This window comes from Bombus impatiens, unplaced genomic scaffold, assembly GCF_000188095.3.
Source record: "Bombus impatiens unplaced genomic scaffold, BIMP_2.2 scf_0360, whole genome shotgun sequence".
Taxonomy (NCBI): Eukaryota; Metazoa; Arthropoda; class Insecta; order Hymenoptera; family Apidae; genus Bombus; species Bombus impatiens.
This window is the reverse complement of record NT_176779.1, coordinates 237,327-379,558: the sequence shown is the minus strand read 5'-3', so window position 1 is coordinate 379,558 and position 142,232 is coordinate 237,327. Positions and strand designations below refer to the sequence as shown.

General features: G+C 32.3%; 16 protein-coding genes, 5 long non-coding RNA genes and 1 other non-coding gene across 35 annotated transcripts in view; 9 read left to right on the top strand and 13 right to left on the bottom strand.

Annotated features, from left to right (window-relative positions):
• LOC105680791 overlaps positions 1–5,660 on the bottom strand; it is a 25,239-nt gene extending 19,579 nt beyond the window's left edge. Inside the window, exons 1-2 of one of the 2 annotated variants that reach the window (XR_004461773.1) lie at positions 5,090–5,660; positions 4,037–4,846 (exon numbers count right to left, since the gene is read on the bottom strand). Coding sequence is in view for 1 of the 2 variants with exons in the window: in XM_012385815.3 (XP_012241238.1) it covers positions 5,090–5,213 (124 nt within the window). In the remaining variant the exon portion in view is untranslated. Of the gene's footprint in view, positions 1–4,036; positions 4,847–5,089 lie in introns of those variants that run through there. The other variant, XM_012385815.3, reaches the window with a different exon arrangement.
• LOC100742665 overlaps positions 1–10,430 on the top strand; it is a 42,986-nt gene extending 32,556 nt beyond the window's left edge. The window contains exon 3 of the mRNA XM_003489627.4: positions 6,591–10,430. Coding sequence (XP_003489675.1) covers positions 6,591–6,694 — 104 coding nt within the window. The 3' untranslated portion in view covers positions 6,695–10,430. The remainder of the gene's footprint in view (positions 1–6,590) is intronic.
• A 19,535-nt stretch (positions 10,431–29,965) lies between these two features.
• Positions 29,966–31,903, bottom strand: LOC112212882. Its single transcript, XR_002946727.2, has 2 exons — positions 30,939–31,903; positions 29,966–30,447 (listed from the first exon to the last, which is right to left on the bottom strand). It is a non-coding gene; the product is annotated as an uncharacterized LOC112212882 (long non-coding RNA).
• A 9,104-nt stretch (positions 31,904–41,007) lies between these two features.
• LOC100742549 (maternal protein exuperantia) lies at positions 41,008–49,638 on the top strand. 3 transcript variants are annotated; one of them, XM_003489626.4, is made up of 7 exons: positions 41,033–41,429; positions 46,082–46,346; positions 47,406–47,707; positions 47,785–48,066; positions 48,178–48,370; positions 48,449–48,591; positions 48,686–49,638. In XM_003489626.4, the coding sequence occupies exons 3-7, from the start codon at positions 47,423–47,425 to the stop codon at positions 48,998–49,000; spliced, it is 1,218 nt and encodes a 405-aa protein (XP_003489674.1). In that variant the 5' UTR covers positions 41,033–41,429; positions 46,082–46,346; positions 47,406–47,422; the 3' UTR covers positions 49,001–49,638. The 3 variants fall into 3 exon arrangements, with proteins under 3 accessions (XP_012241232.1, XP_003489674.1, XP_012241233.1); XM_012385809.3 differs by lacking the exon at positions 46,082–46,346 and having other exon boundaries at positions 41,008–41,429; XM_012385810.3 differs by lacking the exons at positions 41,033–41,429; positions 46,082–46,346 and adding an exon at positions 46,546–46,844.
• Positions 49,639–52,252: 2,614 nt separating this feature from the next.
• Positions 52,253–60,378, bottom strand: LOC105680789. 4 transcript variants are annotated; one of them, XR_004461770.1, is made up of 5 exons: positions 60,279–60,378; positions 59,402–59,710; positions 56,411–57,446; positions 55,927–56,288; positions 52,253–52,939 (listed from the first exon to the last, which is right to left on the bottom strand). It is a non-coding gene; the product is annotated as an uncharacterized LOC105680789 (long non-coding RNA). The 4 variants fall into 4 exon arrangements; XR_002946729.2 differs by lacking the exon at positions 52,253–52,939 and adding an exon at positions 54,152–55,150 and having other exon boundaries at positions 55,575–56,288; XR_004461769.1 differs by lacking the exon at positions 52,253–52,939 and adding an exon at positions 54,152–55,150.
• Positions 59,429–63,905, top strand: LOC100742426. Its single transcript, XM_033320802.1, has 5 exons — positions 59,429–59,722; positions 60,267–60,403; positions 60,734–61,184; positions 61,649–61,826; positions 61,987–63,905. Exons 1-5 carry the CDS (start codon positions 59,444–59,446, stop codon positions 62,226–62,228), a joined length of 1,287 nt encoding a protein of 428 aa, XP_033176693.1. The 5' UTR covers positions 59,429–59,443; the 3' UTR covers positions 62,229–63,905.
• A 749-nt stretch (positions 63,906–64,654) lies between these two features.
• On the bottom strand, positions 64,655–68,077 carry LOC100742302 (ethanolamine-phosphate cytidylyltransferase). Of its 2 annotated transcripts, none has more exons than XM_012385804.3 (6): positions 67,885–68,077; positions 67,346–67,483; positions 66,970–67,149; positions 66,452–66,878; positions 66,146–66,366; positions 64,655–65,167 (listed from the first exon to the last, which is right to left on the bottom strand). In XM_012385804.3, the coding sequence occupies exons 1-6, from the start codon at positions 67,926–67,928 to the stop codon at positions 65,071–65,073; spliced, it is 1,107 nt and encodes a 368-aa protein (XP_012241227.1). In that variant the 5' UTR covers positions 67,929–68,077; the 3' UTR covers positions 64,655–65,070. The 2 variants fall into 2 exon arrangements, with proteins under 2 accessions (XP_012241227.1, XP_012241229.1); XM_012385806.3 differs by having other exon boundaries at positions 65,141–65,180; positions 67,885–68,075.
• Positions 68,078–69,104: 1,027 nt separating this feature from the next.
• On the bottom strand, positions 69,105–75,047 carry LOC100742182 (ATP-dependent RNA helicase dbp2). 2 transcript variants are annotated; one of them, XM_012385813.3, is made up of 6 exons: positions 74,850–75,047; positions 73,148–74,355; positions 73,020–73,079; positions 71,050–71,280; positions 70,806–70,964; positions 69,105–70,703 (listed from the first exon to the last, which is right to left on the bottom strand). In XM_012385813.3, the coding sequence occupies exons 1-6, from the start codon at positions 74,855–74,857 to the stop codon at positions 70,543–70,545; spliced, it is 1,827 nt and encodes a 608-aa protein (XP_012241236.1). In that variant the 5' UTR covers positions 74,858–75,047; the 3' UTR covers positions 69,105–70,542. The 2 variants fall into 2 exon arrangements, with proteins under 2 accessions (XP_012241236.1, XP_003489671.1); XM_003489623.4 differs by having other exon boundaries at positions 70,262–70,703; positions 70,773–70,964; positions 74,850–75,044.
• A 913-nt stretch (positions 75,048–75,960) lies between these two features.
• LOC100742059 (ATP-dependent RNA helicase dbp2) lies at positions 75,961–80,391 on the bottom strand. 2 transcript variants are annotated; one of them, XM_024367748.2, is made up of 8 exons: positions 80,089–80,391; positions 79,323–79,580; positions 79,196–79,248; positions 79,011–79,096; positions 78,572–78,852; positions 77,997–78,490; positions 76,465–76,707; positions 75,961–76,389 (listed from the first exon to the last, which is right to left on the bottom strand). In XM_024367748.2, coding segments are annotated over exons 1-8 (1,719 nt in total). In that variant the 5' UTR covers positions 80,091–80,391; the 3' UTR covers positions 75,961–76,087. The 2 variants fall into 2 exon arrangements, with proteins under 2 accessions (XP_024223516.1, XP_003489670.1); XM_003489622.4 differs by having other exon boundaries at positions 79,011–79,248.
• On the bottom strand, positions 77,483–77,990 carry LOC117151675. Its single transcript, XR_004461767.1, has 2 exons — positions 77,753–77,990; positions 77,483–77,598 (listed from the first exon to the last, which is right to left on the bottom strand). It is a non-coding gene; the product is annotated as an uncharacterized LOC117151675 (long non-coding RNA).
• Positions 80,392–80,768: 377 nt separating the features above from the next.
• Positions 80,769–82,972, top strand: LOC100741941 (RNA-binding region-containing protein 3). 2 transcript variants are annotated; one of them, XM_012385803.3, is made up of 6 exons: positions 80,769–80,905; positions 81,156–81,635; positions 81,719–81,863; positions 81,963–82,391; positions 82,501–82,651; positions 82,732–82,972. In XM_012385803.3, the coding sequence occupies exons 1-6, from the start codon at positions 80,885–80,887 to the stop codon at positions 82,889–82,891; spliced, it is 1,386 nt and encodes a 461-aa protein (XP_012241226.1). In that variant the 5' UTR covers positions 80,769–80,884; the 3' UTR covers positions 82,892–82,972. The 2 variants fall into 2 exon arrangements, with proteins under 2 accessions (XP_012241226.1, XP_003489669.1); XM_003489621.4 differs by having other exon boundaries at positions 81,942–82,391.
• A 439-nt stretch (positions 82,973–83,411) lies between these two features.
• LOC100741821 (nucleolar protein 58) lies at positions 83,412–89,768 on the top strand. Its single transcript, XM_003489620.4, has 5 exons — positions 83,412–83,814; positions 84,267–84,543; positions 84,623–84,906; positions 85,001–85,244; positions 85,360–89,768. Exons 1-5 carry the CDS (start codon positions 83,626–83,628, stop codon positions 85,419–85,421), a joined length of 1,056 nt encoding a protein of 351 aa, XP_003489668.1. The 5' UTR covers positions 83,412–83,625; the 3' UTR covers positions 85,422–89,768.
• Positions 89,769–90,035: 267 nt separating this feature from the next.
• On the bottom strand, positions 90,036–91,514 carry LOC100741700. The gene is made up of 3 exons (XM_003489619.3): positions 91,343–91,514; positions 90,976–91,197; positions 90,036–90,681 (listed from the first exon to the last, which is right to left on the bottom strand). Exons 1-3 carry the CDS (start codon positions 91,487–91,489, stop codon positions 90,208–90,210), a joined length of 843 nt encoding a protein of 280 aa, XP_003489667.1. The 5' UTR covers positions 91,490–91,514; the 3' UTR covers positions 90,036–90,207.
• A 94-nt stretch (positions 91,515–91,608) lies between these two features.
• LOC100743021 (histone-lysine N-methyltransferase, H3 lysine-79 specific) lies at positions 91,609–98,417 on the bottom strand. Its single transcript, XM_033320801.1, has 11 exons — positions 98,156–98,417; positions 97,721–97,790; positions 96,748–97,027; positions 94,735–94,912; positions 94,215–94,441; positions 93,771–94,057; positions 92,839–93,663; positions 92,401–92,508; positions 92,205–92,306; positions 91,806–92,112; positions 91,609–91,724 (listed from the first exon to the last, which is right to left on the bottom strand). The coding sequence occupies exons 1-11, from the start codon at positions 98,211–98,213 to the stop codon at positions 91,650–91,652; spliced, it is 2,517 nt and encodes an 838-aa protein (XP_033176692.1). The 5' UTR covers positions 98,214–98,417; the 3' UTR covers positions 91,609–91,649.
• A 1,252-nt stretch (positions 98,418–99,669) lies between these two features.
• LOC100742903 (nuclear envelope phosphatase-regulatory subunit 1) lies at positions 99,670–100,781 on the top strand. The gene is made up of 4 exons (XM_003489629.4): positions 99,670–99,880; positions 100,024–100,095; positions 100,237–100,371; positions 100,453–100,781. The coding sequence occupies exons 1-4, from the start codon at positions 99,853–99,855 to the stop codon at positions 100,605–100,607; spliced, it is 390 nt and encodes a 129-aa protein (XP_003489677.1). The 5' UTR covers positions 99,670–99,852; the 3' UTR covers positions 100,608–100,781.
• Positions 100,782–101,847: 1,066 nt separating this feature from the next.
• On the bottom strand, positions 101,848–105,420 carry LOC100741582 (regulation of nuclear pre-mRNA domain-containing protein 1B). Of its 2 annotated transcripts, none has more exons than XM_003489618.4 (5): positions 105,124–105,420; positions 104,130–104,434; positions 103,920–104,054; positions 103,169–103,444; positions 101,848–103,011 (listed from the first exon to the last, which is right to left on the bottom strand). In XM_003489618.4, the coding sequence occupies exons 1-5, from the start codon at positions 105,272–105,274 to the stop codon at positions 102,862–102,864; spliced, it is 1,017 nt and encodes a 338-aa protein (XP_003489666.1). In that variant the 5' UTR covers positions 105,275–105,420; the 3' UTR covers positions 101,848–102,861. The 2 variants fall into 2 exon arrangements, with proteins under 2 accessions (XP_003489666.1, XP_012241240.1); XM_012385817.3 differs by having other exon boundaries at positions 104,136–104,434.
• Positions 105,421–105,820: 400 nt separating this feature from the next.
• LOC100741464 (UPF0472 protein C16orf72 homolog) lies at positions 105,821–108,826 on the top strand. The gene is made up of 5 exons (XM_003489617.4): positions 105,821–106,427; positions 106,695–106,766; positions 107,643–107,814; positions 108,045–108,190; positions 108,372–108,826. Exons 1-5 carry the CDS (start codon positions 106,235–106,237, stop codon positions 108,512–108,514), a joined length of 726 nt encoding a protein of 241 aa, XP_003489665.1. The 5' UTR covers positions 105,821–106,234; the 3' UTR covers positions 108,515–108,826.
• Positions 107,969–108,378, bottom strand: LOC117151676. Its single transcript, XR_004461768.1, has 2 exons — positions 108,241–108,378; positions 107,969–108,151 (listed from the first exon to the last, which is right to left on the bottom strand). It is a non-coding gene; the product is annotated as an uncharacterized LOC117151676 (long non-coding RNA).
• A 2,796-nt stretch (positions 108,827–111,622) lies between the features above and the next one.
• LOC100741343 (Usher syndrome type-1G protein homolog) lies at positions 111,623–120,128 on the bottom strand. Of its 2 annotated transcripts, XM_003489616.4 has the most exons (7): positions 119,997–120,128; positions 117,555–117,698; positions 115,163–115,435; positions 114,744–115,017; positions 114,220–114,528; positions 113,449–113,650; positions 111,623–113,336 (listed from the first exon to the last, which is right to left on the bottom strand). In XM_003489616.4, the coding sequence occupies exons 1-7, from the start codon at positions 120,017–120,019 to the stop codon at positions 113,092–113,094; spliced, it is 1,470 nt and encodes a 489-aa protein (XP_003489664.1). In that variant the 5' UTR covers positions 120,020–120,128; the 3' UTR covers positions 111,623–113,091. The 2 variants fall into 2 exon arrangements, with proteins under 2 accessions (XP_003489664.1, XP_012241234.1); XM_012385811.3 differs by lacking the exons at positions 117,555–117,698; positions 119,997–120,128 and adding an exon at positions 116,455–116,542.
• On the top strand, positions 116,583–120,179 carry LOC105680790. Of its 2 annotated transcripts, XR_001102302.3 has the most exons (5): positions 116,585–116,721; positions 117,251–117,379; positions 119,250–119,441; positions 119,829–119,956; positions 120,041–120,179. It is a non-coding gene; the product is annotated as an uncharacterized LOC105680790 (long non-coding RNA). The 2 variants fall into 2 exon arrangements; XR_001102301.3 differs by lacking the exon at positions 117,251–117,379 and having other exon boundaries at positions 116,583–116,721.
• A 2,396-nt stretch (positions 120,180–122,575) lies between these two features.
• LOC100741224 lies at positions 122,576–134,676 on the bottom strand. The gene is made up of 8 exons (XM_003489615.4): positions 134,532–134,676; positions 130,991–131,074; positions 128,843–128,945; positions 127,888–128,019; positions 126,219–126,658; positions 125,775–126,000; positions 125,206–125,464; positions 122,576–124,881 (listed from the first exon to the last, which is right to left on the bottom strand). Exons 2-8 carry the CDS (start codon positions 131,063–131,065, stop codon positions 124,266–124,268), a joined length of 1,851 nt encoding a protein of 616 aa, XP_003489663.2. The 5' UTR covers positions 131,066–131,074; positions 134,532–134,676; the 3' UTR covers positions 122,576–124,265.
• On the top strand, positions 127,385–127,457 carry TRNAT-UGU. Its single transcript has one exon. It is a non-coding gene; the product is annotated as a tRNA-Thr (tRNA).
• Positions 134,677–142,232: the final 7,556 nt, after the last annotated feature.

Genomic DNA, 142,232 nt, shown 5'->3' with positions numbered 1-142,232 from the left:
AAAAATTAATGATTTTTCTAGTGGTTATATTAAAAGATATAATAATATAGAAGAAAATTAATCGAAATAAAATAAAGGAAAGCAATGGAACTTACTGTACCAGATACAAATCAGACAACAACTATTAAACGTTCTTACATAGAGACACAAATATAGAAGGATATCGTAAGTCATAGACAATTTTCTTTCCCATAAGTGGCTCCCTTATCATTTGTTACTCCCTATATATCATTGCCTTCCGTTCTTTTAGTTTCACCCTATCTACGTACTTGCTGGTTATCTCTGTACTTCACTCTCCCTTCCTCTATGCCCCCGACTATTTTTCTCAGCCTCCGCCTCTTTATCTTTTGGCCTTTTTCCACTCGAAAACGCGAGTAGGGGAGTGGTCAGAGGGCAGAGAGATAATTATCTTCGGCGAATTACCGGTAATTGTATTTGTTAAAGGGGTATTTGAATTTATTTAATTCGGACCATTAACGAGAGAAAAATTAGAGAGCAGGTGAGATAGAGAGAATTAGATTTCTTTGGCGGCTAGACAGAGACACGCCACATGCGATTTCTTAAATAAAGCGTTACCGGCTCAACGAATTAAAGGGTTTACCCGTTATTTCCCTGCGATTTTGAAAATATTCAATGCCTGTTTCCACCAAAAAATATTAAATGTATAGTTAAATCCATATACTCTTATTTTCCAATAAAGAATTTCTTTATCAGAATATCCTTTAACATCTACAGATTTGTTTCACGTTTTACCGATAAAATCGTGACGGTCATTTTTCATTACCGAATTACATTGCCAAAAAAGTTTCGAGATGTTTTGTATAAAACATACTGTAGGATCTTTACTACAATTAGTTTATTTACAATAAGTGGATTAAACAGATGTTGGTTAAACAGGAAACGATGATTGTTTAACGTGAACTAATCACAATAACGTATTATAATTAAAACAACTAGATAGTTGATTTGCAACTCTCGTCACCGCGGATCCACCGCGGTCTCTCTCTCACGCAGACCACACTCTCTCGACAACACAATTCGCATTCCTTGACTTCTCGATTTACACTCTCTGACTTCTCAACTGATACTGTTAATTCGTCTTTGTCCTTAGCATCCCTTTGTCTTTTGTCTTAGCCCTACCACGCACGTGTTTCGCAACCGCTCGTGGCCGGGATCACGCAGACCTTTTCCGCGAAACTATTCGATTGAAGGACCGACGATACATTATTGGGCCCGTCGGCACTTCGGCTTTCTCGCGACATTGTTTATAGTTCGCCCGATATCTCTTAGGCCTTTCGTCCACGATACTACAATATAATATCATGTGCTGGACAAAAGAAACAAAGAATCGGTCGACATCCGAGGCGGAAACCGATACGCAATCTCGATAAACCTGGTGCGATCCTTCGCTATCGAAAATTGCTTTTCTTACTCAATCCGTAGAAATGAGTTGCGGACTCATTTCGAACGGTAATTATCTCAAGTAAAGTGTATAAATTCATCTGTGTACCATGCTCTATGAATGCAGCGGACGCCGCGAAAGATAAATATTCAAATATTCATAATAGCCACGAAGTCAAAGAACGTTGTTACCAACTATTTCTACTACTCGACGAATGCTGTTCCTTCGAATTCTCATCCTTTCGTCGTTCAATGTAGAAACTCTGGATACGAATTAACTGCTTTGGGGAAAAAATAGGAGCGGTAAAAACAGGTATAGCGATAAAGGGCGTGGAACGCTCATGAAAATGAGACGAACTAGAAAAGTATATGAGTGTCTTGCTAGGCAAAATGTAGTAATGGAACTTTTGTTGCTGTTTCAAAAAATTATTCATCGAAATATTCGTGGCTAATCAAATGTAAATTGAACTTATTAGCTGTTATAATTCATTGGCTATTATAAAAAAAGTCGAGAATGTCATGAATGTGCGAGTCTTGCTACGTAAAATATGCTAATGAAACTTTTGTTCCTAATTCTGAAAATTCTCCATCGAAATATTAGTAGACAATAAGATTGTAAATTGGATTTGTTGATTATTATACTTGGGAATTATCGCGCTACAAAAGTCTCCGAAATCTCTGCTAATTTCGCGAACCTTTGCAAGCATAGCTTTGATTTATTATTTAACGGCCATGGTTCGTGATTTATCACTTACTATGGTGTTGGTCGGCTCTCTTTTTTCCTGTCTCCCATGGCGCGCCGAAATAAAATTGCCATGTATTTTCGGCGCAGTGCCAAGGCTTGCTTTCGCTACTAATTTCAGCCCGTCATACACCTTACTTGTTGTTGCACATCACGCGCAATACGATTTACGTGACGTGGCCGGCCTCGTGACGAGCTTTCCCAGTGTTCCGTAACAAGCTGCATCCCTTTACCTGGTAATTTCCAGCGAAAATATCGCGCTACTGACTCACGGCTAATACGTTCTAAATAGAGCTTTGATGATTTTGGTTCTTCGAACAATCTGCTTCTGGAAAGAAACGATCGAGATAACGTTAGGAACGAAGATTGTTAAACAAGAACATAATGAGTGCATTTTTGATGAATTTCTTAATTTGATGTTATTTAGCGATTAAAGAAATATGATCCTACGTAATGTAGTTATTTAAGAAGAACAAAATTTTAAGAACAGAAAATTTTGATAACAAGAGAATGACTTCGATTATATCACGAAATTATGTAGGATCACGGTATATGATATTTCAGAAGTGCAAATGTATACAATCGTAGAAAAAAATATAAATCTTAGTTCTTTAAAAGAAAAAGATAAAGTTTATTAAAAGTTCTCAGGAAATGATGCAAGGGAAGAAACTAGTCGACATTATTGATTTAGCTTTAATCAACGTTTTATTTTATTTCCACACGCGACTTGCTCGTTAAATTATTCTGCAATTAGCGGAGCTACTAATTAGTATAATTACAGCAACAAATAACGTAAAGTACTGAGTTTTACGTTTCGCTATAAACTTGGAATAATTGATATAAGTCATTCAAAATTTCGTAAGCATCATGTCAAGTTCATGAAGAAAGATTCGATGGAAGCTTAAGAATTAATTCGTTTGCCTTGTTATTTGAGTTTTGGTTCTTTGAAAATTGAAGGTTAATCGTGTAACTGGATGATGAGATTGACGAGTTTGTCTTCTGAAAGGTTCAATTGCGAGAATAATTCCAACGCTATTGTTCAAATCGACTCCCAAAATCTCAGAATCCTGTCCCAAATACGAATCCCTCTTTTCAAGTCTACATTCAAGACTATATATCATCTGTCGACGATGATTTTTTCTAACCCAGTGAAATCAATCTTCCACGAGCTATTTCATTATAACGACGCGTAACTTGAATGTCATGTCATCTCGTCAGCAACGTAAATTCCCTTTCTCAATGGGACTTAAGACACGGAACGTTAATCGGGCTGGCCGTCAATTGCGTAGGGCGACGGGAGCCCTTTAAACCGTCACGACAGAACAGGAATTAGAGCATCGATTAGACGGTCAATTATGGAATTGCGTCGGGCAGACATCATACGAGTAATTCGACGCTTCCAGCCGGAATACTCGTGCCGAGAATGTGGATCGTTACGGGACCGGGCACCGTTCGAAATATAATTAGTTAACGTCGTGTAATTAAAAGCATTCGGTACGAGACTCACGTAGTTTCGACGCGATTTCACCGGCCTGTCGAAATGATTAAATATTCTATTATCAATGATGGAGGCACCGGTTAGAGGGGCTTTTGGCGTCCATTAGAACAGGCGACCGAATATAATCGGACGCGCTGCTACCAATTGACAAATCCTTGCCGCGCGTTTTAACTCTCTGTGAAATCTATTTTTCTCTGATTCTCCTATAGAATCGCACGTGCTTCACGGTCGAGATTTTATTAGCAGATCTGTGAAATATATCTTGATGGTGATGTTCGAGCCACGTATTGTAGTCGAATTACAAATATAAAAAGAAGGTAATATTATTTCACACGAAAAGAAACATACAAATGAAACTTTGAATCGAAAGAAGTTTCATTTACTAACGTAAACTGTAAACTGAAATCAACGTTTAATTCATTATTTCAGTCAACGCGATCAATAATTCCATGTCAACGGTTATTACGTTCATTTATACAAGTGAAATCTACAGTCTAAATATTAGTAAAGCATCGTGCAACCTATAAACGACAACTAACGCGCGTGACGTACGTGTAACACGACATAATGACTGAAATATAGTTGATTTGTCATTTTATTTCGCGTAATATATCGATTTTATGCTTGCTAATTACAATGCTAAATATATACCATTTACGCATTGAAATTTTACTTTTAGATACTTGTTCAAGTAATTTTTGTAGATAAACCTATTGAGAAACTCGGTCAAGAATATATCACGAACAAATTTTACTTTGAATTTTAACCGGAAATCTCTTTCGACTCGAATCAGATTGGCCGAGCGAATGCAGAATTTATTGGACTGAAGATTACCATAAGCGTTTCTGGAAGATGACTATCGAGGTAATAACGACGAAAAATGATAACAAGCTACTAAATCCTGATAATAATATACAGTGATCCTATATACAATGATCCTGAGATAATATTCTATATAGTGAAATAATATCTTATATAGGGAATAGCGGCAGGAAATTAAGTAATATTTCTTCATAATTGAAACAAGTGGCTCTTGTTCCTCCTGTTGTTGGTATCATCTGCGGTACAGTGAAGCCTGCTGCATGCAATTACTATCTAATTGCCTATACGAAATGGACATCTAATCTGGTATACATCATGGTACTCCTATAGCTGATAGCAGTAATTCTCTGGTTTATCCCGTCAACGAACGTCGTTCTAGCTTGCTGTAATTAGCGAGAAATTAATCAAGGATACGATTCTAGTGGAGAATGTGGTGCAGTTCCTCGCTCTGATATGCATATTTTATTTTTTTCTTTTTTTTTCATTTTTCTATGGTAATATGGCAACACTCGTCTGTAAGCAACACTTATGGTTTTTATTTAAACAAAACTAGATATATGGAAAAATTTGAGCCTTTTTTTTAAACTTTTCACGAACAATTATCTTTAATCGATACAATTTCTCACCTTTTTGCGCAATTGTTTGGTTGGTATCGATTTGTCTGAAACGCCAACTTTGTGATCGATTTGCGACCGCTTCACAAAACCACAATGAGCACAATGAGCAACGACCACAACGCCTAAGCCGCATGTGACTTGAATCACTATCTTTAACTCGGGCTGAGAAGTTCGATGTATTTAGCTCTCTTTAGTCAGACAACACTTTCGAAATATTACAGAAATACGAAAGTGTTTTGTGTGATTTCTTCGCGACGAAATTTGAAAGTTGACAGGAAATCGTACCAAGTGTTTCGAACATCAATTTGTAATGTATTGAAAGTGATGTAGTTGAAAATGTAAAATTGATAAAAGGGCTTGAAACTTTTGCATGCGTCTAATATTGGAGGGAATAAAAGATAGAACTTAAATAGAGATCAGTTTTAGCTACGAGATATTATCATTGAGTACTTTACTCTGCATATTCTGTATATTTTTATCTTGTAAGAATTATTACCGTGAACGTGTCTGAATTATTACACAAACGTGGAGTTACCACATAAGTAAGTAACAAAGAAAGAGAAAAGTTACAATTTGAAAATAAAAGTTTCTTTTATATCGTTAAAGATAGTTCAAAACGGGACGGAAATATCTCAGAAATTAAGCCACCGTGGCTTTATATCCCTGTGAATTTTGTACTCGTTTTAAGTATCTCCACGCTCTTCGAAACTTTGTCCATTTAAGCCAGAAGCAAGCTGTTTATGTTTCATGAGTTTACGACTACCAAGACCATTTGGAAGGAACACACACAGCGTTTTTGTACGATACTTCCAGGTTTCTTATTCCTCAGTATGACCTATTTAAAGAGAGTGGTCATCTTGTTCTTGCTATAGGAAAATTCTCCGAGCAATCAGAAAACAATGACCCTGTTTTTTCAAAGTCAAAACGAAGTCGTAAACGTTCCATCGTAAGAAAATAATCTCGAGAAGCTTGCAATCAGAATCTTAAGAGAAGGTACCCTCAAAACCCAAAGATCGTTTTAACTAAACTTGAAAAAGAAAAATAACAAACTGGTCGACCAAGCAGTCGTATTTTTAGTAATTTTCTACCTCGAATTTCCTATTTCAAATCGACGTCCTAGGAAATTGACTTCCCATAACTGTTATTCTCTTCCATCGAGCCGTCATCTAAAACGGTAGCTTCTGAAAGTTCTGTAAAAGATAAAATTCCGCAAAAAAATAAAAGATTTTTTTTCTTCCGTCTCGTTCTTTTTAAAATATACATTGAAATCTCCGTAAGGCCCGATGCAGTTGCTCGTAATTCGAGTAAGTATGCCCAACCTCGGAACAGAAAAAATATTAAGAGAAAAGACCCGAAACCAAAGAGAAAGAAGGTAACAACACGAGAACGTATAAAACCTTCCACTTTTTTTTCTTCTTGTACGGTGCAAACCGTGAAAAAACGAAGTGTTCCGGTTGGAACCGGAAGTGCAGGACAGACACTAATCCAGCCTTCGTTGCTCTTGTTCCAGGAGAGCATCCAGCTGCAATGCAGCACGGAAACACGGCAGCAGGTTCGCCAACATCGAAGACGGTCCTCGTGATGCTAGCTTTCCTTTTGGGTCAATTGAGATAATGTGCGTTCTCGTACGTGCCCGTGCGTGTGTCTCCGAGCTGTCTGTCTGCGTGTATACTTTCTGCACGTACTTATGTGTGTGTGGATGTGTGAGAGCCCGTATGACGGTGTGCGCGTGGCAACTTAAACGCGAACATGAATGAATATCAACGGGAGCATTAAGTGAAACTCGATGGATCGTTGGACACAATAAGACGTAGCCAACCCTTAGCCTGTTTGTACCTTGATCGAAATTAAATTGCATGCAACCGGAACGATCATCGATGAAGAAGCTTTCTTACGGCCACGTGATGGACGTTTTAAGAGGAAGGTTGACTGATAAGAAAGTTTTACGTTATTTCAGCCTTTTCAGCTTAGTTTTTCGATAATCGTCGATGGCATTTCCTACTTTTAACACGTTTAGATATACACACATATAACGATGAATTTTTGAAATATTTACTGAATGTTTAGTATCGTTTTAAGAAGTAATAAATTATAAAATACAAATTATAGACAACATATACAACAAGATAATTAACGCATACATACATAAGAAACGATGCTCAAAACTATAAAAATAGAAGCGTTACAAATTAATAAATGTACTGAATTATTGTAAGTTAAAGAAAATCGATGCAAAAATTATCGTTACGAGCAAATTTTTTAAATAAATCAATTTTTGATATACGTTTCCTTTTAACTTAAAATAATCGATTAAACTTCATTGACCGTAACAACTCTCGCAAGAACAGTTATGAACGATTAATTTTAATTATATTTATCTTTTGTCGTCGTGTTCGAAATTCCTTTTCAAAACATAACTTCAACCGTCAAATTCTCGAAACTATGCTCGCCAAATTTATCAGTCCAGAAGCCATTGCCCGATGAATTAATGAATTAAGTTTTACGAAAAGAAAGCTTCTTCGAGTGCAATTTCTTTTTATTGCTGCTCGTTAAAAAATGTTCAGTTCTCAGTGAAGGAAGAAACATATATCAATGAAGGAACTCTGTCACGGCCGGTTTCGCGTTGAAAATCGCGACTTTCAATGCATCCATAGGTGAAAACTGTCGAAAACGTCGTCGTAGTATCCCAGGTTCGATATGTGTAATAACTTGCAAATTTCTAGCGCGTTCTAGTGTCATCGAAATAAGGAAACCAAAATATCGAAGTAACATTGTACATGGTATATATTGTAAGCGACGATTCAATGAACAAGAAAAAAAGAAATTGTAACATGTAAGAGCGTGAACGTGTGCTCGAACATGGTAAATTCGATGTGTAAGTTTGCGAATTAGTAAGGACGATTATGTATATTGTAATTGTTACAAGACGAAAGCGATCGTTCCAATAACGAAAGAGTTCGTTCGTTCGTGGCAAAGAAAATTTTAGTGGATATTTTCATAGCTGTGCGAATCTTTGGCGAGATATAAATTTTCTCGAGAAAAATCTCGTATTTTTCAAAGATTTGATTACTTCGTTCGAAAATCGTTATCTGGATTTTTCTGCGTAACAATTCTTAAAAAATTGCGCTATATGTTAAATATTTAATTGTTTATATAAATTCTATGTTTGCTGCTACTGTTTCTCTTTCTATGGAATTAAAACATTTAATACAATATGTTTTATACATTTTTAGTGAAAGCTGGAAAAGTGAGACGACAAATACCGCGTATTAGTTAATAAATTAATATATTTCAACGTGGAATAAGGTAAAAGGGAAAGAATGTCATGTGAACAGTGAACACGTGTGTTTCATTCGCTTTTGTTCAGATATGGAGCTTTCAGCTTCCACAAAGGAGACGCCGGCATTATTTTGTAACACAGGCCAATATTGACAAGGGATTCTCTCTCACGGATGCCTCTAGTTTCAACGAAAAGAAATTCTGATATTACAACGTTGCAGGATAGCACACGTTTTCGGAGGGAAACTCGCGAATCCCGGAGCATATCGAGTTTTACGCTTCGTTGTGTGTTTCTTGAATGAGACGTGCATTATCCGGTTCCAAATGCATGATGGAGAAATGCGAATTCTTGTCGAAATCCGAGGGAAACTTGAAGGGAATGCGAGACGAGTTTAGCAACTGCAACCTATAATCATGACGATCCTGTTATTCTTATTTTACTTTGTCGAAATATTTTATGGATAGAGAGGGGGAATTTGAGAGAGTACGAGACAAAAATGAGGATAGCATTTAAAGAACTCGTGACAAAAATGAATTTTAGATAACAATGTATTTTATACATTTATGAAATTAATCGACATATAAAATATGGCGTTTCTCACATAAAATTTTGACTGACGAGTAACTTCAATATTATTCGATACACTTTCTCCACGACTATTTAGTTTCGTCGCTTTCAATTTTCGAGAATTATCATTTTCAAAATTCAAAGATTTTCAAGACCCGAATATCGTGATTACCCATGTTGCTTAATAGTACAGTTTCAATGTTTTCATTGTAAATGTCATTAAAGTCATTATATATAACAAAGTTCTTCTTCGCCAATTAGTTGACAATTGATAATATGACAATGTTTACTGGTTGATATTGGCCTGCCAAATTTAAACATTTGTAGAGATCGAACTCTTTGTATCTTAATCGTATCTGGAAAAAATATTTAACATATGATGATTCTTTTAATCTTTCGTAATAAATGGAAGAAATGTAGAGAACACCGCGCGACGAGGAAGTCGAAGAATGAAAGGAAGCTGTTTTACGGCGAACATGCGTATCAACAATGTGGATTGTGAATTTTATTGCGGAAGCCTTTGGAAACATTCGACCGTGCTCCTGCGAGCAAATCCGCGTGAACTGTCTTTGTGGTACAAAGAGTTTGTTTGATTGTTCTGTGGTGAAATAACTCGATCTCGGTCTAAAAGCAGAAGAAAGGACGGTTCTTAAAGAGGAGAGAACAATGAGGGTATTAACGCCTGAATTGAAGTCCACAGGATTCTTTAACCTTCAGCACGGTTTTCTTTTCCTGATTCTCTCTTTTTCGAATTTTTATTCGGTGAAAGATCTTTGAAATATTAATACGGATTTATTCGTATAATTGGCAATTATGTCGTACGACGAATTTAGTTTCAGAATGCTATTATGTCAGAATAATTAGGTCGTTTCATAAGCTTATAAAAAGATTGATAAAATATCATGGAAAATATCTCGAAGTATAAAAATTCTTTGTTACTCGATATACGAACGAACGAATTCATCCTATCGATTGTCAAAATAGTCTTCCGATCGTCAATTACCAAAGACTATTTGACAATCGCATCTAGAAACCAAATGATCGTGAAAATCACTCAAACTCAACGCATATTTAATCTAAAGACGTTTTATAATAATTTATCGATCGTTATCTGTGTTATCTTATCGTTAGATCAGCTCGACGGCTTGTATCTTAAGTAGCCAACGCTATTCGCTGTCTCTCACCATCGATATTTTTACAAACTGTTTCAGAAGCTCAAACAACTAATCACCAGAACCACAACATTTAATATAAAACAGAAACAAGCAGGATGCAAATAAAAATCACGTACCAGCGATTTATAATTTTTAAAATAAAACCCATATATAAAATGTCTAAGTTTCACACACAAGCAAGCCACAAGTGCGTAATCGCATAGTACTCGTACGATGATAAATATTAATAAAATAGATCGTTAGACGCGATCTCCACTCGATTAACGAAACAATGTTTTGTAACGTACAATTTTATGGAAAAGAGAGAAAGAGAGAGAGAGAGAGAGAGAGAGAGAGAGAGAGAAAGAGAGAGAGAGAGAGAGAGAGAAAGAGAAAAAACTGCGTATGTTGCATAACACGTACGACACGCGCATGAGTTTGTACAGAAGAACGAAGACACACAGAAACGACGCGTGACGATGGAAAAATTACTCTGGATTCGCGTGATAAATTAAAATAGCGGAGAGACGAGACCTCTGGAGGCTTAAAGAGCCGTAAAAGAGGCCAAACGAATCTTTCTCGTCCGCGCACCAATTATTCTTTTCTATCGTCGAGTTGTTCATTTCCCTGTTGAATCCAGAAGGATTTTCATATCTTCAGGCTGCGTCATTCTCAAATGGCTCTCGATCTCGTTCGATTCCACGTGAGTGCTTTCGTTCGAATAAATTGGGAATCGATCGAGAACGAGTACCTGGTCGAATAAGAAATTTTGTATGTTCGTTTGACGAAATATAGCGTGTTTCAATGAACGAGAATCGTAACGATTGCGATGGATCTTGATGTATCTCGTTGCTTCAATTCTTCTTCATTTGCTAAAATTATATTCTAAATTAATTATTTTGTACTGAATTTTGACTTTATTTTATTTACTCACCCTTTTAATTTGCATTTATTTCAACGTTTTAACCAGTTTGAAAACTATGTTGTTTCCATTTTCGCTCTTTTTTTTTACGAAACTATTCCAGAATCATATACATGCAATTAGAAACATGAGATTGTTACTTTTTACTGGCAATATATCGCGTAAGTTTCAACGCAGTGCAATCAAAAAGCACGTCGCCTTTTGGGACAATTCGAATTTTCATCCATCGGAATACAACTTTCGATCCATGCCTAATCGTTTCGTTAATTTTCGTCTCATACTAAGTATACAAATAAAACAGAGAGTGAATGTGGTAGGATGAAAGGAAACAGAGAGAGTCTGTAAGAAGAATGTTAATTAGACGAGGAACATATTAAAATTTCCGAACAAGAAAAGAAACTAAAAAGGCCAGACGTCGTCGTAGAAAATACGATGTCCACCGAATTATCCCCCTCCACTCCCATCTACACTCCATCTCTTGACGAAATACTTTCTACTACCGAGTAAACGTTAATATAAATGGAAATAGAAAGCGAAAAAGAAAAGAAGAAATGGGTGAAACAAAGGGGATTCACATCCCTGGACTGCCACTTCCGAACAAGTTCTCGGTGAAGCGAGACAGAGTAAAATTTGTCGTCGTCGCGAATTTTATACTGTGTGCAAATATTCGTCTGTCCCTCGTCACGATTTTAACGAATCGCCGATTTTTTAATAGTTGTTCAAAGCGTCAACACCCTGATCGAGCAACGTGGATATCGTTACGTTATCGTTATGTTCGTTTCTAGTTTATATTCCGAGCCATTGTGCTTTTACAATTTCTTTTCAATGGATGTTGTTTATTGGTTCCGACAAATTTTTTGAATTTGATAGTTGCGAAATATTGACCGAATTTCCTAACGAGTTCGTTTTGCACGTTTTGCTAAAGCGTAGAATGGCAAAGTACAATGTTTAACAGACATGGGCATTGTTTTGGTAAAATGTTTGGAAAATTATCATATTCTATAATATGTTCAAAGTTAATCCGCAAATGGCCTGTAAATGCAAAAAGGACATCTTAATAAGAAAAGACTGAGAAAATATATAGAATAATAGAAAATTTCGTCAAAAGCTTAATATTATCCGTGTGTTCAGTAGATTGCAAGTAGTTGTTATTCCTGAAAAAAGCAAACTACATATTAATTATAACACGAACATCAATTAATGCCGCTATACAAGCAATTCCATCTTGATAAAGTGTTATTATTATGCGAGTCTCGTCCTAAATAATTCAATTAACATTTGTCTGTGTACATTACTGCGAGTATCTACTATTACTAACATTACCATGTGTAACGGACGGTTACATATATTTCAATACATTTAATAATATATAAAAAATAGTTCTCCGTTTATTTCTATTATATACCAATTGTACGAATACTTTTATATATTTATTTATTTATTTACTTATTTATTTACGAGGTTATTTTAACCTGGTCCAATTAACAATAAGGTCGTACGAATACCTTTGTCTCTTGTCGTACGCTTTAAAAGATTTGTTTCCAACATGAAAAAGGAGTTCACATCTTTTTTCTCTGTCGAAGTTTCCCCAAACGGAACGACACGTAATTAATCACTTTTTTGTATTAAGCACGGCCCTCGTTGCTGGAGTTCAGGGTCGTAATGCTCTAACGACGACTTCGAAGCGTGGTCGAATATTCGTCGGTGGGAAAAATGATGGCAGTTCAGGGCTACGAGAACGATCAGAGGAAAGAACGAAATAAGACGTAAGAAAAAATCTCTGTGTATGTGTATACCACGTGAACTTGTATAATTTCTTACGTGAAACTAAACGCCGGTTAAAAAAAAAAAGAAAAAGAAAAAGACAGAAATAACGAATGAAACTGTGTTCCCTTTACACGACCTCTCAGCATGTATTGTTTTCACACGATTCTCGACGCATTCTTGTACATAATGTTTTACTCTTGTAAATAAATTATCCATATGATCCGGACGAGTCGGTTGATTTCATCCTGTCAATAATAATTACGGTAGAACCTGAAGCATCCGAATCGATAGGAAGGCAGAACGAAGAATATAGAAGGCAGAAATTTTTGGACAGTTTTTTTTTTTTTGGTCGCGTCTCTTCTTATAATTTCAAAACATTTTTCGTATAATAGAGATGTAGATCGTGGCAGATTTATAGAAAACATGAAAGAAACAAAAGTGTTCAACGATACGAGTGGCTCAGAGATTACATTGTCAGAAAAATGTGCGCGAATACGATATGATATCTTGCAAAAATTAAACGTTACGGTGTATAGTGCATTTCAACGTTTTACGTGTGTCAAAACATATGAAAGTTATGTGTCAACGTATTAAAATGAGAGAAGCGATTGTTCTATTACATGAAAATTCCATTATTCAGATGTTTCTGTCTGCCTAGTAATTCAGATATGCAAATCTTTCTAACACAACACAAAATGAATAAATTTCAATTCGAAAGATTTGTTTCCCAAAGCGGCATTTCGACTTTAAAGGTATTTCAGAAAGAGAGAGAGAGAGAGAGAGAGAGAAAGAGAGAAAGAGAGAGAAAGAGAGAGAAAGAGAGAGAGAGAGAGAGAACTGATTGTGATTCGGAAGTAATGGGAATTGGAGCGAAGGCGTAGGCCAGAGGAAGATCGATAGGTCTGACCTCGATGCGCTTGAACTTTTCTTACCTTTCAGGATATTTAAGGATGCTCGACTTCGAATCGCGAAGCTTTCCTTGGCACACGATCGCGAACTAACAACGATCGACCGATTAATTTTATCGTTCGCGTAAATCAGCCCGGCTCGAAACGAAAAATAACGGTGATGGCGAGGTTAATTAGGCGAGCTCGAATTACTCGTGAATTATATCGCTTGCACGAACGAGGATGCAGAAGTAAAAATTAACGCAACGCAATCGCGAAGCCGCTTGCAATTAATTCGTCGAAGCAGGTCATCCTTCGTTACATGATTCTTTTTGCGTTCGTTAAATTGGAAAGATGCTGCCAGTTTAAGTGGCAATTTAAATAAGTATTTGAAGAATACATTTTCTAATAAAATATCGAGACGAGTAGGTTCGAATTCTTACCGCTTTGCTTATCTACGTTAAGGTTAACAATCGAAAGAAGAAACTATCAATCTGAAAGCAATCGTTTGGGAAAGTAGGTGTCCAGTTTCAACGTGTAATCCAATTTCAACTTTCAATTACGGTCATCCGTTTGAAGGGTTGTAATGTCATAAAGCTCGTTAACGAATAGTTCAAGACAGACAAAGTATCCCTTCGTAGCAACGAAGTATTTTAATCTGAAACGTTCTTTTCGTCGACCGTCAAACGACGAAACCCATGCTCGTCTACACCTTCGCTTCGATCTTACTAAAGTAGAGGGAAAAGAAGCATTCGCTCATTCGGTCTAAACTCTGAACGCACTATAACGTATCGGCTTTAAAACGTATCATCTCTTATCTCCGTGCAAACTCCACTCTATGTGACAAGGAAACAAACAAACGAATCTCGTATAATTTTTCCGTTAGCGAAAAAAGCAATGGTATAGACGGCATAAACGTATCACCGCGGATGAGAAAACAGTCAAAAATTCTCAGCGTCCAAGCATCGTATTCGAACACGATTGTGTCCTTTCGTCGGCCAAGTGAAAGTAAAGTAGCCTGATTACCGTTGTTAATTAAATTCGACTGGCAAACAACAGCAGACCGGCTTGCAGTCTCTCTCGAATTTAGTATACTGGCTAGCTCGAGTGTCGGTTAATCAGCGCTACTTGTCTCTGTGTCGGCTATTTCGCGAGCTCGCGAAAAATGTTGAATTAGCATTCATCGCGGCCTGCAATAATTAAGGCTAGTCATTGTGAGCGAGAATATTTCATTGCCGGCTGCTGCTCCGTCACCATTCCTAGTGTGCCTCGCTTTTTTTTTTTTTTTTTTGCTTCTTTTCATGTTTTTCTTTCCTCTTATTGACACGATTCGTGAGAACGCGTATCCCTGTCGCCCGACTGATTCGTTCTCATCGATTCTACAGAGAGATACTGGTTTTTCCAATTGTCAAGTAAAACAGGAAATCGTGATTTAAATATTTCTTCCGAAAGGTCCAACAACGATTTTGTTCTTCTTTGCTTACGACTGGCTCTGTCACTTGAATTTTGCCAGTTGGTATTCCTGTACTCTTCGTTGGAAAAATATAGATGTAAATTTTCTTTATTTTCTATGTTTGCTATATCTACGCTTTCTTTTTTCGTTATATTTTTCGTATTTTCTGTGTTTTTTATATTTCCCTCTAATTTCTACATGTCTAAAATTTCGCAGTGTTTATGCAAGTATGTTTAAATATATATTGAATACACTTAGATTCGTTATTCATATCCCTATAAAAGTTGGTCGAAATTAGCATATAATACATCGTATAATATGTAGCACCGTAAAGCGAACGCCGGTTCGAGAGATGGATTCTGCGTGAAACGGTGCCAACACAAATTCGTTAGCGTTTTCAGGTCGCGCGTTTTAATTGGAAGTAGTGTTATAGCGTTGGATGTACATGTTTCTTTGTGTGCCAGTTGCATTAAATACAGAGTAAAACGAAGAACGCTAGTAATTTGTTGAATTTGGCTGCATCTGCTTGTTAGTTCCGTTGATTTGTAGATTTTTCCTCGCATATTAAAAGACTGTCGTAAAACTGACGTTTATTATCCCAGTGTTTCGTCGAAATGTTAATATCCATTCGATTAAAATTAACGACGTAAGTATTAACGAAGTAAAAAGCGTTATTTATATATAAATTCTTTTTCGATTACGAAACTGATGTTTAACGTCAACTTCTCAGAAGTAGCGGATGTTTTGTTCCCATCATAAATTTAGTCTGTTAACCTTAACAGTAAGAGTCAGTGGTATCAGAGGTGTCAGCGGATTGAAAACTTTGGCGCACGCTGCAAGTTACACTTGAGTTTTTCCACTAAGTTTCCAGTGAAAATTCGTCAGCTGCGGCTAGTCGACACCTGGGCGTTATAAAGCGTCTATTACTCAAAACTTACAACTTTCTTGGCTTTGTAACTCTACGCCTTTACGCCCCAAATATTAACTTTAACACACCGATGCCAGGATAATATTGATTGTTTTTCACGGTACGCTCTACGGATATAAAATCATACAACTATATGAATTATAAATTTATCAAATTACAAATCCATTCTAAAGTCACGTGTAACGACAAGTGGCGATTAATACGACTTTAACAAACTATTAAAGAAGAAGAAGAAAATGAGAAATTCCATCGAAGAGGAAGACGATTAAAGGAAAAGAACGTCCAATAATTACATCTTAACTTTTAACCGCTTACAAATCAAGATCCCCAACGGAGATTCCACGATCGACTGCTCTCCAGTTTTCTACAGCCGCGTCTTCAAGTATAAAAACCTACGAACCAGTCAATCAGATTAATAATCAAATAATAATCAGTCGCAGAAGTTGCTCGACGCCCTAACCGTTCTCATTCTCCGCTTCATTTCCCTCGTTCGATGAATTCACGCGCAAAAAGACGCTCGCTCGGTATAGAAAGCTGGTGAATTCCTCGGTGTTCGCGGCGTCGCGACGTCCTTACCTTCACGCCGTTCAAAGGACTCGAGATTCGTAGCCACGCGCGCGCGAGATCACGCGTATTGCTGAATTCGTGCGAAGCGCAAACAACGAAGGAGGGAAAAAAGTCAAAAGAGCGGCGCCGAATGCCTGAACCCTGCCCTTTTCAATTTCCGTCGAAATCTTCTTTGGATGAGGTCTCCTTCAACGTCGTAATATCTCTCATCCGCTTGATTTCTACGAGCTCGCTTCAACATTTTCTTCGGACGACATCGTGAATTAAACGTCCGTTACTTTCGATACTCTTTGTGAAGAAGAAGGTTTTCTAAACGTTTCCAGTGGGATAATAGTAGAATTTGCGAGGAAGTGGAAGTGGAGTATTATTGGATTCTTTTGTCTGCGGGATTTTTGACGGTTTAGACTCAATTAAGCGAAGTTAACTTGCCTTCGGTCGAACTCAATTTTACAATCTCGAAACCAATGTATAATTTGATCTAACGCGCAGTTGCATTCGTTATTGACGTCTTGCCATTGAACTGCGAATTGAAAATATAGGGTGTCGAGAAAGTATGAAAAGAAAAAAATTAATGACGTGAGAGTAAAAGAGATTTACGCGATCGATTAATAAAACGTATTTGCAGGTTACTGGCGCAAAAAGTATTAATACGTTCGATTCGAACCCTTTCTTCTAATTCGTCTAATTAAATCTCTGTGTTTGATACATTGAATGACAGAGTAAATGATAAGAAAGGAAAGTACGAGGAAAAATATCGCATCCAATACCAAATAACGAGTGAAATATCGCGTTTCCTGATTCCACTGGTACTTTACAAAACAGAAACGTTCGTTGACATTCCACTAAATATTCGTCAGAAATTTTACTAGCCGACTCTCTTTCTAACGGAACCTATGCTTCTGACAAACGAGCAACGTCACCAAAAACGTATACCGAATGGTAACAAACAATAAGAAATACGCGCGCCGGGATTTCTGCTGACAGCGTCAAAGCCGAACTCAAAATAACCGCAAAATCCTGCCTGTACGGGAAAATATTTTCCCGGAATTTTACGAGGCAGATCGCTTCGTGAAACGTTTTCTGAACGCAACAGTCGTACGTATACCTATCGTTTCAGGGCATTTATTAAACCCAAAAACAAATCTAACCTTTTAGTTTATCAACGTTACCCTATCGATAGCTAACGATTCGTGTTAAACAAACAGCTTCGCGTCAGTGGCTGGCGCATAATATTCATACAAAATACGTTGAGCAAACACGTTTCGATATGGTTATCTAGGATTTCGAGAGCACGCATCGATAAAAATAAAAAGTGAGAGGATCTCTGGATACAGGGTATACCAAACCTCGATTTACTAGTGGAACGTTGCTGGAACGCGTTCTTTCGGTACCGTGCATTGTTACGTTCCTATTGGACGATCATCAATAGTCGAACAATTTTAGTTGACAGCCATGGTCAGTCGACGGGAACTTTATCGTAATCCGGTCTACCAGAAAAATTTGAGAGCGTGAATCTAAAAACCTGATTTTGGATTTTCGATGGATTTTCTAGTTGAAAGAACGTTGCGACTCAATCAGTTCGCCGTTGAATCGAGTTATTCCAGAGAAGTATCGAAAAACAAGTTTTATAGCAGGTAATGTTTAACGGGGAAATTATCGACCTACGACGTACGTACACGTAATCCTTTTAATTTCGATATTATTTAGCCTGCGCGAAAATTCATATTCTCATTAGCAATGTATATTACTGAAGACAAATATGTTTATCGTTTAGATAATTAACTCGACTAAGTACGATATCAGGTATATAGGCGAGTAAATACTCGCTGTAATAGGAATAAATTTTAGAAACGGGTCTTGGTCCCTGATATTAAGGCTAGTCTCGTTACGTGCTCGCGACCATATAAAGGTGCTTAGCTAACCGTGCGAACCACCATTCGAAATCAGCAGGGAGAATTCTCGCATACGTTGGAAACGATCCACGCGCCACTTTGATCGGCGAACCGAGACGTTCAGTGTTACGCAAGGCTCTTCTGATGTCTCCCTTCTGGAAATTAGATTATAACGACACTCGGCCATGGTGTTTAATTAAAGAGCTAGGATTTCCTTCTCCCCCGATACACGTGTCGTTTCCACGGTTCTTTAACGCTTCCGTTCTCGTTTCAGAACTACCGGATATGTACCTGGAAATTGATAATTGCACGATCAAAGTGCCAGAGGATTAATAAGAGGGAATTTTGAGGGAAGATCGTTTGTGGAATTTATTTAGATTGCTAATTTCGATCATTTGTCCCTTAACTACCAACGTGACCATGTTTCTGTCACATTATCCACGTTATTCGTAATTTTCACATTATCACGGTTATCCTCATTCAGTTCATTATCATAAACTTTGAAAGAATTACAGTTGATTTAATTGCAATATATGTAGCATTAAATTATGTATATTTTTTTAACGAAAATGTTTTATGAAAATAACATAAATTATTTTATGATTTATAGAAAACAAACATTTATTATACACATTAAGAATGAACCACTGCTTCCTGAAAGATAATCAGTTTCTATTGAATATTTATTAGTATTATTGAATATTTATTAATATTCTGAAGGAGAGTTATACCGAAAACAGTGTAAATTCAAAATGTTGTAATAAATGGCGGTAAATAAGTTGCACGCGTCAAAATATCGAAAATAAAGCGTTTGCATAAAGTGCTGCAAAAATATTTACAAGCATGCATAAATTTAACATCGCCATAAATTTAATCCAGATGTAAACGCTTTTGCAGCAAATATACATAAATTCTACTCATAATAATTATTATAAAATTCAGAAGGACGTGCATATCAATGCAAACGATGATATTTGCAAGTTGAAATTTAATATACAAATTAAAATAATTATAATAATTCAGAGTTTTAATGTAAGTCAAAAGATGTTGCTTTTTCATTAACATTAAATGAAAAATATAAATTGTTACGGAAAATCAAGGGGGACAAAATTTTCCAATAAAACGAAACATTTCAGAGCGTTATTTTGAAGTTTCAACAAACAACAGAAAATTTTAGAAAATCTTGCACCATAGTTTAGTTCTGTATAATATTTTATATTCAAATTAAGACGAAAGGGTAAGAGCTAAAGGCATCGCTTTTGCAGACACAAAATCCTGGCTGATTTCAAATGTCTGTCTAAGTCATCCAAGGTGACGAAAAACAATTAGTTTTGGCGAATACAATAGAATTTTTCGATGGAATTTTAATACGTTGTTTATTGATGAACACTGGCAGATTGGCAATATCATCGTGCCACTCACCCTACGTGATAAATGTTTTCGCACGTTTAATCTTCCATCGATGGAATTTTAATGGTTTCCTTAGGATTAATTTTGCGATGACAAATGGAATTTTCCGCAAATATCGAGCTACGTTATGCGCGAATTTTTCTGCGAAATATTTTGCCATATCTTCAAATATTATTTTATCTTCTCCTTTTAATAGCCGACTACGCATAAATTTCTCGAATAAATTTCTCAAACGAAGAAATTCGATCGAAATATTAAATATTATAAACCTTTTGTAATATTATAAAAATTAAATATTATAAAATGATATCAATCCTACGCTGTTAAAGTCAATCTTCATCTAAAAAATCAAGTATTATTCGGGAACGATTTAAGAAGAAATTAAGTTCTGACAAATAATGCTCTAAGACGTCCCAAGATTCTTCTTCATTCGCTGAGAAGTACTAAATAAGTACTAACAGCTTTCCCGCTCAGATTACTTTATTTTACGTAAATAACAAAATTCTCTCGGGAAAGTTTCTAGTTTCTAATTTTCTGGAACCAAGATAAATTGTTATTCCGTTTGTGTTCCTGTACCGTTATATATCACTGTAGCGACGTTCTTTATAAAAAAATTTAATTCGCCAAGTTATATCATATATTGTAAAATATTATTCTATACAAAAGGGACGATCTTTCACGTTTCCGTAGAAAAAGTGCAAACAAATTTATCACACAAGCTAACAGTTCCTAACACTTGTAACCTTTTGGCTTTCTTTCATACACCTCTTTTATCTTTCTTCCTCCTAATCTCGCCAAATACACGAATCTAATCTCACGACGACTCGATAAATCCGTTATCGTGTTACCATGGCCGTCAATGGAGTTAATGGACACGATTGAACTTCAAACATTGAGAAGCGAGCATGGGCATCGCCTCGCCATACTCAGCGCGACAAACAAGCCGAAGAAACATTGACAAACTCATTTTGGCATTCAACCACGCGACAAATTTGTCGATCAATCTGGACAGATTAGCGCACGACCACGCTCTAAATTCCGCACGAAACGAACATACAAACATGAGATTGATCTGCAAGATCAATCGTATGCGGGAATAGTTTTCCCTTAGTCAGACTCGAAATTATGCAGCTGTTCATACAATCGTGTTAAATGGCTACAAGACAATCGTTTCACGTTTGGTGTGCAAACAAGCTTACGCCGAAGGGGGTCGTAATACGTAAACAGCATAGTCTCTGGTTACGTTAACAGTATTCCGTTCGTGCTATACGTTTCTGACTGCGCAGCCGAGGAAACCCCGTCCAACGATGGAATTTGATTAACAGAGACGTTGTTATCTGGTTCAACACGCACCATCGTCAAATGTACCGAATTAGGATCTTTAAGCTTTTTCCTACGAATTGATCTTTGTGTCGAATTTAATATCGAGGGGTAGACAAGAAGGGGAAACTATTGAAAGACCGACTATCCTCCGATTTCGATGATCTTTGGATATGTCGTAAAACTCGATATTATGAACAACTTTTTGTGGAAAAAATTCCCTGCAGTAATACGTTCAATTCTGCCTATAGTCGTACGTCTATGGCAACGTTTGCGTCAGTTTGGTTGTCTCACGCCTACCCGATAACATGACACCTTCCGATATTTTTTTATTTAACCCGAACCTAAATATAAAATAAAAAATGAAAATAAAGATCAGGTTTTGGTTAGATGTTATTTTATCCGCAATCAATATCGATGTATACGTTGGCACAGACGCGCAACTGTAGATAGAATTCACTGTAACTGTTATGATGTCGGCAGTTTTTTGGTATCTCGGGAACTAAGCGAGTGCAGCCCTTATACGTATCGGAAGAAGTTGCTCAAGATATCGATTTCTACGACGTATCCAAAAATCATCGAAATCAGAGATTAGACAGTCTTTTTACGGTTTCACCGATAAAAGTTTGTCTGAACGTCCTCTATAAAATAATCCCTACAATCTATTCAAGACCGTAGTTAACTCCTGGAATGAGTAACGAAATAGTCGAATGTGGCGAATTGGAAGGAATCCAGTTCGGTAAAATAGAATGAACAACGGAAGCGGAACGTTTACGTAAATGGAACATATAACGAGGATGAAGTTCGTTTAATCTGCAGCCATCACCTTGCTAAATCTGTTTCGTTCTTTGAGGATCGCGGGATTTTTGGAGACTCGGATTGGTGACATGTGGTTTGAAAGAAAATTTCGAGGTGTAACTAGGGAAATTATGAACATTGTTCCATACTTATTAAAGCGATACTACATTTTGTGAAACCCAGCTTTATTATTTAATACATGAAAATTTAATATACAAGGGAGAAGTTATTTTTTGTGAAGGTCGGTAAGTAGCTCGTAAAGAAAACCTTTAATATAAAGCAAGATCAGGAAGCAGCTTAACCCTCTGAACAGCCTTACATGCTTGGAATAAACAGTTTCCTTTAAAAGAGGTACAGATATTAAAATGATATTGATACACATTGTAACTTAATATCGACCAATTTCAGTCTTTTTACTGTAACTTGGACTGATGCAGGGAAAATTCAAATTGTAAAAATGTCAGTCATAATATGTAGATATTCTGCAATGAAGTTAACAATAGCCAGCGAGAAAATTCAATTTCGCAATAATCCGTAGAAATTTACAGGAATTAAAAAGAATTTTGCGTAGAAGTTTAGAAGCTTGGAAAATTGAAGAAAATGAACTTTTAACTTAGCTGATTAAAATATTCTCCTTCAGAAGGAATAATGTATACTAACTTAAAAAAAAATGTGCTATAGACTTAAGATAAAAAAGCGATTTATTTCTCGACAAGTGAAAAGTGCAACCGCGTGTTACAGCGCGAGGTTAATGTGGACGAATTAAAACTTCAGTTCTTCTAACCTTTTTTCAGCGTACTTCCTTCATAGCTTTACAATTAGAAAGTTGTAAGTTAAACTTTGTAGCGAAGTATCGGCTTATGAGAGGCCAAAGGGGAATAAATAAACGAGAAGATATTAAAACAATTTCGAGGATGTTCGCATGTAGCGTGCATTCTATCCGTATTTAAACATTCTCTTTGAGAGACGAAAAGAGGGAATAAATTAAGTAAAAGAGCTTGTCTACTCGTGTCAAAGTGTCGCGCTGCAAGTTACTTCTCGCGAATACATGTCAAAATACTAAAATTCGAATTTCATTTTCAAATCCGTTCAAAATAAAATAACCCGGTTTCTTTACGCACTGTATTAAATTATTTTATTTTTCGAATTTTCAGTGGAAAAAAAATATGGTTCTCTGATTGATTGTTTACAGTCGCGTTAATTATCACCACAGGTTATCAACAACTCAACTGAAGTTACAGTTCGAGTTTATATCATTTTTGTAATATACATTTATCTTTCATATGTCTACGATAGGTCCAACACTATGACGAAAAAAGAATTTAATTGATTACGAAACCAATGTAAAAGAACGATCTAATATTAATGTATATCGAAATAGTACTTTCACAATAGACATAAAATCAAGAAGATCATGTACGTTCAAAATGTCCGCTATAGTGTTTCTAGACAGAATAAAATCACCGGGGTCCTAGCGTTAAAACGTCGAATCACTCTCGGATTATCATACAAAAGCCCTTTAATTTCAAACGATTTTATATGACGATGATTATCAACCAGCGAATTCTCTCTCCATTAAGAACAAATTGCCACTCTGCCTTTCGATTTAGCACGATATAACACCAGGGAATAGAGTTACGATTCGAGAGATCATCCGATAAGATCAACGCCTAGCATTCGTACTCTTCCCTAGCCAGAAGGGATTTAGTTGCCCTAAGTTCATTCGTTAGAAAGATTGAGACAGATATGGGTGAAGTAGCGTAGAAAAGTTGATGGATACTCTCCGAGATCGTTCTTGATCACTCGACGCTATCGACTTTATGAATTTTCAACGTGTCGATACATCGCGGACTTGCGAGAATAGCGAAACCGAGCTATGAAGCGTTAGAAACGTTCGAGTGAATTAAATCGATATTAATGCACGTAATGTATACGTAATTAACGGACAATATGTTAAAAAACAGTGATTCTTAAAAGTATGTAAGTATACTTGATTTGGTACAAATCGATATAATCCATGAGAAATTGTTTTCCTATGTCGATTAAAAAAAAAAAAAAAAAAAAAAAAAAAAGTAAAGGAGCAAAAAAAAAACAATAATAGAAAGGAGGAAGATTATCTGACAAAGAGATCGAGCAGCTCTCCCTGGTAGGCGATCGTGCTTCCAACCGATCGCCAAAGCCCGTTTCCGGTATATTCGATTTCCTGCACGCGAGTCAAGAGGAAATTGATTCGAACGACGCGCCGCCATCGTCGCTGCATTTCAAAGTTAGGCTTGAAAAACGAATTCGAAGCGAGAAAAATGTGTTCAGCCGATGAAAGTTGGCACCGGAAGTACGGCTGTCTGCACGCACCCGATGTTCCATCGTGCTTAACCCTTTCAATAGGAATATACCCGCAAAATATTGTAACAGTGATCATTAAAAGAGGTTACGTATCGAAGCTCTATTCATTCTCTCTGGTATTGAATTTTTGTTACTAACGAATTATTAGCGAATGATCCAATTATTATAAACCTATTGCCTCTGCTGTTTCGTATCATTTTTGTATCACTCTGTCGGAAACTTTAATAAAATCTATTGTTTCTGATGACTGAAGATGGCTTTCGCCAGTCTTTTATTCTACTTACTGGTTATATGAATGAGTTAACAGCAGAGATAAGTAAAAAAAGATCGTCGATACGATATTTAAAAAGGCAGCCAAACGACGCGCACTGAGAATAACCAAACCAGCTAAGAATGACCAACGGCCGAAATAAGTGTACGAAGGATAACTATGCGAAATTTAAGGAAGAATCTTATAAAAAAAGACCGCGAAATACCTTCCGAAAAATTCCCTAAACATGACATTTCCCAAAACATTTCTCCCCCCCTCTCTCTCTCTCTCTCTCTCTCTCTCGCCGTGCATACGCACGTTTTTTCCGGTAAAAGAAAACGTATGCGTATAGATCAGCTGTTTCATCATTACAGACAGTAATTCGTGGAGCAGTACTTTTGGCTGTATTCCTCCCATACCTGTTGACGATCTCCCTTTACTCATTACAAATTAACACTAGTTGTTTTCTAGTACCAGTGATATATTATTTAAAGAAATTGCATTAACAACTATACATGCGTTAAACGCACACCGGAGGCGTAGAGCGTTCGTTTGATTTTATTTAAAGCTCGAATAGAAACTCCTTTAATCCACGACGGCCATTATGAATAATTCATTATAGAATTTTGTTGAAATAATTACTTCGAGAAAAACTCTACACTTTTTCTTTTGTATATCCGTAAGCTGGAGACCACTGTTACGAAGGAATAGAATTTAGTGAAGCAAAAAAATTCGAAATAAGCAGAGGTCCATATTATTGTGTCCTTGAATATAAATTTTGTTTTGGATTACAAGGTCTAGAAACAAAAGAGCTATGAGTAGATTTCTATTGCTGTTTCTTGTAGCCTTCAGGTAGAGCTATAATGTTGAATTTTTGGTACTGTCCTTTGCTGTAAATATACGAACTTGGTCCCTATCATAGCTCTTCTTCTATTGTATTGTAACACTGTAAGAGTGAGGATCTGGATCAGCATACATTATACTTATACTTATGCCTAGACTTATTTCAATATATTTTTTCTATTACAAATTCATCCACTCGTTCTTCCATCAGTAAACCTCAATAAATTTGAATCGATATAACGATAGTCGAATATTAAAAAATTTGGAATATAAATCACCCGCGTGACTTTCTGCGCACAAAGATTCCTTTATTGACTGTAGCAAAACTCGTCAAAGGAAGAACGTGCTACCCTTATTTCTGCTAAATGAAATTTCAGATACGGTTGACTTTACGACAGCATGGGGGAATGTTGTAAGTTGCAGACAATTTTCTACTCTATAGGTGCTCCCCCCATTATCACACCCCTCTGTCCCTTCTTGTTCTCTCCCACCTAGTAACTACACCTCTTAGCTGCATATCTATGATCCATCTCTTTTCCCCGTCATTTTTTCTAGCAGCGATAAAAGGTGATCACAGGGTAGGAAATTGCCCGCAATTTACGATGAATTTCACGAAAGTCGTGCTTGCACAAATTCGTATATAATCTCCTCGTTTACGTTCATATGCTGATAATTTAAATTTTCTCTATGAAGGAAAAAAGTTATAAAGTCTTGCAAACGTTATTACTTTCTTTTTCATGTATTATCGTTTTATTCTTTCCCCTTTCCAATATAGCATCGTACAAACTTCATTTCCATAAAACGTAACAATTCCTTCTCTTTCACCTTACTTCTCGCTTGAAGACGAAAAAGCAGAATCGACGAACTCCTGCTCGGCGAACATGTTACAAGGAAAAAGCCAAATCTCAGGGAAACAGTCTCCACGAGCATCTTCACCTGATGATTTCACGGACGATATATCACGCCTTTACAGATATTTCTCTGTTGTAAAGCGATTACTTAACGCGGTCGGTACACATAAATCCCATCGCGATTAGCTACAGGCTGTTTGCGAAGCGATCGGTCAATCAAAGCTTCCAACTATTAATCGACGAGTACAGAGAATGAGAACAACCGGTGGAAACAGAGGAAGATAGTCGCGCCCTAATGAATATTGATTCCCGAAGGTGGCAACACTCCACCGCCAGAAGAAACTGGATCAGAACGGAGGAATTTTACTCCCCGGCGACTGTAATGGGTCAGGCTCATCGGCCAGCATCGCGTAAGTAAGATAAATGATCCTCTAATATCTGTATTCCGCAACAGTTGCTGATGAGCAGACTGGAGCCTGGTAGAGAGAGATTCGAACCGCTTTCAAATTAAAATCTCGACCATTCTCACCTCGTAATTATGCAATCGATAGATCAAAATCGATCGGTTAAATTGATGGAAGAAAAAAGAAATAAAGCGCGTGTCTATGAAAGTTTATAAAATGATGGTCGGTTTAAGTTGTGTACGCGTATCGTTATTGGAAAAGTACATTTTCCAGGAAATTAGATTAGATGTAAAAGAATACAGGGTGCAAATTATTAATGGAAATGTATGAAATTATTATTACGAGAAGTATATAAAATAAAACATACGTATAAATGGCACACGATAAGGATAAAAATCAAATTTTAAAAGAAATAGTCTGACACATTTGTCTCCTATATTGCAATGTAACGAACATTTTTCGAACGATTGAAATGACTTTTCAGTGATAAAATTTAATTTGTATGAGTATGTATACATACATCTCATTTTGCAACTTTCTTTTCTTTAATTCATACGTAAGCTAGAATTATATTTCGCGCCTTACCATTATAATTTGGAAACTGTCTATATTAATGCTATTGCACATTTTGAAATATACATTAAATAAACGAGTAGAATTGCCATTGACTCGCATGCAGGATAATACAACAATAATCGTTTTATGGTACCGTTGTAAAGTCTACAGCTGAATCTGTTATCTAGGTCAAGCAGTAAAGAAATAAGTATAAACGATAAAAGCTCATGCGTACTCCGTCGAACAGAAAATGTTTAGATGAGATAGGTGGACAGAAACTCCCTTTTTGTGTCTCTTGATATGTACGAGATGAAAAGCAAATAATGGAAATAAGAAGCGAAAAATATTATTCCTGATCCATTCGTGTATTCTATATTTTGGTATCATTTCTTTATCGCAATTTTTGCAGTAGTTCATTCAAGTAAAAGCATGATTTTTCGCTGGTTCATGATTCTATAGAGACTGACATAATCTATCGAGAAATATTTTCGGTAACATTTATATATATTACATTTAACGATATTCCATTTTGTATACTATATACGAAAACATAAATTATGTTAATTAATTGACAGTAATTATTATTATTAAATATAAGAATATATAATAAATATTACCATATGTTATATATATAATATAACATATATTACAATATGTTATATTACCGTACTACTGAAATAAAAATTTTATTATTCATGGAAGAACTTACACTGAACTTGTGGGACCGTTGCGTCCTCTCCGATTTCGATGGTTTTTGAATATGTTAAAAGAAACAACTCTTTGAACAACTTTTTTCTATACATATAACCATCACTCTCACTCAATCTCTGAGATATTGGCGAAAAACTTGCTTTACCAGCAAATTGAATTCTGTGTCTGTTTATAAATGAGAGTCGGGTGAGCTTAAAGGCTCCGTGCACAACGTGCATATGCGAGGCTGCAAGAAACGTCTGTTATAATATGAGTTTATATCTCAATTAAAAGTAAAAATCATCAATGTGATTTGGATTGGGTTTGGGTTAGAATTTTCAATCCAGTCACTGCGATCGTTCTATTTCGTAAAATAGTATCAATTATTCGTTCACCTATTATTTTTATAATTAATTTGTTATTATTTCACATAAGCGTAACCAAAGTCAATACATTGTCAGTCAATTTTTAAGTGAATTATAACAAATGCTCGGGACTTTTAAGCTCGCCCGGCTTTCGTTTATAAACAGAGAATAAGCGGCAACCAATACTGACGCATACACTCCTACAAACGCACAACTATAGGCGGAAATACGCTGTGTGGTACCGGCAGTTTTACGCGAATATCTAGGAAACTAAAACCGACCGACGATTATACGTACAGGAAAAAATTACTCAAAATGTGGAGCTTTACAATATATTTAAAAATCATCGAAATCGGAGAGGGCGGGTCGAGATGACAACTTCTTTGACATCGGAAAATGATATTGCTTCAATTCAAATAAACTTTGATTAAAAACAGTACTTTTGCAATTATTTCCATAGAATTTTCGATATTGATAATAATTTAAGGAGAATACATCGTGCAGTAAGCTATAAATTTCTCGAGCTTGAATGAAATATAGACGAATATGCGTGATTCACGAATTAACACATTTCCATAAACGCCTACATCAAACCTAAAAATAAAATACAGTCATTTTATGACGAACTGCACCTATGATATTTGAAGTAATACGAAGAAGATATATATCGTTCTTAAACCCAGTGTCTGACGTAAAAAAAATTTTCAATCTTTAACATCTTTTAAATTATGCTCTTTAAGTGCAATAATGTTTTTAAATTTCTTTTGTAAATTAAATTTTTCTATTAAATGATAGCTACTTATTCTATTATTAGCTTTAATTAAATTATTTGGACTTCGTAAAAAGAATTCTCAATGCTAGATATCTTGCATCACTTTATATGCATCTCGTGTAAATTTCTCTCATAAAAAGTCGTCGAAATAATTATACAAACATAGAAACAAGAATGCAACATGATATCATCGATACAAATTGCAAGTGATGTCATCTCTCTAGCATGAGTTCTACATCATGCCTCGCATTTTCTATTATCTTTTCCGCATAAAACGAGAAAAGCATTTGTCAACGCGTTTGAGCCATCGTACTTGTGATAAACAAATAAATATAATTCAATGATATTTTTAAATCTTCAGCGTAAATTTACGCGTTCACTTTACTTAAAGCAACATATTACAATAATTATTATGACTATTATATTTCATACAAGCTAGAACCAAATTTATATTAAATGTCAGTTTATACATAATACATAATTAATAATAAATAATAAATAATAATTAATAATAAATAATAAATAATAAATAATAAATAATAAATAATAAATAATAAATAATTAATAATTAATAATAATAATAAATAATTACATTATAGTAGCCAAACATTAAGTTAGTGGTTAAGAATTATCACGCAATGATGCCTAAAAATCCTAGACTTGTAGAAGTTTCCTTTCTCTAAAGTTAATGTTGCAACAGCACCGCTTACCATCCCAAAGAAAAGAGAATTTATACATTTCAATTTCTAATAACTAGAAATTTTTCGATTTTTAGGGGAAATTTTTCGCATTACGATATAATTTATCTATCAATTACCATGTAGTTCATTGCTCATCAGCGAGTACGTGTTAGATAACTCAGTGAACATCAAAGTGCCATTCATATTTTCTCCTTTCTGCTTAATTAGATTTAATTCCGTTCGATCGCTTTAAACTCATTAACAGAACTCGGGAAAAGGAAACGCGATGTCGGGAACTAAGAGTTTTCCCGTACTTTGCTCAGACGTGGATCGCCTTTTATTGCGCTTCTTCGTTTCCTTCGAGTCTGATTTCTTCTACCTAATAACGCCAGTTCAACGTTCTTCTGTCTGGTACTTAAAAAATAAAGAACCAGCTTGTTTCATATCATACTACGAAAATGTAAATGATCACTCAATATATATATACATATATAATATATTATATTTCTCCGATAAAGGTATAGGTGTGCGATACATGTTAAAATTTCATTCGCATTGTAATGAGACATGCAAATCATAATTACATTGATATTTGAAACAAAGCTGAATACAATCACTCATCACAATTATCGATTTAATTCGAAACCATTCATGACGTACATTCACAACCTGTCTACGGTATCCAACTATGGGGAACAGCAAGTAATTCCAACATTGAAATACTTCAACGCTTCCAATCTAAAACGCTAAGATCCATTATAAATGCACCCTGGTATGTCACCAACGAACTAATTCATCGCAACCTCAAGATACTAACAGTCAAAGAGGAAATAGTAAAATATAGAGACAGATATAGCAAAAGAGTCAACAAACACCGAAACCCCCTAATTACTGGACTACTTGCTACGTCGGACCAGATCTGCAGGTTGAAAAAACACTACCCGCTAGACCTAAACGCTAGATTCAATTAGTTATCTAAATTAAGTAATATTTACTTATTTATAATACTTACTCATAAATTATACTTATCTATAATAAGTATTAACTTATTATAAATAATTAGCCATGTCACTGCACCATGCCAGAAAAAATTACTGAAAATTCTCAATGCGAGAATTGATTGTAAATTTTAATAAATAAATAAAAAAAAAATTCACAACCTGTATAAGAAAAATTCTACTAATATTCTATGGAAAAAATTACAATAATTTTAGATATCATTAACAGGTATTTGTTAACAAGTAGTGTTAATACTTTATTTTTCAGTCTGCCGGCCATGAAGATGATTCGGTTTACTGAATCATACATTCCTCTGATACATATATCTACACACTCTTATTAGACTGTTTCAATTTCCCAATATTTCATTCATGAAATTAATAATCCTCTACTACCATCAATCTCGATGAAACATATGCGATGAATAACATATTACATTTATACGAATTTAATCCGCTTTACAAACAATAGGATATAAAATATCATTATACAATATTTTATAACTGACATGATACATAATCCGTGATTTTCAAATTTGTAAGATAATAACTTACGATATTCTTTTATCCTCTAAACCACAATGATACTCACTTTAATTCGATTTATTTTCATAATTATTAACGTTTACTCCTACTTAAATCAGCACGCATTTCTTTCATTTCATCATAAATGTTAATTCTTAATATTCTGTCTCTTACGATTCTCTGCCAATCTTCTCGTGCGTCTCTCGCTCTGTCTCCCTATTCATATACTAATTCTAGTTTTCTAATTTAGAAATTATTTTCACCCTTTTTGTATATTTTATCTGTCTGGGGAAAACATTTCCTTAATTTAGTAGGAAATATTCTCTAGGAATTATTCTCTAACATATGATACTCCAAAAGTAAACCAAATAATTCTACAAAAATATATCTCGGTCATTGAACTCAAGCAAATTATTCTGATGTGCCCCAGCTATCTAGCTTTTAAAAAAATTAACAGCACCATCGTTCCATCTTGAACTTAACGAGGCCGAGAATCTTTTCTCACTTCGATTTTCCGGCTGAAAGTATGAGAAGCTATTCGTGTTGTCGGCTGATTCGACGGAAGAGGTCTCGTCCAAGATCTTCGTTTCGAATTGTTTGTCTCGACAAAATGCAAATGAAGAATAATTATCGTCTTGGATAAAGACATGTTGACATATAATTAAACACGAAAGGATGCGTAGAACACAAATACTACTTTTTCCATCATAAATTTGATACACGAAGATAGAAGATTAGAAAACGGAACTTTTCTTAAAAACTTAGGCGTATATATTATCGAGGTTTTTTTTTATTTAATTGTTTACATTCACAATTTGTCCAGTTTGGACATTTGGTAGAATTTTTTAGCTGTTAGATTATCATGTGGGTGGTTACCCCCAGTGGGATACCATCTCCGTGTAATATTATCGAGGTTCGCAGAAAAATTCCAAGCGACCAGAATATTTTATGTTATTATGTACAATAGCATTAATATTCAAACATTACGAACGATTTATATATAGTAATGTTATTGAGTTAGTTGTTCTTTAATATTTATGTTAAAACATCTATTACATTTAGTAGAACATTTACGATAATTAATATTTACATACTAGCCACATAAGGAACGTACATCCTTTATTAAACTGTTAATCGCTAGTAATTGCGTCAAACAGTAAAGCCGACTATTCCGAGAACAGCTGATGGATATCGTATGCTAATTTAATTAAATTAATTCTTAATGCTTCAGGGATTTTTCATCGAGCGAATATTATAAATAAAGCGAATCTTATGAATAAATATTACGAATGGACATGCAATTGCCATCAATTGTCTTCTTTTTATCTTTCTATCACATAATTATCTTTTGGAACTCCTACGTGCTTTTCCCTCGTTAAACGACAGAATATTTTGACAAAAATGTCCAATTTTTAAGCTGATATTTTCCCTGAAAAATTTCATGGACCGTTCGGCAATAAACAACAGCATTTAACAATAAATGAAACTGGAAGAAAACAGTGAAAGAAGAACATAAATTGCAATGAACAGAATTAATTACGCGAGCGGGTGGTCGCTAGTCCTAACGATCGACCACGAAAACCACAGATTTCTGGGGCGGTGTGCGGTAATTGTGCGAGTAAAATCGCATAAAATCCACGTGCTGACCAGAACCCAAGTAACGACATGTCGACAATGTGCCTGGCACAGGCTGCAGAGATGACCAGCTTGCGTGGAGGAGACCAACGTCGTTCGAAATCAGCTCCGAAACTTAACGAGAGGATACCACGATCTGTCTGTACGTATTATAATTTTTCTATCATATTTAGACGTTATGTACGTATATACGAGGTGACACTATTTCAAGTGGTACACGCAATTATCTCCCAAAAACTATTATTCATTATGCGAAAAAATGTTTCAAGCAAAGCTTAGCTTATTTCGAGTGGGGCATCTTGCGATGATCACAAATGTTATCTAGGTAGATGTATCTTGCAAATTTCAAAGTGATCCTTGTTTTTTTATGCATTTTTGCAGAACTATATGTTTTTGTGCAGATAAGTGTGTAACCTATTCCGTGACGAATTCATCGATCTATAATCTCTTACTTTTCAAGGTCATTCGAGATCGTTTGTTGCCTTCGACATCATCAAGTGACTTCGTTATCTCTCCCTAGAACCAAGGATAACAGAACTCAAGCAATCGCTACGAGCCTCGCAAGCAATCGAAGTCTTGCGTTTTCAGACATCACAATCGCAAGACGTCGGGACTGCTGGCCTACCACCATGCGGGTGAGGGCTTAAATTTATGGCACATTTAAGTGTTGACGCTTTTTCTTTCCCATAGCCGAAGGTCCGGCGGTAATTTGCGAAAGAAAGATGTTGATTCATTGATTGTTCAAGATGTTAATTTCTACAACATTTTGAAGCAGCTTACTAAATAATTACTAATTTTTGACAATCATAAAATGTCCTTCGAAATAAAGTAAGTTTTATAAATTTCAAACATTTTTTTGCATAGCGAGTATTTTAGGAGGTAATTACATGTATCACTCCAAATGGATCACACTGTATATATTACACTACAAAATAAAAGATTAGGCACACACATGCTGCATTGTATTTCATTAACTCCATACTTAAATGCAAACTGCAAGATTTAATATTTCATTATATTTTCATTGTGGCATCTTGTTTGGGTGATTTTATTATCTTTTCTAATGAAAACTATTGCAATGAAAACTATTCATATCATAAACTATTATTATCTTGGTTCCTGTATCTGAATAGTTTTCTTTTTTTCCAAAAACAAAACCTGTGACAATTTTCACAGCTTTTCGCTCACGAGCATCACACTCTATGCTCGTTCAACAAAAATTTGATGCAATCTTTTTATATCGAAAAACGCAAACCGGAAAAACAAAAACGGGCCAGACGTCATGGCTGGAAAAACATGAGATTTTGAATCGGTATTTTAAAAAGGAAAGAGAGACGCGTTGAAAACTATTTTATGCCACTCTCGTAGTTTTACTACCTGTTTTTATTTTTCTCGTTTTATACTCTTTTTTTGTTTTTTATATACTGTTACATGATTTAAAAGAGAATTTTATTACAAATAACACTATTTCTTCTAAACTTTGTATCGAACTATTTTACATCTAAATTATTCTCCGTTTAATATGCCATTTATGAACGCTGTATAACACATCGAAAACAAATCATTAAAAAAGGAAAACTATAGGTATATTATGATAGTACCGTTACAAAAAATGCTACTTATTTATTTATTCTGTCACATGTACCAGAAAACGCAAAAAGAAAAATCCTAAAATCAAAAACGCATGGAAATTGAATATTCAAATAGAAGTTTTTATACGAATTTAAAAGTAAAAATCTAAATGGCAGTAGAAGCTACACGGTATCGAATAAAAACTACGTTTTATTTCGGACTGTAGTGGTTTAAGTGACAAATGATATAAAAAAGAGATAAAAAATAATCTTTGTATTGGAAAATTGTGTACATAAATTCCACGATTTATAATTTATTTCATTTTCTAGGGATATTGCAATATAGCGTAAAATACTTCAATATAACATTACCTAATCTATGTACCTATTTTATATCATATGTCAAGAGCTAATCAGTCTAACACACTTTTTACCATATACATATTTCTTTCTGCTGACATTTCTCAAAGTAGAAATTATGCCATGAACTATAGAATTTATCATAGCAAATGATTAAAAGAAGCACCATTTTAAAGAGCCATGATCTTTAATTAAATGATATTTAATTAAATACAACATTTTGTCAATTGCCAACTGATTAAATTTTGTTCGAAACATCGTTTTATCAGATTAAGAGAAATGCTGACAGATTATGATCATAGTTACGATGAACATCCTGCATACGCATAAAAATTAACAAACGCGGGTTTTTATCCTTCATACTTTTTATTTTCTACCTACGTAATTTATCATTCACCAACTACCACGATATAATACCTGCAATATCGCTATAACAGTTTTCCCAAAAGGTATCTCGCTCGAACAAACAATTATAATCAGATAATAATCAGACAGACGAAGGACGATTCGCCGTGCTAAAGTTAGGCAAGCCAAATGAACTAATATCGAATGTTAAGAGCAAGACAAGAGCCAGGGATAGAAACACCACCAGATTTTCCACCAGCTATAATATCAGTGGTCGCGTAGTCAAGTTATTCTGGTACACGCCCACACGGTACACTGTGTATATTAGAATGTATATAGCGCCACGTGCTAATTATACCAACAAACGAACAACACGCTGCATGCTTTGTACGAGTCGATAATACAAGCGCGTTTGTCTTTTCACGATTAAAGAGACTAAGACCATGAACATACAAAGAACCGTAAACGGTAAGCAGTAAGCGGTAAGTGGCAAAATTGGCATTTGGTGCCGAGCTCGGTACCTGACTCGATTCCAGTTGTGTTATACCTGAACGTTCGCGATAAATCAATCGATGTCGACAGTGCGAACAGTTGCGAATGACACGAACCGGGAAGTTTGCCTCCCCATCGTGTTGATCAAAAATCGCAACTTTCTTTTAAAATCCACACCGGTCGTGAAGTGATTAAAGTTTCTGTTTGAATTGACTTGGGCCGCGCTAGGTAACTACTTTTAATTAAAAGAAAAGTAAGAACGCCTCTTGATCCGTGAGAAGGGAAGGCGGGAAAGAGTTCTTCATTGTTGCACGCTGATCACTGTTCAACAAGAATGGAACTCGGGGAAATTCCTTTTTTCATTTGATCAAGGATTACGACGCTACTTGTGTCCAATTTTTAATATTGAGAAAACTATCTAATTTGTTGGATTTGTTGGATAGATAGAAATTATTATTAATGATCGTTAGAAGGGATGAATCAGGAAAGCCGATCGATAGATAATTTTCATAATTGACTTTATAGATTGTTAACTAATTCTCATTCTAACGTTCTCGTCGTATTTCGTTACGTATTTGGATACTTAAATTTTATTAAATCGGATCGAATTTCAATGACAATATGTCGAGTAAAAACTGTATTGTTAATCACGATTGATAATCAAATATTTCAATATTAATTGTCGGTTATTAATTGCACTGAATAATTCCAACACTGTTTTTGGAATGTGATTTTCCTGCTCTTACGCATATGTGGGAAACCGAAATTTTGTACAATACGCACGATAACAGGATTGATGGTATGATGAAGAGAAAAGGTAATTGCTTGCGCAGAAATAAATCGAAAATGTGGGGCGACAATTTTTGCAGAAGATTGGCTGAAAGTTTGAATAATCCACCTACACATATTCGTTGACGAATATATCTTTTCGTAATTCGGCATTTCTATTTAAAAAGGTTCATAAAAATTCAAACTTAATTCACTTCCTACGCAACCGTATTTTATACGCAAAAGTAGAGGCAGACAGACAGGATGATTTTATCGTTTCAACGAAGCTTCGTAAAAATCGCGGGCGCATTCGATTAAATTTATTTCGTAATTCTCAACGTAGACATACACAAGTAGGATTACAAATTGTACGACGTTTCTTCGGTTTAAACGTAAATTTATATCTGTATGTCATTACTATGCAACTCGAGGCACATGAAATGTATCAAGTATACGATTAATGGGACCGTTTTAATGTCGCTAAAAGCACCAATTTGTTTCCAGAATTAGAATGCATTTACAAAGGAAATGCATTGCCGCGGCTGTTTACCTGATAACTCTGTTACACAATGTGTCTTGATATCGTGTTTCGGTATTCATTTATTACACATCATGAAACGTAATCGTTTTTGTAATTTTGCCAACTTAAATATGTATGTAATATACGTCTCGTGATTGTTTTCGCGGTACACGAATCTAGGTATCAACGCAATGGCCGTAACATTATTTTCGATACATTTGCTACGCGATATTATCGCCATTATTAGTTATTATTATTTAAATCGTTCATTTTCATGCGAATTTACCACTCGCCATTCATGAACGTTAATATATACTTCTGGAAATGTTTCCAACATTATAACTACCTGTTATCGTCTCATTATGGAAATTTTACAACTATCGCGTCAGCAATCAACGATTTCATAGGTGTTTCTAAGATTTTTAATTGCATTTTAAATATCGTGCACCGTAATAATTGCATTTCACTGTTAGTGACTTAGGTAACTCTAGGCTTCGAAGCCTAGAAGATTTATTATCTTCTCAAACTCTATTATGTTCAATTCTCCTTGTTGTAAAAGCTGACATTATATAATTAGCTACGTGATAAATCTGTAACAAATAATCTGTGATATCGCTATATGGTTTTTTAATGCGATTTTAATTGTAATTTGTAACATTGTTTGCGTAGCTTATGATTATTTCATTAGATTTATGACAATTTAAATAAATGTCCATTCTATTATTAAAAGCTAATTTCGTAAAAGTTGCGAAAATTATAGTGATGCGATTTCAATAGTTAATTTATTTTCTTAACGTATCAGAGCAGTTTATCGATATAAGAAGTGACAAAACAAGATTGACCTTTACTTACGTTTACGCGCAGATAAATGACTCAATAAATATTGCAATAGAGGAAAATCGATATTTCTTTCTGAAGAACATGAGATAATCTATTTAAGACGGGCAAACGAAACAACTTGCAGGAATGTTTGAAATTCTAAAACACAGTAAAGGCGAATCAGACCATTCTTTTACAAATTTCCGGTTTTCTATACATATAATGTATTTATAAATATATGCTTTTTTAAATGTCAGATATTATTTTCATGTGTTACGCACAAAAATATGCACTTCTACAAGAAATGTCTCGTAAAGCGGAGGAAAAGTAACACCCTTATCAATTATTCGATTGCCCGCAACTCGTGTCATGATAAATGCGTGTGTAAACCACAAACGTTAGTCACATAATTATTGCATTACAAAACAACATATTCTATTAAAAAATAAGAAGTAGTCGGCGAAACGATAAGGTTCGGAAAATATGATAATTTTGTCGCACATATATTTCTGCAACATTTTTGAAGTTAAAAAAGAAATATAGGGGATTACCCACTTGTTATTAAATAACAAAGTCGTATTACATAATTACCAGATAAACCCTTGCATGTTTCTGCCTTATTTATAAGTCTGGCTATCGCGTTGATAATTTAAATAACATATTACTACGTATTTCATGTTTGTAGGCGAACGTTCGATGCATTTTAAGAAATTAGATAGAAAAATAGGATATACGATTATCATGTTAAAAGATAAGATTTTTCTTATCTATTGGATTAGCTTTGGATTGCATTTATTTGAGTAATATCTAATGTATCATTGAAAGTAACTGTTATGTGATATTGCTATGAATTACTATTGATTTTCAGTCTATCAGTCAGTCATTTAATACTAAGAATTTATTAGGTCGCTCGAAAAGTTCATCCCGATTTGCATTTCGATTCGATATACATTTATTGAATTATATAGGTGCCATTTTGTTCCATAACCTTTCTCCATCTTTCACGCAACCTGAATATTCCATCCATCCAGAGCCTCTCAGGTTTTTCGGCAAAAAACTTTTCAATATGATCTTTCATATCGACCAAATTCCTTAAAGATCGAAACGAACTTCCCGGGCGACCCAATAAGAATCGTATTACGAAAATAGTACAGTTCTTATTACAGTGACTTATTCGAACAGTATCCAGGAATAAAATAGGTATTAGGTAAATAACAACCGTAATTATATCAATAAATGTGTTCCACGAGCACCCTCTCCAAATAGAAAAAATTCGATGCACACAACACGCGACGCGATTTTATCGCTTCATTACAATTCTGGAAGTTGCATGCTTATCACACAATACGTAATACCGTTCACAAATTCTATTATCGCGTTCAATAATGTATATCACGTCGTGAAGTTTCTATTCGCAAGCGACAACTGTATAATTTATCAAACTTCTGATACACAAGAAACCGTTAAATACGTAGATAGTACGGCCGAAGACAGAAACTTCGTCTTACTGATTTCATTTATCTTCGTATTTTATTTAATACGAACAATTAAACCAATAAAAATGCAAACAACCTTCCTCCACATAAAACAGAGTTTATTGAGAGTGTATTGAATAAAGGGACGCAATATCGTTCGCCGTTCACTTTCAATATATTCCTTTTTTCCTCTTCACGTGTTTAATCTGTCAACGTGACAGAAAATCCCCGTATTGATAGGAAGAAAAACTCAAGTGCTATAGAAAATTTTTCTTAAAAATATAGAAAATATATAAAGCTGATATTATTCGTAGATATAAATGTGTTTTCAATCTTCCTATTTTATAATTGTATATTGAAAAGAACTTTAAATGTTTCGATTTAGTAAACTGAACAGGTTGCTGTGTAAATCAGACTTTAAATTTATTCAGAAATTCAAATAAATAGTGTCCCAGATAATTATTACTTACGTACAATTTTCTCTATTATTCGTATCATACTCTTTTATTAAATTGCAAAATGTATCTACTCAGAATCTGGATATAATTTTTTAATTCTCTTCAGTTTTACATGTTGGTGTCGAACGTATTTTATTTTTTAGTATATAAATTTAGAGCAATTACGTGCATTTCCTTATCACAATTTCCGATTTCATGAAAAGTCTAGGAATGAAACATACTGATTGCCATTTACTGTGTAAAAAAAGAAGTGATTTTATCCATTAATACTGACTTTTACCACGCCATAATAATAGACTTCCTCCATAAATTATAATGTCATGAAAAGTTCTAATTATATGAATTCAGTTCCTCGTATGTAACGTGTTCTTATTAAACGTATTTTATCCGTATACTCGGATCATTATTAGCTTTACAAATTTTTAATTTTAGCTGTTTTTTATCACTTTGTATCACTTTTTCTAATTAACCGCTTTCACGCGAGAAGTAAAATTATACATACCAAGACTAAATAAACAAAGATTTTATCTAAACTGGAAATCATACTACAGCATCTGCCAACATTTTCCTTATTAACCAACTAAAATGCTTGTTACACGTGATTTTCATATAAATTATATTATTTTTTATATTAATCTTCCTCGATATCTTAACGCGCTATAAAATATTTCTTAATAAGTAAATAGAGAAATGTAACCGCATGTAACTCTTGTCGGAATTGTACTTAATATTTTTAGTGTCATTTTTTCTAATTTTATATTAATTAAAAAGAAATCTTCGTCTAAAATTTACAGAACTCAAAAGATTTTTCATTATATGTTATTAACAATCAAAAATATTTCGATTATTTCTAATCGTTGTTCGAAACCAAAATAACTAACAATTAATATTTATAATCATTCAAGGTCCCTTTAAGATTTAGTCAAGATCACAGTCTTTTATTTAAACAAAAATTGACTTTATCTCAGTGAATTCCATAAAAGTGTTAAAAATAGCTGCTAATTCTGGATCCTGGCTCAAATACTTTTGTGAGTCATTGTACTCCATCATAACACCGCGAAACTTCAGAAGCCCGAGCCAATAGCCAAGAATGTCCGTATCCTAAGTTGTCGCGCATCAAGAACCGCGGTTGCACGCAATGCGCGAGCGATGCAACCTTATCACCTGCTCGTTGCAAATCGCTCGTATATCAGACACGTTGCAGGTACGTGCAAATCTCACGATATCTTACGACGCGATGCGTCGTTATCAGCGAAAGCGTGCGGCTACCGAGTCGAATACGAGCGAAGTCGATCGTTCGCGGTACGAGTGGGGCCCATCGTTGCGTCGCGTCGTGTGGGGAAAACTGGTAAAACAAAAGAGTAACGAAGGATAACGCGTGGAAATGAGATAAAAGTAAAGATAATGCTAGGGAGCCAAAAACGAAGGGAGACAATAGACTGTCGGAATCTGTGCGTCGAGTCAACGGTCTTTTGTCTGCGTTTCACGGCGTTCACTAAGGCGTCACGGTGAACAGAAAGAATTGAGATCCAGGAGAAAAGCGTCACGTACGCGGCAACCGCGGCGAAGAATCGTTTTTTAACGACCGATCATCGAAGTCCATCCATCGAAAGAAAGAGTAATCAAGATCCAACGGTGTAACAGCCTCCTCCACGGCGGAATTTGCGGCGGAATCGTTCTGTATTGTAAGTCTTTCCATTTATTCGGAATCTCTTTTACCGATCCTTTAGATTGTATGGTTAAATTAAACGTTGACGTGAGATACGTTCGTTTGGCTTGGAGAATTGATCAAGTAATAAAATCGTCGCGGAAGAAGAGGTAACCGGTCTCGAATTAATTTTGAACGTGCGATTTCTGATAATTCGTGATGCGTTATTCAACGATGGATGTTTGTGCTAATTTAAATTTATAGAAATATAAGAAGTGGAGTCTAAATAGAGGTTTGTTTCACCATATGATTGTTGTAAAAAGTATTATATATATCTTTTTTATATATTGCATGCACTCTCCTTTTTATGTATATTTATATTATCATTAATCGATTACTATTAAATTTCCAGACTGTACGTTGTACGTTTGTGGATTACGTATTTAATATTGAAATACGTACACGTATTCTTTCAATAAATAGTTCCACGTACTACATAGATAATTAAATATTTTTCCAACAATTTTCTTCTATTAAGTAGTTGGAACATCGAAAAAATGCATAATATTATTGCTCATATAACATTAACGTCATAAATGATCGTTAATCTAGAAACGTAGAAATGGAAATATTCAATTAAGGAGCCTTTGAAATCGTATCTGGTGCTCTCAATGGAACTGCATAATTTAACAACATTTATGTATTATATTTGATATTCCCTTTTACCATTAACATTTAAAATTACTTGTATAGCTTATCATCGTGCTGTTATCACTCGTTCCTTTGATATAAAGTAGAATTATTCTAATCATAATACATTCTGTGTAAAAAGTAAATTAGGCATAAAATACTTGATTCTAGTTGAGACAAAAAAGTCCTTCGTTATAATTTCATGCGATACGTACGTAGTTACAGAGCACGTGAACTTCCAACGAGTTACGCAAGCCAGTATGTAATGCAGCACAAGGGTGAATGAATTTCACAAGTGTCGGATATGAATGAGCATCTCATGCGTTCCATGTGAATGACAAGTGCAGAAGGGATTGGATGGTTGTTTATGGTTGAAATTCGGTTTCGTGCAAAATGTACATCTAAATGAACCCTAGAAACATACATAGTGCTCTTAGAATGAGAAGAAAATCTCGAGTAAACAATGTTGACATGTCCGTGCATGGTAGTTTTTATATTATATTTTTTTAATATATTATCACATAATGGAAAGGCTAATTAGTCTATCAGAATCAAAAATTCAATAAATGAGTGGCATTTAAAGCGAAAAGCATCCAGCTTGACAAAATAAAATTATTTTATCATTTGAAGTTAATTTTATTTTGTGAACAAGATGTGAACAATCGTTGATGAAACTTGACATAAATTAAATTCGTTTTAATACTCGTTAAAAAAGTAACGTTAAGAGGATTTGTTTGTAACAGTACATCATTCTGTATTTAATATCGTTAATAATTCCTCGTTCGCGAAGGAATACCTCGTGATCTAATTTTTACGCCATGAACGAGATATCTCGCATCTTAATGAAAAGGTGTGCAAGATATATCTCGTCCATAACGTCATATCATATGAACAACATTACGTCATGAAATATCTGATCGATAGGTGAAAATGATTTTTATCTTCGAATGCAAGATTAAAACTATTATATGAATCAATAGCATACGTATCGAAAGTACAAAAATGTATTCAGTTCAATACGATTGCTCGTAAAACATAGAATTGATAAGATTAAATATATTTTATCGTGAAAATTCGCAGCTTTTATCATATCTATTTCGTATTTTTTTTACTATCTACCTATATTTATTTTACGTATATGTAGACTGGATTAGAGCCGATGATCTATTGATTCATCTGCAATATTAAATGAAAAGAAATTTTTCTCCAATTTTTAAAACGATTCTTAATTCAGGATTCTCGCATTAATTGATCCCTTTTCTGCGTTTATCTCTCGTACTATGTTTGCTGATGGCACTATTACATCTGTAGGTGATAGACTGAATATTAACGAAGAGCAAACCTGTAAATCTAGAATTCGTTTTCCGATATTCTCCATCTACAGCCATTTTCCATACTGAATTCTGATGCTTCGTTTATCTTGATAGTTGTGATCTATTTAATCTTCGAAATTCTTAAGTAAAAGATCTATTTAACCGGAAACTTTAACTATATGCCGTTTTAATTTATCCGAATGATCGTACTTAATAAAGAACAGCAGGTTTCTCAGCAGTTAACCCCTTCAATCTCGACGGAAACGTACCTATGTACATACACACGTCGAGTTTCATTTCCCGTTGCCATTTTTTAATTTCAATGAAATACTCTACTTTTTTTCTACCAGCCGGGGGTAGAAAATGCACCGCTAGAGATACAGAGAGATGATCGATTTTATCATGTTTGCCGAAGCTAGGTTGAATACTAATCAACCTATCAAGGTGTTTCAATATTCCCTCGCCAACCTCCTTCTCCCTTTTTTGCTGCCGAAATCCACTTGAAAAGCAATCGTGATATTTGAACACGATGTTCATTATACCAAGTGAAGCGCTTCAGAAAAATCATCGACTTCGTTAAGACGCAATTTCTGTCGTTGCCATTTTTTCTCCCGTCGATATCTTGTTATTTCTCTTTCAAAAATATTCACATCACATCGACTACACCTAACGTATCTTTATTATCAACGACGATTACTACGAGGATGAATGATTCCTCTTTCACCACGTTTCATTCAAATTTTATAGTATCAACATTTCCTATCAGAGAGCAGATATGAAACTGTCGAACACATGCACAAATAGCGAAACCAGACTTGAATATTAACCAATACCACTGACGCGAAATGCTCCAAGCGCGTTTTAATATTTTTTACTATTTACATGGGATTTTGCTTTGCCATATATTGTAAAAAGTGAACGTGACGGCTGAGAAAAAGCTTTCAGCCGTAGTCGAAACTACAATAGATTAGTTTTATTTTACGTTGAAATTCGTGAACTCCAGGGACTTTTTTTATTTTATTTAAATTTCGATGTTTAATTAATTATTGTATTTTTCGTATCTCATTTGTGACACATTGTTCACGTTCTACTATATGATTAATCATTTCACTTGTACGTCATCATTGATATTTCTTTCACGATTATAAACTTTCAGGATAATAATATATCGAAATGAAATTATTTAAACTTTTGTAGTGATGTACAAAGATATTGTACAAAAATATTTCAAAAATCATTGTATTTTTACCATAGCAAAATAGAATACTAACAATTCAATTAAAAATATGCAAAAATAATTGAAAACTATTGCAACCAACCATAGCTACATCGTGGATTTATGTTGTAGATTTATCAACAATAATGATATAAATCATAAATAAAAAAGACTAAATAATGTATGCATAGTAAATCTATGATATACGAAGATTTATTACAAACAATTACGAAAATGAAAAAACCATGAATAATTAATACATTCTAAATTTATCATAAACGAAGATGAGCATAAATTTGCTCGACATGATCTTACTCGAACATCTTGAAAAAGTTTCATAGATGGTACACATTTGTTAGCTACAAGAAAGAAATGATAATAAATAATAGTAATATTACGTTTACTGTGCATGTTGTGGCGTATGCATTAATCTAATGACGGTAATTACCGCCCTAAACAATTATTCTTATGATATTATACGGAAACGTGTATCATGAAGGTGCATTATAATGGGAATTTAGTCGTAGAAAAAAATTCAATGCAGTGATAGTTGATCGTGCGCAATTCGCCTTCCAATTTTCTCACGTTTAAACACCGCGGAGAATTCGATAAATTCGGAACAACCAGCACGGGAGAAATTCCGCGGATAAATGAAAAACAAAAACGAACCGTGGCGAACGGATGACCCAGTTGAAACAATTTATCAGTGCTACAAAGCGTGCGGCCCGCTCTAAAAAAGGATAAATAACAGATAACGAGAGATAAGCTGCAGGCCAATTTATCGCTACCGTCAACAATTTTCCTAGAGTGCAACGTGCAAATGGAACTTTATGCAGAGGCGTCGTAACAGTCGCATAAATAAGAAGTACGATTCACGCCGACTCGTGCTAATAAATTTTACTTACAAACCAGTATTTAACGATTCATCTCATCGGGAACGATACCGATATGCGAAAAAGTGAATTTCTTTTTACGCTCAACCGTCCGTTATGCAGTCACTTTCATGTTAAATACCTATGACACACGTATATCTTTAGAACACGTCGCTATGCAACACACTTTTGATTTGTTTCAACCAGTGTCTATCTGCCAATCTCAACTAGAAAATAATGTAATTGAATGTGGATCAAGTTATTTATTTCAATGATGGTTCTCATACAGGTATCTAACTATTTAAGCATCGAGTCACGAGAAATTAATGTTCGTACCGTTTAATCGCCATTTTTCATTTCGAACACGTTCAATATCTTATTATAGAATGAATATCAAATCGTTTATTGTTCGTCGAATCTCACCTTTATTATTTTACATGCACGTGAGATACTTTCAATCGAACATTTCCTAGTTTCGTTTGCAATGTTCACCAACTACTATAGTGCTAAAGTTAGATTAAAAGTAACGCTACTGTATTGAAATACGAGAAACAAATATGTACACAACCCTTTCAATTTGATTCACGTACTGTTTTAGCAAATCTACTAGAACTTCAACTTCAATTGGCAGTCTCTCCTTCACCTAATAGTGACATTAGAACCACGTGACTTAAGAACGAGTACGCAGGCGCAGATGATCGAGCAGGCGGTTTACTGCCAATTTCGCACGTGTGTTCAAATGAATTTAGTTGCGTTCCAGTAGTTTCCAGTATCTACAAAGGATTTATAGTACTGCCATCAGTTTCGGTGATCGTATCAAGAAACTCAGTGAATAATACGGAACTGCGAAACCACGTGAATCGGTGAGCGAATGTAACGAATCTAACGTTGAGTTAATGGAAACTAAATCGAAATCGAGGCTATACATGAATCGCAATCGACCCACGTGTGATGAGAATATCTGTTTTACATACGTGACACGATTCGCCGCGAGCTGATATGTAATGCGTGTTGCATAGACGTCACGGAATCGCAAAAATCCATATAACATTCAGTTTCCTTAGTGGTAGATATACCTGTCGCGAAACAAGATAGCAACTGTGTTAGATCGTCATTTTTTTTACATCGTTGTTGATGGTGGCATATCACTCGTTTTGATAAATTTCTAGTTCCCGACATTAATATTAATAAGTTTATTAAACGTGAGACTGCGTGTGTTTCATTATTTCCGATAAATATTTCCGTTGCCTTGTTCTTGGCACAGAACTTCTTTACACAAACGCCTCTGGATAAGAAAAATTGCTGCATGCGATAGGAGATTATTTTTATTTGATAAATAATTTGTAAGTCTGTCGTAGAAGGTAAGATATTATTGGATGTATTCTAAGCCATTAATCTTTTGTTCTGAAGTATTTGTGTACTGTATTGAATTTCAAGGTCGACCTTGCCGATACCATGTATAATCTTCTACTCTACGCACGTACCAAAATATCTCGCCCTTGTACAAAAACTGAGCGTTCGTTTCAAACATTTGCTAAAAGAAATCTTCGGAGACTCACAGTTTCTACGCAAATTTATACATTTTTTTATTTTTTCGAAATTTATATATTTTTAAATGATAAAATTTCTATGTTGAAGATATTATATATGTAAATAATATATATAAATTCATTGAGAACGAAAAATTAAAAAAAATATTTAATCCTTATTATTATGTGTATAATGTATATGAATCGAATTGTGTTTTTTATTAATATTCATTCATTATTAACTAACATTGATTTTGATTAATAAAATTCACGTTAATGGACTATTTTTATATTGATCCATTGAGAATATCTTGTGTTGTTATTAATAAGAAATATTATTATTTTAAATATTCTGCTTTGTGTAAATAGAAAACTATATTATATTTTTTGCAGATTATTAGTTTAAGAAGATGGTATCATCAACAATAATGGAAAATGGGAAATCCATCCCATCAAGGAAATCTACTATAGGTATTGGTCCAGGCAACTATCGTTTAGTTGGTTGGGATATGGATACTACAGGCAAAAAAGTTATAGATGAAATATGCCAAATAGCTGGGTATACACCTAGTTCTTCATATTCACAATATGTAATGCCATATAAAGATCTTAATCCTCCGGCTATAAAAAGGCATAATATGAAGATAGTAACTATTGGCAAGTTTCGTGTACTTAAAGATAGTACAACTAATAAGGTAAAAAATTTCATTAATATCAAAAAATTAGTATTTAATCTGTATTTGATTATATTACACACTATATTCTTTTACAGGCACTAAAAACTAAAAGTGAAGTGTCTGCATTAACAGATTTTCTAACATGGCTTTCCTCTATAAGAGGAGACGCAGCGGATGGTATCATATTAGTTTATCATGAACCACGTAAAGTTATTCCTGCTATGTTAATTGAATCTTTAAAGAAATATAATCTTTTGGAAAAATTTAAAGAAATTGTGAAAGGATTTGCAAATGGATTTAATGTCGCAGAAGTAAAATGTGCAAACACAGTTCGTGCATATACTCTTAGGACATTATCTCAAAGTTTATTTAATCGAGTAAGCAACATCTGTTTTATAGAATGTGTAATTATAATACATTGATGATAAGTTTTAATAATGATATAAAATCGCTATAATAATTTTAATATGAAATTGTTATTATTTAAGGAAAATCAGTTAAATAATGCAAAAGACAGAGCATGTTTGGCTTTACAAATAGTACAACACTTGAGTTCACTAGAAGTTACAAAAGGAAATGAAACAGATGGTAGTGGTGATAGTGATAGTGCCATGAAAAATACTGTTGAATTCATTAGAGAATTTGTTCAGCCAGTAGAAATGGAAGAACAAGAATATGCAGGTATATAAAATAAATTAAAATTTAAATGTTTAAATATCGATTAGAAAAAATTCTATTATATAGTATTATATATTTCAGAATTAAAAATAGTATTTGAACGTCAAAATACTTTAAGACCTATTTTCGGGGCCCTATTCCGCGTGAATCGTCGAGAACGGCAGCATGCTAGTCCTTTACGTCGATTGCTCGCCGAAGCAGGCATAGAATATTCTCAATTACAAGTTTGTATAATTCAAATAAAATATTAATATCTATAGAATTGTATTTTGAAAACTAATAAAACTAATAAGATTACTGATTTAACTTGTGTTACAGGAAGCGTGGAATAATGGAAAGAAAGAAGGCTTAGAAAAATTAATTAAGGAAAAATTAACTTCAACTGAAGAAAAGAAAATCGAAGATTTATTGATCGTCCTTGAAGATCATTTCGATCCTAATAAGAAACCCAAATTAAGAATATCAAGAGAAAAGAATCAGATAAAGATGGAAAATTCTATTATTAATGAGGATAAAGAAAATAATAACAAATGTGATTCAAGTATCGGAAGTCCGGATACCACCACTCCTAATTCACCGCTTAAAATTAAATCAGAATCTTCTGAAAGTAGTACAATTATAGCAGAGGAATAAGAACTAAACAGTTCACTTCTTTTCTTCAGTGCCTTTTAACTAATTATAAGATCAATATTGTTATCAGTAACTGAGTTTATAACCATTCCGTTCATTCTTATCATAACGTTATTCTAGTGTGATAAAGTATGAGTGTTATTTGTTGCAGTATTGTATTTAAGTTTTTATTTTCGTTATAACAGAGTATATATTGTATCCTTGAAGGATATGTAACTCGACTTATTGCTAGTTAACAAAAACATGTACAAATAACACATTAATTATTTTTTTAGTTTATGATAAAGGAATATTTAATGTTCGTTTTTTTAACGGTTAATTTTATGCTCATTGATTTTTATTTAATCGGATTAACGTTTAACGTTGTAACAAGTGATTGTTTAGAGACTGTCGATATAGAAATATATTCGGACGCTAAAGATTTTTTGTTTTTCATCATTCTGAGATTACCATAAAATATTCTTTTTTTTACTTAATGTTAGTAAGATTTACGTATAGAGTACAGATAGTAATATTTGAAGAAAGATATAATATATTTTTGTACGCCAAAGGTTTAATAAAATGAATCATGCACCATGATGTTGCATTTAATAGTTAAATTTTGTTGTACTAAACAATTAAATAAAAACTTTGAATTACAACTTCTTATTTCGATCGTTAACACAAACTTACGGTATTTTATTTCTACTCATCTCCTTTTTTATGAGTATTACAAAGTCTTAATTTACAAATAATTAAACGTATCACGCAATATCGTTCTATGTTCCGAAACGACGGTAACGGCATGTTTAAAGGAAAAACAAGAAAAGACTCCAGCGTGACTTCTCTCTGTTATAAAGCGCATCTCGAATCGGTGCAACCATCGAGATAAAGTCAGAAATGAATTAAATATATGAATGCCTATGCAGTGGAGCGTTGTATCCGCTTATGGGGTTCCATAAAGCATGCCAAACGCCTCGAAGCGTAAACAGGCCGGTGCACCGCAAAAAAATTAGAGAAATATTTACTTGCTAAGAAAAGTATCGACGTAAATCCCTTTAGTACTAGGCAAGACTTAACTGTTCAATAAAATTTTACGAAACGTACTTGTCGCATTCATCGGAGATTTCTAGCTAACCGATAGAACACGTAATACAAAGCATATTTCTTATAATTTTATTTCAATCCACTAAACTATGACTTTCAGTATATCAAAGTTTTATCTTAGAATTAATTATCTCTCCATCATTAGCTCTATATAAAAAATTTCTAACTTACAAATGGTATTGATATATGATTAATTAAAATTTGAATGAATGCAGAAGATGACAACAGTATTTAAGAAACCATGGGTCTACCAATATTTCAATAACTATCTGTGTGTATTTTTAGCTATCGGACACTCAACTTGGCCTTATTAATTTCTTTTCATGGACGACGAACCATAAAGCACAAAATACACTTACTGCATCGTCATTACTGTAACAGGCAGCGAAAAGGAAATTGCTGTTACTGGAAGGCTCGTTAATTGAGCGCCTGTAACCGTACGAAAGTATAGCGATAATAAATAATCTGGTGATAGTGGTGTTTGTTAAATCTTTTGTTGTACAAGATCGGAATGTTAATGAGATAAGAGATCAAGAAATAAATTGAATTGCATGATATAATAAATATCAATGTCCAGTATTAATAAACGTAGAATGCTAGTTTTTGGTGTTTTCGATACATTAATTTTGTTTTACAATAATTTTCCAATATCTATCATAAATCAATATACGTAGCTAAAAATATAGGAGAAATATTCGATGTAAATAGCATATTTTAATATATTATACGACGTTTATTTGACATTTCCTTGATGTGTTAAACACATGAAACATGCGTTGAAATTGAAATGAGAAAATAAAGTTTTTTGGAGAAATTTCTTCTTCCACGTACATTCTAAAATAAACAGAAAAGGAGACATTTTCATTAAAAATTCCAATATTAAGTTCCATAAATATTTTCACAAATTACAATTAAAAACGCTTAACTAGTGAACAATTTTATATCTCGGGTTTAAATTTTTACTCTGCGGTAAAAAGAATGTACAGAATAATTATAAAAATATTAAATTTAATTTACGTAAAGTGACATGTAATAGTGCTCGAAGAATATTTGTGTTGCTCAGTAATTCTTCGAAAAGCATTCACTAACGTAATACACAAATGTTTTTTACAGTTTTATAGAACCATTATTTTTCATTTTTAGCGAGTCTCGAATTTCTGCAACAGCGTAATTCTCTACTTCCGAATACCTACTGTTCATCCAGCTCGAGTTTAAGATTCATAGAACATAATTGCGTATACAATAGCGAGGAAAGCATGAAAAACGATTATGATAATGATTTAACAAATGTTGGTGATTATTTTCCCTTCTTACTTCTATATAACGCTCAAATCATATCGTAATATGCTGTAACTGAGCATAGCCATCAAAAAATATATCTTTCTTTCAGATTTAAGTGTTTTATTGCCTCCTTAGATTAATGGAATCTTTGCATGCCTACGTTAAAAAAGTTGCACTCAGTTTTGCCTAATTATTTAATTAGAATTTACGGTTGCATCGTAGGAAAAAGACCAATCTTTCTTTCAAATTATTTGTATGTAAGTCGGTTTGGTAAAACCGTTATCTAATAATTTGAAAAACGCTGGAGAACGCTCGTGAATGTACAGTTTCAGTTTTCATCGTCAACACTTTCGTAATATGCAACTAACGGATACATTTTCCGTCTTGAAGCGTAACAAACGATAACGGTGAACGATTATTACTAAAACCTTTAGCGAGCGAGGCCACGTAACAAACGTAATTACAAAGAATACGCGCGTGCCACCGTTGAAACGGATCCCTCGTTAAGGGAGCGTGCTACGGAGAATAGAGAGACGAGAACGATTCGATTTTCATTAAAAAGCAATCGTTTCGCGGCGTACATACGGTCGTTGCCGATGATTCACTACGAGGCCTGGGCAGACAGAAAACAACGGGAGAGCAATTTTCCCGAGAATCTCGGTGCGTTCGAAACGCGTGACATAGCACTGTGCTCTATTAGTCTCAGTCAGTCAGTGACAGGTACAGTAAACCGGCACGAAAATGACGGCCAACACGACGTCATTCTCACTTTTTACGCAGGCATCTGACACAGCTGATGAAAGACACGATCCTCGATGAAAAATAAAATACTGTAACAAAACTAGAAACTTTTCATTTTTTTTTCTTTTCTTTCCTTTTTTTTTCCTTACATTTTATCAAAATTTATATTCGACTGTGTAGTAAGTTTATTGGTATTTCTTTGAAAGAGCATCGGAGATCATTATTTTTATATCAGGTATATTTACAATCACCGCGCATTATTTTGTTCCATTATCCTTCGCAAATGAATTAAGTAAATGAAATTAAAAATATTTTAAACGTTTGCAAAATACATCGAATTTTTCTTTACTGAAAATATTGCCACAAGGAATTATTTTTCAACATTCTGATTTGATTAAAGATTTTCGGTACTTTTAATGTAAATCATCTTTTATGTATTCTTCTTTGTCTGAATACAAACCCTAACAGTGTTCCAACATATTTGATCGAATACTGGCATTGACCCAAAATCAACGCACCGGAAAAGTCAGCAACCGGCTAAGCAATTCGTCTTTTATGCATGTCGGAATCACGTAATGTCTCGCGATTCCGCCAGTTTACTGAGGCTTCCTAGACTGGAATGCCGCCGCGAGTAAAAGAAACCGAAATGAAATTTTGATTCGTAATAAAAATGCTTCACGCATAATGAACATTTCTATTCTTCGTTAGCGATTGCATCCTCTTCCGATAGAATCAAACGTGGAATATACATGAAATATAAACTCACCATTGGAGATAATCACCTCGATTTCTTTTATACAAATCTCTTTTATCTATGTATCATCCTTCCGTTACCTGAAAAATAAAAATGAAACGTCAGAGAGAGAGAGAGAGAGAGAGAGAGAGAGAGAGAGAGATTTACTCCTTTCAATTTTTGATCCATACTTCCATACTTTAAAAAATTTGCAAAGAAATCAGATAAGAAATCTTGCAAGGGATTCTATATAAAAGTAGACAAGCAAATTTTTAAGGATTCCACATAGAGATTGTTTCGATTGGAATGTTTTTATGCCATATTTTAGAAAAAGTAAACTGAAACATTTTCTCGAATTCTACTTTACTTCTTTCATTTTCGTATATCCCATTGTTCGTAAATTATCCAAAAGAATTCAATTAAACTCAAACGTTAAGATCGAATCTACAGGGCGATTAAGTCTTCTTGGAACTAAATTTCTAAAAAAGGAAACAGAAAAGAATAAAATTAAATGCGGAAGAAAATAGGGCGAATGCTATCCCGAAGGAAGCTCGGAAAGGAGACGCGGTGTCCGTTCGAGGCCGTCACTGCTCGCGAAGAAGACGCGGTAAGGATGGTTGTTAGTGGAGGCAGCAAGCATGCATTAACAGTACTCTGGATGGGCCGGTGGTTCTCTGGTTCCTTGATTTCCGTTCCTCCCCTCCAGGAGACAGTACCCGTTGGAGGAACATCTACCACGGAGGGAGAATTCTTGCGTGGTACACGCGCCTCAGTTCATCGGGAATCTTCGTCAAAATTGCATCCCTCTCTGTGCAATTCCTTCTACCAGGAAGTGTGTTTCTCGCGTGTTTTGCGTTCACGATTAAAGAAACAAGGATAAGGAAGGGAGACACTTCGGCTGGATCATGTGGATCATCCTGATCGCTGGATTTTGCACGGTGGGTGTCAAACTTCGGTTTTTACCTTTTTATGTGGATCCTGCGAAAGGATTCGCACGATGCTCGGAACTCCGGTGAATTTGCACTTTAAAATTATCGATCTCACGCCTGACACTTGTCGTTGATTACGTAGGGAGAATTATTTGAAATCACATTCCAAAGAGAACGAATTCTGTGATAGTATAGTAACTCGACTTTTCAACCCATTTTCCTCTTGTTCTTTCGTTTCACTTCTTACAACTTTGTCGAGCTTTTAGATGAAGGATTTATGGAATTCTATCTTTCTTTTTTTATGTGTTTCTGCGTCTTGATAAATTTATAGGAAAACTTTCAAATTCTCTATAGGGTTGGGGTGATAATGATGTTTTCATCTCGTAGCGGAGATATAAAATTTTATTTGCATAAGAAGACCGCGGGTATAATCCTTAGAAGGCGTTTCACGTCGAAATGTTAACTCGGATCTTTTTAACGCGTTCGGTGCGAGCGGTATTCTATCAAACTTTTTCAATTCCGACTGTTCTTTTAAATTACTGGTTTAGAAGTCACAGATAAATGAATCGAAATCTGAAAATTACGTCCATGCAAACGATTTGAATACAAAAAAATAGAATTTATTGAGTTACATTAGAAATACCTCTTTAATTTAATCACGTATCGCTTTGAATATATATTTTTAGTAGGACAGTCTATTTATATTAACACGTATTTTGTATATTCAGAGTTCAGGGTTAAAACAGTGTAAAAGACACTATATATAATATAAAAAACTATAATTTATGACGTGCAATAAATTAATCGCAGGAGTATAAAATATAAGTAAGACTAGTATACCAACAATATGTATATCGATACAAGAGAATATAATAAATAAAGTATCCGATAATCAGATATAAATCTTTCCAAATCAGATTTCGTTAATTTATACCATTCCAAAGCCTCAACGTTCGATCGTTAGTAAATTCAAGATTTCTTCATCAACAAGCTATACAGGAAGTTATTAACTTGTATGGCATCCCATATGCGGAGACAAATCCATGTCATCCTGCCAAAAGCGCCAGTGAGAAATAAAGAATTTACGGCGCCATAAAAGAGACGGGTGCGGTTCTTTCGTAAAAAAGAATAAAACGAAAAAATGTACGTGTATATAGTTATCTAGGAAGTAATCTCGAGGGAACCAGGCGCACACGAGGGCCCGTTTCACGTAACAGATTCGGCTGTTTGTCTCTTCCCGTTAACTTTCCGCGCATCAATCGAATCGGAGCGTACCGCGCACACGCGCATGTAGCACTTTACGTAAATTCTTCCACGCGTGTATTATACACCACTGCTCTGTTAATTTGCCTTTAATTTAACGACACGGTATCTACAACATACCTGCAACAAATTTAACAATTACATCTGAGATATTATAACATTTATTAATTATTTATCGATATCGATGAAATCTAATTACGTATTGGACTGAGGATTATTATGCAAATTTACACTTTTGCCAGTACAAGGAAAGAAATAGAATCTGACTAGAAATTTATAACATCTATAAAAAAAATAACGGCAAATACACTATCTTGGAAATTTGATGTATTTTTCCCTATTGTATGTATTCTACCATATTCTATTTTTACAATTCTTTATTTTTCCATTTCTTGAGATTTCGTATAAATGCACAGAAATCCGTAGTCTACATGATCACAATTTTTCAAATTCAAGTCATTTTCACTTGTGACATACTTTACCCGTAAGCCCCTGAAATATGAAAAAATTGAGAAGGCGATACGTATACGACTGTGGAAAGTACCTTACAGTATGATAAAAAAGTGAAGTGTTACGTTCCAATTTCGATAAGCGGCGATTTATACGAAATAAACAGAAACGCAGCGATACAGCGTTCCTATTACCGCCATCGAGTTTGCCATTATTATTACGGCTACAATCGGTAGCATTATTATTCGCAGTTTCAATTGAATTTCGTGATACAGAGAACAGGATCGCGTTCGTTCATCAAACGAGACTCGACCGGTGTCGGACGATCGATCGAAAAAACATTAACGTTTCGATAAAAGTCCTATCGACCGGCAGCAATCCATAGTTTGGCATTCAATTTGAAACAAGGCTTGATCAAACTTCTATTAACTCCACAAATTGGATACCTCGACTGTCACGACCACGCAGCAACTGGGGTCCTCTTATTTTTCCCTCCCAACCGGTCGGTTTCTTCTTTAATGCGAATAGTTTCCGTTTAACGATTCGGAAATCATCGTCGGACGTTCCAATTCCATCGAAAACTTTGTGTTTCAGCGTCGTTTGCTTCACCCGTGCCCGATTAAAGTGCTGTTACAATAACAGTTTCGACGCACGCCATATCGGCCAAGTAATGGCTCAATGATTATTAACTCTTTAACCGTATCGATTTTTAAATTAGTAACTTCTTTCGGCCATGGATTTAAAATTTTGTTAAACGATCGGATCTTTTCGTTTTTGTCTGCTCAAAAGTTTGCACTATCTTTTACTCCTTAAACAAAACAAATTTTTGAGTATAATATCTCTGAGGTATAAAAACGTTATATTTTGACCTCTATTTTGAAGTATAATTAATTACAGTTTATAAAATATTATAATGTATGAAATATTTACCTACTTGAGGAAGTCATTATTTCTTTTGGAATTCCAATATGTTTCAAATTTTCGTGATAGAATTATGCTAAGTAGAATTATGTACATGGGTAGTAGACAGTAGGATCCTACTTGTCGTTATTTTTACTTAATTCTACTTATACCTGAGGAAACGATTTGGATAACTGGACATCTTATAACAGGAGATCGCTGATTTTCTTCACTATCTATAATTTGTCACTGAAATAACCGCAGAGTATGTTCGAATAACTGTATTCGAACGTATGTTACCCATTCTTTTGCTTACTAACGTACGCAAAATTGTAAGCGTTCGTATAATTGGAATAAGATTCACCAATAATTCGATGTACAATAACTTACCAACCAGTAAAATTAGATTCCATTGCACATTACAATCACAAGCTAAATGACTAATATTGTTAGTATGTTAACTAACTACATAGATCCTACCAGTTCTTTTGTTTATATAAGTACATAAGAAAGCTATCAATAATATGATAGATATAATATTGACACATACATCAATATAAATGTGCCTCTAGATCTTACAGAACACAGAAATAATATATTTCATATTATAATGATAAGTCTGGTATCCACATGCTTTTATTTTTTTCGAGCATCATAAAACAGTTTAGATAAAAGGGACTAAGTAATTTTCTATGTTAAAACACTTACGCAACAAGTTCAGTATCTTGTTTTTTCCAGCCAACGGATAAAAAACAATGTCTGTGAAAACATCGAAATTGATTATCTCCGCACTGTTTACATCCTTGTGACATCTTAATTGCTAATTAAGGTAACTACGCGAAAAATCTATGAATTATGTATAATTCTATGTAGTTTTAATATCGTGCTATTTAATATGCATGCAGTTGACACAGATGATCCAAGGTAATTTATTAGCCCGACTTGAAATCGTTAATTACGCGGCTGCATTTGAATCACGTTTTTCCAATTTCGCTGCGAATTTTTCGTAAATCCGCTCGTTTCATATCGTCGTCCATTCAAGATTATTGATGAAAAATCAGTGAACCTGAAATAATTAATGATACGACACAGTAAATCGGTGTATTTCGATTAAATCCGATGAGATTTTGTTTAAATTAATCGCTCTTCAAGTACGTTGACTCAATTACCCTCGCTCATACCTGCCCTCAATTATACTCATTTTTTCGCGTTTAATACAAAGCTTAATAAAAGCGGGAAACAAGAGTGAATTTCTATAATATTTTTGCAGTCCGTGGATGATTATTACATTCAGTATTTAATGAATATAAACCGCGCACATTAAGCGTTTACTGTACGAACATTGATTTTGTCACATTAACTTTTATGATCATTGAATATATTCACTTTATCGATAAAAATTCGTCGATCAATCAACATTCTTAATCAGCGATAGGTCATTTTGATTTGAAATAAGCAGTTTTTAAGTACTTTTGTAATAAGTTTTTGCCTCTCATATTACTGGGCTCAGTATCTAATTATCAAAATATTTTTAATATTTTTATTAAAATTACGTAATAGTATTAATTTAATGGCGCTTGTTACTATAACGGAATATTAAATAATTATGGATCATGTAAATGAAATTGTTGATTGTATCTTCTACCGGCAAATTATTTCCCTATTTCTCAATTATGTTAATACTAGTGTGAGTTCAATGACTCTTTGGTAATTATAAAAAACAAAAGTAATTCGATAAGTTACATTGTTTATAAAAGATTTGTGTACCTGAAATTTCCCCTTCCTGGATAATAATTAATAAATAACTATAAATTTCAACATAAAACAATTCTCTACCAAGATTCCATGCTTTTAATCGTATTCGTAAAAATATGATCTTGCATAAATACTCGCTAAATTATCATATTAATAAGACATCTAGAGAGTTGACAAGGTACACCCTTTTATCGATCAGCTTATCAATCGTATCGCGGAAATCGAGCAATCCTGAAAGCTGGGTTGACCTACCTCGAAGAAATAACCATGACCTGTACTACGATTATACGCCTGGCTGACCGTACGATGAACAACCAGTATGGTACGCATACATATAACGAATAACTTAGGCGGGCACCAGAGCGTTTCTCTACACCGTTACTCGTATTGAAGTCTTTTCTCTTCGCGTGTTGGTCACCTTGTTTCGTATCGAAGTTTTATACGGCGCTGGACATCGAAGGGAATGGTAAAAAGGCGCCTTGGGCTCAATATCGAGGAAAAAGTCCAAGGCGACCCACGTTAATTAAAGAAATTACTTTATCTATAGTCGTGAGAGGTCACTCAACGCTATCCTCCAGATGTTCAGATGAAAAAACGGCCGCTTCGAGGATAGTAACACGGCTGAACAGATGTTATTTCACGGTGAAATAGTTCAAAAGTTTGTTAGTAAAGTATGTTAATGGTTAATGCGTTCCTGTTACCGCGAAACGTTCGCTCAACTATGAAATTCTTCGTTGCCATGCCCGCATTGTATTTTGTATCATTAACACCGAGGTTACGGCATTCTTTCACCTCTTTTTATCTTGCTCCTCTCTGTCGTTGAATCTCATCTTTAATTACGATCAAACGTAGCGTAAACTCGTGCTGACGGTGTACGTGTGTACACTATCGCTCAAAAGTATTCAAATACTTGATCTTTATTATTCACAGGATGTATTTTAATTACAAAAGTGCATGTTGTAAAGCTACGCTATGGATATTTTGACGCATTAAATAATAAATAAATGATGAATTAAATCGTCCGAAGTAACCCAATGCCTTTGAGCGGTAGTGGCAGGCATTTATGTACATTGTACATCGTTTATAAGATCTTGTTATAGAAATATACGCGATAGATAACGGCATCAGCGGAAACTGACGTAAGAGATAATTAAAAGCGTGATTGAATTTCCATAGATAGTTTTATCTCTAAGTGTCCATGAATATTATATTTCAAGGCAATTGGAAAGGAAAAAACTACATGCAAGAAGGAAATGAATTACGTACCAGGAGGTCACGAATGTCGTTCGAGCAAACCTGTGTAGATGAATGACTGTCGTATTGTTTCAGGTTGCCGCCACCGTTGCTCAGGATTACGAGGTCTCTGACATTCAGTGCAGCGGCGCAGGATCAGCAGCCGATCTCCTGACAGCGAAGATCAAAAGACCAGTTGGCTTCAGAGGGGCGCCGCTCTTTGCCGACGACAGATCCGCCAATCCGCTTACCGACATTCACTGCCAGATCAGGCCAGATCCCAATGATCCTCAGGAAGATAACTATTTCCTGAAGGTGACTGACTTCTCGAGATGCGGCATCCTGAAGAGAAACGTGAGTCATCGATCGAAATTTTGCTTCCTGCGCTCGTTGATTGTCCATGTCCGCGTTCTGCTACGCGCGTTGATAAACCGAAACCGATCAACTAATAAATGCTTTCGTATTATCAACTTGTCACGTAACTGATCGCAAAATTCGATTATCGATCGCTTCTTGCTTAGATCAGATGATCGATGAACACACGCGACATCTACGATTGTCTTGTATATACATCTAGGGAAGATTTTTATATATTTCTAACGAAACGTAACTACAGTATAACAATATAAATATCGTACATTGCAAACTATTCTGACATATCGTATGAATTTATATAATGCGATTGTATATTACCGTAATTGTTAAAAAATGAATATTCCAAATATTTAAATCTAGCACTTGAAAGAATCTTGAAATTTATCGTTGACATTACATATAGATATGAGCTGTTAGTTATCTAACTCGTTAAGGACTAAATAATGAAGTACATAAATAATTAAATAAAAAATACATAAAAGCTAGGAAAGAGATACGATGAACAAAATTTTATTGTCATTAGGGTTTCATTCACCTGCGAGTATGGTTTCCGGCATTTCCCGGAGTCGTCATGCTAGCCGATCAAGAATTGATCTTAATGTGCCGACCACCTGAGCCAACGTTACTCCGTCACAAAGCTGCCGGTTTCGCTGGAACCTTGTAAGTTATTGTTCCACATTGACAAGATCGTGTTTTATCTGATAACTCCTATGGAAACGGACATGAATTGCAAAGAGGCTCGAATAAATATTTACTTTGCTTCAAGTTATTTATGGTATTGGTGATAATTCTCATCGTTTAATTATCTAGATCACCGACAAAAGTATACATGTATGTACATATGTATAATAAAACTTTCAGCAGTTCATTCTATAAAAAAAAATATGCGTAAACAAAAATTTTCATGTTGGCACCGTATTGCGGAAGATATTTGAAATATGTCGTGTACAAATTTTGTTTTCTAAATTTTGAAATTCTAATCTCTTTCAGTCCTCACGGGGCAAGAGTATCTGGGGTGGTCGAAGAAACACCTGGACGACTGGAGTACGAGGTAGCCCTTTACCGCGAAGCTACGGGCAACGTATCGGACGCATCGGGGTCGCAGACTGTCGATCAAGCGGTTCCCATTGGTACAAAGCTTCAGTTAAGAGCTCGAATCAGTGCAGACAGTGCATGGGGTTACATTAAACTGTTGGAAGTGACCGTTAGTCCCGATCCCGATCAGCCTCACGCACCAGGAAGTGTCGTGTTGGTGAAGGACGGCTGTAGAAATCGAGATTTCGCGTCAATAATTCCTCATCAACCAGCCCGTTATCGAGAGAGAAAGAACGAAGTTTTCCTCGATTTCGAAGCCTTTCTCCTCAGTTCCATGAGAGAACGTTCCACGCTGTGGATCCACTCGCAGATCAAGGCTTGCATGGAACCTCAGGACTGCCAACCGGTAAGGACATAATTTACGGTCCAATTTAACTTGTGGTTGACGTCTGAATGAGTGGCTATTCACCTGTTCAGCTTTGTAATTCGCTTTCTGACATAACAAAAACATTCGTCCTTTAAAGGGCTCGTGCTTAGGAGTTTGCGGTTTTTCAAATAATTATTTGCAAACATAAAAACGAGATTTACGTACTAAAATGATAAAGAAAGAATCTAAATTCATAATGGATTTGTAATTAATTCGATTGATATGTCAGATTTATACTTTTATTTTCTTAAATTACAAATTGTTAATTATTGAAAAATTTCTTTGTGATCAAGTGACAGTACAAGTGTCAATATCTAGTAACAGAAGATGGCAAAATTAATATTTTAAACGATCATAATTCAAAAGCATTAACATTTGACAAAAGTGTTTCTTTTATTTACAGAAATCGTAAGAATAAATAACATATAACAACCTATTTACAGGATTTTTGTCTCGATCTTTTTGAACCATCGGGACACGGAAAAAAGAAAAAACGATCTATCGTAGAAGGTACGAACGAATATTTTCCTAAAGTCGACCGCTTGATAAAGGAATACAACGATTCGATACCTTATACGAAATTTAAGGAAAATATCGAATACACGGTGATGATGCCTGATGGTGAGTTAAAAAACATTCCATTCTTTAAACTCGTTAATACTAAAATAGTAATTGCTATTTTCAAGTATTTAGAACATATTTTTATTGTAATTGTTGAAGTATGTAACTTTAATAAAATGAATCTTCAAAATTCATCATCTACGTATTTTGTGATTTCTAGATATATATCAGAAAGTGACTGCTGGACTTGAAAACAGTTGCGGTAGTTTTCTTTACGTTGCAACAGGACTTGGTGCACTTCTGGTTTTATCAGCTTTTATCATGTGCTATCTTGCAACAAGACTTCACAATTTGTCGTCAACTATACCACAAAATAAATCGATCGACGAACTAGTACGAGATCGTGCTAGAAAATATTCTGAACAAACACCAGGCTACACCGGCCGATCTACGGTACAATAGTAAAATGCAAATATTATATTACATATATATTTTATTATGCTCAATCAAAATGAAACAGTAGTTTTCGTGAAATGAAATAAGAAACCAAATTAACAGAACGACTTATGGTACGGATATAAGCAAAATATCATACAAAAATAACAGAATTGTATTATAACGTAATATTTTTTTAAATATCTGTGAGCGTTAAGAGATTATATACTAAACTAAAAACACAAAGTTTAAAAAATATATGAAAGTAATATATTTAATTAATATATTTAATGTATATTATTTAAGGTAGATAAGATAGATAAAATTTGATAAGACTTGGTAGAATTACTGCAAAGATACGGATATGTTATATATTATTTCATATTTGTGTATAACATAAAAAAACAAATGTAATTTACGATCTTTAGCAAATATTAAATTCTTCACTATTGCTCTTCGTAACTGATCATTCACTTTTGCACGTTTTACACAACAAATTGCACGAAAAATTTATTTTATTTCATTTCTCACATTAAATACTTATTACATAATTGCAAATCTACTTCTCCGCTATTTCAACATTTTGTTAAACGTGCAGTGCTATTACGTGACCTGAAACAGTGCGTATATAATCTTTAATAGTAAGTAATCCTAAATGAACCGTATTAATTTATTCATTATAGAATAATTTACTCATATCCGTTACGGTTGAATATAACTATAATGTATTTTCTTTTGAGGGTGATTGTGACTCAATGTACATACATACAGTAGTCGAATACTATTTGTTATTTACAAAGAAAATGTTATCATTTAAAGATACCTAACTACAAATTTCTTAATTGGTCGAATAAACGAATAGGTATAGAAATATTACAAAATATTTACTGTATTAATATGATCGCATATAAGTTATTTATTTCAAAATAAAACATCACTACATTTTTATGCATGTCACAGTTCTAGAAATATTAAATTATTGATAGAAATTAAATCGATCGCTCCATTTCGCAATATTTTATAGCATGTCATTCTATTACATGTTTATGAATATAACATAGTGAGGGATGTGGTAATGCTGTGCAATCGCGCGTATATAAATTAGGATACAAGGGCGGACTAGGACTCAAATTTTTATTGTAGAAATATAAAAATGGGACCTCTTGTGTTCTTATCTAATACGCATGCACATTCGTACAATAAATATGTGTGTGTAACTCAATTAGCGAGCGGCATCAATTACGTGCCTGATTTAAACAAAAACAGAAAGGTCCTATACAGAGTTCTCTTTCAATTCCCACATCGCATCCACTTACACGCTAACATATGACTCGCGCACTCGTATCTTTATATCTCTATGAGTTTTACTGGGAGATTACAATTCTACATAGAGTGGATCCAAGTCCGTAAAACCCTATTGCCTCACCGGGAATGTTCTCAAACCCCCCAATAGCTAGTCCGCCCCTGTAGATACAGTTTATAACAATCAACTTTACTTAAATAAAGTAAAGAATATAAGAAAAAAATTCTACATCAAATAGATTTCGGCCTACAGATAATAAGAGCGTAATAAGAGCAAAATAAAAACGTAGAACAGATTGCCTATTTTGTATCACGATCAAAATGTATCTTTGGTTAATATTTAGTTTCAAGTAAAAATAATGTAACATGATTATGTTACAAAATGTGGCACTTACGACTTATTTTACAATTTTAACATTTGTTTATAAATGTACATTTTCCTTGTACAATGAATTGTCAATTCGTATTAATTAAATGCACATGATGCATTATTGCATATTTGATAATAACGATTACAAATATTATTTCTTGTATACACAATAAGTCTACAAATACTGCACAATTAAATATTGTAAAAAAAATATCGATTGCAAATGCACAAAATTACATTTCATAGAACAATAATACTATAATAAACAATTTATTTAAATAATTATGTTACTATTATCTTTAATTATTATAATATTGTGTCTTTATGTGCTATGAAGAATATATATAGTTATCTTTCCTTCCAAATAATTATGCAAAATTATTATAGTCATACTCCAACTATATTCTAAGTTATAAGAAAAAATATTTAATGTAAAAACAGATTTAAAAATAATCATAACATTTCACAAATTAATCATTTAAGAGTTAATAAGATAGATTTAATAATTTACACTTATAAATTTATTTACTATTTCCACTTTATGTGCTATACAAAAAGAATCCAATTATAAACTAGATTTAACTAAGTGACTATGAAATTAAAAATATACATGTTTTGGTTGTAAAATGTTTATAAAATCATTTGCTTAAATTTTTAATTTCATATAGATTAATTATAGTAATAAACTAGTGCATATATTGTCAAAAAAATAAACAATGCCTTAAATATGATGATAAAATCTCTGTAAAAAAATACATAAAATATATAAGTAAAACCTAACATTGTAAAAGTTCCATTTTTATATAATATTCACATCATGATACATAATCAAAAGCTTATTAATAATATCCTAGTACCAAATTTTAATACCAGATTTATATATATGTGTGCATATTTAGACTTAGCATGTAACATAAAATAAGCTGCTCTAAACCTTCCTAATTAGAAATATTTAAGTTTACAAATATTCACAATCTTTTGCATACCTTTATCGTTGTATTTGTTTTTGTCGTTGAGTTGTTGGAAAAAAAATTGTCTATAATATGTTAATACCTTAAATATTTAGCATGGTTATAAATATTTAAACCACACATATTTTCGAATAGAATTAAATAATTTAAATATTAGTGTGATATCATATTTACAAATATGTTCCATAAAATATAATTATCACACACTTTGAGTGTATAGAATAAATTATTCAGTCCTTTCTTTTTTCTGAGACTTTATGAAGGCTTCGTAAGCTGCTTGTTCTTTTTTTTCCTTCTTTAAATTCCTATTTTCAAATTCCAACCTGCAATTAAGCACTATATCAAAACATCGTGAGTCTGTCTTAAAACGTTGGGATATGCAAATATATTTTACAATCTTAATTATGATAAAATAAATAAATTATAAATTTCTTTGTAAAGAATACACACTTACACAAACTACACGTAAATAGAAATATAAGATGAATCCATGAAGTGTTTGATAGCATAAACTTGCATATCCCATTATAAAAGCATGAGTGATGAATGATATAAAATTTCAAAATAAAGTAAAGAAAAAGATGCTTATTTGAAGCTGAATGAGGAATGACAAAATGCAAGATGGCAAGATTCAACATATCAACAGTTGTTCAAGTTTTTAATTATTATTATGTTTTAACTATAATTATTATTTTATTTAATTATTTATGTATTGTTTTAATTATTATGTGTAGTTCATATGACCTAGGAAGACAAAATACTGCATACAGTACATCTTTTTTGTGGAATTATTTAGTAATAATAATCTTGAGTAATTTTGAGTAATATTGAGTATCGACTATATTTATATTATAAAAAAAATATTATATGAAATAAAAATATTTCTATATCTTTTATTTAATGAAGTATGATAATTTCAAATGCTCATTAAAGTTACACAATCATTATTAGATATATTTAACATTTTTCTATTGAGTGATAATTTTAAAAAACAATTACATTTAAGTTTAATATAAATCTAAATATTTTGTAATATTAAAATATAATATTAAAATTAAAAATTATTTTCAACATTTATTATTACTCATGTTCATTTCCTCTAAAACCGCACAATTAATTTCAAAATTGTATTTTGTTTAGTTTTAATCTTGTATTTTAAAGTAACAATGTGTTAGTATTTAATGTATTAGATATATGCACATTATATGTAATTTTAATTTAGAATTTAACAGTAATCTTTGTAATAATTTATAAATTATTTTTAGTCATACATCCACTTATAGCATATAAAAATAACGTACCTGTGAAGAATTATGCGTTCAACAATTTTCTCTGTTGTCATGTCATTACCACTATCCAATAATTTAAATTTATTCTGTCTTTTAGGTTCAGTATATGGATCTGAACCATCCTCAGAAGGCATAATAGGAGTCTGACCATGACAAACAATAGCTACATCGAAATGTTCCATAAGATCTTTAGTAACTTCATATGGAGCCCCAATTACTACTTCATTAACATACTATATGTAAATCAAATAATAGACTTTAAATATACTGTAGCTCAACTAGTATTTTATAAGATATTTGAAATATTTTATTTCTTACTTTGCATGCCAGCACACTAAGTACTCTTTCATGAAGATTCATAATTGGATGATTACCATATTTATATCTATTAACCACTGGATCTGTATGAAGTCCAACTATAAGATAATCACCTTCTTTTTTTGCAACTTCTAGGAAATCTAAATGACCAACATGAAAAAGATCAAATGCTCCTGCTACATAAACTATTTTATCTCCAGGTTGTGGACTTTTCCCATCACTGAATTGGATAATTTTTTGTGTAGTAGGTAAGAATTGTGAACAACCTGTCCATGGACTCCGTGCTGTTCTATCTTGACCCATGCTTTTACTAGGTTCTCTATCAACACTATATTCACTATCTCCTTGTTTAAAATGTTGCCGTGTCATTAACAGCATTCGGCCTACTAGATCAGTTGTTGATACACCAGCTGTTCTTTGAACTTCCCTGTAATAATTATATTTGTTTATATTTTATTTATTCTTAACTTTTATTATTATTAATATAACTCTCTTATATTAATTTATTTTATATATACCTATAACGACCTGCTGCTTTGACCAAATGATACGTGTCTACACCATCCGCTGTCATGGTGATATCATCACCATGAACACAAAAATCACAATTGTATTTGTCTAATGTTTCTAAAGTCGTAACATAAGGTGCTCCTTCAACTACCTCATCTACCCACTTGATACCACGAACCATTTTGTACCTAATATAAATATATTTAATTATAGAACAACCATAAATTAATTTGCTTTAATGCTAAAAGTATAATAATTTGCTTATGATATTACTTGCACAACATTAATTATTTTTTATATATTTATACATAATTAACAAAAATTGCTATAAAAGTTATTTAAAATTCAAAGTAATTCAATTGTTTTATTTGAATAAAGATATACCTTTCTTGTTCCATAAATACTGGTGGTCCCTTATGCTTAGTAATTTCTTCATCTGTATGTACACCCACAACTAGATAATCACCTAATGCCTTCGCTTGACGCAAGGAATTCGCGTGGCCAAAATGCACCATGTCATAGCTGTATTGAAAAAATAATCATTTGAAAAAAATATTTGTACATTTATAACGAAATGTACAGGTGAAAAGTTTAAATGTATTTGTTTGATAGCGGAATTCGCGTAGTTTAATATAATAAAGGTTTTATAAATTGTCTCATACATAATACGTTAAAACGTAAAAAAAGAATGAAAACGGCAATTATAACAGTGTCACAGATATGAACTACTCAAAATTATCACTGTAATTTCTGTTATACGTATAATTTTCTATCACTGTATACATATAATTGTGTCATTCGTATCAAAACTTTATTGATCGACATCCTATTAACAAAAAGTCATAGTCATACACCAAGTGTGGACAACAAGCACGTAAAATTTAAATTAAGTATAGGACAAATATAATTTAATAAGAACTTACCATCCATCACACCATACCCTTACTTCTTTGCGATTTTCTGTCATAATGAATGAAATTGATACTTATAATACAAAACAGAAAAAATTCTTTTGCTCAATAAATAATAACCGGTAACTACAGAGCACACTACACGAAATCTTGGAGTGCACTGCGCTGACTGCGCGTATTGCCGACTCACGCGTCATTCGTCGCGTCATATACTTTTCATCAATTCATCCCCACTTCGATTATCATTAATATACATATGTGTATAATACTGTATCGGTAGTAGACGATATATATGTATAAATATATATATCTTGGATATATCTCATAAATCATCAAACTTGAAAAAATAAAATTTTTATGTTCTTTACCTTACAATTTTTGCACCTTACAAACAACACCTTACAATTGCAAAGATTATTGCAATTAAGTTTTGAGGATTTTCTGATGAACATATGTCTGATTCATTTACCGATAGCACATATCTCACTTTCGCCTTCGAGCCTCCAATAATTTATAGGTACATGCTTAAGACAGGAATCCACCGGAAAATTAAGATAAAGTTCCTAACTATAGTACACTACACTAAATTTAAAAATATTTGTTCTAATATGTACAGAATCATATCCATCAAAATTAAAACATAGCACGCTTTAGGAAACATTTTAGTTTTTGACGTAAATGGTTCTATATATATGTGTTGAAGCAAATATTTTTTAATTTAATACAGTGTACCATAATACAACTTCGTTTATCAGTGGATGTTTGACTTTAAGCGAAAAAGCTGAAAAGATAACTGGCAATTTCCACACACCTACCTCCCTTGTTAGCATACACAACTCGGTTCCAACATGCGTCTATTATCGAGGTAATACTGTTGCTTAGCAATTGTAAATATTTAAAAATCTAATAATTGGAGTCGTTCGTAAGGTTTTTTACAATAGTAGATTTTGTATAATATATTGGAATGATATCCATATATTAAATATATAAAGTGATTTACAATTAAGTATTGTGAGCCGAAACAACTTATTTTATGTTACAGATTTTTAAATATTTCTTAATTTCGTAAGATCTACCTATATTGCTATAAATTCTATAAATTACGTAATTTGAAATTGACATATTTTTCCTATTTCACAAATTTAATGTTGCAATTAAACAAAAACTGGTATAGAAATACACTAATTATGGAACAACAGCTTAATGACATAATATAGCATTATTACAATGAGAATGGAATACTTCATTATTTATTAAACAACATTGTACAATATAAAAATATTACGGCAATTTCAGATCTACAAAATTTACTGTATTGATAAGACATGAATATTTTATTTTTAGAATTATGACCTAATGATTCTTTAATTTATTCAGCTAACATCAAAAAATATATTCACGCAACATCATAGAACACTAAAATATACAGATTAATATATTATACGCTAAATACTATAAAGAATGACTAATGATATTACAATGTAAATTCTATTATCGTAAAAGTAATCAGACAGGCACACATAATCGGCAGTTGTGTAACTCTATCGCAAAAGTGTAACTGTACAAGATTGTGTTGGAATGAATCAATAAACTCTGACCTGATTGCATGATTTTTGATAAATGCCACAAAGCCACTCAATAAGAAAGATATCTTTTCGTGGAACAGATAGAACTGATTACTCGCAATGTCACATATTATCGTAATATTTTACCATAAGCGATGAAATAATAAATAAAAAATATTGTTTCAATGGATAAAAACCCTAGTTATTTTTTAACAAAATTTGTATATAGAATATAGTAAACTGATTGTAACATTGTTCCAAGATAATATGAGTTCCTAATTTAGTATTTTTGAATTTAATAAAAAATTTAACGAATACAATTTACCTTCCAAATAAGGAAAGTAAGCTATAATAAAATTTTATATAGAATTATCGAAATATTTTATACTTATATTATTTTATTAAATGTCTAATACTACACTGCATAGGATTTTATATCCTCTTAAGTAGAATACAATTTAATGTACTGGACGTTTGAAATAATACAGATGATCCATGCATTTACGACTTATACCGATACATTTACAAAAAACACATCTTTATAAACTACACAACTTTAGTATAAATAGTCAGCATAAACTAAGTATATTGTCCTGAAATCATTTTTTTCATTTCTTACTATTTTTCTTTAAAGTCCCATATTTTAAAGAACATTATTTGTCAATATTTTGTGCTCGATTTTCTTTTTACTTTTGTTTTACATTTCATTTTACTTTTGTTTAATGTACCAAATACATTAGGACTTTTAAATAATTAAAGTTGTACGTGAAATATATAGTCGTATTTGCAAGTATCACATGTCAAAAATCATTAGTAACATTCTACCTAACATTACATTTGCATATACGCTTTTTATCTTTTTCATTTTTTTTTTTTTTTTAAGAATGATTATGAATGTCCTTAAATTGTCGTAACCTAGCTTGCTAATACATTTAATCATATTACTTTAACGGGCCATAATATCACGTGCATTTTACTCTACTTTGTGTTTAATTGCGAGAAGCACGTTACATAAAAAAACCCGTTCTATAGAACATTCTTTAGTTTGTTTACATTTCTTTACTATATTACATAAAACATTCATTCAAAATGAATTATTTTGTAATCAATAGCCATTTTGTTGTCTATAATTACTGCCACCTCCACCTCCTCCACTGCCTCCGTATCCACCATTTTGACTATAACCACTGGAACCACCACCAGATCCTCCTCCATAATTGTTTTGAGAAAATGCTTTACTATTATAGTTGCCTCCTCCCACACCACCTACATAAACATAGATTATTTAATAATGTACATTAAAAAAGTAAAGTAGAAAGAAGATAGAACTCTTACAATTTTTATTTGACGTTATACTGCTATTATTACCATTCCACTTATTTCCTCGATCTCCTCCACCGCCATTAGAACGATCAAATCTGCCACCTCTCTCTCCGTCGCGACCGCCACGCGAACCACGGGAAGTGCCGCCACGGCCCCCAGAACCACGTCCTCCACCACCTCCACTACGTCCCCCATAACGACCTCCTACAATAAAAAACGTAAAACAAAGATATTAAACGCAAAATTAATTACGTCAAAGAAAAATACATACTTTTATAAATATACATACTTTTATAAATGCCTGGATTCCTCGATAATTCATATAGTTTGGGATTTACAACTTGTTTTGCTTCTTCTAAAACTTGAATTAAGTCACTAGCCTTGTGTGCGTTACCAGGAGTGAAAAATGCGTACGCAGTTCCCGTACGCTGTGAACGTCCTGTACGACCAATCCGGTGTACATAGTCTTCAGAATTGGATGGATAATCCAAATTTATCACAAACTTAACATCTTCCACATCTATATAACATTAGAAGTTATAATCATCAAAAACGAAAATTACTTGTGTCTTTGTGGTTCAATTAACTTACAAAGCGAATTAATTAAAGCATTAGTAGACATGTTATGTGCAATACAAATGGAATTAAACAGTACTTTTTTGTATACAAAATTTGATGAGATAAAACATTTTATATTAGAAATATTTATTCATTATTATTCATCACTAACTCCTCAGTCCTTAATTCCACTTATAATTTTCACATGAAATACACAAATGAGTTGACCACAAAGAGCAAATTTTTATATTATTTACCTGTGGTTGCCAAAAGCTGGAAACGTAAATACATTTTTGGAAATGTAGAGGAATCAGAGCTCAGATGGTTCTCATGGAATTCTCACTTTATGCGTTAGCGAGCTGTATATTTACTCTTAGTAACTTCACACCCTTCTCTCCCGCACCAAAGTATGGATCTGTGCTGGTCTTTCAAAATTTGGTCCTTGCACATTGCTTCCGTGAGGTTGGAACATTGGATGAGCACCATGTGCATTCTCCGATCAACCCCACACGCATTCCATTGCATGAGTAACACCAACATTTATTTTGCACTGTTAGGAGTTCACAAACTTTCTTTTGTACTAATGCATATTTTTAACAATTTGTAAATCGGACATACATAGATTATAAATTTAAACTAAATTTACTTTTTTTAATTTAGTGGAAATATAATTTAACAAACAGTGCAAAACAAAGTAATGCCGTTTCCTACCCTTCTAATCTAAGAAAATAAATGGTACAACATCTATCCTGTCTAGTAGTCCTTGTTTGCTAGATACCCTAACTCTATGATTTCCATACTTTGGACCGTCGCAGGTACAGAGTGAGAGTGTGTTTTTTCAAGTGGCACGGTGAGCCGAGGCACAGCGTTAGGTTAGCTTGTTGCACGGGGACAGACCAGCAGTCACGCCCCATTCAATTATATATTCCAAAGCAAGCTCTCCAGAGTTCTTATCATTGATAAAACTCCGTCGCATGTGCCTCTGAAAACACATAGAACAGCACGTTAATACCAGACTGACAAGACTTTTCTCAATCAGAGCAAAATTTAAAAACATGAATCTTCTATCATCTTACCTGTTTACCTACACTAATTTTAATGCTGAAATATTTTGACTTACTTTTAATTCCAATATTGACAATAATAATAATATAGCACTATAATCAGGAAACGAATTATGATGTTCCTCAGAACATAACTCATGTCTTAAATTAATACTAAAATATTCATTTATTAAAATTAATGAAATTTTATTAAGAAAATATTACGTTATAGAATTTATAGATTATTAGAGATTAAAAGTATGTCAAAATCCACCTAAATTGTAATAAAACTAAAATTACAAAGTATCCCTTCAGTATTGTTGTGCTGAAAAGACGAAAATAACAGCATTAACTTTCTGTTTGTGATTTTATATCATTAAGTTCCCTAAATAATGAGTTAATGGAAATCAATTAAAATATCCTAAACGAAATAGGAAAGAGACTTGAATCAGTAATTGTATTAATTGATAGTTCTCTTCTTGAACCTCTGTATTTTTTAAACAATTTCCATTCACACCAAGAAAGGACTAATGTCAATCAGTCTGGCACATGCCGTTATCCGTTGCCACATCACAATTATACAACTCTCACAAATGTGAAATAACCATCGCAGCCTGACCCTTACATCATACCCACTTGTGTGTAAACGGATTCTTACCTAATCCTCTTGCTGCAACGTCTGTAGCTACTAGAATGGCAGATCTGCTATTCCGGAACTCTGAAATAAATTCTCTAGTATTGGACAGAATATGTTTATATACATAGAATTTTACAGTTAACACTTACGATTTAATACATAATCTCTTTCTTGTTGACTTTTATCTCCATGGATGCCAATTGCTTGCCATCCATACCTATTAATTGCACGTGTTATATCATCTACTTTCCTCTTAGTTTCAACGAAAATAATAGTTTTATTCTCTGGTTCATTTGATATTTCTTCTAAAAGTTTCATAAGTTTACCCTCTTTTTCATATTCTTCACATACATCAACAATTTGAAGGATATTATGATTAGCAGCTAATTGTAGAGAACCAATATTAATTTGTATATAGTCAGTTAAAAATTCTTCTGCAAGATTACGAACTTCCTTTGGCCAAGTTGCTGACCACATAAGAGTTTGTCGATCAGGTCGGATTTGTTCTACAATTTTTCTAATTTGTGGCTCAAAACCCATGTCAAGCATTCTGTCAGCCTCATCAAGTACTAAGTATGTGCATCTACGTAAATTTGTTGTACCACGTTCTAGAAAATCAATAAGTCGTCCAGGTGTTGCTATGCAAATTTCAACACCTCGTTCAAGATCACGAGCTTGAGGGCCTTTTGGAGCTCCACCAAAAATACATGTATTTCTTACTTGTGACGAAATACCAAAATCTGATGCAACTTGTTGAATTTGCTGTGCAAGTTCTCTTGTTGGTGCTAAAATCAAAGCTATAGGACCATCATTTCTATTTAATCTTGGTTGATGATTTATATGTACTATTGCTGGTAAAATATATGCTAATGTTTTCCCAGACCCAGTTTGAGCAATTCCAACCATATCACGTCCAGATAAAGCAATAGGCCACCCTTGTGCCTGAATTGCAGTTGGTTCCCCGAAACCTTGTCTACGAATTTCATTTAACACATAGTCTGGAAATCCACCTTCCTCAAAAAATATATTTGGCCCTGGCACATTTGTTCCTTTTACAGTAATTTCTTTATCTGAACGATAAGCTTCAACTAAATGTGAACTTCGAGTTGTAACATTAGGATGAGGTTGATAGAAATCTTTTCTAAATGGTGGTAATGCACTCATATCCCATCTTGGTTTTCGAAGCCGTTCTCCAGGTTGCCGGTTTTTAAAATTATTGTTTCCAAAACTACTATCTCTATTGGAATTACTACCAAATCTCCCACTTCCACTACTTCCATCTCGACCGCTAAAACGACCTCCTCCACGTACTCCTCCTCCTCCTCTTCTATCACTACGTTCACGATCACGATACGCCCTTAAACATAAAGTAATTTCTATGTATTAACTAACTGTGAATACAGTACACAGTTTATATACATAGATATAATTATGTGAATAGTTGTAAATGATATTATAAAAAAAATATTTTGTTTTCTAATATATCGTATATCATTTATAACATAAGTATATGTATTTAATACTATTTTAATCATATGAAGTAAAATAAATTTTAATAATGTAGCTTAAACACGTGCTGTGAATTCGTGAGATTATAATTATAAAATCAAGATCCATATATTTCATACTTATAAAAACAAATTATTAATATTAAAACTATCCTTTAATAATAAGTAATGTGTTACAAATAAGTTTAAAAGCCAGATATATATTAAGTATGAGCGCAAAAATTTCATTAATATAAGAACAATATGGAGTAAAGCAGTCAATCATAGACATCAAATGTCAATAAGAAATTTACAGGAAATAGGTATTTTTACGTAATGCTAATAGAAATTTCATATAACTTACATTCTCATAAAGATACTTATTACTCCAAAATTAGAATTGCGATGATTTTCCTTAATAGCAACACGTACCACTAACAAGAACCAAGCAAAAGTATGTTCTACTTTCTATTACGCGTTCTCGTTATACGATTCGAAGAGGATCTGTGAAACAAATATCATGGCGTCGTATTGTATCAGGAAATACCTCCATTTTACTTTCAATTTTATCATTTTATATATATTAACATATATTACTTTTATCATTTAAACATACTTTAACCATGTACAAAATATTTTATTTATTTTTTTCAACTATTAAAGTTTAAATATTAAGTATAAATATTTTATGAAATATAATTGCATAAAATACCGGAAATAATAGTATCGAGTAGGAAAAATACATTAAAATAAAATATCGGATTGATAAACAAACTATCAACTTATTAATGTCTTTTGTTTTTATAGCTTATAGGTAAGAACAACTCAGTTAATTTTGTTAAAAAGGATAATTTTATTAATATAACTTGAAATGCGCACGCACACACACAACATAAAAATATAACAAAATACATTTAGTTATAATTATTTAATGGGAAATTTTAGCACTTATATAACTTGTTTGATATATTCACGCAGTGAAATAAACAATTTATTTTATACATGTACCAAAATTTATTGAATAAAATTTTATCATAATAAATGAAAAATAATATATATATATATTTGTGAAAAATATTAAGTTTTAAATTTTTTGTAGTTATATTTAATGAACATCATTATATTAAATTATATTTAATAAACATCATTTAACATTCTATATGTATATGATATGTATAACAAAATATAATAAGCTAATTTCACTTAAATATTATTTTTCACAAAGCTTCCTTAATTAAAATATTTTTTACTTTGACACAAAATATTATTAACACAAAATATAGTATAGTTATAAATTATATAATAAAAACATAATATATATTTATTAACCTGAAATGTTTTTTAAAACATTTTGTATAATGAAATGTAGTTTTTAACTTTTAAAATAATACATACATATTTAACAAACATTATTTTAACCATTACTAACTATCTTTTTATTTTTTTCTTTATCATGTATATAAAATACATGATGCTTTTTGGTTCTGTTTCATATTTTGTGTATTCTTTATTTTATTTATCTTAAGATTAACACAAATGTAACTATACTGTTATTAACATACTTTGATAGTAAAATTTGTTTGTAATATAGTATATGTATTTTTAGTATGTTGTTCCTCTATACTGATAAGTACTTCCATAATTATCTCCTCCCCCATAACTTGGTGTTAAATTGCTCTGCCCATAAGTTCTCTGTGTATACCCATACCCTGTATTCTGATTAGTTGAATTACTTTGTCTCATATTGTTATAGCTATTGTAATCTGAATTTGAATAATTGTTTGAAGTAGATTGATAAGAATTTCCACCACGACCTCTTCCTCTCGTAGAACCACCTCTTCCTCTGGTATCAGTATTACCTCGTCTAGCATTACTTCTGTCATTGCTCATAAATCGTTTGCCACCTTTCACAAAAAATACAAAATAAATGAATTATGAAATTTATTTAAGCTTGACATGAAAATAATTTAAACACATACTTCTGCTTCCATAACTTCCTGATTTAGCTAATTCTGCCATTTCAGTAAGTCGTGGATTTATATTTTGTCCTGCTTCTCTTAATACCTCTATTAAATCTCCTGCATGTTTCATGTTATGAGTTGTAAAGAATGCATAAGCGGTACCAGTTTGTCTTCTTCGTCCAGTACGACCAATTCTATGTATGTAATCTTCTGACGATGACGGATAATCAAAGTTTATTACATATTTAACATCATCCACATCTGTGAAAAAATATTTTACAAAATATAAGAATTTTCCTAATATTTATACTTATATGTATATTGTTTGTAATAATCATCACCCCATTTGTTGAGTGTGTCAAGTTCACAGAATGATCTTCAAACTTGCAAAAGTAATTATATAGAATGCTTGAGATGAAATATATAAAATTGTTTCGAATATATTAAATTATTATAAAATTTTTAAAAGTTTTTAACTTTTATTGAGATGGAACAATATCCCCCAATTTTCACTTAAATATATTTGTCTATAAGTCAGGTTTGAAAACCACCCACCTTTTAGTTGGAAATTCCATTTCAAAATCAGCAAAAACAGCCCCATTTACTTTTAAATGTAGGGCTATTCAGTCATGTATGATGGCCTAGAGATTAGACAGACACAGCGGTAGTGTCTGGTTTGGGATAAAGGCAGCATTTTAATGTTTAAGCCTGAATGCATTGACCTTTTTAGATTTTAAATAATAATTTTAACAATTAGAGGCACTAGAAAACGCTTGAGAATTGTTTGACATACTATAACAGCAAATCAATAGACAAAGATAAAAAAATAAATATAATATATACTACTTACATATATACGGTAAAACAGAATTTTTTTTTTAATGTATGATTACTTTATAATTATTGTATTATAAACATTTTCGATGTAATCATTACTATTATTATATTATAAAATTAAAATCTGTATTAAATTCTTAAATTTAAATTCAAAAATATATAATACTATATAAGAATTTAAAAATTGAAAACACAGGCGTATGTTTAATATTTTGATATTGTTATTGATATAATACAAGCAAAGAAAAATAAAACATTCACTGTGTCTGCCCAATACTGGCAGTACACTGCGTTCACTTAGGGTACTCTGTGCCTCTGAAAAAGAAAAGCAGACAGTCTTAGTGGTAGCTTGTGTGCATTTCTTTAGAACCCTTCATATAAATTTTATTATTGAAAAAATATGTTTATTTAAATATTTATACATATAAGTAACCCTATATATTTCATTAATGATAAAAGAAATACAAACCTGTTTAAAACGTAAATCATATCATAAAGTATAAAAATAAAGTTAAAATAGAGTTTAATCTGTGTATTGTAAGGGCTCTGCTATCAAAAAATTTCAATAAATCACACATTGCTACATACATAGCTGTCCACTGGTCTTATTAATAACGCATCTGGCTAATCCAATAAGTGTTGCCAATTCCCATATTCACCCGATATTCTTGACTGTGTAAATAATCTAAGTACTATGAAGAAGTAACGCATACCTAAGCCTCTAGCAGCTACGTCTGTTGCAACTAAAATAGGAGCTCTTCCACTTTTAAATTCCTGTAATACATGATCTCTTTCTTGCTGATTTTTATCACCATGAATACTCAATGCTTGCCATCCATCTCGCCTGATATTTCTTGTAATATCATCCACTTTTCGTTTTGTTTCAACAAAAATTATTGTTTTATTTTCTTTTTCATTTCCAATTTCTTGAAGTAGTCTATATAATTTTAAATCTTTTTCAAACTCCTGGCAAACATCCACAATTTGAATAATATTATGATTAGCTGATAAAGTCAGAGAACCAATATTAAGATGTGTATAGTCAGTCAGAAAGTCTTCAGCTAATGCACGAACTTCTTTAGGCCATGTAGCTGACCACATCAAAACCTGTCTATCAGGTCGAATTTGTTCAATTATCTTTCTTATTTGAGGTTCAAAACCCATATCCAACATTCTATCAGCTTCATCTAATACTAAATATGTGCATCTAAAATAATGCATATTCAATATCATATATATTGAAAATATTTTAATTGTATATAATTTTAGTTAAAAATAATAGTTATACCTGCGTAAATTTGTAGTCCCTCTTTCCAGGAAATCAATAAGTCTACCTGGTGTAGCAATACATATTTCAACACCTCTTTCTAAATCATGTGCCTGTGGGCCTTTGGGTGCACCACCAAAGATACAGGTATTTCTTACACCTGCTGCTTCTCCAAAACAATTAGCTACTTCCTGAATCTGTTGGGCTAATTCTCTTGTAGGAGCTAAGATTAAAGCAATTGGACCATCTCCATTACCAAGACGTGGTTGATGTATGATGTGTACAATTGCTGGTAAAACATACTGAAATAAAAATATTTTAAAAGTTTATCAATTCATATAAACTCATTAAAACTTAATTTTATATACATGTATTATGTGCATATTTTAACTCTTAATAAAAAAAAAACGTCTTTACATTTCTACAAGTTAAAAATTAATGTATCTCTAATTTGGCTCACTCCTAGCGTTTTTCCAGAGCCAGTTTGTGCAATAGCAACTAAATCTCTGCCACTAAGTGCAATAGGCCATCCTTGTGCTTGAATTGCTGTAGGTTGAGAGTATCCCTGTTTATGTATTTCATCCAATACATACGGTGGGAAGTTTCCTTCCTCAAAATATTGAATAGGATTAGGTATATTGTCACCTTTTATAGTTATTTCTGCATTTTCTCTGAACTGGCATACTTCTTCTTTTGATCTAGTGTAAAGTATTGTATTGAAATTTATATTGTAGTTAAAGAAAATAATAAAGAGTAGATAAAAGGTTTTTACCTGCTTCTTACTGTAGGATGTTCAATATAAAAATCTTTGCGCAAAGGTTCTAAAGATCTCACATCCCAATTGATTTTTCTAAGAGCTCCTCCAGGTTGTTTGTTTTTTACAATACCTCTGATATTATTAGTAGTGCCTCTACCACGTATACCGCATATATTAATGCTATTACCACGAATACTATCACTACCTCCTTTATTGTTACCTCTGCCACTACCACCTCTGCGGGCTCTATTGTGATCTCTGTCTCGATTAAACCTGGATACATAATCTATTTTAATTTATAATCAGTTTATTATTATATTATAGGATACAAATTTATTAGATATATTATAGGAATTTCATATAAATTTAATATTTGTTATAATGACTGAAATATTTTAATAACTTGTTTGTTTATTTAGAGACATGATACATTCCGTAAGAAATGTATTTTTTTCATATAAGAATGTAATACTTTTTCAATAAAATTATGAGAGTAATATAAAAATTATTTTTTTATTTTAATATCTACTTTAGTTAACGATCTATTGTAGATGTACGATAATATAGACACCTATATAGAGATATGTTAAAATATACAATCATTTTTTATCATAAATTTTGATTATTGATTACCATTATCTGCAATACGATTTGGCACTACATACTTGGTAACTACAATAAAATAAATAATTAAATGCCTATACTCTGAATTACATCCATGGAAATTTGAATACAAATGTTTATTATATAATTTTCAATCAGGTTGTCAGATCTTACTTACATTTGGAAATTGGAATATCCTTAAATACAACGAGCAACAGATTATTCTGCTTTGCGGTCACTTTCGCGAACGCCAATCGATACTTTAGTAGAAGCGAATATTAGGAACAGTCAATAATCCTAGTTGAAAAATTGTATTAAGCTTAGCGCAAGCTATGAAGTCTCTTGACGATGAGAATGCAATTGATATACTACGAATAAAATATAATCGTTGTTTTTAAACTTGCCGGTAAATTCGGCGGATCAAATTGACAAGTGAACTTCCGAAAGTAGTTCCGTATAAACTGTTTCCATGACAGCATTCGCGTAGTAGTACATAGAGAACGGATGAATTAAAACAAAAAAATATAAAATAGAATAGGATACTTATAGAACAGTTAGAAAAGATATCAAATATAAAATAAACGTAAGCAGAAATCTTCTTTTCGCGAAACTTACATTTAATTTAAAAACTTTGTAGCTAACTTATTAAATATATTTATAGTTTATTATATAATTAGTGGATTAATCTGGTTTTTGATCTTTATTACGTTCTTGTGGTAACAATAAAATTAACAAAAACTTTAGTTTAAGTAAAATTTCTAGAAACTATAAGTAGGAGCAAATAAAATTGTCAAAATTGAATATGCCGCGGCCTTATTAATTAATATATCTTAAGATGTCGCTGGACTTCAGCCTCCAGGTTCATAATTTCCTTTCTGATGATGTGTATAGTCCATACAAGTTCTTTATGTTTACGATCTGCAGTATAATCATAAATATAGTTTGACACTATTTGATAATTTTTTAAATTTAGGATGTCATCTGAAATAGCACATGTAATTTAATATATTTATATGCATATGACTGAGAAATTATAAATAGAAATGAAAATTTTATTAAGTTTATGTTATAAATTATATCATTAATACTTAACCTGTCATAATTTGATATTTACTTAGATTCATTGTATTTTTGGTTTTTATTTTATTTTTTTAAATTTTATATGGAATTCAGAAATACGTTTTTAAATATATTAATAAAAATATTTATTCTTATTAAATATATTAACGAAATTATTTATTTTAGGCCTCAGATACACTTAGAATTCTTCATTTGCCACCAGAACTTTCTGATGAACGACGTAATGAATTATTCAAAAAATATGGTGCTACTAAAACCCGAACTTTGAGGTTTTCTAAAAAGTACACTATAACTTTTGCAAAATTCCAATCTCAAGAAATAGCCACACAAGCATTGTTACGTTTACATCAATTAAATGTCAAAGGACAATATTTAACGGTTGAATTTGCTAAAAAGTCTATGTCAATAGAAAAAACAGAAAATAATGTTGATAATAACAAACTTACAAAAGAAGAAAGTAAGAAGGAATCCACAAACAGATCTAACTTTCAAACATTTCTACAGAAACTAAATAGTTGGACTATGAACCAAGTTTTTACTCAGCCACCTCCACCAAATATACAATATAAATATTCAGCACCAACAAAAGGCACTTTAATAAGAATAGCCATACAATTATTAAAAGAACCAGTATTTTATACTCAGGTGAAGAAATTAAAATATAATATAAAAGTATAATTTAATATACTATATTCTTTATTCATTTATCTTATCTTATGTTTACATAGGTTTTACATTTGATGAATAGGATGAATTTACCACCTCCTTTTGAAGAGTTAGAAGCAGAATTTCCAGCACTTAAGGAAGCTTATGATATAGAAAAGTATAATGATATTTTTATAAAAGAAAGTTTATATACTAAAGAAAATGAAGGTAATGAAATTATATTTTCTCTTCTTCTTATGTTCTTTTCTTAAGTTATATATATATTTAATATATAATATACAATAGATATTTTCAATGAGGAAATAGAAGAAGAGGAATCGGAAATAGAGTCAAATGAGGAAGATAATGCAATACCTATGGAAATTATACCTGTAAAAAGAAAACGTCTACAACATAAAAAACGTTTAAAAATTCCAAAATTTATTAATCCAAATAAACAAATAACATCTTCAAATTCTACACAAAAAGTTGTAAAACCAGCAGATATGTTTGAGCCAGTACAACGTGGTGAAACAAAAAATCTTAAAATTGAACTGAAAATGGTGGATAAACTCTTAGATGCTTCAAATAAAGAGGAAAATACTGATTCGAACAATGCTGCAGATGGTGGCTTTGGGTTAATGTTTCCGCTTTCTAAACCCCTTGATTTTGCTGAAAATAGCGAAAATACTAAGGGTGTTGAGCAAAAAGTAATTACATCTAATCAATTAGCGAACAATAGAATTTCGGCTAATGGTAAGAATTATTATATTCTCAATAAAACATTGTATTCTTCTAAATATAACAAAACAATCAAAGAAAGAACATATTAAACCTTTTTTTCATTATATTTTGTTCATTATAGATCAAAGATTACTTCCTGTTTTTAAAAATTACCACCCTGGAAAACCATCAAATCGTTTATATATAAAGAATCTTACAAAGCAAGTTGAAGAGAAGGATCTACATTTTATTTACCGAAAATATATAGTACCTGAATTAAAAACAGAATTTGAGTAAGCATTAAATAAGAAGCAATTTGCTTGTTATATAATTTAATAACAATTGTTTCTAATAATAATTTATTTTGTTTTAGGTATGATGTGAGACTTATGCAAGAGGGTAGAATGAAGGGTCAAGCATTCATCACATTGCAAAATGTAGAACAAGCACAATTAGCTCTTAATGAAACAAATGGTTTTATTTTAAAAGATAAGCCAATGGTTGTACAGTTCGCTAAAATATCAAAAAGTTAATAAGAATTTTGTTTAATACGTTATATGTATTATATTATTTGTAATCAATACTAATTTTGATAAAGACAAATTTTTACACGCCTAGTAATTTTATGTTACGATATTTAATATGTTATATGTATTATATTATTTATAATCAATACTAATTTTAATAAAGACAAATTTTTTATATACCTAGAAATTTTATGTTATGATATTTTGTTTGAAACAAGATAGAACTTATTGTAATGCATACTACATATTTACATTTACGAAAACTTTAATCACATATGTATACTCTTGTAACGTGGATCTTTGGATCGATGCGGCGAAGTGATTAAATTCAGTACTTTCTATACAAAAGAATGAAAAATTTATATGATACATTATTCTTCTATTATTGATAAATTATAATCGCTAATTTTATAATATTCTGATGTATCGCTATCCGTAAATGTGTTATTTAATTTCCATAGAAACTTTTGTGAATATATGAAATAAGACCTCGTTTGAGTTATTTAGTAGCATGTCACAGCCGCGTCAGCGAAGATCGGCGCCCGCCTGGCATTTAGTAATTCGAAGACCTTCCACTAGAGTGCTATGTTTTGAGTTATTCGATCTGTATCGTGTGCGTTAAGCGTTCGGTTCACCGATCACCGTCGAGTTGTAACCGTATGTGTTGTCGCCGTCACTCTATTGCCGTCCCTCATTTCCGTCGTCGGTCTCGCACACGTTGACACGTCCTTTGTATTGCCATGGACGTCAGCTTGCTGCTTCAGCATTCACAATATGCGTTACCTGTGGGTATCGTGCTTGTATGTGCAATTCTCGTTTTCGTCTTTGGTTTCAAGAAAGCCGAACAACCACCTTTTGCACAACTTTCGGTAGGCTCCGACGTGGACCGGAAATTTGCCAACAAGAAACGTAGCAAGATTAAAGAAAAGGTTAGCACGACATAAGTGAACGATTTAAACAATATATCTTTCTCTTTTTTTTTCGAATCAACTTACAATGCAAATCTAACAATCTTTATCGTTTACCGTCCATATGGTTGTCTATTTGTTGCAAGTATTTCTACACGAACACATGGTTGATAATCAGCTGGCATCACCAGTTGAAAACGATTATTCGTTATCGTCTTTCTCAATGCGTAAAATGCAATTTAATTATGTATATGCTGTTCAGAATCAATATTATTATCCCTTTCTCTACTTTTTTAAAATATTTTATTATTCGTTGTATCATAATAGGCATTTATGTATCCATTTTCAAAAAATTCATAAAACTAGGACAATCTTAATTAATATAATTTTCTTTTTTGTCTGTATACAGATTATAAAAAATGAAAAATTTATGTATTCTAAATTTTCATTGAAACAATTTATGTATATTGCAGAAATCTGTTAATGGCCAAGTTACAATTGAAAAGCCAAGTCCTATTAAAAAATCTGTATCAACAAAAACGGATGCTACAAAGAAAGCTGTGTCCAAACCAGATGATATTGAAGGAAAGCTGAAAGAACGAAAACAAGAAGATAATAAAATTTCTGTAACAAAAAAAGATAAAGATCAAGTTGTAGTAAAAGTTGGTAAAGAAAACAAAGTTGAACAAGTGAAAAATAAGAAGAATATAAAGAATTTATTCCAAGAGAAGCCAGTTGACTTCGATGAAGGTAACATTCTATTGAACAGTTTTAAATGACTTTTAAAATAATATTCTAGATAAACATTAATTTTATCTTTAAAATATAGGCGACTGGGAACAAGCTTATTCGCGAAAAGATAAGAAAAATAAGAAAAAAGAAGAAGAATCTCCTTCAAAGAAGAACAAAAAGAATGCTAAAAAGGCTGATTTAATTAATGAAGAAGTTACAAAACAAAAAGTTTCAGAAAAAACAGAAATTAAAGATAAAGTTATTAAGGAAACAGAAAATAAAGAATTGAAAGAGAAGGAGAAAAAAGATGTGATACTTACACCTATTTCCAACGAGGAAATAAGTAAGGAAAAAGAACAACAAAAGGAAGAACAAACTAAGGTATTCTTTAAATGTTCATTTAAATGTTTATTTTCATATATATATGCTTAATATTTAATATTATAATAATTAATGCAATTTAATTATATTTAAGAATGAAAAGGTAGAAAAAGAAGAGAAAAAGAGTGGAAAGTCAAAGAAGACTAAGAAAGTCTCTGAAAGTGAAAACACCTCTGTAGTGACCCCACCTACATCAAAAGTAGATAATAAAGTTCAAGAACAAAGAGCAAAAAAGAAGGATGAGAATACAGAAAAAGATTTAGATAATTCAGAAGGAAAAAGTCCTAAAGCTATACAAACACAAGAGAAGACTGGACCAGTGTTTGATGAACTAGGAGGTAATTTTATACACTGTAATAAATCTAATTTTGTAGTTTTGAATATCGTAATAATAGTATAAATTCTTGGATCTCAAGAGTAGAAATCTTAAACGTGTTTTTAAACATATTTTAGATGTCTGGACAGAAGCCAAACCTCAAAAGAAAAGTAAAAAAAAAGCTCGTAAAGATAACTGAGGGTGATTAAGTATGATGAAAATTACGTTCCTCGTGAAAAGGAATAGAGTGAGAATCCTGCTTGGTCCAAACGACATGTGTCATTTCGGACTTACCAGGTGTGTTTTAAGTGACTTACCAATTAACCACCTGACCAAATTGTTCCTTCCCCTTGTACATAATGCCAATTGGACTAGGTTGTTCGATCAGTTCGATTTTACATGCTACATGACTGTAGGTGCAAAAATCGTTGTATGCAGAAAAAATCTTTGTTAACTATTGATTTTTTCAACATACTAATTATCTGCTTTAACGAAGCTGCTTTGCATTTAACGAAAGAGGCATAAGTCATAGTTTTCACTATAAAATAGTTATTATATATATATTATTCTTTTAAGGATTTCATATATGTCTATAATGATGCATTAGTATTCCATGAGTTACAGCTACATCTCTTAATATGTATTTTTAAGAGTTTCATTTTAAGTATAAATTGTTAACAAATAGTACTTATGTCCTTTACGTTTTGTCAACAAGTCCTATGAACAATATTTTTGCTAGGTTATTTTGCAACATGTTTGCATCCACGTTAGTAATATTTTAAATATTAATTTTATGCATTATAAGTAATTCAAATGTTATAGATGCGAACGGTTGAAAGCCAAAACTTAGAAAGTATGAGATATATTTCAAAACAATAATAAAGTGCAGGACAATCTCTTATGGAGAAAAGTTTGCATTACTGATGTACATGTCATTTTCAATGTACTGAGAGAAATATTTTCTTATACTTGATAGCGGGTAATTTATTCCATCATATAGATCCAAAATTATATACTTTGTAATAATAAACTGTATGTAATATTTTATCATAAAAAGTACATCAGTAACAAATTTTAAGGATTGATATGTATTTATAAGCATATGCGAATCTGTGACAAAATTTGTGCCAAGTTATGAAGAGAAGTAAAATGAGGTACAATGAAAGTCAATATACAATTACATATGATTAATTTATTAATTAAAATGGATTGTTTTAATTGAGATAACTGAATTTTATTCATTATTTATTTGTACAATATATAATTATATATATTTTTGTTTTCGGATTTTAGTGTTTATATAATACCAGTAGGCATGTATAATACTTAAAAATATAAAAAATATTTAATTCATACCTAAAATACTTTTACCAATTATATTATGCGATTTAATAAGAATAAAATTGTGTTCTGACTTTCAAAGTGTCTCGTTATTAAATATATTTAATAGAAAAGAAGGTACTGCAAATATTATCTTTTCATGTATAAGAATAATTCTACTGAACAAAAATCTGAAGGAAGTCTTATTAATGAGTATGATCAAACGTGGATCAAATAATCAAAGTTATTATGTTGTCTTTTAATTTTTTACGAACAATCTAATCCAGCCGTTCACATTTTATGCCATGTATAAAATATAGTGAGTATATTGATTATACATTAAAGGTTTTCTCCGAATAGTCTTTTTAACTAATGTAATTTAATCGTTAATATCTACATTATATATAGTAATATCGCATATGGAAATGCAAGAGTTAAACTCTATAAGAGAAGTAATGTCTTGAAAGAAGAATTAAATATTAAGAATATCTTTAAAGAAAACATTAAAATTGAGTACTATATTCAGAGTTTTTTGGCTTCTATTTTCTGAAAAAATGAAAAGACAAAAATTTGAAATCGAAAAATGATGTTAGTTGCAATCGCGTTATCGCGATTAAATGCGTAATAATTAATATAGGAGTTGCATTGTAACGTCATTTGCTCGAAACAATTTACTAATTAGTGTTGTATGTTAATATGTAAAGATAAAGAAAGAATATTTAGGGTGTATGGCGAATGAAATATTGTGATAAGTATACTGTATACCTGAGCGTTACATGAACGTTGTAAAATAGTACTATTAAATAATATTATCATTTATAGCTTTTACTTATAAAAAGAAAATGAAAAAATATTCGTTTAAATAGCTCTCCATATTTTGTACTTTTACCCTTAATATATTTTCACAAAATATTCATTCTACCTGTATGTTTTGAGATATACATACAAGGTATTAAAGATTTTAGTATTTCACATATTTTAAAAAATTCTTTGTTATAAAATATTGATACTTTGAAAAAAGAAAGGTTTCTTTATTTGAATACAATTTTTTCGAACGAGCTTCAATTCTATATACATATAGCGTGGAACCACGGATCGTTATTACTATGTAAAATCCAATGAAATATAGTCGCTTGTATCGAGTGACCCCATCGAGTGCCAAAAGTATATGTTATACTTTACTATGGGCAACTGTTGTATAATAATTTTTGGCAATGAAAAGACTTTAATATTCATCTTTCGATTATTTATAAATATATCGTCTCTACATTTCTAATTTTATGTAGCAAGCACTCTGCATTTTTATAATTTTACTTTCCTATACGTAATTATTCAAACGAATTGTTGGAAGTACCTATTCAACTATAATTGAAATAATAAAAAGAAAACATACGGAATGTAAAGATTTTTCTACAGGCGTTATGATCAGTGTTGAAATAACGATTTTTCTTACTAGTACGAGTTGTTACATTTCGTTGTTTAAGGTATAAACGGCACTAAAGAAAAGTAAAAAATGTAGTCTTTATTTTGTTTCTATTGCAACTATAAATGCAACGCTTAAATAATTCATGTTGCGTATATACTATCCATATTCAGTGTTACAGCTGTACTAAACTTATATATTTAAGTGGACAATTGATCGAGTAAAGCTAAATGTAATTAATTATAGTTTTATATTATGAACGAAGGATAGTTTTATATTATGAACGATTATGTAATGTTATTGTTCAACGCTGGTCGTAAGAAACGTTTATATTTACCAAATAATCATTGGTGTACTTAAGTTCAACGATTGGGACAATTTGAGTAGCTACTGAATCATGCGGTCTAGGTATTTAATATCATCATATTTTTGTATGTAATATTCTTCGGGTTACTAACTCGCGTGACGACACAATGACAAAGAGGCGAAGTTAATTCAGTTAATCAGCCTGGAAATTAAGGGAGTTTTTAAAATCATGTTGATAGAAGGATATCATATTTTGAATAATATTTATATGCACTTTACTCGTCTATCGAGTAATTAAATATCGATGTAAAAATCACTATAAAACTGTTGCTATCGCAAGATCCTAATAAAAAAAAAGAATTACACAAAAATTAAATACTAATGATAAAATTGATTAAATACTAAGGAAGTCTTTCCAACAAAACTAAATTTAATTGTACTGATTATGATTAAAAAATATTATCGCTATTGTATATATGTATAATATATTAATCAGCAATGTTCTTTCTAATTAAATATATACGTATGTGCAATTTTATTTTATAATGAAGTGGTAGTAGCTTGAAAAACTAGTGATTGAATAACGTGGTCTATACAAGTATGATTGTAGAGATATTTCAAAAGTGTCGATCAGTGTCCAACGAAATTAACTATATTTTTAAACATACATATATGTACTTTGATTGTAGCTTAATGAGACTACTGTAGTTACATATAGTGATTATAATGTGACGTCGATATTTTGCTTGAGCGTAGTTCAAAGTAACTGAAATATTTTTTTCTAAACAAAAGTCTTTCTCCTCATATAAATAAATGTACGATACGAAGTTAAGTTTAGTGGCCTAACGCTTGCAATATTATTAACCTGGTAGTGATGCACCTGGACTCTGATCAGAATAGAAATATCGAATATAGAATAAAGGAAACCAAGTGTAGACTAGATAAAAGGATATTATTCCGTGAAACAGAAATATCATGGTTATTCACGATGTATTTTATTCACCAAAAGTGTTAACGTAGTTACTGATATTACGATATCTATATAAATATATTTGTGTAAAATGCGTGTATTTCAGTCAGTTCAAATATTATATATAGCGTACGATTTAATGTTGAAATCGATATAAATGGAATTTTCTTTCAAAATTGATGGAAAAAAACATAATTCAAGAGAAATATTCTGTTTCCAACGGCTGCATATTCTTATTTGAATTATGATATCATTATAAATTCTGAAAGTTTATATAAGTCCTTGCAATATAAATATTTCGTAGCTGTAAGTTTAAAGTACATGATCAAAGCTACTACAAAAAAAAAAAAAAAGAAAATCGCGCAATCGGTACAAATGCGAAAATAGAATATTTCTCGTTCCGTACTTACATTTTTGATTGTGACATTTTTGGGATAGAAGTATAAGCGAAAAAAATAATGCATTACAAAATAAAGAAGAGGTAAAAAGAGGTAAATGAAATGAGGAATAAAAATTATATTTTTCAATATTCAGTTGCAACCATTCACTGCGCCCGCCCACTAATTATCGTTACAATGAATGTTTTGTACATATTTAATTGTCATTACAGTTTTTAAATATTGTATAAGGAAGGCTAGTTTATTCCAACTTTCAAGGGACCACAGAATATAGACAAATAATAAAACGTACAGAACCTCGTTTCTCATTTTACTTTTTCATCAACTGTTCCTTCATTATTCTCTTTTAGTTTCTACTTTCTACATGAAATTATTTACATTATATAAACTTATACAGTATCTATACTTTTTTTTTTACTAATTAATCTACTCATCGTTGGGAACACAAACAATATCGTTAGAATACACACGTTTTACATTTATAATTATCATATTTCACTTTCATTATTAAAAACAATCATTTACTTAAATTCGTTTTTCTAGTTTCCCTAAATGTTACTTTCTACGCTTATTTTCGAAATCCTTTTTTAGGGTATTTGCTGCATTTCCTTTTGAATGGTTTAACAGGCTTCGAGTCGCCCTCGTTCTCGATCTTGACTTTATTGCTCTTTCTTCCCAAATCGGCAGATTTCATTCCTTTGTGTCTAATTAACAATTTACTATTCTTTCTGGACGATCTGTTTTTATTCTTAATTCTTTTCTTCCTCTTGTGTTTCTTTTTACGATCCATATTAGCTATTATCGCTTCTGTGTCGGCGGACACTTTCACTTTCGGCTGCTGAATCGTAACAGTTACCCTCACAAATAGATCGTACAGAACATCGCCACAAAATTCACCAAAGCAATATTCTTCTCCACACTCAGCACACGTTTTTACGCTACTTTCGATCATACCGGCACGGTTTTTACTGCGTCTAATGGGGCTTATAATTGATCGTCGTTCTTTAGCAATTGTTTTTGCTTCTAGTTTTCCCATTTCTACCTGAGAAAGAGAACGTAATACAATATAAAATAACTATACAACCTAAAGATACTACTTAATTTTAAAAATATGGTTCCCAAAACGCTACACATAAATAATAATATTCACAGATTAAAGCTATTAATGTAGGGCAATCTACGAATCATCAAATATTCAAGTTGGCTCTGATAGTTCGAAATGTTTCAAACAAAAGTTTATTGGTATAAAATGAGGGATCTACAGATGTAAAAAAATGTTTCAAAAGCTAATTTGATTGGTGTGTGCGGGATTACGAGGCCTAAATAAAATAAATACCAATCTGGAAAACATTTCTTCGTCTTGTCGATACTTTGGTCTGATCGGCGTTAACATTCTCCAATCAATAGCAACCTGTTGTAACTCGTGAAGATTCAAAGCTCTCATGTCTGGAGGTATCGGATTTCCATAATTCCATTCCTTTCCAAATGCTTTCAGTTCTCTTCTGGTTGGCTTCCAGGAAAATTCTTTATCGCGCACTTTTGCATCATCTTTTTTTACCTATTACCATAATTATTCCATAATTATCAGGGAATAGAATTTTCAGATTTTGATAGTGAATTTTTTGTCATTTTATTACACCGTCAAAGGATCTTAATCGTACGCAATCGTAGAGGGACAGTTAAATTATTCGTATTACTCCAACCTTTTCCGGTTTAATTTTAAATTCAGGGCAATTTTCGAGCAGTCGCCGGAATTCTTCTTGAGAATTACAGGTTGCTTTACTTAGATCAGGTAATAAATTTGCATCCTTCTTATCTTCTTTTAGAAGATCGTCCAATTGGAAGGCCATTATTTATATCTGCAATCCAAGAAAAATATTCAGATCTCATTTTCCGATACGTAAATCATTATTCCTTCCTTATTTTATGCTGTCTGTACAAATTCGTTTTCTACAAATATAAAACGAAAGAAACGAAAATGTGAACAAAAACGCGATTGTTTGGTTTTTGTTAAAAGATCTCTGATGCAACGGGAGAGATTAGGCATCTCTCGGAATCCCATTCGATCTGTTTCATTAAAAGACCCTGCAAGATAGATTTACATATATCAATTTATGGAACACTAATATACTTAAAAGCGTCTCTATTTCGTTATACGACACGTACGTTTTTTAAGGTAGATAATTTAGATAGAATTTCTTGTCCGCACCAAATATTAGAATTGTCATTTCGTGATCCTTTATTGTCAGTATTATTAATATGAACATTGCTCAATCGAGCTTTATCACTTTGCTCGTTCCTATTCTCTTCGATAGTGATTCTCCCATTCTTGTCAGTTCTCAATGGTATGATAGAGTTCAAACTATCCATCGAGAGATCTGCGTCATAGTTGTCAACTTTTAATTTTGATCTATTTAATGTTCGAATTTTCGATTTAATATTCATAAACTTTCTTCTGTCAGGAGATGGCGATCTATCAAAAAACACAGTTGATTATCTGTTATAATATTTCTAATATAATATTTTTAATGCACGAATCGAAATATTAATAAGAATTACGTGTACCTAGAACGTTCATCGCTAGATTCAACTTGACGTCTCCTCAATCGCAATCGTCGTTGATAATGAGGATCTTTTTCGCTTTGCGTGCGATATCGAGTTCCAGGTCTAAGAAATTAACAATATTTAAACATCTTTCGTATTGCGATGAGATAAACTTTAATTAAATATTAATCTATGTTTAAACATTATTAAAAATTACCTATTAGCATTCCACTGTGGTCTAGATTCGATAGCTCTTCTAGGTTGAGGTTTCGACCGACGAAAAGTTTTTACGATAATGTCTTCCGCCAATCCAACGTTAGCAGACCTTTTAAATTAACGAAACATTGCGCATAACATTCAATACCATGCAAATGTTAGTTAGAAAATAAAATATTTGCATATTTATAAACACCCAAATATAGCGAAAGCAAGCATAACTTGTGTAATAATAAACAATGTATATACGTGCAAATAAATATACAAAAAAGATAGTAATATAAAATAAAAATAATTGTGTAATAAAGTGCGTAAAAAATAAAATTTCGAGAAACGAAATGAAATCATAATTACCGCTTCTATTTGCAAGACAGAAGAATAATATCCTCTACGACTCTTCAAGTTTTGAAGTGATTCAATGCATCATATTACGACTCACTTTTCAATGTCCCTCTTAATAGCATTCGTTGCATCCTTGCGGTCCTTCATAGAAGTATCCTTAGTGGTCAAGTCCTGCACTTTCTCCGGAAAATCCTGAACATTTTTCTCTATATCTGTTTGCGTACCGAAATCTCGGCCATTTATAGCTCTGTATTTGCTTGGCGTGAGTAATCTATTCTCTACGATCATCGATGATATCCTGGAGGAATTTGGGGTAAAGTTCGAACTGCCTATATTCTGTATGAAGGTATTCAAGCCTACAGATAAATTACTGTTCGAATTATTTTCTAATCTTCTTGGTGTTGGAGTCAACACCAAGTTGACCAATTGTAGATTTGCCTTGCTGAGTAGTTCCGAATCTTCGAGTCGACCACTTAGCACAATGGCTACGTCTTTGCTAACAGGAACTTGGACTGGTTTTATGTCATCCATATTTTGTTCTGATTTGTTCATCGTATTATTGTCATCGGTATTGTCATTGTGTGTTTTGTTACTATTGTTATCAACATTATTATATTCTCCTGTATTTGATGTTTCTTTCTCGACAGTTTTATTTTCAACATCGTCATTATTAGAAGGTAGATTCTGTTGACTTCCTGCACTCGCGCAATTTTGACCGACCTGGTTTTCATTCGAAATATTGGATTCACAGTTTTTAAGAGATGCAATGGGATTCTCTTCGCTATTTTTTTCGCACTTTCGCCGAAATTTCTTTTGTTCCTTTGCTAAACGCTCTGCTGCTTCTAACACTTCACGCATCGCCTCGGCTTGTCTTAATTTAGCCGCTTCTCGGTCTTTTAATTTTCTTTGTTCTTCCTCAAATCTAGGATAAAGATGATTTCGTATAGACTTATTGAACTAATTACACGTGTGTTTACTTGGTAGAGACACGTATAATCCGTTGTAAAAATAAACTCAATATATTTATACCTTTCCTTCTCTTTTTCCCTTTCTCGTTTGATTCGTTCTTCCTCTAATCGTTCCTCCCTCAGACGTCGCTCCTTCTCTTCTTTCCTTTGTCGATCCTTTTCTTCAAGTTGTTTTTTAATCGCGCTCTGAAGTTCTAGAGCTTTTTGTCTTCTTACTTCTCGTTCTTGGAGAATTTGTGCATCAACAGGAATATTTTGACCACGAAGATAAGTCTTGTTATCGGATCCGATCGAGCCCACCGTTGAGCTGTCTGAACTACTCGCACTCTCGTGATTAATAACCAAAACCTTGATAAATATTAATATAAAGTTACAAATTCTGATCATAGAAGATAATAGTTAACATGATATATATCAATAGAAGATACGATATTTGTTCTATTGATTTAAATTAGTATTAAATAGTTATCGAAATCGAGTTACAAGGTATTTCTGATAGTCATACTTGGCTCGAATGTCCCAATCTTGACAACCAAGACGGTGGTGGTGGATCTCCTCGTGTAGTCTCCTGACCCCAGACACTGCCCCATCTTGGCCTGTTAAGTTCGCCTATTCTACCATCAGATAATCTCCTCGATGGTGGTAATGAATTTTCAGGTGTTGTGTGATAAGGATTCTGCCACGTCTTTTCGGTCATGTCCGCTCCTAGTGGTTTGCAACTGGGCAACAGCGCTAGAGAATCAAACAGGAAATTACCTGTTATTTAAAAGCAAATATTTTATCGGCAAATGTGAATGCTTCTTTTTTAAAAAATCGGACATAACACTTCCACATACATATGTAAGAAACTGTAATAACTAATAATAAAAAATAAATAGCTTAAGGTAAGAACAAGATGATTCCAAAAATTGAATTCGTAGAAGACATACTCTAGCGTGTCATGAACTTATGCAATACGATCTGGTACTTACTGTATGATACAATATGTTAAGCTTCTTACTCCAAAATCTACCATACGAACTTACTTCCTTTCGCTGACACGGGTACGTCTACAGAGTCGCTGGCATAACCGGAAGTTTCCCCTTCGCGTTCTTCCCCTTGCGAGCCGTAATGATTGTTTTTTGAATTCTCGTAACGATCGTAAAGTCGACGTTTCTCGGAATGGTAGTGTAAGCCTTCTGTAGCGAAGTCTCGTTGTTGGCCCTAAAATACGAAGCAATGAATTTGTTCTATAAAGGTAAAGATAAAATGGTTCGCGTGACGAGAGAGCAATTCCCTACTTTTTCATCAATCTGAATATCGTGTTCCCTTTAACGCGCATATACATATACATATACTCATAGTTGGATATGATTACTGTACCAGTACGAGACAGGGACGACAAACGGTGATAGGGTTCTGTATCGACTTTTGAGATTTGTAGGGCCTGTTTGCTATCTTGACATAGGTTTAAGCTTAAGTGAATACGATTGCTTTGCCTTTATCGCGTTTCGTTATTTTAACGAGAACAGTTTTTATAAAATAAATGCTTTGCAGGAACCCCTTCGCGTTCTTCACCTTGCGAGCCGTAATGATTGTTTTTTGAATTCTCGTAACGATCGTAAAGTCGACGTTTCTCGGAATGGTAGTGTAAGCCTTCTGTAGCGAAGTCTCGTTGTTGGCCCTAAAATACGAAGCAATGAATTTGTTCTATAAAGGTAAAGATAAAATGGTTCGCGTGACGAGAGAGCAATTCCCTACTTTTTCATCAATCTGAATATCGTGTTCCCTTTAACGCGCATATACATATACATATACTCATAGTTGGATATGATTACTGTACCAGTACGAGACAGGGACGACAAACGGTGATAGGGTTCTGTATCGACTTTTGAGATTTGTAGGGCCTGTTTGCTATCTTGACATAGGTTTAAGCTTAAGTGAATACGATTGCTTTGCCTTTATCGCGTTTCGTTATTTTAACGAGAACAGTTTTTATAAAATAAATGCTTTGCAGGAAAAGAATTATTTTCTATTTTAAAAGTACAGCTATATTTCCTTAAGTACTCGTGTTATTTATTACGTTATTGATTGCGTTGAAGATATTTAAATTGATTTTATATAAGTGTCTGTGCAAAGGCAAATCAATTTTTTAAATACTGCTATATTGTTATTTTATATGAATTTTGAAAATATGTAACTATCTTAAATTGTATATACATATAACTCGTTATGTAGCATTGTAATATTCTTCTAGCTGAAACTACAATAATATACATCAAATATATGTAATTGCTTTAACTTTACACATACAGTGACTTCCAAAAGTGTCGCAACACCTTTTAGACTGAATTTGGTCGTTTGGTCCAGTTTTAAAAAAGTTACTCAGTCTTAAATAGTGTTGCACCAGATTTGGTAGTCATTGCATGTCCTATGTACATTCGATATGAAAATTGGAGTATGTACAAAGTATGTAATTTTGGTAAGAAACTTGGTCATATACAGGCAAGGAGTAGTCAAGAGGTGAGTGAACTTTGCTTGGAAGATAAGAATCGATTTGCCAGACTGCCTTACTTTTGCTTTCCCCTCACGAGTAACACACAATCACGTATAACTTTCTCGGAGCGGCAATTAAAAACACGTGCTCATTTGTTATTCCGTTATCGTATAGAACGGCATTTAGAACAAATTTTACGTAATGAATATTCAAAAATAATCAATTATACACAATACATAAGCGCGGTATGTAGCGTAAAAAGTAGGACAATGTTACGAATATTCAAGCATAAAAAGAAATTACGATCATCTTAAATTCTGCATCTACATATTTTGTTGTTCGCTTACCTTCCCTATATATTTATATATTTATCGTTTTGCAATATCTTTTATTTAATAAAAATCATATGTCTAATAAATAATGTATACCGTTATAATTTGTAATTTATAATTTATAATCGTTATTCCTGGTCAAAATCATTGAAAGTATTCGAATATTTTTGTGAGCCCCTGTATGTTGATATATGTTTCAGTCTCTATGTTAAACGTATCGCACGACGAACCTGACAATGATATTGTTGCTGATCCTTGTTATAAATCGGTGGCAAGCTCGGACTTCTGTGCCTAATCTGCGAAACTTCCGACTGCTCGTGCAGATTTATCAAGCTACCACCATTGCAATCCAGACATTTTACGCTCGTGCCGCCGTTTCCGGAACTCTCTGTCACCAGACTCTTCAGGCTGACGGTACTTCCGTAATGTCCAGCAGCACGAAAAGGTTTCGAGGGCGATTGCTTGTCTTTCGTTACCGTCAAGGACATTCTTGCGCCATTCGGATAGGTGCTGCGTTACACGTTTTATTAATACATCGTACAATAGTAATAGAAACACCTTGATTTACAATCGGATCGATGCGAGCCTGTCTGGCTAACATTGAACACGTTTATTTAATATCGCTAATCTAATGAATTAGGTACGAGTACCTTGACCTTATTCGATTGTTGATGAGTTTTTGAATAATTTAACAAAATTCTAAAGCTTTTATATAGAATTTAAGTTCATAATGCTTACTATATTAACGTATTAACCTAGAAAGACGAGTTAACTCGTCACTCGGATTACCAATCTCTTGGATACAATAATATCTTTATTTAAACTTTCAATGTTGCAAAAACCAGAAATCCAGCTGAAACTGATTTAGCTTTGGTAACATCTGATTGTATAATTATGAAAGTTTCTGGTTACAGGATAATCCGTTTAACTAATGAAATATCCTTGATCTTTCAGTGTCTAAATATTATTTTAAGCTATATACGAAAACACGAGCAATTGAAAAATAATTATACGTAATGTCTATTTGATTACTTAAACATCATCTTCTTAATAGTTTCTTACACGACTTACTCTGTACTTAGAATAAATTCAATTAAAAAATATATTTATTAAATAGCCTTGGTGTTTTTGAATGAAAATTTTAAAACAACAAAATTTATCGTGACTTTTCCATTTATTGTATTTTTGGTATTCGATACTTACCGGATATTGGTGCGGATATTGATGTTATTTTTCAGAAGACCCCAACTTCCGCCAAGACGTGCCATTTCTTCTACAGTATCCGTATAAAGTATTAATTTGCCGCGCAATATTATCATATTTTCATGCTAATATCTCTCTGATATTTAATTCAGTTTGTATATAAATGTACATTATTTTGTATTCTCTACCGGCTACTTGTATTAAGATTTCATATGATTTGATGTAATTTACATTTCCATCTAAATTTACTACGATTCCGATACGGTACACAGCACGCGATATGCTATTTTTGTATCATATAAATATATTATTGCAACTTCAGTTTTCATATTTTTCAATATCTACGATCATTCCGAGCAAATTTCAAGGATGCTACATTTTTTTCAAGATTATCGAGTATAGGATCATTCGTATGATTGGAATTTCGAGACCTACCTCTCTCTCTCGCCCATTGGATCCTTTTTTGTTCCACTAATGACGTTCTCCCGATCATTGTTGGCGCGCGACACGTTTCGCGCGAAATGAGATTTGCACGTTCGGTAATGAGGGTACGGTCAAATACGTAGGGAAAAAATAAAACAGAACCTACATCAATCAGTCCTTATTTAATGCTAACGCACGGCAGTTTTACCTATTTAGCCGTTTTCGATCTCCGGGCGATGAACCATCCAATGTTTCGGTGCGCGACGACTTCCGGCGCGAATTTGAAACCCTTAGATGTCAAAAGACATTGCCCGAGTTCATCGCAGGTCGTGTCAATATTTGAGACTGCGGTAGGCCTGCAGGACTGTACAAGGTTCACCTGACAAGTACACACACGTGTGGCTTATGTTAAATGCGAAAGGAACGCGCGGTCGCGATTCGATCACGCGGTACGTTTCTATGGGAACAATCGTGAATCAACCACGGAACCTCTTGCACTATTGTCAGGGTCGATAATATTGACCAGACAGGCAAGATAAGGGATAATGACCTCCAACCGTCTATTTGACGGTCAGAGATCACATCTTCGACAGTGGCATATGAACGTATGTAGGTACATCGTTGAAGAGATAAAACTGCTATAATGAATAACAACTTAAATAGCTGTACCAATGTAAAGTAAAAGATGCAATGTTTCATAGCTTTCTGCACGACTTACGAATATCAGTGACATTTCAATTTAAAATTCTATGTATCTTATTTGTTATATCAAATTTTCGTAAATGTTATCTTGTATTGAAATAGAAATAAAGATCACACGTATATTTATGTAACGAAGAAGATTTATTTTACATAAGTTTATGTAGAGCAAACAAAATCTCGTCGTTATTAATATAACAAGTACATATTTATTTAGCTAGTCAACCAATTCCATATTTCTAATTTAGTTTTTCTTAGATTGGTGTACTAAATAGGTATAATTTAAAATTATATAATTTATTTGCAATATATACGTATTGTGCTAATACAGTTTATGTATAGTTTAAATATCATCCACAGATATGCTGTTTTATAAAATTGTAAATAAAATAACATTATTAAGTCTTTTATAAAACCAATATTTATAGGATAAATAAGTAATTTTGTTAACTGTAATTGGAACTTGTTTCATATATGCCGCTTTTAAACGATATTACTATGAAAATACACGTTGCTACCATCTGTTATTAAAATAGTAAATCAACGATTAACAGGATTCTCTAGTGACATCTTGAAACGATAAAGTTATCAACATAAATGCACGTTCGCCCGGGAAATCTTTCTTATGAAAAATGGAACTATATTAGCATGTACATCCTTCCTGTTTGCCACAATCTTCTATTTCTAATTGTTCCCATTTGTTTAATTTGTATAGTCCTAGTTCTTAAACATAAATAAATTCTGAAAAACGTAACATCGCTGTTAAGAATTCTTACTTGAAAAATTATACTTTATTAGTTTTTTATTCAAAAGAAAATATCTAACAATACTAAAGTATTATATCGTATTTGTGAATGTCCGTATAAAAATGTGTATCAAAAATATAATTATATATTTATTTATGTGATAATTCATATTTTCAACGATAGTGGCGTGCATGATGTGATTTTATAATCGGAATTATTTGTAATCCGTTTGTTTTAAATGTATACATATGAAAGAAGTAAAACATGTCTTTAGATCAAACAGTGTGTGAAGGTAAAAATAACAGTTTAGTAATTTAAACGATTAATTTAACGCATTTGGTGAGAAATAGCAGTAATGTCATAATAGCAAATACAAGATCAGTTTTCAGGTTATATTGTGTTTGCTTGTAACTTCTAACTTTTTGTTGTTTTCAGATCTGAAAGCTTTTGAAAGACGACTTACTGAAGTAATTGCTAGTTTACAACCAGCCACTTTGCGTTGGAGAAGTATGATTTTCTATTTATCTGTGTCTGTTATATTTTATAAAACTCTCTTATTAGATGATAATATAACGTTAATGTTGCTTATTCATTTTGTTACTCGATGTAAATTTATTCTATGTATATTTAATGTAACACTATTTTCAGTGTTGTTAGGTTTCATTTCTGTGTGTACTGCTATTGGTGCATGGCATTGGTTAACAGATCCAAATACACCAGCAGTATCATTTACACAAAGTCTATGTAATCATCCATTTTTTGCAATTGCTAGTATTATTTTAGGTAAGCATGATCAACATGATCTGTGTTGTTTTTGGTAACATATATATAGATATAGAAATGGATATGCTTAATTTGTTTCAGTTATATTATTTATGATGGGAGTCCATAGACGTGTAATTGCACCAAGTATCATAACTCAAAGAGCTAGAAGTGTTCTTAGTAATTTTAATATGAGTTGTGATGATACTGGAAAGCTCATTCTTAAACCAACTCGATCACGACATCATGAAACTTAAAAAATAGAAATGATGTAGATTTTACGTTAGTTTCCGAAGTGTTCATTAATACCTAAATTGCTATGCAGGGTGTCTATAAAAAATATATGTATACTATATGTATACAACACATTTTTGATACTAGCGTTAGATTTAAGATATTTTCTTGTTGTACTTAGTATTTAAAAGATTCAAGTTGGTATCTTTTATTTTTTAAATTCTATTCATATATTAAAATTGATACACATATGAAAAATGTTGTATTTCATAAAATTATTTTAAGAATAGTAAAAAATTTTTAAATTATATATATTCCATGTACATTCATTCTAAATACTTTTAAACAATAAACTTAGTAAAAATGATTGCCAACAGATGATACAATAATTTTCATTTGTATTGAAGCAATAACAATTAATAGGTTTACAATGATTTATTTCAAAGCAGTGGTAAATGTAATTTGATATAAATTTTATTCCATGTACGTCATAACTTCCTAAATAATATAAGTTATAAATAATATAGTTCTTAAATACAAGAATATTTGTAATGTTCTTATTTATTGTGTGTATATATATACGTAAACATATGTATATGGCAAGAGATATAAATATTATATATTTATTTGATTGAAAAATGTTCGCAATGTTATGTATCTAAATTAAAAATTATATATATATACAATATTATATATATTATTTATATATATTTTGTGATTTAAAAATTTTTTAAATTTAGATATATAATATTGTGAATATTTTTCAATCAAATAAATATATAATATTTATATTTCTTCCCATATATTTGCAGAGAGTTGATACATGTTAAAATTTCTGTTTAGCATTTCATTAATATATATGACATGTATGAAGATATAAGTATAAACATAAGGTGTTGTAGTAATTTAAATTCATATATAGATAAATGATACATGTAACATCATAATTGTATATATATAAACATATATATATATATATATATATATAGAAATGTAAAATAAATTTTATTAGTATACTTTAAATAAGTAAAATTCTTTGTTATATTCATTAAATATATATGTAATGTACTATTTTAAATTTTATATGCAGATTAATTTTTATTTTTGTTGGTCGTGTGTGTGTTTCTTTTTATAATAACTTTGATTATAATCGAACTATTTTAAGTCATAAACAGTACTATCATACTATAAGCAATGAAACATAGACAATAACATTGAAATATTTACCATAAAGCAAAATTATGACTATTAAATGAAACATACTATTATAACGATCAAAACATTTATTCGTATTAATATTCTGCATATTATTACAATTTTTGCAATGCACAATCACGCGATTTATTTCGTACAATATTACATATACAATATTATGTATTTACGCAGATCAGTATTCATTCAAAATCAACTATAGCATTATGTATTTAAGACGCGTTTCTCAGTCCCAGTATTACATTACCTACGATATATATATACAAGGGATAATTACCAAGTATTGTAAGTGTAACATTCTAATTCTAACATTGCTAATAGCAATGTCTGGACAACTAAAAATTTTCTGTATTTGCCAATTTCTAAGTGCATATTTTTAACATATATAATATATTTCGTTATTTCATAAATATATACTTTTCTTTTTCAAATATATACTTTTTCATTTCTATTGGAAGTTTTCAATGGAACAATTAAATTGAAAACAAAATTTCCAATTTGTATCATTTAGAACTTCAAATAATGGACATGTTTATTCATATTTTTCTTCCGTTTCATTTCTTTATAATATACTCGATTTACCAGTAATATATTTGAAAGTTATTAACTTATTAAATACTTTTTATGAATAAAATATGAAAGCAGGAACGTTGTTAATTTTGGACCAAAAATTTTTGTTTAATTTTTCAAGATATCCTAGTAAAAATTAACTTTTATTTGCGTTTTACTTAAAACCCAAAAAACAAGAAGTAGGTAAATCTAACATTGAAAATGACTGGCGCTATAGCTTTATAAATTCTGAAATGTTATACAATTACTTGGTTCGTTTGCTTTATTCATATTACTAAAATATTTCGTAAAACGATCCTGTGATATTCATTTATCAGTACCTTTCTTTGTAATTACATGCGAGGATCAATATTTAATGTATTAAATATTGAAGAGTAGAAAGTTATAATATAAGATATATTTCATCACAAAAACCAAGCTAACATAGCATGGTTGCATTTATTTATGCATGGAACTAAAAAATAATTCAACAATCGTGTTTTCTAAACTCACGTGCTAGTGCATAGAAAACAGATCACCAGCTGAAGGAAGTGGTGCCAATCCGCCCGTAACATCAGGTAATTGTGTCAAATCAGGTAAATTGGAAATGTGTGATTTTACCTCAGATCGGACAGCGCATACTTTTTTAAGTTTTTCTTTATAATCCTGTAACATTATTAAATTTTATATTACATGTATATATATTTAAAATTATATAAAAAGTATTAAAAGTATTAAAAGTATATATATATTTTTTATTTATATATATATATTTTTTAAATAGATATTTGTGATTTATTTTCTAAAAAGAGTACAATCGTACTTCTAATGTTGCTTGTGCCTGTTGAAGTAATTGCCTTTGTGCCAAAGTGTAATCTCTGAGCATAGTTAGCAATCTCCTTCTGTCTTCCATTTCTGCTTGGAGTCGTCCGTTATAATCTGCTAACAATGCAGCAGCTTCATTTACTGCAACACTTAATTGATCTGCAGCTGCTCTATCTGCTAAATTCGCAAGAAGCGAAACTTCAGAAACTTCTGGTGGTAAAGAGGCAATACGTTCTCTAACACCAGCATCTGAGGATGCTGTGTTTTCCAAATCCTGAAATAGAGAAGGCATTCTTTAATAATTGCCTTCAATATGTTTATGTATATATACATGTTTAATGTATTTGTCTTATACTATTTACGTGATCATATGAATGGATCATTTAAGAGGGTAAGGTATTCTTTTACATAGAACTACGTTTTATTAAATAAGAATATTACTTCTAAAAGACTAAAAAGGCTATATATGTAAATTTTAAATAAATCCAATGTTACTATTTTATTATTTATGCAATAAATAAATAAAAAGTTTTTAGTAACACAAAGAGAAAATGTATTGCGAAGTAGATTAAGAATAAAAAAGATGGTTATGAAATGATTAAAATTTCTATTGGGGATGGAAATATCAAACTGTAAATATGCTTGCCAATATGCCTTATGGATTCAACATATATTTTTCTATATATAAGATAGTTTATTGCTAACGATACATATTCCGAATTTTTGTTGTTTTTATAAATGGTATTAACCATTAAGGCTTTGATGAGTTCCTCTGTTTCCGGTGGGTCTCCAGCAGGAGTACGAGGACTTAGTGTTACATGTAGCTCCTTGGTTCCATCCACTTCAACCTCAGTCTCTGATTTCTTTCTCTCCTTTTTATCTTTCTGCAATGTATGATATACATAACATAATTAGAAATATTATACTTAACATCATCTGAAATCAGTGTTTTATGTTACCTTTATTTTTTCTATGTCATTCTTAAATTTCTTTTTTGGAGGTGGTGTTCCAGGATCTTTTGAGGTATCTGTAAAAGCAGCCTTAAACTCTGCAATTTGTGCCTTATCATAAACTCCTCTCTCTTCCCAAATTTGAAGTAGCCTATTTAATCTCTCCCTTGTCTTTTCATCAAATCCCTTCATATGTTCAAAAGCTTTTGGTAAAACTGTCTCAAATTCTTTTCCAAACTCTGGTCCTTTCTTTTTACTATTTTGAATAACATCATTTGCCAAATACATAAACATCAGCTTACGATTATCCTTCACTGTAAAAATATGTTAATAATAATAATACTTGATAAAGTATAAATTCATCAATTTTATAAATCAATTATATATAAAAAAAATAAACTAATTTGCATTTTTTCTGTTAAAATTGAAATTGTAACAAAATGTAATATGTGAGAAAAGTTGTAATTATACAGTAAATCAGATTTATTATAACACTTTATTATAAAATAAATTATGACACTTATGAAATAATTAGTTCAAACATATATTATGTAATATAATTACAATGTGACAAGTGAACAATTAACATGTAAAAAGTGGAGAAATATTTTTAAAAATCTCTAAATAATGATGTCAATTATATAAAGTATTAATAACAATTGCATTGTATATGTGAAAGCATATTATGTACTGAATTTTACTTTTATATTGAAAATTATAATATCATGTAAAATGTAACATATTCTGATTGTATTAAATAAATACTAACGATATAAATACAATTTTGCAGTTGACATACTGTTACGAAAAGTATGTTCATAATTACGTAGCGAAAATCTAACTTATAAGTTAACCTAGACATTTTTCGAAGATTATTTCACATGTATTCGATTTGTAATACTTTTTTACAATAATTCAATAAGAAAATAATATTCGACCACGTGTCTAAAGTTTTAAATATAAAATAAATAGCAAAGATATACTTACGACAAGCGTCACGTACCTTTACACATCTCTTTAAACCAGACTTTCACGATGGTCGGATGATGTTTTCTGTGGTGAATTAACCAAAGAGAAAGTGTTTGAATGCTTTGTTGAGAGGGATTTAAGTCCATTAATCTTTTCACAAGTGCACTTTCTGTAAACCCTGTCATTTTTAAATTAGAACGTTTGTTTTGTCAGCAAAAGATGTATAAAACCGTACGTATCCCAACTCACGAGTCGCACAACTGTACGACTCAACAGCTGAAATACAAACATGAACGGCGTATAAAACGTTGCACTTTACCGCATATTATTTTCGTCATTTCAACAACCAGCGCCACCTTTCCGAGATATTTTCGAACTACATCGCATTGCGTTGTTAATTTCATGATCGATAATTCAAATATTACAGTACAGATAAAATGCTATTCGTATTTTCTGGTAGTCGATGACAGTTATTATCGTATTATGTCCATGTGACAGAATTTCTTACATTATTTTACTTGAAGAAGAAACAATTCATAATATTAGTAAGTATACGCTATCAAAGCAAAGTATATCCTAATTTCATTTTACATATATAAGAGGTATTAAAGGTTTTTTAAATGAGACAAATCAATAAGTATAGACAAAAGAAATATAAATGCATATATACATATTAAAGAATAAAATTACAAATTCTTTTTTATCGACTGTGCATGGTTTTGGTAAGAATCACGAGTAGAGGGTACTGGATCGCCTTGAATAGAGCGCAGCGGTGATTTCCAGAGACCGCCAGAGATCAGTGCGTCGTCGCAGTCGAGGGGTGAAAAAGGGATTATGTATCGTTGGGTTAGTTTGTTCTTCGAACCTGCCAATTCGTATTTCGTGTTTCGTTGCGCGTGAGACTTGTGCGATCCTCGAGCGAGGCTCATCGTAATGGCCGCGACCTGACTCGGGTGGTGTGCATGCGAGCTACCGTGTTCGCGTTACGTGAAGTAAACGAGCAGAAGAGGAGATAGAGTAAAAAAAATACAAGGAACGAGAAAATACGACGGAGTTTAGGGTTACGCGATTTCTGTGTATATCGTGAGTGCATGTGGGTGGGCGAGGTGGGTTGAGGTCGCAAAAAGTCTGGAGGACGGCAAATCATGAGCGAGGATAGGAACGAAGAGGATCCCCTAATGGATCTCTGGTACAGCAATTGGGAACAACAGTGCGTTGAGGCGCTGGAAACAGAACCGGATTACGAAACGCAACTGCATAACGAAAAGGAACTCTATTCCCAGCAGATGTGGACGAGTTTTCAGACGACAGCGTCGGCCATCGCCCAGCTGTACAAAGGCAAGTTAATTCAACGATAATACCGATCGCCGCTCCTGTCCTCCTTTTTGCTCATCTTCAGAACGAGTTCTATACGATGTTTACGAGTAGTAAAACGTCTTGCTACCTCGCTGTAGTTACCATTTTGCGTGACATCCATTTTGTGCGACGTACGAGAGGATACGCCACTGTTCTTGCTTCTCGTTTGCTTCGATTCCCTTTTTTCGCCGCGTGTTGCATATCGATCTGATCGTGTAACCAGTTCCTTTCGGCTTTGCTCTTTTACAGATCGTACGCAGGGTGTCTCTCTATGGCTACCCTTTCAGACTGCCGCAGGCACCGTCACGTCGTTGTACAAAGGTGCGTGCACTTCCTTGGTCTCTCTTGTCAACAATGTGAGCAAGATAAACCTATAGTCTGTCTTTCTTTCTCGTGATCTTTCCTTCTTTCTTTACGATATTATTTTTTTTGTGTCAGCTTTTCTTTTCTCTTTTTTTATCTACAGTTTTACTATTCGGTCATCCTTTTGCACGGCCGTCATCCACACACGTACACACATCACATTCATACACTTTGATAATGTGTTTGCATGTACGTGTGCGTCAGAAAGCTTTGCACAGCTGACCAATACTGAAGGTCAGCTGTTAATTGACGCAAACTTTCAGGACTATTACGAATATTTATAGAAAACAGAAGTACATTCCTATCATTTCCTGAAAATTAGATCATTCTTGCAGATAATTATGAGTCATATAATAAAATAATATCAAATGTTCATCAGTACAAGTTTTACATGTGTTTACTATGATGCTTGTTTTATAGGTAATTATTGATATTTTTGAATTGTTTATTTTGGAATAAATTTAATGGTTCTTTATGTTAAAATTTTGATTTGTCCTATCCTATTGTAATTTAAAGAAAGCTAATATTAGCATTTTTAAATTATTATTTTAATTTCTAATAATTCTTTCAAAATGTTAATTGTTTTTATGAACATTAAATTTAAGTTTATGACCATATTACAAAAGATTTTAATTTTATTTCAATTATTCATTAATTATGTCTTTTATTAATAATCTTAATAACGTGGATTTCTATTTATTTCAAATATCTATTTAACTATAACTGTTTACGGATAACAATTTTTCCTTTTTTCTTTAGTTACTTATGCTGATAATCATATAAGTTATATATTTAACAAAGTTTGGTATATAAGTGTAACACACATTTCTACAGATTCAATGGATAGCATACGTCGCTGCAGTGAATTAGGTGTAGAAATGGGACGACAAAAACGTTGTAAAGAAATAATGAATTGGGCTAGGAAAAAGAGACGTATGATTCGTAGAGAAGACCTGTTAGCATATCTTGCTGGAAAACCACCTCCACCTCGATCACATTCGCACAGGTATCGTATCAATATCTTTAATAATATTTAATGTACAAATAAATGTGTTTTCTATAGTTTTTGTATAAATAAATTCCAGAAGCTGGGAAAAGCATTAATGTCATGTTACTGTATTTTACTATGCAAAAAATCTTTTAAATGTTTTATTTTATAGGACCAATAACTTTTATAAGGTTTGTCTTATTAATGAAAGTAACACAGATGTAAAATGAGCATTAATAAATTTGCAGAAGTTCACCTAAGCCAAGAATGATGGTATGTAGTTCGCCTTCATCAGGAAGTTCAGCACCAAATATGGTCGTTGCACCAACACCGCTACCTGGTAATGATCCTGATCCTGAATTACATACATTTAGAGAAGCAATTGCATTATCTGGTAAGAATTGTTGCAATATAGTAGTAAATGTAAAAAAAAATTAAGCTTACCATGAATTATTGAAATCATTTTGTGTTAGTTATAATGATGGAAAGATCTTTATGTTGATGTTCAAATTCTGTTCACTGTAATTAATATTGTCTTTAAATAATCAAAATCTCTTTTTAAAAATTGTGTGTAGGTTCACCAATATCTCGGCGCACTGGGAGACAAACCGAATTGTCAGCCTTTATTAGTAGCGAATTCGCTCGACATCATAAACGGCCTGCTTCGCACGATGTGGATATGGGATCTCCCACGCACAAACGCTCGCGTTTCATGTAACGGCGCGCGATGTATAAAGTAGCCTCGCTCCCTTGTTCCCCATTAATTAATCAATTGATAAATTAATTATTAACGGTTCAACTCCCCTACATAGTTCTCGGTTAAACATAATCACTTCAAGAAGATGGCAGTGACTTGCATTGCCATATGAAACACGTTCGTATATCTCGACTGTTATAATATTTATCAAGTTACATTATTATTTTTTATTAATATCAACTTTAAAGTTTTGGTCCTATTATTAATGATTGGAGCAGTTAATTTAGCTTTAAATAATTAATTTAATTGTGAGGAGCAATTAAGGTATCGAAATTACTGTGTCATTGTTTGAAGAAATATTAATTTGTTAACTTAAGTTTTTAAAATTACTACAAAAAAAATGGTTAGAATTTATTTGAAAATTATTTATTTATTTATTTATATACATATATATATATATATAATATATATATATAAGTTGTGAAGTAATGAAAACGTGTTACAAAATACCATTCAAAGTGCCCATACGGAGTGAATGTCATTGTTTCTTGTGCAAAAATCTGTATATGTGATTATTAGTTGATCAATTTATAAACCAAGAGTATATACCTTGCCAAACATACTATGAGATATTAAAAGCTGCAACTAACATGCTTTACACATAATTAATGTGTATCTTGAAATTAGCAGCTAATATTTCGTGATATTTTTTAGTCACTTCATAATATACTGTAATTTGTTCGAGTGCGATGTTTGACAAGTGATGAATTGGTGATCTAGTATTTTGTAATTATATTACTGTCCATGATTGTAATTTTATAGGAAAAAAAGGGAACGGGGAGAAAATGACTGTAGATTGTTCTTTCACAATCCAAAGGATCGCTTTTCTGATTATAATATTGTTATGATTATTAAATGATCATAGGTAATTCGTACTTGGACGCTTTTGTGAATAAAATGATCACGTTTTATACGACTTTTGTTGGTGATATAAGGGAAATATGTGATGGGAGAAAGAATAAGAACATAAGTGAAAGCAATGAAAAACAATGTGTTCATGAATTGGTTTCTGTAATTCTGTAATTTTTATTTATCATGTAAAAACAAGGGATCTACATTTTCTGTTGTATGACCTCTATATGATGTAGAGGAATCATAAAAATGTCTTTTGGATAATATATTTAATTGTTTCTGCAATCTGTCTTGTTTGTAATTGTACATCTGCTTTATTTATTTTGTGTGCGATCCCTTGGAAACAATCGAAAAGTGTTTACTACCATGTTTTACGCGTCATGACATCCACGCCTAAGTTTTAAATAACATGAGATCGAGTTTAGAAGCAAGGTTCAAGGAAAATGCTGAAAAATGATGTTCACGTCTTATTCTTTCCATATGTGTCGCGGGTGCTCATAATTGTGTAACTAATTGATAAAAGGTTCTCAAATAGACTTTGTGTAGTTATAAATCTTAAGCAAGTTAGGATAAACAATGCTTATATCAAACAGAATCGACAGATAAAATTAGCGGATCGGTGGAAAGGCTCTATAAAAAGTTTCTTCCAATCTTCTTGTATTTGACATCAATGATGGAAGATTATCATAGTATCGAAGTTGATTTTTATTTTTTTGTGTATTTGTTACAAGCAAAGGGTTGAGCAGTGTGTAGTGAAGATGTGTTTCATGGAAAGTCAGTATGAAAACCGTGCAATGTAAAGGTATCTACTTTTCCACAATTTCTAGTATGGATTTAATTAATAAAGGAGCTTTCCGTCTTAGATGTAGCCATTGTCAGAGAGACACAGGCAGCTCTTTGCTGTATATGCACATACACATATACACATGTAATGTATATATGTGTATTTGTACGTATACGTGCATATTTTATAAGAAGCATTATGTTCAAAGAGAGAAGTTGAAATAGAGTGATTCATCACTCGGATTATAAGGTCACTGTACATGTATATTATTTCTAGTGTTGTGTCTTGTAACTGCTTCTACTTGAATTTTGAAGATCATCAATTATAGGAAATTCGAAAATGTTTTAACCGAACTGCCTATAAATTTATTTAAGAACAAAGTTCATTCTTCCTATTCACGTTTCGAATTTCCTTTCATTCGTTCTTCGAAAATCACTTAGGAGTAAACTTGTTTCTGTTTGTTTCCTTCTCCTTCATATCGTTTGAGCACCGTTCCGGAAACAAGCGAAAAATTGTTATTCAGTTGTAAATATAGCGTACGTTTATAATGATAACGATAAACAATAGCCTTAGGGGTATTGCTAATATTATCATTATTGATATCGACACCTATGCGATAGCTTTAATAATATTTATCATATGATCGGCAATTAATAAAACTCCAAGGATTCCACTTGACTCAATTTTCCTGACCACTTTGGTTACGCAGGGTCACGTTTTTGAAATTTCTGAAAGTTCAATTCAAACGAAAAGTATAATACTATATCGAGAAGTATCTTTGTACGTAAAAAATTTAGTCGCATTATTTGTTTTTAAGTTTTTCAGACGATAATATTCTATTGATCTGATTCATTTCTTGGTAGATTTTCGTACAAAGGTAATTCTACTTAAACATTTAAATAGAAGAAAGTAACACGCTGAAGATGCCATACTTAGGAATACGTTATTGATAAGAAAATAATAGTCAATGATGGAACATCGAGTCATTTTGTACAGGCATTGTCATCTTTATTTTCCCTTTCTTAGTAAAGAGACATTTTCGATTTATATTTGAGAAGTTTGATTTTGATCGTGAGAAAATCGATATTTGTTTATAATCTAATAACGTGTTACTTGTTCGACTATTTGCAAGAATTTGTTACTGTATTTGACATTTTCCTACCTTGTATAATGCAAGACTATTCATATACGTGAGACGACACTTCGAGATCAGCAAACTAAGTTTTCCCACATATATAGGGAGCTTTCCCTTTCTCATAGGAAGTTAATCTTGTTAGTAATCTATGTTGTCTTTTATACTGATACAATATTTTTTATTTATACAGTCAGTGCAAAATATTGTGCACAGTTTCAAAAGAAAATATACGGGTTTATTAAAATTTCTTATCATTTATAATGAAAACTGCTAGAAGGCGATATTTTTTGTAGGTAAATATTTTGAGATTGTAAATGAATAGGAAGTGATATGAATATCATATCTTTTATGAAGAAATTAAATTTTACGTTATAAGTAATCTTTTTGTGAATCGATGACTTCCGTGTTTCTTTAATGAAATTTGTCATTCATATTTGCTGCCAAAAGGAGTTTTCAATGAAATTGCCATTATGCAAAACCGACTGTTGTGTATAGAAACAGAAGACATAGCTTATAGGGCTCTGAAATTAATCGATTAATAGTAAAAATAAATTAATCCGTTTTTATATTAATAAATTGATAGTACTCTAGAATAATCGGACAAGTTAAACATCAATATTTATTATTCATTAATCGATTAATCGGGCAGCCTTAGTAGGTGAGATCGCGAGAATCACTTCTGTATCATATCTTTTTCACAGTAATGGTAGTTCGTACGCCAATCATACAGGTGCGTAGAAACGCGTACGTGTCACAAACACAGGGCACCAACAAATTTTCTACAAACCATTTTTTTTATTCTGATGCACATTAATTGCAACGTGATGTACTTTTTTGTCAACAAATGTATCACCAAATTCTACTTGCACGAACACGGAAAAACCGTAAGAGAACATGAAATGTCTGTTCGCGGCGAGGCGAGAAATGGTGCTGTAATTTTTTGCGACTATAAGAAGCTTGTATATTTTTGCGTCTCTTGTTTGTAAGATAATCATTTACAAATAAAATTACAAAGAAAAAATATTATATTGTTAGTATTTGCCTTTTGTGTACAAATTATTAACATATTTTTTACAAAATAAGACTATTTTATAAAATGTTTTTGATATTTATTCGTATCATATTTACATGTTTTAGTTTTATGCGATTTGTACACTTTGTATATTGTATTTATATGACCAATAAGAAAAAATTAATTTCACTTATCCTATTGTCTAAAGAATGTATAAAGATACATTCTATTAAATTGGCATTTACATTCTCATTTACATTGATTAACTTAGTAATGTATTCTATTGTTTTAAGGCACCATACAAGCAAAAAATTAGGATTTTTGCATGATGAAATAGTATTTCAACATGTCGTTCATACAGTGAATTACCAATTTATACTTTTATGGCTGTAATTTTTTCCGGAAATGAGTAGATTTTTTGTAGTACATTAATTATAAGGAAAATGGCAAGGAGCGATACATCGCGTCTTATGATTTGATTATAGCAAAAAAATAATGTAATCTTATAACACCTACACATCCGTGTAATTAAAATAACTTTAATCATACAATCACGCGAAATTTTATATGAACTATAATTAAAACGTAAGTGCAACTGTTCGTATTGATTTTTTATACGTTGTATACAATTTAGTTTTGTGTTAGAAATTAGTTGTATAATTTTTTAGTAGGCACTTAAGCAGTTTATTAGGCAAGATTAAAATATTCGAAAATAAAGCTAATATTCTTTTGTTTCCTCAGTAATATTTCAAGTTTCACAGTCTACTATCTTTAATGACATTTTCTGGAGCATCTAATGCTCTTTTCCTGTTAGCTATTGCATTCATTAATTTCCTTTTAGGTCCAAGTGGAAGTTTAAGTGCCGCTATATCAGTTTCAGTTAGTAGCATTAGGGCTTCTAGATCAATTTGTTCTGATTCTAAAACCGGATGTACCGATGAAAGATTATTGGCAACTAAAAATCTTTGCAATGGTGTCCATTCCTCATCGGTTTCTTCCTCTATAATTATATATGATTTTATATCAATTATTAGTATTTAAGATAAAAATTTAACAGACATATAAATATATTAACAATTTGCAATAGAATTTAGCAATATAAAGGATTTTACCTGAAAGTAAATCATCATCCCACATACTTTGTCGGCGAGCTAAACTACCTGCGCTTCCTATGCTGATTTCTTCGTTGTGCCCATTTGAGTTGGTTCTATGACCATTTATAGATCCGTTTACAGAACCATTCACGCAAGAGTTACCGTTTTGTTCATGTGCATCCACTTGCGAGACTGGTAGATTATCGAAAGTAGTTGTTATCTAAAGTTAGAAAACAGCAGTCTTCTATACACTGCTTTAAATAAAATCATTATATTTGAGACATTTCAATAATATTAATGAGCTATTATTCTATTATCTATCCATTGTAATATTAACAAATTCTTTAGATGAATATATTAATATCTTTCGTTGTTAATTTTGCATTTGAAATGCATTACGAATTCAATGTCTTTAATATCGTTGAAGAAATGAGTAATATAATCAAATTGGGTGGAATGTAACTATTTAAAACAATTATCGTGAGCAGTGACCGTGTAATCATTTAATTTTACAGCTATGTATGTCATTATAACATTAATAAGTGTTGTGAAGTAAAATAATCACAAAAATAGAGCATGCTAAGGTAAATTCTGCATTCTGTGAATGGTCGTTATAAGGAACGTTTCGCAATAAAAATTTTATATGTTCGTGAAATCATAATTTGAATTAATTAAAATGTCCCGTAGTCATATAAGATATAAAATACCACGCTACAACATTTAAATTAATTAATAGGCATTTCTCGTTTGATCTCTTTTACCATGCAAAAATATAATACATAAACTTACCGCTCTTCGAAATGCTACCGATCCAAAACCAGGTCGATTGAAGATACTTGCTGGTTCTTGCAGCAAAACGTTATCTCCTACGCCATCCATGTCTTCTCTATCATCTTGTTCGGTATCTTCGTCAAAGGATCGATCGCCCAAGAGATCAGGAGTACTTTGTGCTTTGCTCAGTGTACCCCAAACGTCAGAGATTTTTCCTCTCCTTCCTGCTTGTTGAGTTTGCGTTTCGTAAGTTCCTACGTACATTACTTCAGAATCTCTTCTAAGACCAGTGAGACTACGTATCGATTTTTTTCCATTTACTTCAATCTAAAAATTTTTAATCAGAAAGAACAGAACTTAATTCTCTTTGATAAAAGAAATATTATACATAAAAATAAAATAGATTCAATGTTGATTTTTAATTATATTATTAAATTATGTTCAAAGAAACACTAATAAACTTATTTGCTAGTATTAAAATTCGTTTTTTAGTTATTTACAACCATGTTTAAAAAATATGTAAGTTTAAATATTTATTTTACCTCTACTACTTTGAAATCATCAACGGCTTTTCTCGCTAAAGCTTTTCTGCATACTGCACTGCCTTGTTTCTTTACAGTAGTGCCAACGATATCGCTGAATGTTGGTGAAGGCTTCACTCGACCTTTGAAGGTCAACATACTGGGTTTGTGAGGTAGAATGCCGGTTTCGTTAACCGTAGCTAAATCCAATTTCGTTCGATCTTTTGATAACTTTTTCTGTTCCTTTTCAGCTCTGATTTCCGCCATCTTCTGTTTTTTCATATATTCTTTTAATCTGTTTTATACATAATTGATGATGATAAAAATTGAAAGTGGAAGTTGTATCAGTGTTGAGGTATAACATTTTTTTACTATATTCTTTTACATATTCTTATATCTATATACTCCTTTTGCACATATTTAAATAATTGTATAAATACCGTTTTTCAGCATCTTTTTCTGCCTTTTCTCGAAGTAAACGACTCTTTTTGCGATTATTTAATTCTTGATCAGCTTGAGCAAGATCTAGAAACTGAAGAGTCATCTCTCTACCATTTATAGCAGCCAAGTCTCTAGCTGAATGCCTGTCGATATCCAATGACCAAATATTGCAGCCGAATTTCACGAGGAACTTGACGCAATATTCATGACCCCTTGCCGCTGCCAGGTGAAGGGCCGTATTACCAAAATAATCGGTTTTGTCAGGATCTCCCCTACAAAGAAAATCGTTAAAATACAAATTATTCCACATCTGCTACTTGTTACTCGACGCATTAATGCACAAGGATGAAGTTGCGAGTTCATTTCCACATTGCTTTTGCAAATATCATCATTAACTTTTAATTTTAAAGTTTTAAAGTACAAGGGATTATGTAGAATGGAATGTAGTTAAAATAATATAGCTTGTATAATATGTGATGTCATTATTTTCCTATTGACAAATTTGAACGACGTAGTAATAGTTTGCATTTTTACAATCGTCGTTAAAAATATATATTTTTACCCTAGGGGATTTGACCTTCGAAAACGAATGGAGGGAATAAATGAGTTCTGTAGCATCACATCCTGTCACGCAATGACACACGAGCGGAACAAAGTTCCGGAAAGATACCGGGTCTTATATCGAATTTCTATCGTTCGTCGACCACACTGAAGCCAGTCGAACGACATATGATCTTATTCATAATAGGGCACGTGCTGTCTTTCAGCTTTTATATCAGCTCTTCACGGATCGTCGCTGATCCTATGAAATAATGTACAGTCGTAAGGTAGTTTCAAAGATCCCATACGAATTATCATCCAAAATAAATCTTGAGAAATAGAACATTTGTGAAATTGAAACAAATAATAGAAGACACCTGAATAGAAAAATTATAGTAATATTCTATTAAATGCATTTACCCTTTTATACATATTATGTCATTAAATGATACTGTATACACTACATTAAACCGTGTACTATCTGTATATAATAATGTAAGTAGCAGTAAGTGCAATACGTGTAAGAAATGTGACTATTTCATATTATACTAGATTTTATATCTTTTATCGTAGTGATCAAACATTACTCTTTTTATGTATGATCGTATTAATATCAGTGATTGAATTATTGAATGTTTCTGTTACTTCAAGAATAAGTTAGAATTTCTGCATTTTATTTTGTCTACAAAATGGGTAAGTAAATATTTTAACTAGAGAAGGTTAACGTCCAACAACGATTTTAAATGATTACATGAATGGCAATTCCTTGTTCCCCTGTTCCATTTCATTCCGTTCCCCTGCGTTTTGTTCCGTTCGTATTGTTTCCCACTCCGATTCGATTGTTTTCCATCGGTGCTTGCTTGGCCGTAATTTCCGTTCGTGGGGTCGATAGATGCCAGATTATAGCATATATTTCCGGTTTCGCACATCTGTCATCGTTTAATACAAAACTCTCGTGTATATTCATACATGTACGTACTTAAAGGAAAAAGGAAACCACGAATATTTTATATTAGAGGTACGTTTTAAAAGTAATTTATGTTTCAGCGATTAATGCAATTTTTTTCATATTTTGTGAATGTTATTCATATGGAGTATTGTTAAAGTTTCCACGTTCACTAACCATAACGGCCTCGTACTTAATTTACATGTGACTTCCAAGGTTAACTAAAGATACATACGTATAAGCTTCTTCAATTTTCTGTATTACATGTTGATAAGTCTACTTTTTTAAGTAATAAATTTACAAGATGCCATAAATAGAAATTGTTAAAAAAATCGGTAATACAATATAGTAGGATCATACAATATAGTAGTAGGAGGAAATTTGTTGTAATGAGATTTTTGAATATTTTAATTGAACTATTTGTTTCAAAATATAGTATTTATATTTAATTTATCTTATCTAATATTTATATCTCATATTTATTAAGAAATCTACATTTTCGAAGTAAAATATTTTGTGCAAAAAATTACATCAAAAGTATCGTCTGTGCACGCGTGAGCAGTTACATTTTACCGCGAACCTTTTCTGTTTTAGTGCGCAGATGTAGAAATAGGAATGTAACCAGAAATAAGAAATGTTTAACGATAAAACTGTTCATCCAAGAATCGAGAGGTATTACATCGTTTCTGTTTAAGGATTCTATTTTCCACGAGCTATTGCAAGTGATATGGTAAATTAATATAAACATGCACATGCAGCGATAAAGTCTTCTTTTGAAATAAACTAGTTATTAATTGTAACTCGTAAAAGAGTATAGTATAGTATAGTATAGTTTCGTAGAAACCCTGTGATGCGTATGGATGTTTCTCGAATGTATTTATAAGTAAATAGTTTTGTGAGTATACCCTCTGGCGACGAGCAGTCTCAGAGCATCTATATGACCTTCAAAGGCTGCCCATAATGTAGGGGTCATTCCACCGTCATCCCGCGCGTTACAATCCTTTTTTGTTGCTTCTTTTAAGATGTCTAAGGCGCCATCGCGTGCAGCTCTATAGAGAAAACAATTATTTTCAAATAATCACTGATCTCATATAACCGCTAAAGAATTCTGTTATATTTGATATAGTATGTTTTTTAAAAGATAAATATTTCAATTATATGATTTTATATCTAATGATATTTGATGCAAAAATATTCTGATTTTTTAATGACAGACATTAATAATCAAGATTAAAAATTTTATAATAAACGAAGTTACCTCTTTCGACATATAATACAATTAGAATTACAAAAAAGTCGTATTCTACTAAAAGATCATTGAGTCTTTAAATAATTAGTATCTTTTGTTGTAGGAGCACTTCCCGCTATACATGTATTTAGAAGTAATAGATATTTCATTACTATATAGTTATCTCGTTTCTTGATAATTTCCTAGCTCTACTTATGAATTAAACTGCATATCTTGTGTCATGATAATGTGACATAGCACGTCATCGTTTTCTCCTTCGCTCGAGTTTTCTTCTTTTAATTAGTCTTTCTCTAATTAAGAATTATTATACAAAATTTTACATTCGTATATATATGTATGTATACAATGAAATTTAACGCTTAAAGTTTACTTTCACTTTTTAACACTTCGATTATTTGACGTTACTCTATTTTATTTCATATATATATTTAAAGATGTATGAGTCTATTTGTAATATGAAAAAAGAAATGAGAAAAGAGTCCTAAATGAAAAATATGAGCGAAGATGTCAGAGAAAGCACGTACAAAGTTCTAACGAGCTCCTTGCATGATAATTTTCTCTATGTTACAAATCATTAACCATGAATACATCTTGACACGTATTGATTTTACTTAAATGAAAGTATGTAGAAGTGTTGTAAGACAAATGATTACTTTTATTAAATTAGATGAGATTCCTAATTGTTATTTTTAAAAATCATAATAATTTTATATAATTATATATAAAACTTTATAAGAAAATATAATGTGTCCTACGAACTCTGCCCACCTGAAATATCTTTGTTATTTCAAACAATACGCGAAAATGTTTCTAAAATGAACGAATGTATCAAAAGCACAACAGTACCATTTTGTATGTCTATTATTTGTTTACATTTGAAGTATTACATACATCTTCCAGCATGACTCATAACGAAAGTAAAAAGATGAATATAATCAAATATCTCAGAAACGGCAAGGTGTGGGATACATGTACCTTCCTTTTATACCCAGAATCCGCTATGGTATCGAACTCAAGTATGAAAAATTGGATATTGCATTTAAAAAAATAAAATTGATCTCCTTATCTTTCCTGTGCATTTACCTGTAAAGAAACCATTATCTGTTACCATATGTATGTATTTCTTTAAATCCTACAACTTTAATTCGTAATACTTTCGCATATTGTTTGAAATAACAAAGATATTTCAGATGAACAGAGTTTGTGGGACGCAACTGTATATGCGTTATTCATTAGAAAGAGCATTGACGATTTACATTTTATGTTCTCCAAATAATGATTTAGTTTATTAAGTATTTCTATTTGAAGAGTAAATTATTGCGCCTTTTAATTAAATGGATACTTTTTTCAGTGAAAGGTGATATTCAGAAGTGGAGTATACATTATACAATTGGTGCTCGTAGAAGTGGGCTGGATGATAAATCTTCCTGCTGAATCAAATAAAAGCAAAGGTGTTCTCATGCATAAATTCCGCACGCGTGCTATGATGTACATATACCGATGAGATAGTACTTACATGATCATAGCCATTGTACAGTTCTGGGTAAGTAGGTATGCTTCAAATTTTTTAAATTCTTTCATTCAGTTATACTGCACGTATCACTTATATTAAATGATGCAGTATTGTTACCAAAATTTTGTTATTAAATCAATTAATATCCGTGTACTATCTTTGAACGTACTAGTTAATTTATATTAATAAAAGACCCGTTTTTTATAATTGTCGCAAAAAAGAAAAACAGAAATATCTATACCTATATATGAAACTAGAAATTAAAAATAGGTGAATTTTGAATTGTGATGTCGCAGTGATTATGAAACAATAAATTTCTTCGATTGATTTCTTATCGAATTGTAGTTGGTGGTCAAGATTTCAAAGTGCAATACTTCGTTCTCATGGTTAACCAGGCATGTCATTTTTTCACTCTAGCCAGAGACAAGAACCTGGCTCCACGACATTTCTCTGCTTCCTGGATCTTAGATAGATATCTTGTTGTAGTATATTAAAGCGTACCGCGTACCATTGGTAGAGAAACAAAAACATGAAAACTCAGAAAGGTATGCACAAAGTTTGTTGCTCGTATAAAAGGAAATTCACCTGTGAAATCGTTCGGACGTCATTCTGTTCCTCTATCCTTTTAGGAAGTTTCGTTACCGATGGCAAAACATCCCTGCTGGAGGCAGAACTTTTGGCACTTTTTCTATGAGATGCACTTTAAATAACAACAAATGCAAGTATCATAGATCCTGCATATTTTGAGCAAAGTGAAACAACCACACGCGCTGAGTATGGCGTCCAGCAGTGTACTGCTCAAACGAAGGTATTATACTCTTACTGTATTACTTGGACCGTGTTCTGTGGTCCCTCACCAAGTCTATCTTACTTTCGACCGTTACATTGATAAGTCCTCTCTCGCTCTTTTACCAGTTCCCGCCGTTGCTTACCTGTCTGGTACCACCATAGGAATACTTTCCGCCACCTAGTGTTCAGTATTCCGTTACGTATGTGTGCAATCTATTTCTACTCTACCGACAAACTTTCATACTGCCTTTTAAAAATTAATCTGCTATAGCACTGTCAACACTGGCGTATTTTCTATAATAGTTATGCAATTTGATCTAATATATTTTAATTATGTAGAAATTTGAAAGTGTTTTTATAGATTAATTGTATATTTGAGACAATAGAAATTTACAGTGTTAAGTTTTTATTTGCCGTTTATTTATTATGTGCGCATTTACATTCTTTATATTTTGTTGGTTTTATATATATGATCATAGTTAGGAAACATTTAATAACTTATAATAAAAACTTATGTATATACATGATAAAGAAATTCTTTTGCATGTTATAGATAAGGAAGATGTAGTATGATGACTTATATTAACGATTGTTGGATTAGTCGGATTCCTTTCATCAGAAATAAACGGAGAAAAGTCGTAGTTATGAAAGTTACCAACATGAAGATAGAATGCTGCGCCGCAATCGGTAAGTAGGTATTTTAAAAAGATAAATGATTCACGCCTAGCATGCAATCGCTTCTATATCTCTTAAGTAATAATTTATGTACAAATTATGTTTTCGAAGTTGTTTTATTGAGACGTTACAACAATCAGCATGCAAAGATTACATTGAGTCCAGAATCTTACAATATTCATTTGTTTCAATATACTTGCTAAATATACAATTGGCTTGCAACAAAACCACTTGTGTCAAGCAAAGAACATTGTTAGTGCTGCAAAAGATACCCTTGAGTACAGATTTTGTACACATTCAATTGCCAATCGGAGATTCCTTTGATATGTTTCTTTATTGCTTTACAACATGGACGTAAAATAATGATTCTTTAAGAATTATATTTTTTAAACAAATTGTTTATATTGCACATTTATTGCCTTCATTTGATTTTAATACAGACATTTAGGAATAATGTTACATGTAATATAAAGAAAGATTAAGTATTCGTCATACGTTGTTCTTAATACTGTAAAAAATAGTCTTTAATTTAAACAAAATGTTTTGAATTACAAACAAACTAAATACGTTATTATTAAACTTTTAAAAAATTGATCTTTTTACACATTTTCAAATTTCATAGTAATAAATATATAAATTGACATTACTCATGTATTTCATGAGTATCTTTAAGTCGTTAATAATACAATCCGCTTTTCTTAAGTTCAATTGTATATCTTGAAATCTTGCACCGAATTTGCAACACTAACGATAATACCAAGCAATCCTTCCTATTGTTATTAACCCTTATTTACTTACAATTTCATCACAGCTTGATTATGTTTTTATTGTTAATTGTTAACTATGTATTTCGTATATTTACATGTTATCAGTATGAATAATTAACAGAGCAACGCCAGTATTGAATGCATCATTTTGAAATTTCACTGCACTTCATCGTGTATATGAAATTATACTTCAAAAGTTAACATTTCTTATTATGTAAATTAAAAAAAGCGATATAAATATTTTGTTCCTTCAAAGTTATGCTTCTAATAATTTTATTCATAAAAGTTAAAAAAAATTATTTTATTATACGAAAAAATGTTCAACAATATTTCAGTTTTGTAACATGTACGCAATTAAAAATTTTAATAAATTTTAGCTTTTAACGTATATACACAAAATATTTAACAAAGATTTCCCTAAGTAAGTACATTGGGTGGGACATATTAGCCCAGAGAAATAATATTCCAAATATTACCGGAGATTTATCATTTTTATATGTATATTTCTTTAACCATTGGTCCATTCAAACTCGAATAATAAACAACTTTTTGTTTTCTGAACAAACTCAATTCGTCTCTTCTCGTCTTATTCCGTTTACCAAGAAAATGTTCCTCAGCAGTTTTATCACCAATTTTTAGTACAAAATATCGAATAAAAATAAACGAAGAAATTTCTCTGCACGTACAAATGCTGTTTTACTGATTTCATATGTATATTATTCGTACTAAAAATAAACTAAACTACAGAATGCTGTTTTTTATTATATGCTGATTTAATATGTTCAATTGTGTTTTATCAATGTCATCATTTTATCGTACGAGAGATATAAAAATAGATTTTTATATTCATTTGGCTAAGCCTCTGTTTTTAAAAAACAACATATATACGGTATATCACTCGAAGTCAATGGATTGTCATTTTTGCTACATTTCTTTTCTTTTACACTCGATTCGAGTATACCTACAAAATTCATTTAATTCCTTCGTTCTTATTATATCATCCAAGGAAAAATATTTTTTCATGGAATTTAAGAACGATTTTGATATTTTATGCAGGTATAATGAAATAGGCCTCAACTCGTGAAACGTTTAACAATAGAACAAGAAAGATTTTGACAGTTAATTCTTTTCGAATTACTGTACTTTCACAAATGTGTTACAAGGGACAGCTCAACGCTGTGTAAATATAACATTGTACGTCATACGTATTTAAACGAGTTTGATACGATATGACAAAATCGTGTCATATATAAATGTCATAAATACATTGATTTTTCCTTTATATTATTTAATATATTGTTTATCGTTTCAATTTAAGAAATATGTTGTTTGAAATTCCAACGCATTCTTTTATATATATATGTATTGTATATATTTTTTTGTAGCAGTCATTTAATAGTTAATATAGATTGAGGAATGATAATACGATTTATCATATGTGTTAAAAATTGGAAAATACATTTTTAGTAAAGTTTCGCTACAAATACATATTAACAATTTTTTCGAAATATTTGAAATGCATTTATGTATTTACGTTAAATATTTTTCAAGCGACTTGAAGGGCTTTTTATACATTGCCAAATATGAAATCACGTGAATAATTTTCAACATTTTCGTTTTGCAACTGTCATTGTCTTTTCGCTTTATTTTTCGTATCATAGACATTGAGAAAATTGTATAACGTAAAAAGAATATAGCGTAAAAGATTTGTATGATTATTCTCGGTAGAAATATGTATCGTAATTTCAACATAACTTTTATGTACCTTCGTTATAGGTAAACGTTAATTTTGTACAGATTGATCGATCACTTTTAAGAGGGTATATTATTTGTCATCATCGCGGCAAGCTTTTATGTTTATCATGTTTCTTTCGTTAAGAAAATAATGTTCTTCTGAAAATGATTGTCTTGCAACAGAACGCAATTTGTGAAAAGCCATATTAGCTTCACTTATACTATGTTTTGAGATCATTGAGCACACATTACGTTACTATATATTGTAGTTCGGAATTGAAAGATAGAATATTTAATTATATAATGAATCATAAAATAAGATACAGTGAAACAACGTAAGATTCGGAGTGAGTTCGTTATTATTAGGAAAAATATTTATCTTTTATGAAGCAATTATTCTAATTTTAATAGTCCATACACTTATTCCTGATTTAAATTTTGTCTAAATTACAAGTAAAAATAGGATCGTAACAAACTTGCACGTAAAACTATATCTAGACTTGTAAGTTTATCTTGCCTAAACGTGGCTGTAATTTTACTAACTCGCGCAATGTTCCATTAAACTTACATATTCAATATTATGAATATTTACCTTTCTAAGGAATATGTTATCAAATAACAAGTGACTGTATCAACCTTTTACAACAAACAATTTCACAATATCCTACTAAACGTGTATCTAACGTGGAAAATGCGAACCTATTCTCACTCAAAACTTGGGGATTCATTCGTGTAAATTTGTTCACAGTCAGCCTTTACATTTCTCATTTTTACCTGTTGCGAAGCTTTTTTTCTTTCAATCATTCGAAGTAATCGTATATCTCTTAAATCTCTCAATCCAATTATTTTTTTATAGGTAATTAGTCCATTAATTGAGAGTATCGTTTCTTCAAATTTCATCATCCTCTATGTACAAAGTAGTTCCTTTGCTTTTTACAAAATCATGCAATATCGCATCATCACTATGAATATTCTTTTTCTGTTCTTGTTCCTTCGATACTTGATTATTATATATCAAATTTTCGGTTATTAATGAAATTTCATTGCGTGTTTCAGTCTCGTCCAATTCGTCCCTCGGCGTTTCTATCTCTATCTCCGGGACATTTTCTAATTCAGGTTCCTCAAGTAAGGCATCAACTTCAGTCGGTCCATCGGACGATACATTCGCGGCGATAGGTTCATCGACATCGATCGCATGACTATCGTCAGAGTTGTCCGCTCGACTTTCTTCAGTGTCGAGAGATGCTGCCGTGAAGTACTTGAACTCGGATTCGGAACCGCCACTTTCGATAACAGCTTGCGTGTTCAAAGAGTATCTGCTCGATTGCGCGTCTTTCTGCTGTTTCTCGAAAGATGCTCTCTTATTGTCGTCCGACCTAGAATGGTGCAGTTTCGCTTGTCGTTGTCGTTTTAGATTTTCACCACTGCTTGCCCTTGACCTCATTTCCACTTCGTCAGATAGGTATTTTGTGCAATCAATGGAGAATCTGTCCACTGACAATTTTCTAGGAAAAATTCATTAAATAGTTTAGAATCTCCCTTTTGTTCATTTTTTACTTGATATAAAATTAACACGTGGTGGTCTGTGATGATCATCAAAGACGAAAAATGCTAAAATACTAGGTAGAAAATATAGAAAGGGTATTTCTTTAATAAATGAAAATTGTATTAAGTTTTAATTTATTGTATTGTTGTAAGTTTTAACTTAAAGGTTTATTTTAATAAACATTTAATGTGCATTTTGAACTTCGTTTCGTTTTCTAAGTTCCGTAACAGCTTTTGGTATTTGTACGATACGAAACATGTTATTAAATAATTCTTAATGTTACCTATAATCCCCTCTGCGAAAATCGGGACTCTTCCTGAACTCCAGACTAGCTTTACGTTGGCCCATCATTCTTTCAATTCTACGTTCGCTTCCAGCTTTGTCAAATGACATTTTATGGAAGCTCGGCGAGGAGATTTTGCGGAAGTCTCTGGGGGATATTTTTGTAAGATCTTTCGACGCGGTCAATTCCTCAAATAATCTTATGTCTATCGAGTTTCTTTTTCTCGGTACAAAATCGTCTGGGTATTTGCTGTAGGCACCTGCAAAGAAAAATAAACGAACATTCATAATAAATGTCATAAATCTATTACAAGTCAACGTTACGCGAATGTGATATTTCATTTACAATGTTGATTATAAAAATGAATTCTAAGAATTCATTTGTATTTATAGCATTATGATACTTTTATTTTTAGAAATTGCTTTTATGTTTGAAAGTATTTATTATTCGAATATATTTCGTAATAATATTGCATTTGCGCATTATTTCTTTGATTGATCCTTGATTGGTTAATATTAAAAAGTTCATTACTGTCGGCTGATCTTTTTACTTCACAGTTTCCAACTGACCTGATAACTTAGGCGAATAACCACGACCCGTCGGAGATTTAACTGCTTCCTCAACTTCTTCGACATAATCAACTTTCGTTTGTCGAAGCAGTTGATGACGTCTCGCAGTATCCGATCTATCTTTAACTTTCAACGTAACTGGACCTTTATTAGGAATGTGCAAATCCATTGCCATTGAAACTTGGCTGCCTCCCATTTTTTGTTGATCCAAACTTTCCCTGCTGACCTATTCAAAAAGTTACGTTAGCTATATCCAATCTTATAATAAACTCTCATGACAAAAACGGTCTTTGTCAAAATTTTTCAATTTATAGATATTAAAAATATTAAGTTAAATTGTACACGTAGGTCCCGGCAAAAGACAAATATGAACAAGGGTCATTTTTGTTATGAGTTTAATTGTTTATTAACAAAGAATATACGGCTATTATATTCTTGTTATACCTGATGAGGACTGTAGCTTGGATTATCAACAGAAAGAGCATGCCTCTGTAACAATTCTGGATTTAATAACGCGCATCCAGCGTATTTTGGCGTTCTTTTACGAGGTGATTTCTTCTCAATTAACGTTGGTGCACTGGGGCTTTTCTTAATCGAGTGCCCAGTCTGTTTCTCGCTTAGTTCTTTAGAGAATTGCAAGAACTCCGCGGTCAATTGTTTCCTAGAGACTTCGTGTATGCTTGGACTTGGACTTCTGTTTACTTTGAACACACCGAGTTGGTGATCCCATTTGGTTGTTTGACTAGATGTAGACCTACGATTCCGTTGATTTCTCGTATTTTTTATTGTCGACGTTTGATTAAAGCGAAAACGGGCCGGCACCACTTTGGCAGCGTTATCACGAGCCTCGAAGGTCATTACACAGGCTGCTACTACGATAAAACCTGTGAGATTTCATCGTGTTATTTGTAGACCGCGCTTTAGTAAAATTGTATACCTAATTCGGCAGTTCTTAATGATACTTAACTATCAACGTTAAAAAGAAAGTTAATTGTGATTTTTTATTAACATAGCGCACTTCGAATGATTGAAGAAATTTTTTTAGATTTGATCGAAAATTGAAAGGAACGTTACAGAATATGCTGATAATTAGTTCTTTTTAAATTATTCTTCTGTGAAGAAAAAAATCAATTCGTGAAGCGAATGGGAGAACAAAGCGATAATAGATGGATTAAGTGGTGCGATAAGGCTTTGGAACATTTATCCGTAATGTCGGATGTCGAGAGGAAGCATTTATATGTATTAATTTAGGAATATATTTCAACTTGTATCATATTTTATATTAAATAAAATTGTGAGACAATATTAGTAATGACCTTGCATATACATATCAATACAGACAATTATTTAATTTAAATAAAAATTTGTTATAATTATTTTATTAATTCCAAAGTAGGAAATTTAAATTTTAATCATAACACATATGTGTACAAATATTAAAGAAAAAGTTATTTAATTATTTCAAATTTAAAGAGAAATTGTTTTATATTATGTTATATTTGCATAAATAATAATTAATTTGTGTCGAAGTTTTTATATATATTTTATACATTTTTAATAAATGTATAAAGAATCATGTAAGGAGTTCTCAAGACGTTCGTAATCGTCAAGCCTCCATAGCTCAGGGGTTAGAGCACTGGTCTTGTAAACCAGGGGTCGAGAGTTCAAATCTCTCTGGGGGCAAATATTTTTTTTCACTTTTTTCCAAAAAACTAATATTATATACAATGTACAAGCATTGTTTCAGTCACGATCAAACATTATTTAAATATATTAAAGTTTTAACAATATATAATCTATCCCATTTGCTATCATATTCTACAATATTCTAGATCACTTGTCTTTTATAATTCTTTTTTAGAGATATATATAGCTGTGATTGATAAATTATTAAACGATATATTAAAAATTTTATATTCTTTGACATAATTTTATTCGTAGTTTGTAATTTCGCTGAAACTTGTTTATCTTTACATTTGAAATTAAATACGGAGATTGTGAATAATAAAACTGTTTGAAATAGTTGTTTTGAAACAGGGACGTAGTTTTTGACGTATAGCATTTAAACAGGGGATAATATCATTCAAAAGTTTTTATAAAATATTATCATTACCTCCTACTCCCATTACGATCGGTCCAGCATAACTGAGGTTATTTAGATGGAATCCACGTGATTCATTCTTCACTCTTATCGTTAGATTACCTCTGATTTCTTGTGCCACGGACAGTTGATCTGCGAAGTATCCTGTACGATGTACAAATACAGATTTTTTAAATTTTATTTTTAAAAAGAAACGGAGCTATATCAATACATTATCTGGCTTTGTATGTAAAATGTGGCATTTTATTTGAATTATGAATATATTTGCTTATTAATATAATATAATTTCAACTTGTGCTCTTAATAATTCGCAATATTATTAGTTAATGTTAAATAAGTTGGACGTGGTTCTTGATTAGTAATATCCTAGAGTTCTTTTTGCACATACTGAGCAGTAATCAAAAATTCGCGTGTGATATATGTATTATGTCTGTATAATTGTGTATTGCTTTATGCAGATGTTTTAAAATAATTACACGCATTGAGCAAGCAGGAAATTATTAATCAATACCATGCAGCTATCTTAGTGTTTTGTTTTTCATCTATTTTAAGAAACAACGATGGCACTCGTGATTGTTTACTGTTTCATAACCCTTTCGCTAGTATAGCGTCATAGCTCAAAGCGTTTTTGGTATACAGATTAAAACAGTATTTTTTAATACAGGAAAATTATGCATATAAATATTTATAACGTATCATATAAACATAAAAAAATATAATACAACAAATATAAGTAAATGTAATAAGATAAATATAAATATAATAAATGCAAATAAATATAATATAATGAATACATATATACATCTATCGTAGCAAAAGCGTTAATAAGTACGAAGTTTTAAAATGAATGTGTGATATTATATAAAGATTAATTTATTTCGACCAATAAACTATCTCTAATTATTCAGATAATCTGTAGTAATAATTACATCAATTGAAATTTATTAGTCTTCATAAATCTACTCACCTATGGTCGCCATGCAAGCTCCTAAAACCATTAGTAGTAGACCAATTCCGAGAGCTTTGCAGGCGTACCACAAACACCGCGTTGTCACTTTGCCTCTCACCACCTATTCGATTTAATTGCTTTCGTTAACAGTTAATAACCTGGACGATGTCCAATAACTTACTGGGCACATTCATCGACGCTTCATCATTTCACTTTACCTAGTTCTATGATCTGCTAAAACGATCACATCGATTCGTTCGTCACATTTTATTATCTTCTCTGTGTGATTTAAAGTACACAATACAATAAATAATAAACACAAATAATTAAAACGTATAAATCGATTCTATGTAATAATTTAAAAATTGGAGGAAATTGTGAGAAAAGTACTAAAAAGAACATAAATCTGGTAAAACTAAATTTTGATATAAGAGAAAAATCTTATCGAATGCATGCTTCATCTAATGTTCAAGTTTATTTAGCTACGTGTTAATTATCAAAGATATAAAACACGACTAAACTTATTCGGATTACTTTTTCCTTTACAAAATATAATTTCATCGAGCTTTAGGGAACACAGACTGCTACTTTTATTTGCACGAAATTCTTACCTCGTTAATGTATTGCTTCTCGTATTGCAAATATAGATACCGTAGTCGAGTTTATATGCACAAGAGAGCTTCTGTTTGCATATACTACGGAATAATATCGCAAATCAAATACGTGTTTCAGTTTTGAAATTATATGTGTATGAAGATTATTCAAGTAACAATCTTCCAAAGAGAAAGACATACTGTTCATGTTTATTAATGTATTTCTTGTTGAATATTTCAGTTAATAGTCGAACTGTGCCAACATTTTTTATGGTTACAAATAAGAAAAGAATATTTGTTTGAAACAGAAAACGTTTGGATCATAACTCTATATTCTACTTTTAACGTAATGCCCTGTATAAAAAATATAGTACTTAAAAGTTTTTAAAAATATTGAATTAGTAATAGTGCTATTGTATTTACATATTTATTTTCTTAATACTTATAGTATTATTATTATATGTATACAATAATAAATGTTATAATAATATACAGTAGAACTTCATATATCCGGATACGCATAAATAATTATTTAGCGTCAATTATATAAACTCATAACTGGGCCTCTATCATCCGAACTACGATCCATTGTACTTTACAGTTATATGAACATATATTCTCAAGTAATACACGTTCGATACCCAACTGAATGTTGGGTCAGAATTGTTGTTGAACCTCCGAAGTTGTCCGAAGGTTATCAGCTATCTGACCTAATAAGAGGAATTAGTGGAGTAGCTAGTGAAACTTTATTATCGGAATTTGTCTGTTATCCCAACAACCTTGTCCTCCATGTTCGAATAAACAAAGTTCTACTGCAATTAAATTAATTATAATTGTATAATATATTATAATAATACTATAATAATAAATATTAGTTAAATCGACAATATTCCTAATTGAATTATATGTTAATAATTTAACAATTCTCTCACAAATTATATTTCAATATCTTATTATAAGAAACATTGGTTACTTTTGCAAAACTTCTTTTATTAAGTTTACGAAGGGCATTATGTATTTTCTATTACACTGTTTTATATCTTCGATATTTTCGTAATAAATTTATTTATTTCTACATTTGTTTAGTATTTATTCTTAGAAAATATGTATCAGCATATCTCAACTTTGCGCCAATTTGTACACAAGTCGTGCCTATATTACTATATACGCTCTATTTATATGATATATATCTATAACACGACATAATCGATCAAACAAAAGTGAATGAATTTTATTTCTATAAAAAAAAGCATTTACGTAATTCGATGACTGAACATACATTATACAATAAAATTCTATTTTATTCATTATGATCGAAAAATTATTTTTATTCATTTATAAATAAAAATATTGCGATATCTATAATATTAATACTGGAGAGAAATTTTTGAAAATAAAGATGCAGGTCCAATGAAGTAATAAATTACAAAAAAAAAATTAACACGTAACGTTGTAAATTTCGTATTTATAAATGATAGAAGGTGATTTTGTTTCGAATAAATTCTTAGCGATATATATTAATATATCAATATTAATATTAATTAGAGGTTCTAGTTGGAAGTTTGAAATATACCTGGACATTCCAGTGAGCTCCTGGACCGCAGGCTCTTCTCTGCGTCCCTTGCCAGTGAATGCTTCCTTGGGGCATTTTGCGTTCCTGAAGTTGAATAAATCCTGCATTATTAACAGAAGTTGGTGGTGCAACAAATTTAATAAAAGATACTGTTCTAACAGAGAAGTTAAAGTGAAAACCTAGTTGCGAAGTTAAAATTAACTGAGTTGAAACAAGATAAAACGAAAACACGAAACATTTATCACAGATTTATGTGGTTTGAGATATTTTCACCGTTGTTGCAATACTCAAACGTTTACAGAGTTTAATTAATTTGATTTAAATGTCTTTTGAAAGTAGGTATATTGGTTTTCAATAAAAGTATTTTGGTTCTGGACTGTCGGTAGAATATAGATTGATAGTTCAATTCAAAGATCATTTTTGACTTTTATACATCTAATTTTTATAGAACTGGGAATTTTGCATAGATTCATTGTTTTTTTACTTTACTTCAGTACTTTGTGTAAAATCGATAAACCGGTTATTCCTTTTTTAATTTTCAAAGTACCAACTTAAGGTTATAGTTATTAATTACGGTATCCAACTTTTATACTTTAAGAGTATAAGCATTAAAAGTTTAAAGGAGAATCAATACTTTTAAGCTATTTGGTGTAATAAATTTGGTTGAAAAACTGTGCTATCTTTAAATCAATATTGTCTTTAAATTTTTAATAGTTTGATAACGTTATAAAAGTACAGTAATCTACCCATAACAAGACTTTCAGAACTATCTCAAAATCGTTACAGAAAGCAACTAACGTCTTCCTCGTGGGTACTATGGTTATATCGAATTTAACACTCGTAGCAAACGTTTCCGGTAAACAAGTTACGGCTGTAACTTGTTCGCACGAAAATAGAGTAGTAGCTCACTCAGTGCTTCATTTCATTTAACAGAAGGCGTAACTTCTTGCTCGGCATTCGCTTTAATTCAACTTCGCGATATGTATATAGTACTTGCCTCAGCTTTTACCACCCTCTCATGCTCATTCACTTTTACATAAGGGTAGGTAGACATAGCCCAGGCGCGCACAATACGTCCGTGTAAAATTATCTGTCACTCTTCGATGTATATATGTGCCACGCTCGCATACTACACGCGCATAACAACTAGAAGCATTGTTTGGGTCTGTTTCCTATCTTTTCTGCATCTTTCACCGTAGAAAGTTCCCATTTCGTATCGATCCAAATCCTTCTTTAAGGTTTCTTTCGCAATCTCTGTTTACAACCCGAAAACTTGTCTATTTTCTCTTTCACGGGTTTACTCCGGATTCGAGACCCATTCGAGCTCGATTGCGGTTTCAATCGCGTCTCGAGAGCCTCCGCCAATATATTGCTACCTTTTGAGTTTCACTGCTCCAAGTAATCACGAAATATTTCACGAGAAATATCTATATTAGAACCGTTAAAAAGATATTAATAATCTAAAGCACTTTGAATCGCTAACGAGGAAACTTGGATATACTAATTGTTTTACAATACTATAATCAACATAACGTTTCAGTACATGTAATTGAGATCTAAATGCGGAAAATTGAAAAATATTATACAGTTTGTTGAACAGAAGGACCTAATATTTTAAACGTTAATTATAATACTCTGATTATAATACTCTGAGAAAGTTGATTATAGATTTTACGTTGATCAAACGTAGAATTACGCACTGCCAACTCTTAAAGTTTTCAATTTGTATTTTTTAACGTTCTATGGATATACTGAAATCTGATTTTAACAGGACGTACAAAAACACAGAAGAAGGTTCCTCTGAAAACACAAGAGTTCAGAAAATACAGTTGATATTGTAACATCTGATTTCTTGTTTTTTATTCGTATCGTATCGTGTAACTCGTTCCTAAAAAAGTTCTTTGCTGCTTCTATGCTACGTTCGAACACAATGTTCACAGAGAGGAGTCTTCATTGTAGGTCAAACATAAGCTCCATTGTGCATAAAGTGAGAACTTCCAAGCATAAAAAGATTCATTACAATTATGGCGATTGAAGTTCGACACGTTTCGGGCTTTTAAATCCTTTTTGACGATTGTTATCTTCTTTATAAGACGATAAATTTTTCAGATGCAATGTTCAATCGTATTTTTTCATCTTTTGATATAAATGAGAAATTTATTTAATACAATCATAACACACTGTTATCTTATTGTATATTTACATTTGAGAAGAACAGAGGACGTTTCATCTGAATTTATGGGAATAAAATTGAAAAATGTAAGTAGAAAGAAAAAGCAAAGCTGTGTTGACGCAACATTTTATATGTAATTTCTTTCTATTCTTTTCTATTCTAATTCTTTTTAATGAATTCACATTCACATTGAATTCATGTTGTGATTATGAAAACGAATTTCAATAATTTCTCGATACTTTTCTTTGTTGCTACTTCTCTTCTTCTATCTGGATCCTACGATTTTATCAAATTTGAAAAAATTCAAGTACTTTATAGTGTTATGATGAACTATATTTTTTCAAATCATAAAATTTCTTTTTATGATTACCTGATGAAACAACAACTTTATTCGTGTCCGTTCAATAATATTGCGTTTACGCAATTTCTCTATATATTACTTTACTGCTCAACATGAATAAAAAATAAATAAATTCTACTTTGGTACTGGATACCGCAAAATGAAATACAATATAGAATGAAAGTTTAAATAAAGTTCAAATATACATTCGCCACAACAACTTTAGGCGCATAGTGTAAAACATAGTTAAAATAAATGACGAATTCCATCCGTTGTGGAGTATTAGTTGCTGTAACGATCGAACCGAGCCATTTTCATTTGCATAACCGCAACCTTTGACTACGTTTCAATGTTCTCCTTTGTTCAATTCGACCACGGGTGCAAGTAACAGAATGGTTCTTTTGAATAATTCATGGAAAAAGAATTTGGTATCCTTGTAACTTTCTCTCCGTGTTCTCGAATATTTCATCGTTAAAAGAAGATGTTCCTTCCATTTATGAGATTATTTGTGATAGTCGAACATTCTCGGGAACACGAGCAAAAGCATTCGGCTTTTAAGTTCGCCCTCGAGCAGTGTTTTAATATGCAGAAAGCAGGATTGCTTTTGTGATTAAACTTAGTCCTATGGAAGCGTTTCTTTGAAACGGTACTTACACAGAAACCGTTCACGTGGAACGTAAGATAAGAAATTTCAAGAGAGATAATGTAAGCTCTGATTCATGCTACTATTTCTTAGTTTTAAGCGTTTTAAAAAATTTTATGTATAAGGTTTTGGCGAACTGCTGGTAGAATTCAAGTGAAGTTAACATTCGGATTGAGAATCTCTTAGATAAAATAATTTCTTTATTTAAGGATTTTCCGTTTTTCTGAAAGTAAATTATATCATATCTACATTTGCAAGGATTAAGATCGGCACAAGCGGGATTTATTTGTTTCTATTCACTTTAATTTCGAAATTACGAAAATTTCTGATTTAGAAATGACGTTAAATACAGAAGGAAAAATAAATTCCTTTTTTCTTTACTCACCTTCCTGCCTTTTCGGATTTGTTATCGCAGCATCCTCTTCTATTTTTTCTTTTAACGACCAATGTGTTTGCGTGTCTCTTGTACCATTTTCTCTCTTCAAAACTCCGTTGAAATTTATCGTACAACGAAATAGTCTGTATGTCATAAATTTTAAAAGAAATGTGAACGGCACTATAAGTCGCGTGGTTATGTTCAATCGCGATCACAGATATATGTTTATATATATATATAGAACGTATGAACATCAAAGTACAATCAACTATTGTGAATTCACGGGGTGATAGTTGGCGGACTCGTACCGACGGGACTGCGCTTTATTTTTATTCCAGCACGTGGTATAGGTATGCGAATTACCCCGGGCGAGAAACCTCGGCTCGGAGACGAGTGTAAAATGTACTTAGACCGTAGTTCTTGAACCGCGTTTGTCATTTCAACGAGCTCTCTTTACGATGTCTCCTTAATTCCGTAATTAACGTGGCTGTGTGGAGCCACCGAGCAAACGCCAATTAGCTTCCATGTAAATTCCATTCATGAAACAACTCCACTCGTCGATCTATCCGTGATATCGTCGCGTATCTTTTGTCTCGTTCCTTTCAACAGTTTCTTCTTTCCAACATCTCCCTTCGCAATTTTGGGAGTATCGATTCGAGTTCGCGTTACAGGATAATTTTGTAACTGGCACAACCGGATGAACTTTTGAAAAATACCCTCGAATGTTTTCCTCAGTCACTCGTCTGGACCTGCTTTGAAACGTCTCTTCTGTTTGATATTTTTAATGGATGCACACCGTTCTCGTCTGTATACCAGTAAATGATTCTAATTACGTTGCAGCGCGATGTTTTCACAGATCGAACATGTATTTTCTGCGAAAGAACAACTCAGATGTCATATCGCGTTTGGTCGAGGGAAAAGTTTCATTGAGAGCTAATTCATCAATAACTTATGCAAGTGTTATCTCGATCATTTCTACGATTCCTTTCTTACGAATACAACTTTTCTTTTTTCGAATTTGATTCAACAGAGCTGCGTCCATTAAATGTTTTTATAGGAATTTTGTTGTATTTTCTTACAGTATGCAAATTTTTCTCATGAGTATTACAATGAAAGTTCGTCTTTTTTTTATTATTAACTAGCTTCCTATAGCTACTTACTTAGCTAATACTTAGACACGTCGATCTTATTTAGCAATTTATCGTAGATTAAATTACACGGGAATTTCGTTACATTATAATATAATCAAATAAACCAGAGTCATTTCGCAATAGCGATCGATTGCTCCAATTTTGCATGTTCATTCCGAATTTCCAGATGCTGTTTATTTGCATCGATTGTATCTGCATTATTTATCGCTTCGCACTCTTTATGCCCACTATATTTATTTATTCATTATACGTATGAATATTCTGTACATATTTTTGTTTTACACTTGGTTCCGTAGAATTCTTATATCTTAATTTAATAGTTTAATTTAATAGCTTGAAGATTTTAGAAAGGATTTTTGATATTTGACATCAATTTATTCCTTTGTATAAAATCTACGAAGGTGGAAGAAAATTGTTTGTTCGTGGTTTAATAAGAATGCAGAAACATGATTTATATGTGTTTTTGAAAACGATATTCGACTAATATCATTAATATTTCTACGATAAATTTTGTGAGAGACAGTTATTTATCTCGTAGAAATGCTGAGAAATGTCTTAAGAAATCTTTCAAGATATAAATATCCTGCAGGTTTCTTTCCTCGATGAGATGTTTATGATCTTTGTATTCATTCAAATTCTTAAACTCTCATAAAATACGAGACAAAATTGCAAAATATAAGCTTCACTTTTTCATCGATACTGCAATATCGAATCTTTATTCCGTCTATTTTGCAGCACTATTTTGCAGTCATGTTTCTCTTTATTTTTATTATTTTGCGGTTTTACTATGTTCGAGTAATCAACAAATGGAAGTGTTTTACTCGCCTAACTCCCATTCCCTTAAAACGAGTCCAATGGAATTAAATTTTATGGTCCGCTTAACTCCTGCCTTTTCTCACACGATTCTGCGTTTCATCGCGGAAGGAAGCCACTAAATCTGCACTGGATCATCGTCGGATCGTAACTCTTCTCTGTCCCACCATCGGAAAACGATTCCCACCCTTTCAACCACCTTACGAGACACGCGTTGCTCACAACTTTTGAACTTCGTCGTAGAAAGCACGAGGTGGAAAGCGCGATCACTAGGTGTTTTTAAAGCGGTCAAGCAGAGTAGATATTTGTCGGTTTATCGAAGGTTGATCCTTCTGGCGGTATATTCAGTGTCTCCTAAGGTATCACAGAGTGCTCGACAGAAAGTCTTACGTATAAACTGAAATAAATAGAAAGGAAAGAAAACACCGAACCGATGGAAACTGAATCGTTCACTAAATCATTGCGCGATGATCGAAGACGCGACGCTGATCGTCAATGTTTCAACCGCCACGATTTTCTTCTCTGTTCATCGTTTCCTGCGTCTCTTTAACGAAATCCGGTCCCCCAGCCTTGTCCTCGTTCACCCTGGATGGGTGCTGGCTGTTCGCCGGAGAAGGAAAAACGGCTGGAAACGCTACTAAATCACCGTCAGGATCAGGACTCGGGGGACGACGATCAACGATGCCGCTTGAGGGAGTGTCTCTACTCCTCCAGCATCACCTGTTGGTATCGTATCCCGGTCACGGGCTATACAGGGTGGCAAGGGGAAAATCTGCTCGAGCTAGACGCCGAAAACACGCTTGCGCGAACGCAGATCGATGTGTTATATCGCAAGCTCTCTTATACGGATCCTCTGCTCTAGCTCTGTCTCCTTCTTCTGAACGTTTGTTGCGAATGAGACGTGACGCGACGTCGACGCTTATCGTCGATTTGACGAGTGCTGTTGTGTTTATCGGACATTGATTTGTATCTTCCTTTTTTTTGCTTCTCTTCCTTTTTTCGATAAAACCTTTATGTTCTTCTTTGGTCCTCGTTTCGAGCTGAAGTTGGAATTCGATGATTAAACCAGATTGATGACTTTTGGGAAAATTTTGGTATTAGTACTGTAATTTGGTTTGTTTTATTGATTCAGTTATTTGAAAATGTTTTATTAATAAATAATTTCAGTTATGTTGCGATTTTTCTGCTACGTTGCTACTTTACCATATTATTCCATTCGTTTTCAATCCAACCGTATTTTTCTGTTTCAAAGCTTTCCAAAGTTTCAGAAGAATATGACAGATATAATTGATTTCATGTTTCAATTTTATTCTATTTTGCTGGAGCATTAAAACTCTTTGTTTATTGAACCAAGAACGAGATTGAGAGTAAATTTCAAAAACTGTATATTCAGTCCGAAACGAAATGCCACGATACATTATACGTTTTTAAGCCACAATTAAAGTCGGAGTTAAAGTTGAAAGAAAGCAAACTTTGGTAAAAATTCAATTTAATATATAATATATAATATAATTACTAGATACACATAATATTTTTGTTAGTATAGGTTTTTTTAGTTCAACACGTTTCGAAATTATTCTTTTATCAAATGTTTTTTAAGGTATGCAAAGAACTGTATATTCTTTAACTAATCGATTTTCCGTTATCGATTCTTATATTTTTCTTTGCGCTTCGTTCCAGAGACGGATGACTTCTTTCGACAAGAAATTGTTGCTCAAGTCCATTGGCTCGTAAAAGCTTAGCATGCTACTACTACGTATATTTACTTTTTATCCCTTTAATAGTTTCGATATGTTAGTACTATTTATACGACATTTATTAGACTCAAGAAGATTTGGTTTTAAGAAAATTTTATAAAAGATTAAGCGAGAAGAATTCAATATGCATCAATCGTATAACGTTAATATTATACGTTTAACGAATTATTGTTTCGTATTTATGAATTGTCAGGGAGAGAAATGAAAAAATTCTTTTGTCACTGTATCGACTAGTTTTGTAAATAATGTTTATTAGATAATGCGTGCTTACGAGTATTAGGTAACATAATGTATTCTACGGTCCTTCATAGAAGGTGTACAAATCATTGTTCCAGCAATGTCTTCTAGATTAACATAGATAAAATCATCATCGTTGTCATCGCTATCGCCTTTGTCCTTGTTCGATTCGTTAAATCTATTTCTCTCGCTTGAGTTTGTTACCGTGCGAGCCATTTATCTTGATCGACACTTAAAATCGAATCTGTTTGTCAAACTCCGAGACCATTACTCGCTCTTTTGTTGAATTCTCAGAAATTTTTCCCGCATCCCACGGCAAATATCTTAAAATATCGAAGCGTCAACGGATAGTAAAAAATGTTTCGCGAAGTCAGTAAAGCCGACATGTGCGTGTGGGAAAAGATATTCTTCTGGATGGATCTTTATCTGTTTATTTAAGTACGAGGTTTATTCTTCAGGTTTGTAGTATCTTTTACTTCAAAGAGTTAGAACTTTAATCTAGTTTAACTCATGTTCTAAGAAAAAAAACTATTAAACAAGATCGACTACATCGTGCAACGTGATGAATCACTTTGTTGAACCGAATGGTGTGCTCTTCCTCAAAATCAAGCTGATCAAATAAATATTCGGGCGCGATAGAAACGCGCAGTTGGCCTCCGATTTCTAATAAACATCATTCGATTTTAGTGTTCCGTTACACGAGTCCACGATGATCGATTCAACATTCCCGCGAGTCTTTCAACATCAAACAAACCGAAGTCCCTAAAATTATAATAGCTTATACACGATCTAGGGTTCACCACTTTGGGTATAACTAAAACTGTTGATAAATAACGTATCACTTTTGGATGTTTTCTTTTTCTAAATTCGTCAGGGCCATTCGGAGCGTATATAGCTCGTGAAAAATTGGCCTGACGATTCTTTTAAAAAATGCTCGATTTCTTTCATTTCCCTTTACGTTCGCTCAGTCACTTTTCTCCCTCATTCGCATTCTGCATTCATCCTTTATTTCTATATATATATATCTATATTTGTTTTGTTTTATTTATATAATATATATAATATATATTTTTATGTAGGTAATAGCAAGTAACTTAGTCTTATGTGTCCGTTTCACGTTCGTAATTATAGCAATCTCGAGTCGAATGGAGATTAATTTATTTACGCACGGGATTCTGCATATTCTCACCATTTCATGTTCATAGGATTGTATGCCGTGTATGTGTACATGTATGCGTGCGTATTCCCCAATGATTGTATAAGATCGTGTGAATGTTTGTTGTATTGTATACATGCTTGTAAACGTACTATTTTCTTTAGGTAGTAGGTATCAATAGTGTCTCTTGCTTGTAGCGTTAATAATTAATTTATTAAAACTTTCTATATCATTTTAATCCTCATAGTCTCTTTAATAATCGCCTATACATTCCATCTCGCTCTCTCCCTTTTCTCTCCCTTCCTTATCATCATACGTCTTCTTTACAATCTCTCTCTCTCTCTCTCTCTCTCTCTCTCCCTCTCTCGCTCTCTCGTAAATAGCTGCCCTTTTATTTCGTAAACTCTCTCTTTTATTAGTTTAAATTCATCTAAAAAGATTTTCGCGTGCAGTGTTTGTCGAATAGCTCGAGAATCGATTTTATCGTAACAACAAACTTGTATACTTCCATTTATTTAAAAAATGTTTATTTCAAAATTCGTCTACTTGATAATTTTCTATTTAAAAAAGTATAATTCAATCGTAACAAACAACTAGTTGAGTTAATGAAAATAATAAACATGATATAAACAAAAATGCTTTATTGATGGTTTAAACAGGATAGATTGCCGCAAGTCGAAAAAAAGAAAGATAAAAAATATTTGTAGGATACATTTTTAATATTGGAAAACGTATGTTTCTATATGGATTGGGCTGATCTAAGTTTAGCTTTTTTTCTCATCTATATTGCATCCTGATCTGATTGCATCGAAGCATTATTAAACAATCTAAAATCATCGAATCTTATACACTTTTCTCGAGCGTTCGACATTATAACAGTTTAAATTTAAGTAGACAAGTGAACGAAGTATCAGCATTATGTTTTCTAAGTATTTAATCGATTCCATGTCTAAAAGTGGCAATTGTTGAGAGTTTAAACATTAAATATTAATTTGAATTTTTATTAAAAGTAACTTATAAATCTTCAAACACTAAAACTCGCGAAGGAGAAAGCTGGGATGAAGCAACTTTAAGGGAAAAGGAAACGTTAGAGAGGAGAAAATATCTAGAAAAGAAAGCAGCCTACAAATTCAATCATTTAGGTAATAGTTTATAAATATCTAAATTATCTAACGATTATTATCTTTACCGAATAAATAGGGAAAACACAATTCTGCAACTTCGTTCAATTTATCTCTTCATACGTACATTGGCTACAAAATTTTTCGCCACGAATGGTCGTAAGTATTACATTCTCGAGGAATAAAGTGAAAAATTGTAGCCAAGATCAGACAGAAACGGCTTCAAGTTTTCTCAAGTTTCGGTTTTTGAAACTGGTTCTCTTGCACATCCCCTGTTATATACATCTGTGGATTACACGTCGATATATCCTATTTACATGCGCGTGTCTCGTCTTGCCAAACTTGCCCTTTTGTGCGTTTGGACATGTCGGTTGTAATTGTATATAATATAGTAAGTTACAATATTATTAATCTGAGTTTCTAGGCAGTTGTGTGTTGTTTATGTTATGTACGTTAAGATTTATCTCTAAGGTTCTTCTGTTTCTCTTTCTCACACTCTCTCACACTGTTACTCTCTCTGTTCAAACGTTTTACTTTCGCCCTTTACACGAACAATTGATTTTGGCCTCTGTTTTCTTGCTAAATCGGTTCAGAAAAGGTAAGTTCATCTACGCATGCGTGCTTGATCGTTTCGCTACTTAATTCATAGAAAATGAACACGTTGAACAGTTTTCGTTCGACGTTCGAGCCTTTTAAAAAGATCTTTCAGCGTATCGATACTCGACTCACAAAAGAAAATCATCGATAAATAAAATTTGCAAAAATAAGAATTCGACTTGATTCTCACGCGAGAATAAAAAAATGTAAACAAATGTTTGCCTTTATCTTCTTGAAATGCTCGAAACATCGATTTCCTTCAACTCGTTCGATATTTCTCTTGATTATTATACGACGATTTATTTCAACCGTATCCATTTCTCATTCTTCCACTTGCACTCATGTACTCATGCACGCTCGCAATGATTATCTAGAGTTTCCTCCCTCACGAGTCGATTCGAAATTAATTTCTTTTCGGCATCTCACGCGGCTTCGAAACCCATCTTCGGCAATTTTTTTTTCGCCTCGAAGGAAAAACGTGATCTCTTCTTCCCCCTTATTTTTTCTCCCCATTTTTTTCTTTATACAAAGAATACACCGTTGCGGCTATACGAAACTAGAACGGTATCATTTTGTCTACATGTGAATAATTCCATGAGTCGTGTGGTTGTAACGCTATCGTAAACACAAGAGTGAGTCTTGTTTCCATCTCCATGTCCCGATCAATGGTATTGAGCAATGTACTGCCGTCGAATCAATCGTTTGAGAAATATACTTCGTCTCCCTCGAACATCGATCATGAAAAATTTTGAACAGCTATAAATAATGTACCATCGTTGATAGAATGTCGGAATCAAAGAAGCGAATCAAATACGAATTTCCTTTTCTTTTTTTAGCATTCGAAGAATTTATTGTTCTCGACGCCAAGTATTTCTCAA

Bases quoted from the DNA above. Each gene is read 5' to 3' on its own strand.
- LOC100741700 (XM_003489619.3), bottom strand. From the start codon at position 91,489: ATGGCCTTCCAATTGGACGATCTTCTAAAAGAAGATAAGAAGGATGCA. The intron at 91,198-91,342 runs GTTGGAGTAATA...TTATGGTAATAG, and splicing joins TTAAAATTAAACCGGAAAAG to GTAAAAAAAGATGATGCAAA. The intron at 90,682-90,975 runs GTATTTATTTTA...TCTCTTTCTCAG, and splicing joins AAGAAATGTTTTCCAGATTG to GTAGAAATGGGAAAACTAGA.
- LOC100742549 (XM_012385809.3), top strand. From the start codon at position 47,423: ATGGTATCATCAACAATAATGGAAAATGGGAAATCCATCCCATCAAGG. The intron at 47,708-47,784 runs GTAAAAAATTTC...ATTCTTTTACAG, and splicing joins AAGATAGTACAACTAATAAG to GCACTAAAAACTAAAAGTGA. The intron at 48,592-48,685 runs GTTTGTATAATT...CTTGTGTTACAG, and splicing joins TAGAATATTCTCAATTACAA to GAAGCGTGGAATAATGGAAA.
- LOC100741464 (XM_003489617.4), top strand. From the start codon at position 106,235: ATGAGCGAGGATAGGAACGAAGAGGATCCCCTAATGGATCTCTGGTAC. The intron at 106,428-106,694 runs GCAAGTTAATTC...GCTCTTTTACAG, and splicing joins CATCGCCCAGCTGTACAAAG to ATCGTACGCAGGGTGTCTCT. The intron at 106,767-107,642 runs GTGCGTGCACTT...ACATTTCTACAG, and splicing joins CGTCACGTCGTTGTACAAAG to ATTCAATGGATAGCATACGT.
- LOC100742302 (XM_012385804.3), bottom strand. From the start codon at position 67,928: ATGACAGAAAATCGCAAAGAAGTAAGGGTATGGTGTGATGGATG. The intron at 67,484-67,884 runs GTAAGTTCTTAT...TTTTCAATACAG, and splicing joins AGGGTATGGTGTGATGGATG to CTATGACATGGTGCATTTTG. The intron at 67,150-67,345 runs GTATATCTTTAT...TATTTATATTAG, and splicing joins GTATTTATGGAACAAGAAAG to GTACAAAATGGTTCGTGGTA.
- LOC100742182 (XM_003489623.4), bottom strand. The intron at 71,281-73,019 runs GTAAGAATCCGT...AATGTTATATAG, and splicing joins CGTTGCAGCAAGAGGATTAG to ATGTGGAAGATGTTAAGTTT. The intron at 70,965-71,049 runs GTATGTATATTT...TTTTTATTGTAG, and splicing joins GAATCCAGGCATTTATAAAA to GAGGTCGTTATGGGGGACGT.
- LOC100743021 (XM_033320801.1), bottom strand. From the start codon at position 98,213: ATGATCGGGAGAACGTCATTAGTGGAACAAAAAAGGATCCAATGGGCG. The intron at 94,913-96,747 runs GTTCGTCGTGCG...TTCGTATTTTAG, and splicing joins AGCAACAATATCATTGTCAG to GGCCAACAACGAGACTTCGC. The intron at 92,113-92,204 runs GTACACGTAATT...GTTTTTTGATAG, and splicing joins TCTAGCGATGAACGTTCTAG to ATCGCCATCTCCTGACAGAA.
- LOC100741343 (XM_003489616.4), bottom strand. From the start codon at position 120,019: ATGACGTCCGAACGATTTCACAG. The intron at 115,018-115,162 runs GTATTTATACAA...TGTATAAAACAG, and splicing joins GAAAAAGATGCTGAAAAACG to ATTAAAAGAATATATGAAAA. The intron at 113,651-114,219 runs GTAAGTTTATGT...TTCTAACTTTAG, and splicing joins CGGTAGCATTTCGAAGAGCG to ATAACAACTACTTTCGATAA.
- LOC100742426 (XM_033320802.1), top strand. From the start codon at position 59,444: ATGACTGTCGTATTGTTTCAGGTTGCCGCCACCGTTGCTCAGGATTAC. The intron at 59,723-60,266 runs GTGAGTCATCGA...TATTGTCATTAG, and splicing joins GCGGCATCCTGAAGAGAAAC to GGTTTCATTCACCTGCGAGT. The intron at 61,185-61,648 runs GTAAGGACATAA...ACCTATTTACAG, and splicing joins AACCTCAGGACTGCCAACCG to GATTTTTGTCTCGATCTTTT.
- LOC100741224 (XM_003489615.4), bottom strand. From the start codon at position 131,065: ATGCCCCAAGGAAGCATTCACTGGCAAGGGACGCAGAGAAGAGCCTGC. The intron at 128,020-128,842 runs GTGAGTAGATTT...TACATCGTACAG, and splicing joins AGCTTGCATGGCGACCATAG to GATACTTCGCAGATCAACTG. The intron at 126,659-127,887 runs GTAATGATAATA...GAAATCTCACAG, and splicing joins GATCGTAATGGGAGTAGGAG to GTTTTATCGTAGTAGCAGCC.
- LOC100742059 (XM_003489622.4), bottom strand. The intron at 78,853-79,010 runs GTGAGCCAAATT...TTTTTATTTCAG, and splicing joins GCTCTGGAAAAACGCTAGGA to TATGTTTTACCAGCAATTGT. The intron at 76,390-76,464 runs GTATGTGTTTAA...TTTTTGTGAAAG, and splicing joins AGGAAGTTATGGAAGCAGAA to GTGGCAAACGATTTATGAGC.
- LOC100741821 (XM_003489620.4), top strand. From the start codon at position 83,626: ATGGACGTCAGCTTGCTGCTTCAGCATTCACAATATGCGTTACCTGTG. The intron at 84,544-84,622 runs GTAACATTCTAT...TTTAAAATATAG, and splicing joins GCCAGTTGACTTCGATGAAG to GCGACTGGGAACAAGCTTAT. The intron at 84,907-85,000 runs GTATTCTTTAAA...ATTATATTTAAG, and splicing joins AAAAGGAAGAACAAACTAAG to AATGAAAAGGTAGAAAAAGA.
- LOC100741582 (XM_003489618.4), bottom strand. From the start codon at position 105,274: ATGACAGGGTTTACAGAAAGTGCACTTGTGAAAAGATTAATGGACTTA. The intron at 103,445-103,919 runs GTTAATACCATT...TCTCTATTTCAG, and splicing joins AACTCATCAAAGCCTTAATG to GATTTGGAAAACACAGCATC. The intron at 103,012-103,168 runs GTACGATTGTAC...ATAATGTTACAG, and splicing joins AGGCACAAGCAACATTAGAA to GATTATAAAGAAAAACTTAA.
- LOC100741941 (XM_003489621.4), top strand. From the start codon at position 80,885: ATGTCATCTGAAATAGCACAT. The intron at 80,906-81,155 runs GTAATTTAATAT...TATTTATTTTAG, and splicing joins TGTCATCTGAAATAGCACAT to GCCTCAGATACACTTAGAAT. The intron at 81,864-81,941 runs GTAATGAAATTA...AATATACAATAG, and splicing joins ATATACTAAAGAAAATGAAG to ATATTTTCAATGAGGAAATA.
- LOC100742903 (XM_003489629.4), top strand. From the start codon at position 99,853: ATGTCTTTAGATCAAACAGTGTGTGAAG. The intron at 99,881-100,023 runs GTAAAAATAACA...TGTTGTTTTCAG, and splicing joins AGATCAAACAGTGTGTGAAG to ATCTGAAAGCTTTTGAAAGA. The intron at 100,096-100,236 runs GTATGATTTTCT...CACTATTTTCAG, and splicing joins AGCCACTTTGCGTTGGAGAA to TGTTGTTAGGTTTCATTTCT.